At 44.3% G+C, this 102,293-nt stretch overlaps 1 protein-coding gene and 2 long non-coding RNA genes across 4 annotated transcripts; 1 reads left to right on the top strand and 2 right to left on the bottom strand.

The window, feature by feature from the left end:
* The first annotated feature begins 41,797 nt into the window (after positions 1 to 41,797).
* THBS4 (thrombospondin 4) lies at positions 41,798 to 84,602 on the top strand. The gene is made up of 22 exons (XM_023618094.2): positions 41,798 to 42,068; positions 47,474 to 47,677; positions 58,678 to 58,925; positions 61,128 to 61,236; positions 61,617 to 61,699; positions 62,249 to 62,300; positions 62,511 to 62,713; positions 64,343 to 64,480; positions 67,003 to 67,071; positions 69,199 to 69,351; positions 72,618 to 72,722; positions 73,318 to 73,425; positions 73,735 to 73,894; positions 75,162 to 75,280; positions 76,137 to 76,189; positions 78,711 to 78,904; positions 79,867 to 80,045; positions 80,718 to 80,766; positions 80,867 to 81,063; positions 81,650 to 81,822; positions 83,749 to 83,888; positions 84,387 to 84,602. Exons 1-22 carry the CDS (start codon positions 41,981 to 41,983, stop codon positions 84,446 to 84,448), a joined length of 2,886 nt encoding a protein of 961 aa, XP_023473862.1. The 5' UTR covers positions 41,798 to 41,980; the 3' UTR covers positions 84,449 to 84,602.
* On the bottom strand, positions 81,713 to 83,880 carry LOC138917515 (uncharacterized). 2 transcript variants are annotated; one of them, XR_011425709.1, is made up of 4 exons: positions 83,702 to 83,880; positions 83,145 to 83,368; positions 82,464 to 82,545; positions 81,713 to 81,854 (listed from the first exon to the last, which is right to left on the bottom strand). It is a non-coding gene; the product is annotated as an uncharacterized lncRNA (long non-coding RNA). The 2 variants fall into 2 exon arrangements; XR_011425708.1 differs by lacking the exon at positions 81,713 to 81,854 and having other exon boundaries at positions 82,409 to 82,545.
* A 24-nt stretch (positions 84,603 to 84,626) lies between the features above and the next one.
* LOC111767902 (uncharacterized) lies at positions 84,627 to 98,016 on the bottom strand. The gene is made up of 4 exons (XR_011425707.1): positions 97,867 to 98,016; positions 86,680 to 86,801; positions 86,033 to 86,203; positions 84,627 to 85,754 (listed from the first exon to the last, which is right to left on the bottom strand). It is a non-coding gene; the product is annotated as an uncharacterized lncRNA (long non-coding RNA).
* Between the last annotated feature and the right edge of the window lie 4,277 nt (positions 98,017 to 102,293).

Genomic DNA, 102,293 nt, shown 5'->3' with positions numbered 1-102,293 from the left:
ATCCACCAAGAAGACAGCAATCCTAGGTGTGTGCCAAACAACAGTGCTTCAAAGTACATGAAGCAAAAACTGACAGAGGTGAAAGAATAAATAGACAAATCCATAACTATATTTATAGTTATGCCCTGCTTTCAGCAATTGATAGAATTACTAGACAGAAAATAAGCAAAGATGTAGAGGAGTTAAATGACAGGATCTAACTGACATTTATGGAATGTTCCACCCAACAACAGAACACATATTCTTTCCAAGAGGTCCTGGAACATTCACCAAGGTAGACCATATCCTGAGTCATAAAACAAACCTCAACAAAAAATTTTAATGAAATCATACAGAATATGTTCTTTGATCATACTAGAATCAAGCTAGAAATCAATAACAGAAAGACAACAGTAAACTCTCCAAACACTTGGAAATTAAACAACACATTCTTAAATAATCAATGGGTCAAAGAGGAAGTCTCAAAGAAAAAAATACATTCAATTTAATAATGAAAATACAACACATCCTGTTAAGAGAATGAAGAGAAAAGCCACAGACTGGGGGAAAAAAATTTGCAAAACACAAATCTGTTAAAGGACTTGTATCCAAAATATAGAAAGAACTCCTAAAACTCAACAAGAAAACAAACACCCAATTTAAAAACGGGAAAAAGATGTGAACAGACACCTCATTAGGGAGGATATACAGTTGGAAATAAGCACATGAAGAGACGCTCAGCATCATTTGTCGTTAGGGAATAACAAATTAAAATGAGTTATCACTACGTACCTGTTAGAAGGACTAAAACCCAAAAAACTGACAATCCCAACTGTTTCGCAAGGCTGTGGAGCAACGTGAACTCTCCTTCATTGCTGGTGGGAATGCAAAACTTTGCAAGACAGTTTGGCAGTTTCTCCCAAAGATAAACATTGTCTTACCATATGTTGTGGATTGAATTGTTTCCCTAAAAAAAGGTTTGTTGAAGTCTTAACCCCAAGCACCTGTGATATGACCTTGAAAACAGGGACTTTACAGATGTAATCAAGTTAAGATGAGATCATAATGAACTAGGATGGACCTCAAAACTAATGACTGGTGTCCTTATAAAGAGAAGGAGTCATAGAGACACAGACACACAGAGAGAGGATGGCCACGTGAAGACAGTGGCAGAAATTGGAGTGATCCACCTACCAGCCAAGGAATACCAAGGATTGCTGGCAGCCACTAGAAGCTGGGAGCAGGCAAGGAAGCGTTCTTCCCTCGAGTCTTCAGAGGGAACATGGCCCTGTTCACACCTTGTTTTCAGACTTCTAACCTCCCGAACTCGGAGAGAATAAATTGCTGTTGTTTTAGGCGACCAGTTTGAGGTAATGAGTTCCAGCAGCCCTAGGAAACTAACGCACTGTTACAATCTAGCAATTATGCTCCTAAGTATTTACTCAGCTGACTTTAACATTTACATCCACACAAAAATCTGCACAGGAATGTTTACAGCAGCTTTATTTATAATCACCCAAAACTGGAAGCAACCAAGATGTCCTATGTATGTATTCTGGAATTGAACGATTAAGTAAACGGATGTCAGATAGTGGGAGCCATCACTGCTGCGGTGGGAGTTCACAGATTAGGTAAAATCTCAGGAAATGTGAATAAAGTATGAACTTTAATGATGATGCATCAATGGTTGTTCTTTAACTGTAACAAATGTACCGCACGCATGTAAGATGCAAAAGATCTGGTGAACAGGATGAAAAGATAACATACAGACTGGGATAAACTACATATCTAGCAAAGGACTCTTATCTAGAATATGTAAAGAACTCTCAAAACTCAACAGTAAAATAAACAAACAATCCGATAATAAAATGATGAAAAGACATGAGCAGACATTTCACTGAAACGCATTGCCTTATTGTGCTGGCATACAACCCAGCAATGGCAATTCTGGACATTCATTCAGAGAAATGAAAACTTACATTAAGGAAAAAAAACTGTACACAAATGTCCATAGCAGCTTTACTCAGGATTGCTAAACACTAGAAACAATCCAAATATCCTTCAATAGGTGAATGGTTAAACAAACTGTGGTACATCCTTGCCATGGAGTACTACTCAGCAATAGAAAGGAATGAACTATCCATACAACAACTTGGATGAATCTCAAGGGAATTATGCGAGTGAAAAAAAACTAATCTCAAAAGGTTACATACTGTATGATTCCGTTTTTATAATATTCTTGAAATAACAAGAGATGGAAAACAGATTTGTGGTTGCCAGAAGTTAGGGGTGGGGGTGATGGGATATGTATGGCTACAAAGGGATAGCTCGAGAGCCTTGTAGTGATGAAATGGTTCTGTATCTTGATCGTGGTGGTGGTTACAAGAATCTGCACACATGATGAAATTACGCAGAACTATACAGACACACACACACACACATGCAAGTGAGTGCATGCAAAACTAGTGAATCTGAAAAGGCTCTGTGGATTGTACCAATGTCAATTTCTTGGTTTTGGTATTGTACTATTGTTATGCAAGATGTTATCATTGAGAGAAACAATATGAAGGGTATACAGGACCTCTCTGTACATTTGTTTTGCAACTTCCTATGAGTCTATACTTACTTGAAAATGAAAGTTTTTTAAAAAAAGAATTAAATGTGATATAATAGTGTATGATGCAAAAAATGAGGACGCGAAATATCCAGAACCCTCAACGACACGGCAACTAAAAATGTGGACCATTTGCCTGCACGGATCTTCATATTTAGGACGTCTTTTCGTCAGCAGGGCCATGACAGTTAAACGTTTTCCCAGAAGTGGTGCTGAGCTGTGTTCAGCTGACCACATGACTCTCTATAATCAATGACAACGAGTAAGGAGGGACAGCAGGGATTAAGGAGCTCCCCAGGACGTGATCTCAGCACCGGATAAACTCCTCTAAACCACTGACATTGAGTCAACCTTGGAAATCACTGGAATCTTCAATATAACCTACAAATAATCCAGCATCCTCTATTTTAGCTAAAGAAACATTTCAAAATTTTCTTTAAGAAAAAAAAGCAGGGGCTGGCTCCGTGGCCGAGTGGTTAAGTTCACGCACTCCGCTGCGGCGGCCCAGGGTTCGGATCCTGGGCACGGACATGGCACCGCTCGTCAGGCCGCATTGAGGCGGCGTCCCACATCCCACAACTAGAAGGACCTGCAACTAAGATATACAACTATGTATGGGGGGGTTGGGAAGATAAAGCAGAAAAAAAAAAAAGCAATGTATAAAAATGCTTTGTTTGAATATATATATTCAAATATGTTGTGTATATTTAATTCAATGGAGGAAATATAAAGAAGTTTATACACATATATTTATATACATATATTTATATTTATTATATATTATATATTTTACATACATGTATAATGTATATATAACATATAATGTGAACCTATAAAAAGATATACACTATATGTTATATATAATATAGTTATATTTTAATTAAATAAATATTATATATAATTAATTATATTATGTTTAGTATATCATATTACATATGGTTATGTGTGTAATATGTAATTCTTATGTACTACATATAATTTATGTATGTATGTAAATTCCTTTATGTTTCCTCCATTGAATTAGCCCAATTTATTGGGTGAAAAAACGTCAAACTCATATGCCTCCTTTTTTTATGATGGCAATTTAAAAAGGTATAGATAAAGTGCCACTTTCTGAACTGTTTAAAAATGAGAATATAAAATAGTTGCTTCCAGAGCTTAAGTCAATTCATGATATTGTTAAGTCTTTAGGGAGCTGCATTAACTTTTCCAAATTAGTGGGCTACCATTAATGGTGAAGAACGAACAAGCTGCGCCTGTGGAACCCTGCCGCCTGGCTGAGTGGGGATTCACTATGGAGGGACTCTTTGCTTTATAGGTAAATTGTTTTAAACAGCAAACTCTCCCGGTTTTTAAAAAACAGTCTAAATACGTAAATTCTATCTATACACAATCAGATCAGTTGTGTAAAATGACACTTCTGGTCTGATACCCCACCTTATGGAATCTCCTCTTGAAATGTCAACCAGTACTCACGTTAATGTTTTAAATGTGATCTTAGCATACTAAAAGGGATTCGTGTATATTTTGAGTAAGGGAAGTGACTTAGGAAGAGGAAAGGACAGAGTCCAATGAGTTTGAAATCCTGTCACAGGACAGTTTCTCTCCTGTATATTGTTCACTCTTGAACAAAGCTCTTGAAATCTCTGTGCTTCCCATATTCATCAAAGTGCTGAGGCAACAGCTTAAAATCAAGCCAAAAGGTACATTGAGCAGGTACACGGGAGAATGAAATATATGTTGACTACTTGACAAAAGTCTCTGTGTGTAAACACTTGTGAATTATTACTAATTTTGTGTTACTCTACCTACTCACACCATATAGTTGCCCACACATAAAGTTGCACCTGGTTTTCCACTTCAAATTCAGGGGCTAAGTCTTATATCTCCCACAGCATCCAGCAAGCACATAATAGATGTTCATAGTTTAAGTTTCCCTTTGGGAGGGCAGGACAGAAAATGTGTTCAACTATTAAAAGAGCAGTGATTAAATCCGCATGTTCTGCTTCGGCAGCCTGGGGTTCGCCGATTCGGATCCCGGGTGCAGACCTACGCACCACTTGGCAAGCCATGCTGTGGCAGGCATCCCACATACAAAGTAGAGGAAGATGGGCATGGACATTAGCTCAGGGCCAATCTTCCTCAGAAAAAAGATGAAGATTGGCAGCGGATGTTAGTTCAGGGCTAATCTTCCTCAAAAAAAAGAATATTAAAAAAAAGAGAGAGCCGAAGTTTTATTGCCTCTTCAGTTTCCAATGTCTCAGACTTCCCCATTCCTTCTCATCACAATGTCCACCCTTCCCTATAGTAGTTTCCTCTGATGTTTGTATTCTATCTTTCCACTGCATCTTCTCCCTGCTTCTGGAACCTTCCTCCTTTTGCTGACTCTTGCCCCTACAAGGCATATACATCCTTTGGCTTCCCAATACTTCATGCTCTGTTACTGCCACTACAGATTTCCACTCTGCACCTCTGATCCCCATGTTAGGGGTGTGATAGTAAGACTATTATGTGAATAAACACAATTTATGTGCCTTTTCCCTTCTTTGTTGGAATAGATGATTAAGTGACCTTGAATTCTTATCCAAGTTATCCAAGACTAGCTAAATATTGAAGACCAACAGGATAAAGGAGAGTGAGCAAAGGAATGAGCAAAGAGAATGAGCAAGTCCGGAGAGGATTCTCTTGGGTGTATTTTCCGCTCTGGAGCAGTGACTCAGTAAGATTATTCAGGGGTAGTGCTCCAAAACATGTACATGTGCAATGGCGGGTGGAGGAAGGGTGGCGAGGCAGGAATTGTTATAGCAGCTTCCCCAGGCAAAGAAATATTCCCAGGGGGTCTCCATTTTGAAGAGAAAGTTCTCTTCTCTCTAATCTTTTTGTGTGTAGATGTATTCATTATGTTTGTGGACCTGTTTTAAAAATAGTGTATTTTTACATTCATTCTTCAAGACAATTTGTACTTGCAGATATGGCCAACAACTTATAAAAATTAAGAGAGACCAGTTGAGTCTTAATTAAACTGCTCATCTGGTCCGTAAGTGTCTTCCCTCTATTTGGATTTCATAAGCCAAATGTTGCCTTAAAATTGGCAAATATAGTTGCAATTCTGTTGAACATATTTTTCTATGGAAAATGTTGTGAGTACAAAAACGACATCTAGAGGTGATTGTCAATATATATTTTCTTTGTATATACTGTGTATTTGTTTCTGTGCTTTGCAAATACCTTAGGAGAAGGTTTAGTAACAGAATTAGCAGTAGCATTTTTTAATTCCTCCTCACAATAACCGTAGGGATAGTATTATACTCATTTCTAAATATATCCCTTTCAATCCAACAAACATTTATTGAGCTTACGAAATGCTGGCACTAGTGATACCAACATAAATGAGAGGTAGCTCTTGTTACTGAGAGGCTTACATCGGAGGAGATAAGCATATAGCATCCATTCTGTGTGGTTCATGCTGATGCGCATACATTCCATGTACTGAGATGCTAGGGGAAGGATAGTTCACTCGTCTGCAGAGAGCTTGGAGCTGAAGCAGTGTCAGACTAGCGTCCCTGGAGGCAGCCGACAAGGGAGGAGTTCCCAGCAGAGAAAACAGCTCCAATATAGACATGGAGTAGAGAAATTCTGTGTTGTTGCCTGAGAACTATGTGTAATTGAACATCTCAGGAGGGAAAGTGGGCAATAGATAACGATGAGAAATAAGACTACAGACACAGTCAGAGGCCTAGGTAGCCAAAGCTAAGGAGTTTGGACTTGGAGGCACCAGGGGTAAATATCTTGTCCTGAAAAGTGAGTACATGAGGATTTTTACCCAGTTCTGTTTGTCTGTAAAAACTGTGCTTTTTACACTAAAACATAGACATTCTTGAAGTGAAATATTTACCAAAGATGTAAACAATATTATTTGTTTAGGAGGAAAAGAAATAATACCAATTTGAAAATATGTAAATAACATTATTTGGAAAATAATACCAATTTGAAAATATGTAAATAATATTGTTTGGAAAAAGCCAGTGTTTTGGGGGTTTTTTTGGTGAGGAAGATTGGATCTGAGCTAACATCTGTTGCTAGTCTTCCTCTTTTTGCTTGAGGAAGATTTTTGCAAAGTTAACATCAGTACCAATCTTCCTCCATTTTGTATGTGGGATGCCACCACAGCACGGCTTGATGAGCAGTGTGTAGATCAGCACCCAGGATCCGAACCTGTGAACCCTGGCCACCAAAGCAGAGCACGTGAACTTAACCACTATGCCACTGGGCCAGCCCCCGGAAAAAGCCAGTATTTGAACTCTACTTTCAATATTCTTTGACCTTTGAGCCTACTGATTAGATATCTTTTATTCTCATCTTTTACACTATACCATGCACTCTCTTTGTTTTTGTTAATAGTCATTAATATTAAAATAGCAAACTGACCACCATCTAGTACTGAGCTTGCACTTGGTGGGTGCTCCACAAGAAGCACTCCGCTCTTTGGGCATCCAGCCACTGCCCTCAGTAGCTGCCTGGCACAGAGGTGGATCTGAGACCAGACCTTCACATCAAGGGCACCTCTACCAAGGCACATCGGGTGAGCCTGATGGGAGCAGAGGCCTCTCCCCGTCCTGGCATCAGGGACTGACACCCCCTCAATGGATGCCAGGGGAGGCCCAGTTGCTAAGGATGACTCTGCTGCCCCTAAGCTATTAGCATTTTCCAAAGAGGAGCAGAGGCCCAAGGACCATGCCCTCTGCCATGTTTCACAGTCATACTGCCTCAGATGGGCTGGAAAACACCCCTCTCCGTGACCTCATGCTCCATCCTAATGTGAATGGTCTTCATCCTCTTTCACCAAATCATTTAAATAGAAAGGATGCAGAGCAAGTCAACTATAATCACTTAGTACAGAGCAGAAAGCAGAGAGAACACTTTACATTCAAGAATAAATTATTCAAGCAGTAAATGTCATTGGTATGAGTCCTGTAACCAGACAGGAGAGGAATACAGGACAGTTGAGGAAACTCCAGAAGGCGAAAAAAGGAAAGGCTGAGAATTAAACAAAAGAACATTAAAATTATACAGATGCAGAAAAAGACTTCGGAACAAAATTGGATTGATGGTGGCACGAAGCTTAACTAGTACACGCCCCTAGAGCAGCAGGTGGCGGAGGAACTACTATTTCAATGAAAGTTCATTTGAAAAACTTCATTTCAGGGGGCTGGCCCCGTGGCCGAGTGGTCAAGTTCGCGCGCTCCGCTGCAGGCGGCCCAGTGTTTCGTTGGTTCGAATCCTGGCGCGGACATGGCACTGCTCATCAGACCACGCTGAGGCAGCGTCCCACGTACCACAACTAGAGGAACCCACAACGAAGAATATACAACTATGTACCGGGGGGCTTTGGGGAGAAAATGGAAAAAATAAAATCTTTAAAAAAAAAAAAAAAAAAAAAAAGAAAAACTTCATTTCATCTTCTCTTTAAAAATGTAATTAAATGCCCTGATTCTTATCATAAGAACAAAGAATGTGATTTTTTTCCAGCAAGAACAAGTTTGTTTCTTGGAAGTTCCGTATTATAGTCTGTCACAGGTGAGTGAAAAGCGAGTCAAGTCTTGTGTCTGACTCCCGGGCTGGGGAATGGGGAGTGGAGTTATCAGGAGGGGGATGTAGAAGCGGCCTCGATAATTTCCAATAACGAACTTAGCTGGGTCATAGCAACGAATGTTTGTCATATTATTCCTTATGCCTTTATATGTGCCTGAGGCATTTCATATGCTTTTAAAAAGCTAATTGGAGATTCAGGCCATATTTAGGGACAGCAGAGAGGGAGCAAGAAAGAGATCAGAGGGGCAGAGAATGAGACAAAGAGGAGAAATAAGTAGGGAATCACAGACAAAGAGGAGAAGGGGTGGTTTTGAACCCAGAGAGCTTTTTGAAGGGTGAGTTTAGAGGTCACCAGGCTGTTTGCTAGTGAGTTTCCCTTTCGGCTCTTGCCCTGACTGAATAAGCTCTCTGACCACTTCTCCCCACACCTGAGGCTCAAGCAGCTTCCCGTGGCATTCTGATTCTGGTCTCTACAACCCAGACACAGAAGAAGTTCTTCCAAAGGAAAAAAGAAGAAAAAAAATGGACAGCAAATGCAATTCCCTAAAGAAGAAAAGAAAAAACAACGAACATATATGTATGAATGAACCTAAAGCAACTCTATACTCCTCCCCTTTGGGGGCAGAAGCAGATGCCTTAGTCAAGTTTAGAATGAAATCCCATGTCCCTCCAGCCCCCTTTCTTGTCATTACTGTATAATTTACATGCAGCTTGTCTGCATGGTTGATCTTCCTCCACAGCATCTGGTATTTATCATCAGAAACAGATTGGTGAGAGCTTCTGGAGAAGCTCTTCATATATTGTGGGTTTTAGACTTTCTTCTACAAGTCTGTTTCTTTAAAAGGTAGAGAGCAGCTGAGCACAGGGAAATATGCGATAGGGTAGAGGGACTGTCATTGGTACCTGAGACTCTCCTAATGCGCCTTAAACCACTCAGGTGAAGCCAGAGAGGAGAAGAGAAAGGGAATCACATTTTACAGCTAAAAGGACTTTGAAAATCTTCCCGTTCAGCTTCCTGATTTTCTACAAATGGCAGTTAGCTTTCACAAGAAACCCTCGCCACGACGGCTGAGATGAATCCAGAAGCCAGGTTTTCTAAAGTGTCATTCAGGGCTGCCTTCAGGTTTTTTTTCCTCCCAAAGGGAGAAATGGCAAAGTTTTAGATTCTCCATTCTAGAGTGATGACTAAGATGTGGAAATGATGCTGTCCAACTTCTGCAAGCTGGATCAGCACTGCCTTCAACTGGGCTGGGCAAGTCGGGACTCTGTGCCTCTCACTGGGCCAATGCTCTTCGATGTTGGTGACACGGGGCATCTCTCGGGGTTCATTCTTGAGACACAGAGCTGAAAGCCTGCAGACACATCGTGCAGGCTAGACCTAGCCAGGACATCGGGTGCGACCCTTTTTGGCTCTTACCTCTAGAGTCTCCCCTTCTCTGTAGCCTGTGCATTTGATTTAGAAATTCAGAAAAATTTAGAAATGAACAAAGAGATGAAAGATTAGTGTTTACCTGTTGGGTACCTATTGGGGCATGGTACAACTTTTAGCATTCTGCAACTGTGGTAAATGGAAAAATAAAAACCAATTTAAAAAGTTAGAATAGTAAGAGCTCAGGAACGACAGTAATTAGACAAAGTTCATGTGGAAAAGTTCCACTCGATATCTTTTGAAACAAGGTGAGTTTTCCTTGTTCTTTTTCTTAGCTCCTTTTCTGAATACTTATTTTAGTGCCTCAATGCTACTAACCAGAAATTCAGAAGATATTGTAAATGTCTTCCTTTTCACTGTAGTATTCGCCAGCTTTTCCTATATTGGCAAAAAGTAATTATGAATTTCTTAATGTTTAGCAGCTTGTAGTTACATGTGTAATAAAAATAAGCTTAGTTAAAGGTTAATTTAATTAGTAAATTTGCAGTTATCTGAATTAATTATCCTGAAAAATTTAATTTACCAGACATGACAATTTTGTGACTAAATTAAGTCATTCCTAATATATTTTAATATGCCTAAACCACAAAGCAGCTTAAACTTTGTAGAGAGAGAGCCTGGCTCGCAGGGATGAGCACTAGATGTGAATTTTAGCGAGTTGGGGTTGAGCCAGATTCTGGCACGTGTTGGCTTGAGCAGTTTGCTTCACTTCCCCAAGCTTCAGAGTCCTGTTTTCTGTAAAAGGGAGCTCTCTGCCTGGCTGGTGGGGCATTGTAAGGATCCAGAGAGATGATGTGTGTTAGAGATGTTAACAACCTGGAACACCGTGCGCGAGGATCGTTTGCGGCATTGTTTTTAAAGTGAAGGGTTTTATATGCATTTTAGCTTTCCTGAAGAGTAGTGGTTTCCAGAAAAGGACTTGGGAAGCTTTTTTTTCTTTCTCATAGCTATAAAATATCAAAAGGTTTCATTGCCCCAGGCTGGTCACCTCTACTCTGCTCTAGTTCTCTTTGGAGCGAGACCTCTTCCCTCAGACCCTTTGCCACTCACAGTCAGATGGGGCACTGTTGCCCCCTGGACCTCAACATTGCCCTGCTGGCAGATCCCACAGGACTGAAAACGTCTGAAGTGGGACTGGCCAAGGGTGGAGTCTCAGTGCTGTGGCAAAAGCTGGCTTAGAATAAAGGAGGCATGCCAGGCACGCACTCAGTAAACGTTTACTGTGCACCAACTATGTGCCAGCACTCTCCTGGGTACTTGGGATGCATAAATGGAAAAAACAGACAAAAATTCCTCCTCTCTGGAGCTTACATTCCAGAATATGAGGCCAAAGACGTCAGAGTCCCAGCAGGCTCAGATAGGAGAGAGAGTGGATGGTGCCCACTGAACAACAGGACAGAGCCCAGGAGGCGTTCACCCTCATCCATGACTCCATAGCCTATGAACTTGACCATAAGTGACTGATACTAACAGGGAGTAATTAAGCTTATTTTGTCTTATGAATTTCACAGATGTATACAATAACGTGACTAAAAAGAACTACGTTAATTTAACACTAGTAATTTTTTCAAACTTTTTGAAATTTAGTATCAGTTCCTACTTGTCCCAGCCGTGCCCAGCACAGGTCTGTGGACTTTGAAAGGACGGTCCTCATGCTGCCCTGAATCAACAAAAGCAGAGCTGAGTGCAGGTGATCCTACGCCTCCTGGAATTAATCTGTACAGTGAAGCTGGGGGGCTAGTGTTCGAGGTCAGCCCCCTTAAGGATCAGACATCCCTCCCCTGTCCACTACATGTGCTCTATCTGCAGGATTCAGCTTCTACCCAGATCCTGGTTCTCAGTCAAATTCTACCACAAGGCTGGAATCCTGTCAATTGACACAGCTCTTGGGGGATCCATCTGCTTCAGGGGCCCAGCTTGTCTGCAGATGAAACTGAAGCCCAGAGAATCAGGGAGAGGCCCAGAGGGAGCCAGTGGCAGAACTTCAACCAGAATGCAGGTCTTCTGACACCAGCCCTGGGCTCATACGCATATTGCATATTTTTATGACAGATGAATATTATTGTTCTGGGTTTTATTGTCACTTTTCTTCTGGTGATGTGGATGGGATGTTGGATTTTGTCTGAGATCATCAGTATCAATTTTCATATTCTTCTCAAATCATAACTACTTAGTTTTATTTTAAGAGTGAAGAAACCAATAAATACTTCTGCAGGAAAAGAAAACGAAAGACCCTGATTTGGGTATTTGGGGCAAGAACTTCGGACAAACTGGGCCCAGATCCAGAATGAATTTGGACCATTCCTAGAAGAGCAGAAGAGCATTAAAAAAGTTTCCTGGAAAACAGTATGGAGATTTCTCAAAAAATTAAAAATAGAAATACCTTATGACCCAGCCATCCCACTACTGGGTATCTATCCAAAGAACTTGAAATCAGCAATTCCAAAAGTCCCATGCACTCCTATGTTCATTGCAGCATTATTTACAATAGCCAAGACATGGAAGCAACCTAAATGCCCATCAACTGATGATTGGATAAAGAAGATATGGTATATATACATACAATAGAATACTACTCAGCCATAAAAAAGACAAAATCATCCCATTCACAACAACATGGGTGGACCTTGAAGGTATTATGTTAAGTGAAATAAGCCAGACAGAGAAAGACGAACTCTGTGTGACTCCACTCATAGGTGGAAGTTAAACACAGAGACAAAGAGAATTGATTGGTGGTTACCAGGGGAAAGGGGGGGATGGGGGGAGGGAACAAAGGGTGAAGTGGTGCACCTACAACATGACTAACAATAATGTACAACCGAAATTTCACAAGGTTGTAAACTATTATAATCTTAATAAAAAGTTTAAAAAAAAGTTTCCTGGGGGGTGCTGGCTCAGTGGCACAGCAGTTAAGTTCACACTTTCTGCTTCGGTGGCCCAGGGTTCACCAGTTTGGATCCCAAGTGCAGACCTACTCACCACTTGTCAAGCCATGCTGTGGCAGGCGTCCCACATATAAATTAGAGGAAGATGGGCACAGATGTTATCTCAGGGCCAGTTCTCCTCAGCAAAAAAGAGGAGAATTGGCAGCAGATGTTAGCTCAGTGGCCAAGTGGTTAAAGTTCCACATGCTCCACTTTTGCAGCCCAGGGTTTGCAGATCCTGGACATGGACCTACTCCACTCATCAGCCATGCTGTGGAGGCATCCCACATACAAAAGATAGAGGAGGATTGGCACAGATGTTATCTCAGGGCTAATCTTCCTCAAGCAAAGAAAGAGGAAGATTAACAATGGATGTTAGCTCGGGACAAATCTTCTTCACGGAAAAAAAAATTTCTTATCTCATCACAGCAATGTTACCAAAAATCAGATTGGTATAATTTTCAGAGAAGAAACTAAACATACTCTCAAGCTGTGTTCATAGTAATATGGTCCTTCTGAAAGATAATTAGTTTGTTTATGTACCACATTAACATAACTTTTTAAAAAAAAAAAAACCAGTGAGCATCTTCTAACTAAAATCAGTGGTTTAAATTAAGATACAAAAGTGGTTCTACCAGTAAAAAACTAAGGCAAATGTCTCCATCTAAGGTAAGGTTGCCAGATAAAATACAAGATGCCTAGTTAAATTTGCATTTCATATGAATAATGGATAATTTTTTCATATAAGTAAAAACTTGAAATTTAACTTGGCTTTTCCATATTTTTATTTGCTAAATATAGTAACTATCACCTAAAGGGCAAATTTCGTTTCCAAACACTACTCCCGAATAAAATTCAAAGTATATGATAACCAATTAATTTGGAAAATAATTAAACACAATTTCAAATCTTTCTGAGGCAGGGTTTCCAACCTCGGCACTACTGGCATCTGGGGCTGGAGAAGTCTTTGTGGTGGGGGCCATCCTGTGCCTTGTAGGATGTTTAGCAGCATCCCTGGCCTCTCCTCACTAGATGCCAGTAGCATCCCCCAGTTGTGACAACCAGAAATGTTTCCAGACGTTGCCAGATGTCCCTTGGGGGAAATGTCATCCCTGGTTGGGGACCACTGTTCTGTGAGAAGAAGCTTATGTATAAGTTTAGTGTGGCACATGTACTTTGGTAGAAAACCAGCCTGTCCAGTCTTGAAGAAAGAAGACAAAAGCCATATTTTGTGTAGTTTTCATTTTAAGGCGCTTTGGGAGAGACATCAATGAAGAAGTGATGAGAAATGGCTGAGGGGTCAAAGAGCTGGTGGACGTGGGATGTTTTGCAATCTGAGGCTCTGTTAGAGAAGCTTCTGTTTCCTCCTTGAGAGAAAAAGGCAGTAGAAAGTCCTTGTGAGAAGGCTCAGGTCCCCAGCACAGTCTTCACCCAGGCTCTGAAAGAGCAGTCAGTCCAGAAGCTGCTGATTTCTGGAAAAGGAGTGTTTTATTTGGATAGCAATAATTGAAATTCCAACCTAGACCACCCAGCTGAGTAATTGTGTGTGTGCATCCAAAGAAAAAACCAAGTTGCCAAGAGACGTGTTGAGAACCAGTGCGGGGAAACTATTTACTGTTTGATCTTCGGAAAACAATTTGACAGGGAATTTTGCTATGGTGTTGTTGCTTTTATTTTCCTCAAGAAAACACATGAATTCAGTGTGCTATCTAAACCAAGAAAATAACATGGTTGCACATATTACGGGGAAGTCTTTAAGGGAGTAACCTGTCAAGTCTTTGTGGCTCTATTTACTGTTCTTTGGTCGTATAGAGAGTCACCAATCATTCCTTCCTCCAAGGAATTTTCAGCATAATCCTATTTTCCACTCAAGTTCTACATGATTGCCAGATTGGAGTGAAAAACCAAATCTACTTCCAGTAAAGAGACACTCAAAAGAACGGTGGTTAAAACAAAATTCCAAAGAGAATACATGAACTTCTTATTCTGCCTTTATTAATCTGAAATCTACAATTTTGTGTTTCATGGGGATAATGCAATAAAATTCTTTTAATTGAATCATGCTAACTAAATTTAGAGGACAAATATCCCTATTAATATATTTTCCTAAAGTTATGTCAAGGCAATTCTGCTCTAAGGGTGAAGCAACTCAGTTCTGGTCCACAGTTCTTTCTTTAGACAAACAATATACACAATACCTAAAGATGCAGCAAGGGCCCATTGCCCTTAAGATAAAGTCCAGAATCCTTACTTCAGTTTACAAGGTCCCATATTAGCTGACTGGAGTTGATGATGCTTTCTCCAACCCTGAGGATGTAGGCTAAGTGGTTCTAACATAGAGACTCAAACAAAGAGCCCCTCAAATAAGATCAGAGTTGATTATTCTCTCACGTAACAGATTAGAAGTATGCAAGTGGTCAGTGGTCCAGGGTTTATGGGGAGCTTGATCCATGAGGTCATTCAGTCACCCCATACTTTCTGTCTTGCTGCTTCTCCACCTCGTAAGGCATTCTCTTCATCCATATGGTCAAAGCTCGCTCACCACCACCCCCTCTTGTTCCAACCTGTAGAAAGGTAGGCAGAGAGGTGAGCAAATAGCTTTCTTTTAAAGATGCGTTGCAGTTTGGGTTTCCCAGGAAGCAGATTCTGAGATGGGGATTAGCGTGCAGAAGCTTCGTTAGGGAGCACTCCTGGGATCCACACCTGTAGGGGAAAGGAAGGAAGCAGGACTGGGCAGAGGGAGAAGTTAGGCTGCAGGACAGTCACAACAAGGCTTCAAGTGACCCTGTAGGGAGCCCTGAAGCTGAGATGGCCTTTCAGAGTTAGAATGGAAATTTGGGCCTTTATATCCTTTGACCACTTATTGGCTGTGAGCTGCTCCAGGCAGGGTGCATGACCTTGGATGAGAGGGCTGAGGCAATTCCCAAAGAGGGCGCCAACAACCTTCCAGATGGCTAGGTGGCAGCACAGCACAGCATCCAGGACAGGCTGTGACCTGGAAGTTGCACAAACCCCTCCTACTTACATCTCATCATCTAGAATGTCTAGAATGGCCATCAGAGCTGCAAAAGAGACTGGGAAATATGGTCTTTAGCTAAGAGGCCATGTGCCTAGCTATGACTAAAAGCAAGAAGTGGGGAAAGGATATTGGGGGACAATCACCAGAGGGAAGGAAAGTCATTGCACGAGTTTGTTCAGCTCATTGACTATTTTAGATCAAAAACTATTTCACTGAGGAAGGTACCCACAAAGTGCAGAGGCAGAACGAGAGCTAAAAATAGAGCAAGAGCAACCGAGAGGTTTCTCGTGTCCAGTGATGTCCCTTGAGTAGTGATGACTACACCAAACTTAGCTAGATTTTAGAAAGAGCCAGGGGCTGACTCCCCAGAACTCTGCAGGTCCTAGGAACACACTTCCAATCTGCTCCCCAAACCCCACGCCACAAAGAAAACCGAGTAAAGCGCTATCTCCATGAAGGGCCCTGCTCTGAGCCCTATCTACGTGCACCTCTGGGATTAGATGCTTTTCTAAGACCTGTCAGATATCAGAGCAAGTCATTTAATGTAGAGGATAAAATGTACTGGAATATGATTCTGCTTCTACAAAGAAAGCAGTAATTGTATCGACACAAATCAGATAGCAGTAATACAAAGTTATCACTGCTTGTTAGTGGCGCTTGGATTTTCAGCATAACCATGGTGTGTGCCTAGGAAGGGGACTAAGAAAACCTTATGTGTTGCTACCCATTCTGAACAAAGCAGCCGTACCAGTTCCCGCCACTGACTGGCCCAGGGATTGGAACCTAGCATAAGAGCCGCCATCTGCAGGCTGAACGCAAGGAGATCAGCAGCCTCTGAAGAAGCCTGGTAATAAAACTCTGACCAAGAGCGGCACTGGATGGTATTTGATAGCGTGGAACTGGCCAACCCACCGATGCTCTTGTGCACTTGGAATAAGACAGAGAGTGGAGCCAGGATGCAGTAAAAGGAAAATGATAGTGAAACTGTGGAGACCGAAACAGAGGGAGCATGAGGGAGCATAAAATGTCTGACTTCTAGAATGTCCAATAGGCTCCTTGAAGTGTCCCCCTCCCCTCTGCGCTCTGCCCGCGTCCCCATCCTCTCCCACACACCCAGTGCTGAAATACAGGGACTTGTTAGCTGCATTCAGCAGGGCCATAGGGATCCTCAAAATGGGGCAAGTTTCTGCCCTCCCCCAAAAAAGCGTTTAATTTCTTAACTCCGGAGGAGTCATGCCAGGTCCTGCAAACTGATATTTTAAGAATAAAGCGTTATCTGCACAAAGTACCCAGCTTTGAGCCGTATCCACATCCACCCCCGGGGTTTAGCAGCAGCCGGGCACATGTGATAGATGATGTGACGGCCCGCCCAAAGTGTGTTTGTTTCAGGCAGTATGGGATAACGATTCAGAAAGCAGGCTCCAGGATTCCACGGATCTGGGTTTAAAGCTCAGCTCTGCCACGTATTAGCTGTGTGGCCTTAGAAAAGTCATGTGTCCTCTCTAAGCCTCCATCTCCTCCTTTGTAAAATAGGGAGAAAATAATAACATCTGCCTCACCAGGCTGTTGTAAGAATTAAGCAAGGTAAAATTAGCTCTGGGCACAGGGCCCAGAACGTAGTAAGCGCCCAATAAATGACAACTGTAATGGTAGCTACCCCATAAATAAGCCTCCTTGGAGGAAATTTACCCTAAGGTAAGAAGACAGTCAACTTGACCCAGTAAGAAAACCTCAGAAGGAGAGTTCTGAATACAGCTTGGTGCCCAGCTCTTAGCTGTGCCTCCTGGCCCAGCTTCCCAGGAATTCGTAGTCAAACCCCATATAGAGGTTGGATTATAAGTAAATTATGAAAAGAACTGTTTCATTAAAAACTTGCTAAGGCTTTGGGGTACAAGGCAGTGTTGCTTTGGCATAACCACAGCTTCCTAAATAAATGTCCCATCTAACTGGGCAAGAGGTCATCTCTCACTCTTCACTTCAAAATGCTGCCCAGCTTTGGAATCTCACAGGATCCAAAGCATCAGTGGTGGTACTCAGCAGATGTGACGATGGCTTCCAGCGGACATGAGGGTGGTCCCCGCCAGAGGTGATCATGGCACCCAGCAGACTTGACTGTGGTTCCCAACTGACGTGACAACATTACCTGGTAGATGTGAAGATGGTTCCCAACAGCTGTAACAATGGTCTAACCAGCAGACACCACAGTGGTCCCTCGCAGATGTGGTGGTCTCTCTAGAAGAAGCAGAATGGTGCTCTGTGGATGCAGCAGGACCCTTGGAAGCAGCAACAGTCTTAGGCATATTGAGACCAAGAGTGGTGCTGGAGCTCAAGGATGTGGTATTGGCCAATGGATGGGGTAAGAGAGGAAGAAAACGATTGATACCATGGAGTCACTGCTCGTATTTATTTATGAACATGTGCAGATAGTCCACGGGACAGAAATTTGGAGTATGACGGAAGTGGAGAAGAGACTCTGAACTGGGCTGGAATGAGGAAAATAGGCAGGGAGCTATGAAGTACACTTCTATTATCTGGGAGCCCCAAAGTGTCAAACGAAGAGCTTCATTTCCGGCACCATATTTCAGGGAGGAAGAGGAGAGAGCACTGCACCAGGAGCCTGGAGCACCGGGTCGTTATCCTAGTCTGCCATTGCCTCTCTCTCCGGGAACGTACCTTCACCATTTTGAAACTTCTCTGTGTGTAGACAAAAGGGAAGAGGGTTGTACTTGATAAGTGAGGCGCTTCCCATGGCGGTTTTATTTCACCACCACCAGATTCAGATAAGGCCAAGGTCTCCCTAACCCTCCTTCCCAGTTCAAATATGTAACTCCCGAGAGCTTGGAAATGTTACCATTCTGGTAAATAACCTTTTAATGGAAATTTTACATCCTTCAAAATAATTAACATTCAGTACTCAACCTTAGCACATTATCCAAATTTAGTCGAGAAAAGATGGAGCAAAAAAAAAAAGGTGTTACCCCGTTATACTTCTTCCTTTTGGCATTAAAATAAAGACTCGATTAGGGGATGGGGAAAGTTTTCGTTTCTTTAGTACCAAGCTGGTGGCAGCAAAAGCTAGGTAAGAGTTGACTATCTCAGGTGTGGACTTCTCCGAGGTGATCCAGGGGCCAGGCGCAGCCAGGGCGAGTGATGCCCCTCTGGGGCTTGTATACCTGGTCACAAGTGAGAGGCCTTCTACAAAGTTCTACAGTCCCTGGGAGACAGGAGGGCACAGGCTAATGGGCTAAAGCCTGCCATACCCTTTGGGGGCGGCGAGGAGAGAGCTGGTACCTCTACGAGATGTCATAGGAGGGGGAATCCATGTTGTGGAGCTCAGCCCTGTGCTTTCCGGCACATTTCCCCCTCTGATAAGGATGCCTGGATAACCATGTGTGTCACTGGAACATCATCCTCATCAATAGTAAAGGGATTGTGATTGGTGACATCCATGGAGAAGGTCCCTGGGGAGGCCAGGTGTCACAGGCAAGATTGGCAGGCTGGCTCCCAAGGGGAGTGTTCTTTTCCACGGTGAAAGCGCCAGAGACCAGGGTCGGGGATTCAGTCTCAGAGTAGAAACTCTTCTCTTGTCAGCGTGTGGGGGAGGCTGGAGAATAACAAGCAGACTGCGAGTATTGTCATTAAAAGGCAAGGTGTCTTCTACGAGGTTGACATTAGCATCAGCCTGGCAAGCACATTCTTAAACAAACTGCAAGGAAGCCAATTTAACAGAAAGTGCCTGGCAAGTGACAGGGGTGATGTCTAATGGGGTCAGCCTATAACCCGATGCATCCATTTTGCCATCTAGCCTGTCTGCTTCTTGGACCAGAAGGGTTGTGTTTGGGGCCAGGACAACCCTTCCCTGGACAGCACTCACATGTCCACTGCCAACTTTTGCCTCACTGACTCCTCTCATGCCACCCATTTCCGAACTTCAATGTCTGACCAATCTCCTTTCTGACTGACACAGTCTTTCCTTAAATGTGTTAAAATCTTTCATCAGGACACGTTAAAGTTAAGCCTCTGTACTCTGTAAGATGTGGCTGCATACTGGGTTGACCTATTGCATGTGCTCAGCTGGCAAAGGCTGTTTCCTTTCACGGCCTGATTCTTGGGGTCACCCCATTGTTGCCTTCCTCCCATATAGCACCTACACTGTGGTCTTAAAATGTCATTTTGTTTTATTTCATTGCATTTTTATTTTCTGTGTTCTTTTGAATGTCACCACTGATTTTTGGAGTGGGATTGCTCTGAGAAAGGATGTTATTTTTAGCATAAATTGAATCAAGTGAGATGAAATCTTATAACAAATCCAACTGCCATAATCGGCTGCATTATATCAGAGGAGGACAGGTTCTCTCCCCAGTACAATTTCTATCTGAGAGACAAAACTGTGCTCATAAATGATGAAATGAATACACGTCTATTGTCATGTTTAGAATTACTAGTAGCTCTAAAAGTTGGTCAGTGAAGTGTTGGCAATGTGAAGTAGCAAGTGTTCGTTTCTCTCTTTGCTGATAGGTTTTGCTTGTCTTCTTAGTGGTTGCACCACCAGCAGCTGCTAAACAGCCCAAGAGTAAACAAGCTGCTCATAAGCCCACCCTTGGAGGAACTGACTCCAGCAGGGATTAATCCATCCCACACTCCCTGTGCTGCCGCTAATGAAGAAGCTAAAGATCACATTTCAATCTTCTATTGGCTTCAACCGTTTTATTTTTATTTATTGGTCCATTTAACCATATATTTATTTATTCCTACCTAATTTGTTCCACGCCCGCCCTGGTAGCCTAGTGGTTAAGATTCGGCACTCTCACCACTGCAGGCGGCGTTCATTCCTGGTCAGGAAACAACACTGCCTGTCTGTCAGTTGTCATACTGTGGTGACTGCGTGTTACTATGACACTGAAAGTGATGCCACCAGGATTTTGAGTCCCAGTAGGCTCACCCATGGTGGATGGCTTTCAGTGGAGCTTCCAGACTAGGACAGACTAGGAAGAAGGGCCTAGCCACCCACTTCCAGAAAAAGTGGCCATGAAAACTCTGTGGATAGCAGTGGAGGATTGTCTGATGTGGCACCGGAAGGTGAGAGGATGGCACAAAAAGCCCGGGCAGGGTTCTGCCCTGCTGTGCACAGGGTCTCTAGGAGACAGAATCAACTCAACAACAGTAGCAACAAATTTGTTCCACAGAGCATTTAAGACAGATGAGAAGAACAGATGCAAATCAGGATCAGGAAAAGTAAAAACACAAGCATACCTCATCTTACTGTGCTTTGCTTTATTGCACTTTGCAGATATTGCATTTTTTACAAGACCCTCCACTGGCAAAAAAGATTACAACTGGCTGAAGGTTCAGATGATGGTTAGCATTTTTTAGCAATAAAGCATTTTTTAATTAATGTACATAAATTGGTTTTTTAAACATAATGCTATTGCACAGTTAATAGACTACAGTATAGTGTAAACATAACTTCTATACATTCTGGGAAACTAAAAAGTTCATGTTGACTCGCTTTATTTCGATATTCACTTTATTGCAGTGGTCTGGAACTGACCTACAATATCTCCGAGGTATGCCTGTAAATATTAGATGATCAAAGTGAGAGGGACGAATTATCTTTAGGACAGTACTTGCTACATAAGTATTAAAGTGGAGCTCAGTGTTTGGGCTGGACTTCCGGGTAGCAAAAGCAAAAATGAAAATATAATAGATGCAAAATTACTTATTACCCACTAAAAAAAATCTTTCAAAATAAACAAAGCTATTTCTTTTTTTTCAAAAGGTCTTTTTTTTTTTTTTTTTTGGAGGACGATTGGCCCTGAGCTAACATCTGTTGCCAATCTGCCTCTTTTTTTTTCTCCCCAAAGCCACTCAGTACATAGTTGTATATCCTAGTTGCAGGTTCTTCTAGTCCCTCTGTGTGGGGTGCCGCCTCAGCATGGCTTGATGAGCAGTCCTAGGTCCACGCCAGGATCCAAACCGGTGAACCTTGGGCCACTGAAGCAGAGTGCATGAACTCAACCACTCGGCCACAGGGCCAGCCTCAACAAAGCTATTTCTTGTCACTTATATCTGAAAGAAATTTCTTATTTATATCTTTATACAAGAAAAACTCAGTGATGCGGATGACACAATCCCACAATATAGTTTGGCAACATGCAAACCAAAAGAATTATGTGTTTTTTGAGGGATTTTCTTCCATGTTCAATTTTTTCTTTCTATGACTTTCTGAGCAATACATCCTCTGTCTATTCTTCCAAAGTTTAGCATAAATATTGTAGAATTTAATAAAATCTAAGCTTAATCAGCGTTTTTGCCTGCTCCTGAAAAACACAAGGACATTGTAAGATTATATCAAATTTCTTCCCTCCAAACTTTATAGTTTATGGTACTTTAGTTATATCTTGCTTCTTAATTCTACAAATTGAACATCATTGTTACTGTTTTATATGACCAATGTTTAAATTTATTTATTTCTGAATGTCTTTGCTCACCATTTCTTCTTGCATTTCAGACTTCTGAGTTCAGTTTCTCTGAGTCTGAAGTATATCCTTTAAAATTTCATTTTGTGAGGATCCGTGCTTAGTTTTATTTGTCTTAAAATGTATTTTACCCTTATTCTTAAAGATCTTTCACTAATTGTAGAGTTTGGGACTGATAATTCTTTTTTTCTCAGCACGTTAAAGAAGATATTCTATGTTTCCTGGCTTCCAGTAATGCTGTTGAACACAACGCTGTAACTAATTCTGATTCATTGGAGGTGATTTGTCTTTCGTCTTTGGCTGCTTTTAAGATCCTCTCTTTGACCTTGGTGTTCTTTCACTGTGATGTGCCTAGGAGTGATTTTGTTTTTATTTGTTCTGTTTGGGATTTGGGAGATTCTGTGGTTTGATGTCTTTCAACAATTCTGAGAAATTCTCAGCCATTCTCTCTTTGAATGGTGTCTCTTTTCCCTTCTGTCTAATGTCTCCTTCTAGAATTCTAATTAGACATGTGGACTTTATCACTCTAACCTCCTTTACTCTTCTCATATTTCCTTTTAATCTCATTTCTCTGAGCTATATTCTGTATAATTCCCTTAGATTTACCTTCCACTACACTAATTAGCTCTTAATTTTGTCCAATTTGCTGTTTAACTCAGTGTTTTACATTTCAATGTATTTTCCATTTCTAGAAGTTCTGTTTCAAATATACTTGTTTTTAAACTTTTTTTGTTTCTTGTCCTTATTTTCAGAGTTCTCTTTTGTTTCTGGAAGCATATTAAATATATTTATTGTGTAGTTTGAAAGTCTGTGAAAGTGTGATTCTGCTGTCTGTTGTTTCTGCTGGCTCTCATTTACGGTGCCTCATTTCTTTGAATATTCTGTAGTTTTTTTTATTGTGCTCTTATATTCTTTGGAACATTATCTGTAGGAATTTTTTGAGGACTGGGTTAAAGTTGGTGTCCTCCAGAGAGGGTTTTCTTTGACTTCAATTGCCTGGAGGCACTGCCAGTTCTCTATTGATATTTTTTCACACCATACGGTAGCATGAATTTGAGACTACAAAACCACAAGAAGCAACATCGACTATGAAGCATTCTTGACAGAAAAATTTAACCTGAATCTAATCATGAGAAATAATCAGTCAAATCCAGAATATAGCATATTCTACATGACATTTGACCCGAATTCTTCAAAAAAGTCATTGTCACACACACACACAAACACACAGAAGGCAGGATACTCTTCTTAATTAAAAGAAACTGTAGAAACAGAACAATCAAATACATTGCATGCACTTTGATCAGCTTCTCAATATCTTTTTAAGTCATAAAAGATATTTGGGAGACAACTAAGAAAATGAGAATACAAGTCATATATTAAATGACATCGTGGAATTATCATTACTTTTCTGAGGCGAGATGATATCGTGATCATACAGGAGGATGTTCTTATTCAGGAGGTGGCTGCTGACATGTTTAAGGACAAAGTAGCTTGTGCTTGTAACTTAGCTTCAATTGCTTCACACAAAAACCCCAAATATTTATCTACACATACAGACACACACACACACACACACACATACAGGTATAGGTACAGGTTTATAGAGAGAAATTGGTGATTCTCAGAGAACTGTTCATTATGCTTTTCTCTCAGTTTTTCTGCAGGTTTTGAAATGTTCAAATTTTAAAATTTTCTGGGAAAAGACAAAAAAATATAAACAAAAAGCCACATGAGGGATAGCAGTAGCTACAAATTCTCAGCGGGGAGATTTTTCTCCCCTCCACCAGAGCCAGGACCAAGGCAGGCAAGTTTCCTTGTTCTCCCCTGAACAGGCTGGTTTCTGATGCCTCCTCCTCCAAGTGTCAGCTTCACAGAGGGGAAGGGAAGTGTCTCCCACTGGACTCGCCACCCTAGGAGGGCCTGGGCTGTTTTCACCCCTTCATCCTAGGAAGCTGGTCAAACAGAAGTTTAATATCCCAGGTTTATAGACAGTTTCAGGCTAAAAGCTGACTTTGCTGCTCATTCACCTTGCAGGATTCATGCTTTAACTTTAGATTTGGCCTCTATGAATTTCTTGCCTTCTTGCAGCTCAGTAATTCATCTAACTTTTAAAATATTTTCTACCCCCAATTTTTAATTGTTTTTACTAGGAGGATCATTCAGGGTATCCTGTTCTATTAATAAGACTGCTAGAAACAGACGTCTTTATGCAAGAACATTTTAAACAGAAGTTCAGGGCCAGTCTCGATGGCCTAGCAGTTAAGTTCAGCGCGCTTTACTTTGGCAGCCCAAGTTCGGTTCCCAGGCACAGACCTGGCACTGCTCTGCTGGCAGCCATGCTGTCCTGGCGGCACACACACTAACAAATAGAGGGAGATTTTCACGGATGTTAGCTCAGGGTGATTCTTCCTCAGCAAAAAAAAAAACACAGAAGTTAAATCATAATTATTTTTCTTCCAATTCCTGTAGAGATTTAAATAGCAGTTATAACCATGAGCAAGCTTCGAAAAAAAATATTTCTTATCGTAGCATTATAAAAAAGCCCCTGGCCTTAATACCTAAATCCAGTGTATTTACCTTGCAACTACGCAGTTGAAAATATAGTTGTCTGAACACGCAAAAGTACTCTACCAAGCCAATCTTTTCCCCTAACTTATGAAGCTCTTTTACTCAAATCATTGTAAAGCCATAATTCTACATTCTGTACCAGAAAAGAACGTATAAAGGGAGACCAGATTATGAAAGAACACCTTCTCAGTAAGTCATAAATACCTTTCATAACAACAGTGGAAATAGCCCTTTTGAGATGTGCAATACATCCCTTTTCTCATGTTTTTTTTATTTGCTCGTATAAGGAGAATACTAAAGCCAGTATCTCATGTTTTCTTTTTTATTGTCATGAGCTGAGGATGCGCTGGACCAAGCTGTTCTGAGGAGGTCCTACTTCCCTTAACTCAAGCCTCCCTTTAAAAATCAGGGGAAACCCTTCCCCTGGATAGCTGAGTAGGTTACCATCAATTTCCTCAGCTGCATGAACACCAGCCTCAACTGGTGAACAGGAATATTTATTAAAGACAAATAGAGAAAGAAAAGTAAAGGAAACAAACATTAGCTGTTCTGCAACAAGCAAATCTCAGAATCATAGCATTCCATGATGTCCCACAGTCCCTGATTAGAGCAGAATAATTATTCCCCAGTGTCAATTACACATTGTGGATGGAGGATATTTTTATCCTGGGACCTTCCTTGACCTGAAACAGCCCCTCAAACTCTATTTTTCTGATCTGTATGTTGGCCAACATATCTAGTGGCTCCTGCACACGCACAGTTACTCTCCAGCGAGATTACTGTGTTTCTATACCTAGTAACACAGCCTCCGTCTTGGTTTTAGAGCTCAATTTTTGCCCCAGGTTACCAAGGCACCCAAAAGCATTAATTCAGCTTGTAGTCAGGGTAATCAACATTTCCTCTAAGTCCTGCTGTCCTTCCCTTTTTTGCAACAAGAGGTTTGGGCGCCCCTTCCCTATGAGAATATGCTGTGCTTGTTTAAAGATTGTCAAGGCAACCTACTGCTTTCCCATTTCCTCTCATTTGGGCTCTGGATAATAATAGATTAACAAACTCCATTGCAGATGGAAATACCTGAATCCTATCAAAAAGAGAGAGAGAGAGATGATAATGATGATCAAACAACAATGTGCCAGGCACTAGATTAGATGTTCATATTTATTCTTTCACCTAACAAGTGCTATTGGCATCTCCACTCACCTTACAATAGGTACTGTTAGCATCTCCTTCTTACGAATGACAGTCCTGTCTAAGGAAGAGAGCCATTCAGTGGCTTCCCAAGGGCAAACAGTGCTGGAGCCAGGATCAAGCCAGCAGTGTGGCTGCAGAGCCTGCTGCATTCCTAACCAAGACACTACCCCTGCCTCTTTTCACCAGCCCTTCTCAGAAATGCTCCAAATTCATGCGTCCTGGGAGTTGGCTTCAGGCCCCAACCCAGGAATAAACAACCACTGTGAGTTCAGAGCCACAATATACCCGGCACCATCCTAAAGCTAGTTCTCATACAATCATAAGGTGGGTGTCATTCCCACTTCCTGGTGAGGAATTGGAGATGCCACCTCCTCCCCCCACAAGGGCTTCAGGGACAGCCACATGGCCATAGACCTTGTGAGTGACTGACCCGGGCCTCACTCACCAGTATGCCACCTCTGCAGATCAGACCTAGAATTCCTTCACAGGACAGGGCTAGATCGTGATGTATTTTGGCAATGGTCTTTAAAAAGTGTAGAGAAAGAAAAAGCAAATACTAGAAACTGAGTTTTTGGTTTCACATAATATATTAGAAGGAAGTAAGGAAGTAAGTAAAATTAACAGCAAGAAATTCATTCTTGTGGCCTCGATTCACTCAGACTTCCCAGGAAGCAGAGTTTCCTGCATTGATCAGACATTCATTCTCCCAAAGGTAGGGCAGCAGAGTGGAGGGTGCTGGGCATGGGGTTGGGGACCTGAGTTCGAGTCCCAGCTCTTGCATTTCCTTGTTAAGGTTGTTCAACCTCCCTGACCTTTCGTTTTCTCGATGTATAGTGGAAATGATAACCACCCTATCTATCTCGCCTCATTGTTGTAAAGATGAAATGGGATTGAACATAAGACAGGGCTCTGTACCTGAATGAGATATTTGAAGTTGATTGTTACTATTATGTGTGTTGCTAAGAGATAACAGCTTACTGTACTCTTCCACAGAAAAAGATGAGTGTACTTATGCCTATGAGTGCACACATATGCACGGATGAATATGCACATGAGTACATATGTATAAGAAAGTTGTGTTGTGCAAATGAAGATGAAAACAATTTGTCATAATCTCACAGCAAAAACCCTAAGAGAGTGTGCTAGGGCCAGCCTGCAGGCCTCTGATTTTGGCTGCTTAGCTGTCAGACACGCAGACAATGTTGAGAGATTGCTGCTGTGACCATGATAAGAAGAACAGTCATCCTAGGAGGACGAGCACCACAGCCTGTGACCCCAGAGGCGACTTTCCCAGGGCCCCAGCCCATCTCAGAGGGTGTTGGAAATGAGCGCTTGCATTCCAGGCAGTGTGTTGCAGGGGATAATGAAAGATTGAGGTACTAAATGGGGCACGGGACTCAACAGGTACTTTAAACGGCATCAGCCCTCGGCATCTCCGGCCCCACTGAGCTTGTCCTGAGGGACCCTTTGCTGCCCTCTCACCTTTCCCTCCCAGCTCCTCCCTCCCCCCCTTCTCTCTTCTTGTTCCCAATTCCTCTGCTACTTTGCTTACTTCTGGGTTTTCTACTAAAATTTTTACCTTATTGGAATTGTCACATCTACTTTCCTTTCCCCCGGTCAATTTTTAAGTGCGGCAGCCAAAATAATCAACGTCACTAGCAATTATATCCATACTCAGAATTACTTTTGTGAAGGGACATGCCAGAATGCCACAAGGAAATCTTTCTGAGAATTATGTAAGTTGGAAGTTCATTTTTAACTGACATGTATGATGAAACACGTGCTATATACCAACGAAATTTAATGCTGAAATGGAATAGTAAACTGTGTTTGCAGTTCACATTTCCCTTGATCCATAAAAGGAATCGCATTTTCATTAGACAGTTTTTTTCAAGTCAGCGACCGACTCCCTCCCATTTCTCCTGAGACTGATACAAAGCTGGTCCATTTTAATACTACTGGAAAAGTACTATACCTAGAGGAAGGAAGGAGAGGAGTGGTAGATTTAAGATTTATTAGTTTTTGGTACTAGGAAGAAGATATAACTCTAGTGCCCTGTGCCCCTCAACTCCTAAGTCTGAGCAGATCAGAGTAAGGAATGGAATCCAGCAGCAGGAGTCCACTAATAATTGCTTCCCCTTCCTTCCTACCCGTTCCTCTGCTTACCAGTTAAGTCGAGTATAAAGGACAGGATTGCTGGAAAATGTATGGTCTGGAACAGGGGTCAGCAACTTTTTCTGTAAAGAGCCAGAGAACAAATAGGTGAGGCCTTTGCAGGCCATACGGACTCTGTTGCACCACTCAATTTTGTGATCGTGCCACAAAAGCAGCTGTAGACAAGTGAACATGGCTGTGTTCCAATAAAACTTATTTATAGACCTTGAAATTTGAATTTCACATAATTTTCACATGTCAGAAATAATGATCTTCTTTGCATTTTTCCCCAAACCATTTAAAAATGTAAAAACTATTCTTAGCTTGCTGCCCCTCCAAAAACAGGCAGTGGGCCAGATTTGGCCTGTGGGCCACAGTTGGCCAGTTCCTGGTCTAGAACTTTTTGTGTATTCAGTGTATTCTTCACATTAAATCCATTGAAATTGAAGTTATTTTGTCTGTTTTTGCCCGTCCACTTTTCCACGTCTGTTTTTTGCCCCACACCCTCCCTCCTGCTGTGATTTACCGTACATCACTTCTCTTCTAGCTTCTCCTGTTTGTTTTTTCACACTATGAACCTCACAAGACAATAAGGACCATTTGCCAAAGACCCACCTGTGAGCACCCAGCACTCTGGTGGGCACTAACGACGTGCAAGACGCAGAGCCTGTGGCTGACCAAGTTGACATGGTCGGTTATCCATTCTCTTCTCCCTCTTCCTACCTCTCCACTGTGGTAGTGTGTCCACCATCACAATAGAGGCTGAAAATATCAGTCATCACCTTCCCACCCTTCCTGGCAGACAAGACATGGGTATGTCTGTGACCCACTCCCAGACAATAAGACCTGAGGAGAAGTCTGTTTGCATGCTTCTGGGAAAGGTTTTCCTCACTGGAGAAAGAAGAGAGGGAGAGAGAGAAAGACAAGAGCAGAAGACTCACCCTCTCCTTGCTTCCTACTTTTGGATGCTGTCATGCAGAAGTATGATGTTTGAAGCTGCAGCAGCGATCTTGAAACCATGAGGGGAGTCCAAGAGCTGATCCAGAGGCATAACACTGTTAATTCACTGAACTCCCCCTTCGACTCTCTGCCTCTGGACTTCACGTTATAGGAGAGAACAAACCCCTGGGAATTCTGTTACTGTCTTACACAGACAGCCTTCATTCTTGTGAAGCTTATGTTGTTAGAGGGGTGAGGTGACACATAAAATGAAAAATGATTAGAAGAAAACACAAAATACCAAATGTCGTAGACCACCACATGATACTAGTTATATTTGCAGTGCTCCTTGATTAAGAACAATTGCATATCAATTACTCCCTCCCTAGCAGCCCTGTTCCATCTACATCAAAAGATGCGTCTTTCTCTCCCCATAGTCACTGCCCCGTCTCCACCTTCCACTTGACAGGCAAGCTTCTTGAAAGCTTTATTATTCTCCTTACTATCTCCACTTCTTATTCTGTGCTCCTCACTCCTCAAATGGCAATAGTCTGCCCTTCTTTCTCCCACACTACTCCGTCAAACTGCTGTCAACAAAGTCACCAACGACTTCCGTGTTGATAAACCCAAGCACAGTTTTTACTTCTTATCTTCTTTGGCAAGAGAAGTGTCCACAGTGTTGATACTATTCACTATGCCTCCCTAGCACCGCTCTTTCCTGATTTTCTTCTACATCTTTCTGTCTTTATTGCTGGTTTCTCCTTCTCTGCTGGTCTCTGAACGTTAGTGTTGCTCAGCGTTCTTTCTTCATCTTAAATGCTCTTCTTAGGTAGTTTCATCTACACCTATGGCTTTAGTTGCTATCTATAAATTACTGATGCCCACACCTATAAACCCCTCTCCTGACTTACAGACCCTTGTAACGAAATGCCTAATGGACAGCTCCATTTAAATGTCTTGAAGGTGACTTAAACTCAACATGACCAAGCCAAATCATCATCTATCCCTTGTATCTCAGTGAATGGCACTACAGTCCACCAAGTTGCCCAGGTCAGAACCCCAGACATCACCTTGACTCTCCCTCTGTGGTCTTGCATACAACATGCATTCGCTCTGCCTGCAATGTTCTTCGCTTACATCATCACATAAAGAATGCTTCCCCGTCCTTCACGACCCAAATGAAAAGCCAGCTCTTCTAGGAAGCCTTTTCTTACACTCTCTAACTACAAGTTGCTTTCTCCTCAGCACTTCTTTATTTCTTAGGACATATGTCTATTATAGTCCTTATCGTATTACTGATATCATCTGTTTGTCTGAGTAGACTAAGAGCTGGCAAACAAGAACTGTATTTCCTTCATCTTTGTAGGCCCACATCTAACACAGTGTGGGCACATTCTAGAAGACTGTCAATAAATACTTTTTGAGTGAATTAATGAAAGGACACATAGTAATTATTTGTTGGATAATTGATTACATTAATGCGAAGAAATTCTATTTAAGATTTCATGCCTGATAAGCAAATATTTTTTCTAACACAACACTTTTGCCAACAATTGGATAACAAAACCCACATAATTTTAGAATTTAGAGTTGGAAAAAACTGCATATATCTGGTCCAGCTCCTTCATGAACTCATTAGGGCTCATTAGTAATTAGCAGTACTAATTTTCCTGTCGACAGTTAACTACTAAAATCCTTCATGTGTTAGATCTTTCAGTTAGGTTAAACGCCCTGAAGGAATTCAAGTAATGTTATTCATTTGCTTACAAATCTCTTTTTCCCATAGAGGAACTTCAATCCAATTCATATCAAATTATCCCAAATTCTAAACTCCTTACGTTCAAATGAACAGAACTTAGCAAGTTTGCTTTATATCCTATTATTTCATTGCACTCCACCTCACATTTTCTTAGCAGATACATTTAGACATCTGGCACTAAGTCTGGGATTTTCCTGGCACAATTATCATTGTTATCACTAGACATTGCAGGGACCACCATGTGGATGAATTAATGCATTGTTTAATGAAAGAGAGCAGTTACTTTAAGAAATGCTAGTTGTCAAAACTCTCTCTGGACTTTTAGTTGGGTGGACATACTTATTCATTGTAATAAATGTCCTCACAATTGCATTTCTGTTTATTGTTTCAAGAAATTTTTACACAGTATTTAATGAACTGGTGGTCTAGTGGTTGATTCAGGGCTCTCACCACCGTGGCCTGGGTTCCTTTCCCAGTCAGAGAACCACACCACCCATCTGTCAGTTGTCATCAAGTGGTGGCTGCATGTTGCTGTGATGCTGAAAGCTGTGTCACCACTATTTCAAATACCAGCAGGGTCACCCATGATGGACAGGTTTCACTGAAGCTTCCAGACTAAGACAGACTAGGAAGAAGGACCTGGCCACCCACTTTCGAAAACATTGGCCATGAAAATCCCATGAATAGCAGAGGAGGAGCATCATCTGATAGAGTGCCAGAAGGGGAGTGGATGGAGCAAAAAGATGGGGCAGGGCTCCACCCTGCTGAACACAGGGTCACTAGGAATAGGAATGGACTCAACAGCACTAACAACAAATTGAGTAAGGTATATTAATTAAAGAAGCTTAATGAGAGAGGTGACATCAGCAACATGGTGGAGTGAGCAGTTTTCTTTGTCTCTCCCCCTTCGAACTACAACTAGTTGGACATTCATCAGTCAAGAAAGGATACCCACACAGCATCTCAGGACGCCTGAGAGACCCATGCTGCTATACATCAGAAGGTGGATGGACTTCTCCCCAGGAAGAGGTGGAGATGGGTGAAAACTCTCCGACCTCCAGACAGCCTAGTACCTGCAAGCGACTTTCTACCAGCTGACACACTCATAGAATCGCCATGGCACCAAGGGTGGGCGTGTGCGTGCATCAGCAGTGCGACAGTGGAAACAGGTGACTACAGCCCTACCTAAGCCCCCATGATTGCTCCTTACCCCAGTGGGAAAATCCACGGTCCCACAGCAGCCACAGGGAAAGCCTCTCCTCAGCATTAGCAGAGAGGCCCCACCCAGCATTCAGAACACTGGGAGGTCCTGGGGCAAAAGGAGCCTGGCCTGCACAGCAACCCGCCAGCCACCTCTAACACACAAAGTCCTGCTGTGGCCCAGAGGGGGCAAGGAAGACCCAGAGGGACTGTGGGAGTGGGCAGTTGGAGTCACAGTGAGCCTGCTCTGCAGTCCAGGGGGAAAATCCATGGTCCCACAGCATCTGCAGGGGAAGCCTCAGGCAGCATTAGTGGAGAGGCCCCGCCCGGCAATCACAAGGCTGGAAGGCCCTGGGGCAGAAGTAGCACAGCTGGGTGAGCTAACCACAGACTGCAGTAGATACCCATAGCTCTGCTGTGGCCCATAGTGGACAAGTGAGATCTTGCAGGCCCTGATTGTGGCAGAGCTGTGAGTCTAGGTGACCCTGCTCCTGGCTGCTGTGGAAGCCCATAACACAGCTGCAGACCCTAAGGAGGGAGTGCGTCTAGGCGGTCTCTGACAGTAGGCACCAGCAACCCGAGGCCCCCTTGCAATTGTCATCACAGCTGATGAGGGACCCCACAGGGCCACTGTGACCACGAGGAGGGGCCCAGGTCCAGTCAGCAACAGCTGACAGGGATCCTGGTCAATGCAGATTACACAGCTGCCGCCCCCCCTCCCCAGTAGAAGCAAGTGGAAGAAGTAACTAAACTCTATCTCAATGGTACAAATCCATGCCATCAAGAAGTATGAAAAAATATATTAAATCTCCAGAAGGAAAATGACAAGTACCTAGAAAACAATCCCAAAGACACTTAAATCTATAACCTAAATGACAATGAATTCAAAATAGCCATCATTAAAAAATTCAATGAGTTAAAAGAGAATACAGATAGACAACTCAACAAGTTCAGGAGCTATGTCACGAAAGAGCTTGATACTATAAAGAAGAACCAATCAGAAATGTTGGTGATGAAGAACACAATGGAAGAGAATAAGAAAAATCTGGACTCTCTGAACAGTAGGGTCGATAATATGGAAGACAGAATTAGCAATTTGGAGGATAGGAATATAGAAATGCTGCAGATAGAGGAGGAGAGAGAACTAAGACTAAAAAGAAATGAAGAAACACTCCAAGAAATATCTGACTCAATTAGGAAATACAACATAAGGATTATAGGCATCCCAGAGGGAGAAGAGGAGAAGGGGGCAGAAAGCCTGTTCAAAGAAATAATGCCTGAGAACTTCCCAAACCTTGGGAGAGAGATGGAACTCCATGTGACAGAAACTAATAGATCTCCAAACTTTATCAATGTAAAAAGACCAGCCCCAAGGCAAATAGTAGTGAAGTTGCAAAAGTCAATGACAAAGAGAAAATACTAAGGGCAGCAAGGTGGAAGAAAATAACCTGCAAAGGAACTCCCATAAAACTGTCAGCAGATTTCTCAGCAGATACCTTACAGGCTAAAAGAGAGTGGAATAATATATTCAAAACTCTGAAGGACAAAAACTTGCAGCCAAGAATACTCTATCCAGCAAAAAATATTCTTCAAATATGATGGAGAAATAAACACTTTCCCAGATAAACAAAAGTCAAGGGAGTTTGTTGCCACAAGACCTCCCCTACAAGAAATGCTCAGGAAGACCCTCATACCTGAAAAAACAAAAAAAGGAAAGGGGTTACAAAACCAAGAGCAAAGGGGATAAGTAGAAAGACAAAATCAGAAAGTTGCAGCTCTCCATCAGAACAGGTTAGCAAAGGCTAAGTATAACTCTAAAGATAAAAGAAAGGGAAATACCAATAATAAATATAATCTTGTCATTTTAACCACAGACTCACAACACAAGAAGGAAGAAAAAAAATCTGACAATAACAACCTAGAAGAGGAAGAGTAAAGGGACGGAACGGCTTAATCTAAGGAAATAAGAGGCTATCAGAAAATGGACTATCTCATCGATGAGATGTTTTATACAAACCACATGGTAACCACTAAACAAATAACAAGAATAAAGACACAAATTACAAATAAGAAGAAATCCAATATAGAAAACTACCTACCTGAATTGGTAGTTCAGAAATCATGGGATGCGAAACAAAGGAAATGCAAGAGAACTGGAAAACAAGCAATAAAATGGCAGCATTAGGCCCCCACATATCGATAATCATTCTAAATGTAAATGGATTGAACTCTCCAATCAAAAGACACAGAGCAGCAGGATGGATTAAAGAACAAGACCCAACAATATGCTGCCTCCAGGAAGCACACCTCAGCCCCAAACACAAACACAGACTCAGAGTGAAGGGATGGAAGATGATACTCCAAGCTAACAATGAACGTAAGAAAGCAGGTGTCACCATACTTATATCAGACACAGTAGACTTCGAAGCAAAACAGATAAAGAGAGACAAAGAGGGGCAGGTTCTAATGATAAAAGGGTCACTCCACCAAGAAGGTATAACACTTATAAATATATATGCACCCAACACAGGAGCACCAAAGTATGTAAAGCAACTATTAACAAAACTAAAATGAGACATCAACAACAATACAATAATAGTAGGGGACCTCAACACCCCAGTAACACCAATGGATAGATTATCCAGACAGAAAGTCAACAAGGAAACTATAGAATTAAATGAAAAACTAGACCAGATGGACTTAATATATAGAACACTCCATCCAAAAACAGCAAGTTACACATTCTTCTCAAGTGTGCATGGAACATTCTCAAGGATAGCCCATATCTTGGGAAACAAAGCAAGCCTCAACAAATTCAAGAGGGTTGAAATAATATCAAGCATCTTTTCCAACCATAATGCTATGAAACTAGAAATCAACTACAAGAATAAAGCTGAGAAAGGGGCAAAAATGTGGAGACTAAACAACATGCTACTGAACAAACAATGGATTATTGAAGAAATTAAAGAAAGAATAAATTTTAAAGAAATTAAAGAAGAATATTATCTGGAGACAAATGAAAATGAAAACATGCCATACCAACTCATTTGGGATGCAGCAAAAGTGGTCATAAGAGGGAAGTTCATTGCAACACAGGCTTACCTCAATAAACAAGAAAAATCTCAGATAAGCAATCTCAAATGACACCTAACAGAATTAGAAAAAGAAGAACAAACAAAGCCCAAAGTCAGTAGAAGGAGGGAAATAATAAAAATTAGAGCAGAAATAAATGAAATTGAAACAAAAAAGACAGTAGAAAGGATCAATGAAACAAAGAGTTGGTTCTTTGAAAAAATAAACAAAATTGACAAACCCTTAGCCAGGCTCACTAAGAAAAAAAGAGAGAAGACTCAAATAAATAAAATTAGAAATGAGAGAGGAGAAATCACAATGGATACCACAGAAATACAAAAGATCATAAGAGAATACTATGAAAAACTATATGCCAACAAATTGGACAACCTAGAAGACATGGATAAATTCTTAGACTCTTGCAACCTCCCAAAACTAAAGCAGGAAGAAATAGAGAATCTGAATAGTCCAATCACAAGTAAAGAGAGTGAAACAATAATGCAAAACCCCAAAATAAAAGTCCAGGACCAGGCAGCTTCTTTGGAGAATTCTACCAAACATTCAAAGAAGATTTAATACCTATCCTTCTCAAACTATTCCAGAAAATTGAGGAAGATGGAGCACTCCCTAACACATTCTATGAAGCCAACATCACCCTGATCCCAAAACCTGACAAGGACAACATAAAGAAGGAAAACTACAGACCAATATCGCTGATGAACATAGATGCAAAAATCCTCAACAAAATTTTGGCAAACCGAATACAGCAATACATTAAAAAGATTATACAGCATGATCAAGTGGGATTTATACCAGGGACACAGGGATGGTTCAACATCCGCAAGTCAATCAACGTGATACACTACATTAACAAAATGAGAAACAAAAACCACATGATCATCTCAATAGATGCAGAGAAAGCATTTGACAAGATCCAACATCCATTTATGATAAAAACTCTCAATAAAATCGGTATAGAAGGAAAGTACCTCAACATAATAAAGGCCATATATGACAAACCCACAGCCAACATCATACTCAATGGGCTAAAACTGAAAGCCATACCTCTGAGAACAGGAACAAGACAAGGGTGTCCACTCTCATCACTCTTATTCAACATAATACTGGAGGTTTTGGCCAGAGCAATTCGGCAGGAAAAAGAAAGAAAAGAAATCCAAATAGGCAATGAAGAAGTGAAACTCTCACTGTTTGCAGATGACATGATCTTATATATAGAAAACCCTAAAGAATCCATTGGAAAACTATTAGAAATAACAACTACAGCAAAGTTGAGGGTATAAAATCAACATATATAAATCAGTAGCATTTCTATACTCTCAGAATGAACTAGCAGAAAAAGAACTCAAGAACACAATCCCATTCACAATCGCAACAAAAAGAATAAAATACCTTGGGGTAAAGTTAACCAAGGAAGTGAAAGACCTATACAATGAAAACTACAAGACTTTCCTGAAAGAAATTGATCACGACATAAAGAGATGGAAAGACATTCTATGCACATGGATTGGAAGAATAAACATAGTTAAAATGTCCATACTACCTAAAGCAATCTACAGATTCAACACTATCCCAATCAGAATCCCAATGACATTCTTTACAGAAATAGAATGAAGAATCCTAAAGTTCGTATGGGGCAACAAAAGACCCCGAATTGCTAAAGCAATCCTGAGAAAAAAGAACAAAGCTGGAGGCATCACAATCCCTGACTTCAAAACATACTACAAAGCTACAGTAATCAAAACAGCATGGTACTGGTACAAAAACAGGTGCACAGATCAATGGAACAGAATTGAAAGCCCAGAAATAAAACCACACATCTATGGATAGCTAATCTTTGGCAAAGGAGCTAAGGGCATACAATGGAGAAAAGAAAGACTTTTCAACAAATGGTGCTGGGAAAACTGGAAAGCCACATGTAAAAGAATGAAAATTGACCATTCTTTCTCACCATTCACCAAAATAAACTCAAAATGGATCAAAGACATAAAGGTAAGACCTGAAACCATAAGGCTTGTAGAAGAAAATATAGGAGGTATACTCTTTGACATCAGTATCAAAGGGATCTTTTCGGACACCATGGCTTCTCGGACGAGGGAAACAATAGAAAGAATAAACAAATGGGATTTCATCAGACTAAAGAGTTTCTTCAAGGCAAGGGAAAACAGCATTGAAACAAAAAAACAACCCACTAATTGGGAAAAAATATTTACAAGTTATATATCTGACAAAGGGTTAATCTCCATAATATATAAAGAACTCACACAGCTCAACAACAAAAAATCAAACAACCCAATCAAAAAATGAGCAGGGGACATGAACAAACATTTCTCCAAAGAAGATATATGGATGGCCAATAGACACATGAAAAGATGCTTACCATTACTAATCATCAGGGAAATGCAAATCAAAACTACACTAAGATATCATCTTATACCTGTTAGAATGGCAAAAATAACCAAAACAAAAAGTGACAAATGTTGGAGAGGTTGTGGAGAAAAAGGAACCCTCATACACTGTTGGTGGGAATGCAAACTGGTGCAGCCACTATGGAAAACAGTATGGCGATGTCTCAAAAAATTAAAAATAGAAATACCATATGACCAAGCCATCCCACTACTGGGTATCTATCCAAAGAACTTGAAATCAGCAATTCCAAAAGTCCCATGCACCCCTACGTTCATTGCAGCATTATTCACAATAGCCAAGACGTGAAAGCAACCTAAGTGCCCATCAACTGATGATTGGATAAAGAAGATATGGTATATATATGTATGTATATATGTATATATATACACACACACACAATGGAATACTACTCAGCTGTAAAAAAATAAATAAAATCATCCCATTCACAATAACATGGATGGACCTTGAGGGTATTATGTTAAGTGAAATAAGCCAGACAGAGAAAGACAATCTCTGTATGACTCCACTCATAGGTAGAAGTTAAACATGTAGACAAAGAGAACTGATTGGTGGTTACCAGGGGAAAGGTGGGGTGGGGGGAGGGCAAAAAGGGTGAAGTGGTGCACCTACAACATGACTGACAATAATGTACAACTGAAATTTCACAAGGTTGTAAACCATCATAATCTTAATAAAAAGTAAAAAAAAAAAAAAAAAAGAAGCTTAATGAGAGTCTTTTAATAGTCTACTTAGACCCTTAGTAAGATTGAAAATGAGTGATTTTACACATTTCTTTTCTTGTTTCACTAATCTTCAGTGCCTAACTGCTAAAGCAACATATCTTTTAAATGCTGAAAAAAAGTTTTTTACTTTTAATTGCACTCTAATCAAAAGCCCCCTGCTTCATCTACTGGGCCCTCATTTGTGCTAACTAGTTTCTAGAGAAGCTATTTTCCTGTCACTTAATCGAGCACTTTCCTTTGTTGTTAACACTAAACTAAACAGCAGCCCAAAGTCTGATTCCCAGCACTGTGGCGTAAATGCCATCACATGTTAGAATGTAAACCATATTCCCTTTAAACCATCTCGAAATGTTAATCATCATCTTCCATCTCTATTCCTTTCAAGAATTGAAATGGAGGAGCCAGCCCCACGGCCGAGTCGTTAAGTTGGAGCGCTCTGCTTCAGCAGCCCAGGGTTTCTCCAGTTCGAATCCTGGGCGCAGACACGGCACCCCTCATCAAGCCATGCTGAGGCAGCATCCCACATGCCACAACTAGAAGGACTCATAACTAAAAATACACAACTATGTACCGTGGGGCTTTGGGGAGTAAAAGGAAAAATAAAAGAATCTTTAAGAAAAAAAAAAAGAAGTGAAATGGAAAACGACGTAATTAATGATTACTTTATACCAATTTCTTTTAACAAATGTGTATAAAACCACTTAGTTGTGCCAAAGAACAGTGTGTAATATGAGTAACTCCCCCCACTTCTGAAGACCAGCAGGAGCAGGATGGGTATCCTCACACCCCAAATTGGGTTTGGATTTCGAGATTGATGGTGATGCCACACAGTCAGCCAAAAGGTTTGGAAAGGTTTATTACTCTCATAATGAGGCTTTCTGGCAAGAGCAGGATGGACTCCCAACCTGGTCTGAAAATGGCTTGAGAGAGTAGGAAGGGAGAATGGCTTTGGGGTCTTTATGCTGGTTGGCAGGCGAGGCTGGGGTGAGGGTTCTGTGCACGGTCTAGGGCTTGCACAGTCCGAGCTTCCCACCAGCACCAAGAGAAGGAGCACCCAGGACTTCTTACGAGCTTACTCAGATGTGGGGCCAAGGGGAGGGGAGTGGTGTGGCGGAGTTTGAAAGCTCTCAGCAAATATCAAAAATGGAGTCGTCCTCTGTATTACAACAGTTAGAAATGGACGGAAACCTAGTATATCAGTTATCTATTGCTACCATAATATGACATAACAAATAACCCCAAAATCTTAATGGCATACAAAACTAAACGCTTACCGCTCACTTGTCTAGGGTCAGCTAGACACCTGGGCTGATCTTTCCTGAACTCACTCACCTGAGTCAGCCGTCAGCTGTTCAGCTGGCTTTGCCTAGGGTGACTCTGGTCACTCAGCTCTCTCCACGTCCCTCATCCTCCAACAGGCTAGCACAGCCATGCTGTCACGGCAAAGGCAGAGGGGCAGGAGTACACAAGCCCAAGCACGCAAGTACTTTTTAAGTTTCTGCTTGTGACCCTTTGCTAAAATCCTACAGTCCAAATAAGCTACATGGCCAAATCCAAGGGTCATAGAGGGACGGCAAAAGGCATTTACGTAGAAGAGCGAAGAACTGGAACCATTTTTGCAACCTACAGCATGAATGGATTACTAACGTATCACAACTTTTTAATCCTACTTTACAGTACTGAGAGAAGGAAAGTCAATTCAATGAGCTACTCACTATGAAGTGCTGGGCACTATACTTGGAATTGGGGCTACAAAAATAAATGAGCCAGTGCCAATAAGCTCACAGTCTGATATTGGGAAAATATCAAACAAATCAATACAGTATTAAATTAAAATTCAATGTGATAAGTGCAACAGATATTTTAATGAGGTGGCACAGAAAAGAAACTGATGAACTCTTTCATCTCTTTTGCCATAGATTTCATAGGCAATTTAATGAACTTTATTGTAATCAAATATCCTCTTGATTTTGAAGACAAGAAGAAAAAGCTGACTAGATTCCCCAGTGAATGGCCTCATAAAAATGCAGGTTCTTTAGAAGCAAAACTAGATGTAAGTTCTGTTAGCCTAGCAGAGTCATTTGGGTCTTTTATTGCTCCATTAGACTTAGTAGTTATCCAGTTTCAACCAAAATTTATTGTGCGCCTAACTGTGTGAGCTATTTTGCCAAGAATTTGCTAGGAATTGGGGATGCCCAGCAAAGATGACTAAAAATTAGTCTCTGCCTTCAAATAACTTATAGTTTAGTCGTGCTCACTCTGAAGTCCACAGTGAAATGTATACAAGCAAAGCTATTCTACTTGAAGCAGAAGTTGGGAGCCTGGAGCCCCCTCCACCCCAAGCCACTCCTGGGGACACAGTTTGGAGACTTGAAGACTCTCCAGCCTAACCATCTCATTGTCTACAGTCACGTTGCTAGAAATATGTACTCCCCTTGTTTCTTCAGTGCTCTCTCATACGTAGACACAGGGTGACCCATTCCATACAGTGACTTTAGTGTAAAGTGGCACTAAATGAAGCCTGGATTAGAACTATGTCAGATCGCAAATAGAAGACCACTCAGAAGGCAGCTCACAAATCTCCAGGTCATTAGCTGTAAAGGGCATCATAACCGCTGAGGGATTATTCCAGCATAATTTGGGAAGAAGATAACGAGTTAACCTTTCAGCTTGTGGCAGACAGCTTCCTAAACTCTGAAAGAAATTCTTTGAGACATAAAGAGATGGATAGAAATACTTTGTTGGCTCTTCTCCATTAGTCAAGACTGTTTCAGAGGAGAAAGCTTGCCATTGTTCTGAAATATTTTTTTCTTTAGTTACTCCACATTATTTTTCGGGGGCTTTGCCTAGGAGGAAGACTAATTCCTGAGGTTCCTTCCGTGTCTTTCGGGTCCTACTCCCATACTTTAAACTGCACATGGAATCTTTTGGGAGTGCGGAACAGAAGTGGGTAGGCGGAGTGTTTGGAGAGCCGACTGAAAAATTCTCCAGAAAGCACAATCCACTGTCCTATAAAAAGGGTCTATCCGGAAGGATTCCCTGAGATGTGTTTTATTTCCATTAAAAACTCAAAAACTTTCAAACGTTCACTGTTCCTGCCTCAAAACTTGATGGGAAAAATATGCAACATCTGAAGTATTGAGGAAAAGCTTTAGGAAGTAAAAGAAACCAGTTGCTCTGGACCACTTTTTAGGAGGCTGGACGTTCCTGGAGAGCCTTCAGGGTTCGTTGGGAAGGGAACCCAAGACGGGCGTTAAAGGCCTGTCCAAACGATGTTCTTTTCAGAAAACAAATCGAGTACAAGAGATGGGGGGCTGATGGTGCCCAAAGCTAGCGGGGCAGGGTCCTTTCTTCCTCCTTTCGCCCCTTTCCTCTCCATCTCTCCTGGGTCCTCCTGTGTGCCTCTCGCCTAGTCCTTTTCTCACCAGCCCCCTGCTGCCCATCCTCGCTCTTCCCAGCCTCCTAGACCACTCGCCCGAGGGCCGCGCCGCGCCCACCACGGGACCGGGTGGGGCTGGGACGGACTGCTTCGCGTCCCCACATTCGCGCCCTTCTCTCCGCCACCGCGCTCCCGCTCCGGCCGCCCCCTCTCCTCCCGGCGAAAGGGGATCCCAGCCAAGGGGGCCGCCCCGGCCCTCCCCCGCCCGGGCCGGCCACGCCAGGCCATAAAGAGGCGGGCGGCGGCCGCCGAGTCCAGCCGCCAGCGCCCCCAGCTCCGCGCGCCGCCCCACGCGAGCGCGCCCCCGACGGCAGCCCGGACGCCGCGCCCGCGCCACCTGCGCCGCCGCCGGGCCGACCGCCGGCAGCGCGCCCCGGGGAGCCGGGACCCCGAGGCAGGGCCGCCGGGCCGTGGCTGGCGGGCGCGCGCGGGCAGCGGGAAGAGCCGACATGCGGGCCCCGCGCGGAGCCGCGCTCCTCCTGCTGCACCTGGCCCTGCAGCCGTGGCTGGGCGCCGGCGCGCAGGCCTCCCCGCACGGTAAGTGGGCGCCCGCCGGCGGGGCCGCGGGCCAGGGCCCATCGCGAGCGCGGGGACCTGCTCGGCGCGCTGCTCGGCCCGGGGCTCCGGGGCTCGCGGGCCCCTCTCTGTCCCGCGGGGTCCGAGTCAAAGCATATCGTGATTGGAGGCGGTGCTTAGAGTACGTGTAGAATTTTCTGAGATTCGATTATCCAGCGATGAGACTAATTGCCTAAACAATAGTTTGGGGATGCAAAACTTATCGTCAGTTTATGCAAAGACCCGGGTTTTACTTCAAAGCTTACCACACGGCCCCAGACCTCTAACAGGTCCTGCCTGGAGAGGGTCACATCTGGGTTCTGTCCCCCGCGGCTCTCCGCCCTGCCCTGCCCTCCCCTCGCCCTTGTCCCCTAAATCCTTAGTCGCGGCGGGAGCGAAGTTCGCCGGGACAGTCTGAGACGGGCGTCCCAAGGCGGCGCAGCGTCACTGTTTGCCTGGCCACTCGCCTGTTTCTGCTCCGGCTGTGCGTGGACCCCCAAAGCCTGCTGTGGGAGTTGGCTTGAACTCTTGATTCCCGAGATCAATAGAATAGGAAGGGCTGAGAAAACGCTCTTTCTCTATGAAGAGGTAAAAATTCGATAAGTGATTTGGAAAGACACCTGGATAATCCTCAAACCCCTTTGTGAGTTGGTGCGAAAATAGCCGTTGGACAGAAAGCACTTAACCAGAATTTTTTGTAGAGACCAAAAGGAAGAAATTATATAAAAAAAGATCTTAGGGTCATCCAGTGATGACCTTCATCTGTTTGAAATTGGTGCTGGGGTTGATTTATTACTGACTAAGGAAATAAAGCTGAAAGAGACACACAACTTGAAGTAAAAATGTTATTCTCACAGCGCCAGAGTGAAGGATGCCCGGGAGGGCGTTCTCAAGTCCCTTCCCCTCCCTCGGCGCTAATCATCCATTCGAACTTTGCATTTCACCAGATAACTCATTTTGATTCCAGACCAGACAACCAGAATTGTGGTTTCAGGGGGTGCTGTACTGTTTTTAGTTTGGGTTGAAATACTGTAGTCTATTATATTTATTTATTGTGACTTTGCTTCTAGGAAGGGAAGAAAGGAAGCTTGTAAATTTTTTTGAAGTATAATTGGCATATAACGGTATATTAGTTTCAGGTGTACAACATAATGATTCGATGATTGTATACATTGCAAAATGGTCACCACAATGTCTAGTTAACATCCATCACCAGACATAGTTTCAAATTTTTTTCTTGTCATGAGAACTTTTAAGATGTACTCTTTTAGCAACTTTCAAATATGCAGTACAGTATAATTAACTATAGACACCATGCTGTACATTACATCCCCAGGACTTATTTATTTTATAACTGGAAGTTTGTACCTTTTCACCCCCCCTTCACTCATTTCACCCACCCCCACCCCCTGCCTTTGGCAACCACCAATATGTTCTCTGTATTTATGAACTTGGGTTTTTGTTGTTGTTTTCAGATTCCACATGTAAGTGAGATCATACAGTATTTGTCCTTCTCTGACTTGTTTCACTTAGCATAATGCCCTTAGGATCCATCCATGTTGTCACAAATGGCAAGATTTCATTCTTTTTTATGGCTGAATGATATTCCATTGGGTATATATATATATATACGTATATAGCACATTTTCTTTATCCATTCATCTATCGATGGACACTTAAGTTGTTTCCATATCTTGGTTATTGTAAATAAGGCTGCAGTGCACATGGGGGTGCATATATCTTTTCAAGTTAGTGTATTCGTTTTCTTCAGGTAAATACCCAGAAGTGGAATTGCTGGATCATTTGGTAATGCTCTTTTTAATTTTTTTAAGGAACGTACATACTGTTTTCCATAGTGGCTGCACCAATTTACATTCCCACCAACAGTGCACAAGGGTTCCCTTTTCTCCACATCCTCACTAATACTTGCCATTTCCTGTCTTTTTGATAATACCTGTTCTAACAGGTGTGAGATGATATCTCATTGTGGTTTTGATTTACATTTCCCTGATGGTTAGTGACACTGAGTACCTTTTCATGTACCTATAAGCCATCTGCATGTCCTCTTTGGAAGAATGTCTGTTCAGATCTTTTGCCCATTTTTAAATCGGATTGTTTGTTTTTTTGCTATTGAGTCATATAAGTTCTTCATATATTTTGGATATTAACCCCTTATCAGAAATATGATTTGCAAATAGTTTGCCTTTTTTTGCTCTGTTGATTGTTTCCTTTGCTGTGCAGAAGCGTTTTAGTTTGATGTAGCCCCACTTGTTTATTTTTGTTTTTGTTGCCTTCACTTTTGGTGTCAGAAAGGAAGCTTTTTAACTCAATTCAAAAGTTTTCTTATGGCAAAAGTTATTAGCAGGTTAGAATCAAGGGGATAACGTTTTGTGTTACATGAGTTCTTGACATTTGAACTAACAACTTCATGGTGTTTTTGTGGAGACTAGAAATCAAGCTAGACTGCCTCAATTATCTGGTTAATTTAGGTGCTGTAGCTTATCTGATGAAGTCAAGTTTCTGATAGGTTCTTTTATTGAGTTAATTAGTCTTGCATTTACCAGCTCTCCTGGATCATTTGCTTATCTCCTTTCTCCTTTGGGCTGCCTTGCGAGTCTTATTAGTATGTATTCGATTTTCATACCGTGGTGTTGGGCTCATTGGTAGCAGTAATTTCACCTCTGACACTAGAAGGTTGCACTTAGATCCTGGCACCGTTACTAAAATGTAGTAACATTAATAGAAAACTGTAGTGTCTCATTTCCTTTTCAAAACACTCTCCAAACTCATTACTAACTAATCCCAACTTTGCCTCTTGAGGGAGAAACCAGCGGATTAGACGAACCATACAGATTGAAATACAGTACATTTGGCTTGAGCTAAATTAGGGAAGTGATCCTAGTCAAAGCAGGAATCAGGAATACTGAGAGTTTAGCGTTGAATTCAGTGCCCATACCTTAAACACACATCTCTTTTCTGGGGATTTCTTGTCCTGAAGGGAACTTTTAAACGTATTACTTTATTTCCCTTTGCCCCCACTGGTGGAAATATAAAGTTTCCAATTCTCTCCACTTCCCTAATTGTGTAAAGTCCTTGCTACATGTGAAGGCAAGAATACAGACTCAGTCTGAAGACAGATTATCTTCTAAAAAGAGTAGACATTCCTGAATAACTAGGTCTTTGCCTGTTTGTCTTATAACTTTTAGTTATTTTTTTCTTATTACAAAAGCAATACTTGTTCATTATTACAAAAATAGAAAATTGGATAAGCAAAAGAAAAGGAAATAAAAATTTATAATTATACAACGCAGAGATAGCTACTCTTTTTTTTTTTTTTTTTTTTTTTTTGAGCAAGATTAGCCCTGAGCTAACTGCTGCCTGTCCTTCTCTTTTTGCTGAGGAAGCCTGGCCCTGAGCTAACATCCGTGCCCGTCTGCCTCTACTTTATATGTGGGACACCTACCATAGCATGGCTTGCCAAGCGGTGCCATGTCCGCACGTGGGATCAGAACCAGCAAACCCCAGGCTGTGGAAGCAGAACATGCACACACAACCGCTGCGCCACCGGCCTGAGATAGCTACTCTTTATGTTAGCATTTTGTTGTTTTGTCTTTCAAATCTTTTTATATGCAAATGTATATTTCAACTGGGATTATCTATATGTAGAGTATTGTGATCTTTTTTCCAATTCATATATCATGAGCATCTTTCCATATCTGTAAGTATGCAGCTGCATTACCCTTATTAATAGATAGTCTCCCACGTTTTGGAAGGAGCAAAATGTATTATCAGGGCTCTCATACTGGGCACTTAAGTTGTTTCCAGTGTTTTGATATTATAAATAACAGTTCGTTGAACAATGGCAGTGCCACAGGATGGCTTGGGATGAGTAAAATCCCCTTACTCTCTGTCAGGTCCCTATTTCTTTGCTACCAGCCATTTGTGTTTTCAGAACGAAGTGCTGTGATGACAGAGCTCAGTTTCCCCACCTCTTTCCATTAGATTTTCATATAATTCCTTCCTAAATAGAAACTCTAGAATTACCATTGCTGGTGATATCTTTGTACCTAAATAATTTACCATCTTACCCATTATTTCCTTAGGATACATTTCTGTACATAGAATTGCTGAGTCAAAGGGCTTATGTGTCTTAAGGCCTTTGATACTGTTCTTTAAAATGTCTTCAAAATGCTTACACTGATTTAAATCTTACCCACTGGTGTATGAGTGCCCATTTCCTGGAACCTCAGTAAGAGTGAGGTATTATTATATTTGATGTTTTTCCAATTTGATGGTGAAAATAACACCTTATGGTTTAGGTTAGCAATTTCTTCAGCATTAGCGAGGTACATGAACATTTATATATATACTTACTTGCCATTGTACTTCTTTTTCCGTAAATTGCTTTTTCATGTTCTCTGCCCATTTCTCTATCAGGATGCTTATTTTATTGATTTGTAAGAGCTCTTTATATTTTGGATACTGTTGCCCTTTAGTAACCAGATTATTGTACCCAGAGAGAGCTGTAGAGGCTGAAGTCCCTGCAGGCTACGGAACTGTTCCAACAATATTTGCGTAACTACCAGAGATACTAAGTAACTTCTAGTCAGTATTACCCACCTTTGGCCTTTGCCTTTTAAATAACCCTGGATATACTCTCTCATAGCTTTCATAAATATTACAAAGTTTGAGCAAAGCGCCGCTGGCTTCATCGAAAGCAACTTATACAAGTACGAATGCAGGTTCTAGTTTTTGTAAACCAACTCTATCAGTCAAGTTACAGTCAAGAAATAGAAACCACGTTATTTTGTTTTGTTTCCACGTTGGGATTTTTTAGCAGAGAAATATCGGAGAACTGTAAATGCACAAAGGGAACACTTAGGTCTCACAGAGGTAGCAAATCTTTTTGCTGCCTCTGTATCTCCCATGACATCCCTGCCTTCTGCTGCAACCCCTGTGTCATTTATCACTGACCAGGAAAATACAGTTGACTCTGGTCCAGGAGGTACATGAGGGACCCCAAGACATAAGGAAAACAATGACTTAGATGCTCCCCATTGTTCCCCGGTACTTTAAGCCGTGAGTGCTTGTCGTGGTGGGCATTTTCAGTCACTTCTTCCGCCAGAGGCAGTTCAGGGTTTGCACCTTTAATCTCTTAGAGGCTGTAACCTAATGATGAATATTGTGCTACGTTTCTTCTGGTTCAAACGTCCAGCCACTGTACAAGTGATGGGGAAAAACTGGTGAGTGTGGCAATGGGGAAAAACGATTACAATATTAGTTTACGTTACTTCATAGCTTACTGTCAAATTATCTCCCCTCAAAAAGCATGTTTGCCCCAAAGTTAAATCTTTCACTGATTATCCCTTTCTTCACATTCTCCCCAGTCTTTGACCTTCTGCCATCCTCCAGCCAGAGGCTGAATCCTGCTGTCCTGAAGCCAATCCTGACAGACCCCACCCTGAACGAGCTGTATGTGATCTTCACCTTCAAGCTGCAGACCAGGAGCTCAGCCACCGTCTTTGGCCTTTACTCTTCGACTGACAACAGCAAATATTTTGAATTTACTGTGATGGGACGATTAAACAAAGGTAAGCAAATTTTAAGAAATCAGTTTCTTAAAAATCCTCTTTTTCTGTTCCAAGATTTGGAGTTTCCTTAAGGTAGTTCTGTTGTACAGTTTTATTCTCATCCACTGTTCATCTCAGTTTTCAATAGCAAATTCTTCTAATTCCATGTTTGCCTCTACGGGGAGGGTGAGTTGACATTGGGAGAAAGAATGAAGAATTGCTTGAGGCCAAAATGACCTTTGACATTGTTCCATCCTCATGTTATTCTGGGTCCGGTTCTGGAAGGGAAAGGACCCAGGACAATTAGGCCACTGTCTTGGTCAGCTCGGGCTCTTATAACAAATACCATAGGCTGGATAGCCGAAACAGCAGACATTTATTTCTCAAAGTACCGGAGTCTGGTAAGTCCAAGGTCAAGGTGCCAGCAGTTTTGGTTCCTGGTGAGAGCCCGGGTCCTGGCTTGTAGACAGCGAGCTTCTTGCTGTGTCCTCACATGGCCTTTCCTCAGTGCTTGCCAGTGGAGAGAAAGAGAGCTCTCTGTCTTCCTTTTCTTGGAAGTCTCACCCTCATGACCTAATCTAAACCTAGTTACCTCCTAAAGGCTCACCTCCTAATACCATCGCCTTAGGGGTTGGGGCTTCAACACATGAATTTTAGGGGACGTAAACGTTCAGTCCATAGCAGCCACCCACACCGTTCTTCTGTTCCCTTGGAAGCGTGGGTCTTAGCAGAGCTGACTCCTGGCTCTGCGAGCACCTCCCTGGACTTGATGGAGAGAGTAAACCTCAGTCAGGAGAACTGAAGGAGCAGCTCTCGCTTCCACCTGTTTCCTGCCGGTTTACCCAGGTTTGTCACCTGTTGGTCTCTCTGCTACCAAATGTTTCACTGTCAAAGGGAGTTACTACAAGTACTAAGAAGTGACTCCCAAAGAAAAGGTCACTATTTTTTCATCCTCTTCCCCTCCATCCATGCCCTGGGGACAACACCTGTTCCTGCTTATTGAGGAATGTGACAGATACGTGTTCCTGCTGCCTCATGCTTTTAATAAAAATAAGAGGACCAGTCCTTCTGGCTAGATTTTATATTTATTTCAGTTTGCTTTACAAAGTAGATGCTTCTAGTGCTTCAGACTCTCTCTTAGATGCTAACTGCAATTGAACACCTATATTTGTAGGTGTTATGAGCTGAATTTCCTAATTCTTAGCTTTCATAGGACTATAGAGTTAAAAGCAAGAAGGAATGAGACTTTAAATCTCTTTATGTCAAGTTCCAACATCCTCCTTTGCCCCTCCACCCCACTCACAAGTCTGCTTTCTCTGTCTGTGCCTCCTGGCCTCTCAGGGGCTATGGTGAGGTTTTAGATAATGAAGGGAGACTGGGCACGTGGTTCATGATTCAGCAGATGGTTCAGTCCTTCCTGCCTCCTCTGCCACATCTTCGGCCCTGATGGGAGGTAATTTTGCCCGTCTGTCTTCCTTGAATCAGCCCCATTTTGCCTCACGTCTATTGAAGGAACTGCTCATCTTCTAACAAGCCAGCTACTCAGTCTGTGGTCTGTAAAATTCACCCTACTTCGTCTAAAGATCAGTAGCTTCTCGCTAAACTTTCTACTTTAGATGCATTAAAAGATTTTTTCTTTTGGTTCATTCAGCTTAGTGGCTAAAAGGCCCTTTGTACAGTGAAAAACTCTGCTTCTAGCTTTTTGCCCTCAGTGAATCTCACTCTCTATTTCTAAATTGGCCAGTATGTGTGAATCCATTGTGGAAAGTCTGTGTCGCCCGGAAAACATAAGGAAGTAACTCCCCCCAAATGGATTCTTTCTGTTTACATAGGCAGGGGTAACACTAGATATATGGGCAGGTAGGTGGGTAGGTAAGGGGGTTGTTAGTGCATTTCCTTAGAAGAATCACCAGTCATGTGATGAGCTGTTAATACCAGCTGATCGCCATGTTAGGGGAGAAGACGAAAGAGTTGATGAACATCCTTCCACCCTCCAACCTACTAGAGAAGATAAAAAGTTCCTAGAAAATATTTTTAAAAGTACCAAAAGAATCCGGAAATTAAAATTCTCAGAAAACAAAGAGGAATTTGTAGTAGTATTAGAGTTTGGAGAGTTGAAGAAGGTGACAAAGAGAAGTTTCACTGGAGCACTAGGAAAAAGGACAGAGATTTGCTGTCACAGGTGAAGCTGAAAGTTCTTGGAAGGAGCAGCAGCCCGTTCTGACTGGAACAATAAGGAGAAGTCACTGCGTCCATCAGGTACAAGGAAAAGACATGGCATGTGGTTGTGACTCCCCATTGAGGTGTTCAGTGATGGCCATGCAGGCCTGATGTAATGTATGGAGGGTAGGGGGAGAATCCTCTTCCTGGAAGGTGAGCCCAGTCGTTATTCAACCAGCATGGCTAGGCTGATCTCCACTTCAGTTGGTTTGCAAGGAAAGCAGTGAAAGAAGACATTGAGATGCATCTCTACTGCCTTAAAACACCTAAGTAGGAAAAAGGACCCATCCTTCCCTCCATTAAAGGTCATGACTTTGGAGAGGGTGACGACATGGAGAGTATCGAAAAGCAGGATCTGTCGTGTGGGCCTAGATGAGCTCCTATAGTAAACAAAAGTGTAGCTCATGAAGACTGCAAGAATGAGTTTGCCACTGAGCGCTCTGCTTCCATTCTCACACTCTCCAAGTCCTTCTACCCGTGGCTGCCTCATTACTGTTCACAAAGTGTAACTTGGATCAAGTTATGGCTGACCCGGAGACCTTTAGTGGCTCCCCATTCCAAACTGAATAAGGTAGAAAAGTCCCTGCTGGGCATTCAGGGCTTTCCACTGCGTGAACCCCAACCAGCCTTTCCACATCCCTCCTTCCAGCCCTCCATGAAGCCTGTGCTTCAGCTAGATAGACCAGCTACCAGTCCCTGAACCCACCTGTGCTTCTCCATCTTCTCTCCTCCATCCTCTTGTTCTTGCCCTCTGCTCCCCCCGATACATGTCCTGCACCGTCTCCAGACACCGAAATCCTACACGTGCAAGACCCATCTCAAACTCTTCTGACATCTTTCCTTATATGAGGTATATTTGTACCTCTACGGAAGGCACTAAGCTTAGTTTTTCTTGTACTTGAATTACCTCTAGGTCTTCTTTCCGGTGACTTGTAAGCTCCCTCAAGGCAGGGACTGAGCATCCCGTAACTCAGCTTTGTGTCTACTAAAGCCTCTGGCACAGTGCCTTGTACATAGAAGTGGCTCATGAACAGATTGAATAGAATAGATGGCGGCCAAGAAGAGTAGCTTTGTTTGTTAAAGAAGATATACACTGTTGCGGAAATTCTGGAAGTACACAATTCAGATTCATTTTTGAATGAATGAATGTTGAAGACCATTTGGATTAAAATATAAAAGAAATACAGGTATATTTCTGATAGAAATGATCTGTCATATTATTAGTAATGCAGGTGATATAATCTTGATATAAGTAAGCATTCTACAGAAACCATCTGGCAGGATAGAATATATGGTTGATGCTTTTCTTGTATCTGGCATAGAGGCCACTTTCCAGTTAGTACCCTAAGTGTGAGTCATAGTTAAATATCCTAACAACTGTGTCACCATGAATACATCTCTGAATCATCTGAGTCTCAATTTACTATCTCTAAAGTGGAGATGATAACAGCTACTTCACAGGTTGATTGCAAGAACTGAACTATATAAAGTATAGTAAATTTTTTAGACTGTGCAACTTAATAAAAATTCAGATTTTTGGAGAGAGAGAGAGACATCGATCTACTATTTAGGCAACTGTCCTCCAAAGATGATGATTTGGTGAACTCCAGCTTGCCTTGATGAAAGCTTCACCTTTCAGAAAAAGAAATGAGTAGAACTGCTTCTTAGTCTTAATTCGATCACCCCAGAAGAACAACTTGGTGCTAGGGAAATGAAGAGAACCCCAAGAGTTTGCAGTAATGACTGGAGAGAGTCAGTCAAGCTCCTTTGCCTAAGGATAGGAGATGTCAAATAGTTCAGAGCAGTGGTTCTGAAGCCTGCAGGCTAAGGAGAGAGATAGCTTGAGAGAGATGGAAGAGTTTGAAAATTGGAATTCTCAACTCAATAATGAAGGGGAAAAAATAAGTGCCACAAACATTAATAATAATATTTATGGAGCCCTTACAATGTACCAGGACTGTGCTAAAAGCTCAACACTCGTTTTCCCTTTTAACTCTCTCAACAATCTTATGAGGTGCCCTTGAATGAACTCAATTTTAAAGTGGTCATATGCAGAAAATGAAAAGAACTCTAGTGAACTTTAGGACAAACCCCCAGAGAGTTATATTATTATTCGTGTATTTTGGGATTGCCTGGAAAAGAAATCTGGGATTATTTGAAGATAAGTGGATTTACTAAAGTAAGTCATGCCAAACGTTTTTTTTTAAGTAAAGTTTCTAAGCTGATAAATCAAAAAGATGCTGTGAGCATAATGTATCTTGACTTCAGAAAGAATTTCATGAAGTCACTCATTATACCTGTCTGAATAATATGAAAAGCATGAGCTAGGTAAATAGTACTGTTAGGGGTTGATAAGTTGCCTTATAGCAAAGTGTCTAGTGGTTTTCAACAAGGCTCTATCTCGGGCATTGAACTGTTCAACATATCATGACTTAGATGAAAGCACAGAGAGTGTTTTATCATGTTTGCAGTTGCCACTAAGCTGAAAAAGACTGTTGAACATATTGGATGCTGTCTTCAAGATTTACAGGTCCTACCAGGCTGACACAATGGGTCACAATCAGGCAGATCAAATTTAACAAGAATAAATGTAAATCCATCATCTCGGAGTGGAAAGTCAGCTATAGAAGTAGTGGATGTGGGAGACCTAGTCACCAGCACCGAGAACCAGGCAGTGTGAAGCACAGTGCCTGACGCATGACAGTTGCTCAAAAATGTTCGCTGAATGGGTGAATGAACAGATACAGTGATGCAACTGTTTTTTAAAAGCGTCTTAAATTTTAGGCTTCGTTAATGTGTACATGTGGCCAGATTAAAGGACCTAATAGTCCCATTGTCCTCTTAATTGTCCAGGCCACATCTAGAATGTTGTGTCTAGTCCAGGGTACATTTCACGGGGGCACTGTCAAGTCAGAGATTACCTTGAGGAGAGTCAACAGTCCACCCCTCCGGACCCAGTTTTCTACCCCATCAACGGTCAAAAAGTTAAAGGAACTGGAGAAATAAAGGAGCTAGACGATGACATAAGAGAGATGAAGTTTCCTTAAAAATTTGAAGAATCTCATGTGGGTTGAGGATAAGACTAAATCTGTCTATAGCTCTGAGGAGTAAAATTAGGACCCGTTGGTAGAAGTCAGAGGAAACAGATACTGGCTCTGTAAAAGGAAAATCTTGGAGAGCAATCCAAAAGTGAAATGGGTTTCTCTGCAAAGTAATGAGTTCCTTGTTATTGGAATGTGCTGGTAGAGGCTGTGCTTTTACTGAAGGGATTTGTCAAATGAGATATTAAGCTGGATGACTTATAATGCTAATATTCTGTGGCTCTACTAAGGCTAGAGAGGTTCCATGGGCGCTTAGGAAAGTGCTCGGCAGCTCTCTCTAACACGACCTTGGGAGTCTGTGCAAACTCACAGCTTTCTCACCTGCTACACAGTTGTGTACAGTGATCAGTCTCAACTTCTCCAAATGTAAAGCTTTCTGCAGATGTTTCATTTAATTGCTGTACAATTCCTTTCACTGGGTGGTTTCTTTGCTCTGTGTGTGTGTGTGTGTGTGTGTGTGTGTGTGTACGTGTACTCTGTAAACTTTACATTTGTTCAAACTGCTATAAGAAAATTTGGAAACACACAGACTGCATTTGACACCCCTGGGAGTCACCCAGAGTACTTTCAGGAAATGTAATTTGATGATTTACCTTTTATATATATTTCCAAAGCACTAAAGTTACGAAGACCTAGTGTATAGGTCATAAAGATAAGTAAGCAAAGCAAACAAGGATATCCATCGCAAGAGACATTAATGGCAAGGAGGCTTTTTATAAATGTACAATTATTTAAAAAGAAGAGGAAAGGTTGACAGCAATGGCTTTCCTCATATATTTAAAAGTGCCAAAGAGCAAAGCCATTTGCCAAGCAAAGCAGAAAGTCCCAGACTACCTTCACTAGTCTGCTGCCTCCAGGCTAGGTCACTGGGAACTCCTTTGCCCAAGCAGACAAAATATTATCGTTTCCAGTTCTTTAAAGCCGGCACTCTGCTTCATTGCTTTGACATTCAACACATCATAATATTTTTGACTACCAGGTCCACTTTTCAAAAACTCTTTTGAAAATCCTTCCCCAAGATAGCAATATTTCAAATCTTCATTGCTTGGGTTTGCTTTTTCATCTCCTGCCAGTCACTGGGATGGTATTTAAGCAGGCTAGGCGATGTGGTTCCTGTCTCAGGCTGGTACCCAGGCATGGAAATGTTGCCGTGAAATCAGCCCCCACTTGTCAAGTACACAAAGTTGCAGGTTTAGAAGGAAAGGATTTATGGGCACAAACCAATAGAAACTGCCCCCCACCTTTTGATAAAAGATTGTGGGTTAAAAAAAATCAGAGTGGACACATGGATACTCTATTTCATCTATTTTTTATTCAATAAATAGTTGTGCTTGATGCTCTCAGTTGCTATGGTGTATGGTAAAATTAGTAAGAAATAGACTCTTGATCCCAAGAGTTTCTGCTCTAATAGAGAAGATAATAAATAAACAAAAATAAATATACTAATACCTACATTTGTATAGCAGTTTACAGTTTTGCGTTTTCTTATTTGACCACCACAAAAAACAAAATGGAGTTGAAGGGCAGCTTCTATGAACTCCATTTAATAGTTTAAGAAATGGACACTTAGCAAAATGAACAGGCCCAGGGTCACATAGCTTTTCAGTATCTGAGCCATGACTGGAATGCAAGTCCTGGAAAAGTACACCTAGAAAAGCACAGAGAACACGTTATGGGAATTTGAATGAGACAGATAACTTCCAACCTATGGGGATGCAGGAAGGCCTCAGGGAGTAGAGTGCATTCGAGCTGAATCTTGGCTTCAGGTGTGTAGCGATGTTGGAGCAGGAAGTAGAATGATGGAGCAGGAAGTAGAATGATGGAGAACATTCTGCAGAGAGAGAAGGATGAGGAGGCTGAAGAGAGCCAGAGAGAGGCGGAAACGTAGGACAGGTCGTTCAGCCTGGTCGGCATCGTCAGGGAGAAGGGTCTGGAAGGGCGGGGTCGGTTCTGGGGTGAGGAGTTTAGACATTGTTTAGGATCCAGTAGAGGGCTATTGAAGGATTTCATTCGCTTGTTTGCATGTGACTTTGAGAAGGCAATAACTTGGTCACAACAGTCCCGTGAGAAGCTCAGGCTGTCCTTCCAGAAAAACTGTGCAGAAGGAGACCTTCAGGAGGAAGGGGAGTCAGGAATCTGGCAGAGAAACCCAGAGACGGAACCAAGAAGAGGCAGAAAGGCCATTTGAAGACCTGCAGTCTTCAGTTTTAATCAGATGTGCCCTGAGTTTTTTGTTCCGGGCAGCGAGAGAGCCAGGTGGAAATCACCAAGCACGCTTGTTCCAGCTGGTGGTGAGTGAGAAGGGAACCAGAGAACTGAGTGTGCCGCAGCTGAAGAATTGTCCCCGCTGACTTTCCCTGAGTGCGATGCTGCCGGGGGGAGACAGGCGGAGGGGTGGTGGGCCCAGGAGAAGGCGGCTCCTTCTAGGGTGCTGCCCTGTTGCTCCTTCTGGAGGGGAAATGCCCGTCTTACTCACTCTGTAGTATTTGCCCCTCCCTGTGCCCCCCTCTGCTGTGTGTGTGCTGGGCTAAGGTAGGGTGAGGTGAGCAGTGGGAAAGGGGGCAGCAGAGAGGAAGGGCACTGTGTCTCTTCTCTCCGTCCGATTTTCCACCTCTGGAGAAGATGAGGGAGACTTCCACCCAGCAGGCTGCAGGCTCCCGGGCCGGAACTCTAGGCTGTTTCCAGACTCGGCCTGACTGATGCAAAAACGTTGAGTATCCTAAGCAGGTGCCTGTCTGCCCTCTGGGGTCGTCTTACTGCTCTGAAGATAAAATAAGTAGAGAAGCACTGAAGTAAGGACTCTGCAATAGAAAAGAAAAATGAAAAATGGAAGCCATAAGAGAAATGAGAGTTATTGGATCAAGTATGAAGAATGGTAAATGACAAAGCACTTGATAATTTTTCTGCCGACAGACACTGTGAAGATGGAAGTTTCCATAATTCTTCTTTTCCTTTTTGTCCTCTTGCTGTTGTCTCAAGATCTAGGAGCATGAGGAATTTGTCATTTCAGTGTTGCCTTGCAACACACAGCAAGGCAGAAGGATAGAATCCCCTTCAATGATGGCATTAACACACAAGTAGGTTTTGCTGCCTGCAGTAGACGTTGAATTGCCACTCTCTAAACTTTTTCATTTATATATTAAAAGCTCATTAAATCTAGTCATTTAATTATTCATTGAAAGTTCATGTTCACAACATTTAATGTGTACCTGTTACATTAAAGTACTCCAAGAGGTACTATTTATAAAATTAAACTTACACAATTCCATTATGAAAATAAATCATGGCCCACATGCCCTGGAAGAAGGCCTGTTAAAAGCAGGCAAGATGCCCATGAAAATATGTTTCCTCTGAATTCCACAGAAATCCTCAGTTTGGGGAGGAAAACCAAGGGTATTTATTTGAAACCACTATGGGAATCCACTTAAATTGTTAATGTGCAGAACAGTAGTTGTGGCTGTAACAAGAATAAGGAGATGTTGAGTATACGTGTCTATGACCAAGTGAAAGTTGGTGGTCCAAGTGGTATTTTTATTGGCCTGGAAAAACTCCAGGTACTTGCAAAACTGTTCAAAAAAGTAAAGAAGTAGAAGTTTTTAAAAACTGAATTAGTGCGTATGTTTGAGCTCAATTTTCCCCATCTTTTGGGTACCATATGTACCTCCAATTTCCAGCCATGCGGTTACCACTGTAAATTCTCAACAGTAGTGAATAAATGGGTAAAAATCCAATTGAACCCCATATTTAAAATGCCTCAAGAATGTCTGCTCATGTCTGTTTTCTTCCTTCCCACTATTTTCTTTCTCTTCGTACCACATTTGTTTAAGTCTTACCAATACTTTACTTCAGGAAACATAGTGTTATACTACCATCATAGAAAGGCCTCTAGCCCGTCTACCTTGCCAGGTCTTAGCAATTCTCTTCTCTCAGGGAGCAAGTGGTGGTGACCACATAGGCAACGAGAAGATCTCCTGACTCCTCCTGGCATCTCTCTACATCACAGAATCTGATGCCACCTGGCCCTCTCCAGCCATGGGCAAATGGAAAAGCAAATCTAGACAGGTTTTAGAAGGGATGGGAAAATCAACCTAGAAAGTCTAATATATTTCAAATACATCCTGAGTTTGACAGTGGTGATTATTTTCTCTGGCAATACTGCAATGTAAACAGGTATTCCTGGCTGGCTACTCCGTGGGGCAGCACCAAGTTGGCATTTACACTCAACAGGAAAGGTACTTGAGGAAAGATTGTCTGAATTACTTTCTGAGAATCATTCAGAGTGACAGCAGCACAGTCTGGGTATATGTGTGTAATTCATTTCTTTTTCACTTTTTTGTCTTATATAAGTAATGCATGTTTCTTCTCAAAAAATTAGACAATGAAGATGAGCAAGAGGAGGAAAACAATCATCCAAGCGCCCATCAATGACCATATTAATGTGGACATATTTCCTTCTAATTACCTGTATTTGCATATATACATGTATATACATACACACATATATTTTTTTCTGTTGAAACTATACTGACTCATAACCTTTTTTTCACTCCATAAAATACTTGGAATGTCTTTTTGTGTTTTTAATATGCAACTGTTCCACAGTATTTTGTTTTATGATTATACCATAACTTAAGTGGCCAGCCCTCCCTCTCTCAAATGTTTGTTATAAGATTTCTGAAGTGATTGTTTCTAGTGATGAACTTGGGTTTGGCAGTGGTACCTACAAATGGACCTGGAGGTGTTGTTGGTAAACTCATTAAGCCCTTGGAAGCAAATCACTCTAGTCTTTACAGCAAACCTCACCCAATGGGCTTCACTCCCAAAAGTTCAGCATCCAGGCATAGATTTTAGGTCAAGGCTCAATATATTCAAGACAATAATAGAGTAAAAAGCAAGGCAGAAAACCAGAATTTTAGAATTTGAATGAATTTTCATTTAGTGAGCTTAATAACATCTGTGAATAGATAGCTACCTGTGTAGAAAAAACAAACAAAATCAGGTGCTGGGTCTCCCTCCTGGTCCTTCTTTTGAACCCGTGGATACCTTTGGTTTTCTAACTGAGCTTTGTTAAATATGAGGATAGGTTGCTGAGGGACAGTATGACAGGTTACCCTTGATTCAACAGATGCTTACAAAGGCCTATCCTTGCCCATTCTTTTAGTCATGGAATAAACCACACACAGTTTCAAATTCTAGTCCTGCCACTTGCTATGTCCTTGAGCAAGTTCCTTCACTTATCTGAGCGTCACTTTCCACATCACTAGTTGTTCCAATTTCATAGGGTTGCAATGAGTAGAACTTAAGTGTTTAAAGAAACTAAGCACAGCACCCAGCCCCATGGTAGCGCTCAGTAAATGCTTGGTGAATTAATGAATTCATGCCCTCAGGAGCTTAGATGGATTTTAGTTGACTTTTGTTGGGCTCTGCTGGCTCATTGTACTTATCATTATCTGAAATTATATTGTTTATTTTCACATTTGCTATGTATTGTCTGTCTCTCCATAAGCACAAAACATCCTCGGCAACAGGGTGGCTTGCCAGTGCTTAGAACAATGCCTGGCCTACAAGATGTTGGAAATTCATAGTTCCAACTTGCTTGCATTCTTTCCAGCCACCCAGCTATGTGACCTGGAGGCTGTCCAGCTCAGAATCTCCCCTGTTCCCTTATCTCATCATTCGTCGATCTGTGCTTGGTTCCAGCCATCCTCCGCTACCTGAAGAATGATGGGAAGATTCACCTGGTGGCTTTCAACAACCTGCAGCTGGCTGATGGCAGGCGGCACAGGGTCCTCCTGAGACTGACCAACTTACGGCGAGGGGCTGGCTCTGTGGATCTCTACCTGGACTGCAAGCAAGTGGATTCCGTTCACAATCTCCCCAGAGCCTTTTCTGGCCTCTCCCAGAATGCTGAGTCCGTTGAATTGAGGACTTTCCAGAGGAAGGCACAGGTAGGAACCCACAGACCATTGTCCAAAGTGGAGAGATGGGTGGCCGAGGTTCAGGGAGTGCAGAGGAGGGTGCTGACATCACGAGAGGGTCTAATTCTGGCCGAATATTAGAATCACCTGCGGAGCTTTAAAAACTGCTGGTAGAGGGCTCACCCTCCAGACAAATTGAATCAGAATCTGTAGGGATGGTACCTGGGCATCAGGATTTTTAAAAATACTGATTCTGATGTGAGGCCAAAATTGGGATCTTCTGCTTTAGATGATAAGCTGACACTTTTGGGATATGAATGTAAAGTTGGAAAGGAATAGCAAAAATTAAGCTATCCCAGCATAATAGGATGATCTATTTTCAATCTTTCTGTAGTGTTATTATTTATTATTTTTTAATGAAAGTAAAAAAGAATGATTGGAACTGCCAAGCGCTAGGAACGACATTCTTCACAGGTCATATTAGAACATCCCTAACACAAAGGACCTTATTGCCGACCTAGTTCCATGAGGCCTTATCAGTCCCATCACCTCTGTCTTCTGTTTTATGCTATGTTAATAGTATTTTTTTCATTATATCATTGCACTTTCTGTAGAAATTGCCACAAAAATTTCTTTTAGAGTTTTGTGCTAGGAAATACTTTGTTTCCTATAAAGAACTAGTATTCTTTGTCCCTTCCATTAATTATAACTGGTCGTAGTTCCTGAATTTTATCTGATGTGGAAGTCAGTGCCAAAATCTGTAACTTTGTTCATCTGTTACAAGCTCATAATATCATTGTCTTCTCTCAATCCTCATTTTCCATTCCTATTTTATTTTATTATATGTGCTTTAGTTACAAGCTGCTCTGAACCCTTTCTACGAAGAGACAGAGTGTAAGCAATAATTCCCATTACAAGCAGGAATGCTAAGAAGTTTTAGATAATAATATAAAAACTATGCTCTGATACAAGAATTTTGTGCTTAGAAAATAGGAAGCATTTTCAAGCAGAAATTGAAAGAAAGCTAAAATCCAAGGTTTTTTTGTTTTGTTTTTGCAGAGAGAGAGAAAGATGTATATGTATTTAGTGTAGAGAGATTTATATAGAGAGAAAAAAAATGAATAGGAAGAGATGCTAAACTTTATTTCTGAATCCCCAAATTAGCTCAGATAATCAGAATGACAGTCAGAAATTATGTCACTGACCATTTCAGAAATTAATGTCCACTACCAAATAAGTCAATTCTAAAAGCCAGGAGTCAGCCAGGACAAGGTCATCAGAAACTATGCTCCTTAGAATTTTCTCAAAAGTTCTACCTTCTTAGACTATTAGCAGGGACCACAGTGCTCCACCTTCATAGTCACCTTGTCATTCATTCATTTAGACAATTAGTCAACAAATAGGCACATTCTAGGCCTTAGGGACACTGTGGTGGGCAAAATAGTCATGGTCCTGCCTCCGTAGAGCTTATAGTCTGATGTCCAGCACAGTATCTATTACATAGCACTTCTTGCATACATAACTTAGCTAAATTAAAAAGTAGGATTCCTCTGAAAATCCTCAGCATGCTCATTTCTAAAATAAAGATGATGACTTTACGTTGGCAGTTAACGTAAACTTTTTCCGTCATGTATATATAATAATGGGTATGACTAAAAGTTCCAAAATAAAGGGGTGAGGAAACTGACTGATTTTGTGACTAACAGTGAATAATCGATATCAACCAGTAATGTGACAATATGATGCCAGCTACCTAATAATCCTAGAATAGACTGTTTATTCATGCTCATAGCCCAGGGAAATCAGAAATTTTGCTAAAACCGGAGCCAAGACATCCTAAAAACAACAGTGTTTGTAATTGGGATCAGTGTCTTATTTATTACAGTCTAAACTCCATAAACAAATTCCAGACACGTCTTCAGAGTCTCGTGCCACAAAATAACTTCTTTGCCATGAAGGAAAAAGCCTTTGCTCTTCTCAGAGCCACCTCGATGAACTCTCAGGCTGAGCTGAATGTCAGCATTTTCCTAGGCTACTGGCTCCTTCCGTATTTGTGTCAGTCAAAAGGACAGGGCTGGCAGGCTTTAGGAGAAAGGCAGACCCACAAAAGTATGTAAGATGTCAGGGTCCAAATATACAGGGCTACTCTGTTACGAAACTTGTGTGAGAATGTACACACCTTGGCTTCTGAACAGCGTCAGCAATGTGTGCTATGAATGTGGTTTCTTCCAGGACTTCTTGGAAGAGCTGAAGCTGGTGGTGCGAGGCTCGCTGTTCCAGGTCGCCAGCCTGCAAGACTGCTTCCTGCAGCAGAGTGAGCCGCTGGCCGCCACGAGCACAGGTGTGAGCTCCTGCACAGTTTGTGCACCTTCATTAAAAACAAGCCCCAGGCCCCTGGATGGGCTGGGTCCCATCACTGAAACGTGGGCTGTCAGCACAGCAGCCCTACAGGGTGTATCCTCAGAAATCATGTTCCTGTGCCAAAGTCCAGGGCAAGAAATATTTCCATTGCATCTTTATTTTTGTAACTCATCTGAACTTGAACTAATTAGCTAGCGGCATCATTATCATTATTTTTTAGGTGAATTGGATGAATTACCCCAAGTTAAATTCCTAAACCCTAGGCTTTTGTCATGATGATTCTCTGGGAAGTCATTTGTGAGTCACCACAGAGAGGGCTGTCACTGGCTGAATGCTCCTTACCTTTTGCTATTGCTACAGGAGACTTTAATCGTCAATTCTTGGGGCAAATGACACAACTAAACCAGCTCCTGGGAGAGGTGAAGGATCTTCTGAGACAGCAGGTAACAGGGAGGACAAACCGTCAGAAAAGCCCCAGTCTTATCAGAGAAGCTCTGTGACAAGCTGGTGGAGTGCCGGCCTGCAGAGCAGGGCGGTGGACCTAGAGCCAGAATGCAGGTGGCCCCACGCAGCCTGCCGCCCTGGGGCTCCACTGCAAGGGCTCCGGAGATGGAGGACAAGCATGGAATAAACGGACCATGGCTCCAAGCAGAGCGGGAGCTGTCAGGGCCTACGTTAGCTCTCCCTTTAAGAACTGTGCAGAGGCCAGCCCGGTGGCATAACGGTGAAGTTCACATGCTTCCCTCGGAGGCCAGGGGTTCACCGGTTCAGATCCCAGGTGTGGACCTACGCACCACTTATCAAGCCACTCTGTGGCAGGTATCCCACATATAAAGTAGAGGAAGATGGGCACGGATGTTAGCTCAGGGCCAGTCTTCCTCATCAAAAAACCCACAGCTGTTTAATAGATTGCTGCACACAGATTCTTTCATTCCTGGATTATATATCAGGTACTCTTTTCCATCTTTTCTTTTCCCTTCTCATTTCTAAAGGTCAAGGAAACAACGTTTTTGCGAAACACCATAGCTGAATGCCAGGCTTGCGGTAAGTGCATTTGTAGTAACTGGCTCCTTCGGAGTTGGACGAGCAGATGCAGACTGATGAAGGGCCTGGGGTGAGGCCGCCTTGGCTGTGGTTTCTGGAGCTTTGGCACAGAGTCGGAGGGAAGGGAAGTTCACCGGGGAACCAAATTTCCTTTTGTATTAGCTGTTTTCCTGGTGGTGAATAAGCCTATGGATTATTGTCTTTCTCTAGGTCCTCTCAGCTTTCAGTCTCCGACCCCGAACACACTGGTGCCCCCCGCACCCCCAGCACCTCCGACACCCCCAATGCGCCGGTGTGATTCCAACCCATGTTTCCGTGGCGTCCGCTGTACCAACACCAGAGATGGCTTTCAGTGTGGGCCCTGTCCCGAGGGCTACACGGGAAATGGGGTTACCTGTTCTGATGTTGATGAGGTAAAAGTTCGGCTAGACAGGGTGGGGGCTCCCTAAGAATCTTGCATCCCCTGCAGCTTGTGGGAAAAGAAGGCAAGCTGATGACAAGAGATGACCTGAGTTGTCCTCAGGCTACGTAAAAATCACTTCCTTGTGAATCTTTGAAGACATGAGACACTGTGAGCGTGAGCGGCGGGAGGAAGGAGGCGTGACTCGTGGTTGTGGCTGTGTTTGTAATCTCTCTCTCTCTGTTTCCAGCTCATCTACTGCTCCGTGTTGCTACAATGCTGAGAATTCAGCTTTATACTCTAACACGGATTATTTCTCTTTAGCAATCTATGTTACAATTTTGATTTTTCTACACTTTTGCAAATGTGGGGGGGGAAGATCTCTGTAAGGATATATTTCAAGGGTTGCAACTAATTTCTTCAGGCTTCCTAAAATAGAGGAGTAGAAGGGAATCTCAAACCAACAAGACCTGTTGAGGAGGGTACATAACCTGTGAGTAGCCAGAAGTGCCCAGGGACAGAGCCAGAAAGACACATCCAGCAACTACAGGCTGTTTGGCTGGCTGGCAAAGCTTCTGAAAGAGACCGTTTCAAGACCACGGTTAGCCAGTGACTACTCCAATCCCAAAGCAGGGTTCGTAGTAGGTAGCAAGGCTGCCACCAGAATGTGCCTTTCCCCTCCCACCCTGCCAGAGGAAGGCTGGCAGGAGAAATGGAGGGGGTGAGGTGCATGCAAGGAACTTAGGCACATGCTGACACACACACGTGCGGACTCACACACTTACACACACACACATACGTGGTCACACACATGCAGGCAAACACACATATGTGGTCACACACATTCACATGCTTACACACATATGCAAACTCACATATCCGTGCCCACACACACAGACACACACACAGCTCCTGCAGGCTCCTGGTAGCACTCAGCTGATTATCTCCCCAAGTAGTAAGCAATTAAGATGGTCTCTAATAATCCCTCAATTGAAGAAACAGCTGCACATATTTTATAGAACTGCATCTGGTTTTTATCTGTGAGCTGGAATTTTCCTCCTTATGAAAGGACAGGAAGTGGTCATGTTTTTTACATTAGTTGAAGTGGTTAAAAAAAAAGGATCAGAATCAATCTCCTAGACTCTGAGAGCCTTGGAACAGCCACGGACTTGACAGGGCACAAAGGCAGGCACAGACTCCCATGGACCACATCCTCCTGAAGAAGCAACTGCCCTGACTTTCTCTTCTCGAGGTCTTTTCATGTGAGTGGCTGGTTCAGTAATCCCTCTGGCTCGTCTAACAGCCAGCTGACAAGTGGTCCAGGAGCACCATCCTTTCACAGAGATTTTAAAAGTCCAAGTTAGAATATCAGGCAGTTTACACCGGGAGGTAGACTGGCTAACACGAAGGACTCCTTCTACTTGGCTGTGCCCTTATTCTGTAACTGACAGGCAGCCCCAGACTGTGTGGGTCAGGGATTCCGTGGGTGACTACAGAATTGGAAGGCTCTATTTCCTTTTATCATTTGGCAACCCAAAAATGGATAGTTAAATGAATAAATGAGCATGTGCAAATAGATGAGTGAAACTTGAGACTGTTTTCTCCATGTGGCTAAAGACTTTGAAATTTGTTTTGTCTCCAGTGCAAATATCATCCCTGCTACCCGGGCGTGCGCTGCGTGAACTTGGCGCCCGGCTTCAGATGTGACGCCTGCCCAGTGGGCTTCTCAGGGCCGGTGTTGCAGGGTGTTGGGATCAGTTTTGCCAAGTCAAACAAGCAGGTGGGCTGATGTCATGGTCTTCCTATTCATTTTTTATCTTAATTACCAACAGAAAAACTCTGATTGTTTCCCATCTCTTCCCGTATAACTCTTTGCCTCCTTGAACAGCCAATGCCATGTGGAATGTCATGGTGCACAATAAAGAGTTAGGACGCTTTCCCACTCATTTCTGGGCTTATACGTTCATGAAGTCTAGCAGGGAGCAAGCTGTTAAATTGGGATAATTGCGTATCACTAGCAAAACACTGAATGAGGTGATACTGAATATGTCGCTTGATTTCAGGCTTCTATTGTTGGTCGCCAGTGAGCATTTTGTCCTGCAGAATAACTTGAGAATCAGGGAAACAAATAAAAGCTTTGAAAAATCAGGTCACTTTTATGGAGCCATTGTTGCTGATCAGAAGCTGTTTTAGAGATGAGAGGATTTCAAGAGAGGAAATAATCCCCTGGGGAAACCCCCCTTCTTCTTATATAAGCTATAAATTGCCATAAAGTACTTGAGCACTTTGTGACAGTCTCCGTTTATTTCCAAATGTCCTACTATATCCTGGTCATTATTTAACTGACTGACTGTGAAATTCTTTTTGATGTTTTCAGCCCTTAAAAATGGTTGGTCTATAAATATATTTTACTACCTTAGGGAAATTATTACCTTTGAAGAAGGGCAGGAGTTCATTATTTCCTAGCTGCCTATCAAAGGATTCTAGAGGGCATCATTTTTTTAACTAGAGAAAGGATGCAAGCTAGACACATGTGAATGACAAGAAGCCATTCGGATAATGACCCAAAGTTTTTCCTCTCTCCTCTCATGACAAAATCTCCAAGACTAAACCAAGGAAAACAGACGAAACTGAAGGTGCTTTGTGTAAGCTGGAAGGAGCACTTCTTGGTGGATTGCCAGCAATATGGGAGACTGAACTGAAGTAGAAGGGAGCCACCTTGCTAAAATTTAATGACAAATTTAATGCATCCCTAATATCAGAAGAAATCAAAGAAAATGTGCAGATTCTAGAAACAAAAAGGGAACTCAAAGCCAGAGCTGTGGGTGGAAGCTGATGCCACAGCAGCTTGTGGGAGTGGGATTTGGGTGTAGGACCAAGGAGTGGGGAACGGGCTTTAGCACCTATGTGGGTACAGCAGATGTAGTCTTGAACCTTCAGAAAGACCTTATACTCCTGAATAAAGCCAGGAGCCTCAAAGGGCTGCCTTACCCAGTACTAAGAAATGGGAAAACTTTACCAGCCCCCAGATCAACAAGGAAGCTTGATATCTCTGATTTGGAACATGGTTGACAGAAATGAAGGTTGCCCCGAACAAACCAAAGCTCCAAGCTTGTACCACATATGGTTGTGAGCTCCAAATCTAAGTTACACATATAATGCAGAAACACAAGCCAAAAAATGAATACAAAAACCAGCCACGGAGTAATAAAATCCCCAGGGCCCTGGCTAATGTCAAAGCCATGCCACTTTGTGAAGAGACTCCAAAACTCAGGGCCAGTCAAACGCCCACAGGCAAAAGTGGGGCCACCAAGGATATGCTCATCAACAAAAATGGCAATTTATATGAAGAGGCTACCATGAGGAAACATGATCAATAAAAAACAAGTTCAAAAGGATCAAGAGAAAAAGGGAGGAATGGATACCATAATTAAAGAACAGGGCAATGTCGGGGGAAGAAAGTAAGCAAGTTTGAAAAATAGCCATGTAAAATTTATTCAGTGAAAGATATAATCATTGACATTAAAAACTCAATAGATGGGCAAGACAGATAACAGGGAATTTAGAGATTGGAAGATAGATCTAAGGAAGTCATCTAGAATGCAGCACAGAGAAATAAAGATATGGAAAATATAGATGAGAGATTAAGAGTCAAAAGAGGAGATTAACTATGTATGACTCCACTCATATGTGGAAGTTAAACATGTGGACAAAGAGAACAGATTAGTGGTTACCAGGGGAAATGGGGGTTGGGGGGCGGGCACAAAAGGTGAAGGGGTGCACTTACATGACTGACAAACAATAATGTACAACTGACATTTCACAAGGTTGTAAACTATCATAATCTCAATAAAAAGTTAAAAAAAAAGAAGAGAGTAATAAGAAAGCCCAGTGTTTGTTTAATTGTTTAATTGTAGTTCCAAAGAAAGAATAGAAAGAATTGGAGCAGAGGGAAGCTGAGAATTTTCCAGAAATGAAGAAAGATAGGAATCCTCAGATAGAAGAAGTACACTAAGTCCCAAGCAGGATAAAGAAGAACCTTCTTGACTGAAAAAGTTGTGGAACAGGTTAATCATACAAGTTGTCTTTTCTGAGCAACTTTAAATACCAAGTAGGCAGCTATCACTTGGAATTAGGGTAACTACGGACGGGTACAAACACAGGGAGATGGCTGAAATGATGCTCTAATTACCGTCTACCTGAAATTCCATATCTTCACTTCACACAAAGATATCAAAACAAAGCAAAATTTATTTGCCTTTCTCCTTAAACAGAGTGTCTCTTTAAACCTTTCTGCACTAGGTCTGCGCTGATATTGATGAGTGTCGAAATGGAGCATGCGTTCTCAATTCCATCTGTGTTAACACTTTGGTAAGTGTTTCTCATGGCTGTTGTTATCGAAGCAAACCAGTTATTAAAACAAGGGTATGTTTATAAATCATAACCGCAAAACATGTACAACATGTGGGCATAATATATCTGGCAAATGAGGATAAAAGTTTGTGCTGAAAAAGTTTTTAGTCTAAGAGTAATTTTATAAGTAATTTTTTATATAAAAATAATTTTATAGGCGCTAGCCTGGTAGCATAGTGGTCAGGTTCACACACTCCACTTAGGCAGCCCGGGGTTTGCAGGTTCAGATCCTGGGCACCAACCTACACACCACTCATGAAGCCATGCTGTGGCAGCATCCCACATGCAAAATAGAGGGAGATTGGTACAGGTATTAGCTCAGCAACAATCTTCCTCAAGCAAAAAGGGGAGAATTGACAACAGATGTTAGCCCAGGGTCAATCTTCCTCACCAAAAAAAAAAAAGAAGAATTATTTTATAAATGCCAAACTTGTTCTTTATCTTCTATCAAAGTTGCAATGTTGGGCTTTTAAGATAAATGATTGAATAAAATATTATTGTTCTTGCATTTTAAAAATATGAAGAGCTTCTTAGTTTATATTAATAGTTCAGTATTCCAGAATATAGCCAGCCCTGTTGATCTAGTGGTTAAGATTTGGCACTCTCACTGCTGCAGTCTGGGTTCATTTCCTGGTCAGGGAACCACACAATCCGTCTGTTGACTGTCACACCACAGGGGCTGCATGTTACTGTGATGCTGAAAGACACGCCACCAGGATTTCAAATAACAGCAGGCTCACCCATGGTGGGCAGGTTTCAGTGGACCCTCCAGATTAAGTCAGACTAGGAAGAAGGACCTGGCCGCCCACTTCTGAAAAATTGGCCGCTCCAAGATGATAGGTGTAGCAGAGTGGACTGTCAGGAAAGATCTACTGGTCCCATGTGTACTGCTTCTAACTTAGCACATGTCCTCGGGAAAGTATTAATCTCTAGGTTCCTGGTTTCCTTGTATTTACAAGCATTTTCTAAAGATCAAGTCACTTATTTTAATCCTCGCAGCAACCCTGTCAATGGGCATTATTATTATCCGCATTTTACAGTTGAAGAAACTGAGGCACAGAAAAGTTAAGTAATTAGGCTAAGGCCACACATCTCATAAGACTTCCAGTCTGGCTGCAGAGCCTCTGTTCTTATCCACAATGCCTTACTACCTAGGAATATACAGGGATTTATTGCTTCTTAGCTTTTCACCAGGACAAAGCTAGTCTGCAGAAGTAGATATGGGAGACATTGACATAAAGGTAATCACTAAAGCCACCCAGGGAGAAGGAAAGGAGACAGTGGAAGTGCCTAGAAAGTAGAACTCCAGAGAACCTCACAAACGAAGCAGACGAAGGAGAAAGAACAGAAGCCAAGAATAGGAGGCAGCTGACCAGTGGAGAATCCAGTGAGGCGGGTAGATCCAGAAAGGTCATTGAAGGGCATCCTTGGGTTTGGCGATTGAGAGTCATAAGTGACTAAAATCCCTGACTTGTACACGTTACATGAGTGTCTTCTGTGATATGTAAATTTTATCTCAGGAAAGCTGTTTAAGAACAAGTCTTGCCTGGCTGTGGAGGTGCCGTTGCCATGGGGCTGACAGCTCATTTGCCAGGTTTCTTCCGTAGCAGCCCACCTCATCAAGAATTCTCAGTGCAGGGCCACCAACATCACCAACATTTCTCTGTACACCTGTTCGTTTTCTCTCAATTGTAAAAAAGCCAAAGGAGCAGTAAAAGAGAAAATTTCTAACTGGCTTTTTAATCCAACCATCTCCCCTGTCCCCAGAGGAAAGCCTCTCACTGGGACTTTCAGCCCTTTCCCCCTCCGCCCCCCATAGCAGAGCTGGCAAGTCAAAGTGATGGTGGTTCCCTGTCTAGCCTTATTCTGCATCAGTTCTGTTCCTTCACGGCTGCATCTTCCAATCTGGTGGCATCTTCCCCAACATTCATACCATCTTATAAGACGTACACGGAAGCAGAGAGGCAGGCATGGGTCTCCCTTAGTCCTGGCATCGCTGAGGACATAGAAACATAAACACCATCATGGTACCTTTGCTCACAGTTCCAAGCCCCTGGCTCATCGTCTTGTCCTTGCTCCCTGCAGGGGTCTTATCGCTGTGGGCCTTGTAAACCAGGGTACACTGGCGATCAGACAAGGGGATGCAAAATTGAAAGAAACTGCAGGAATCCAGAACTGAATCCTTGCAGCGTGAACGCGCAGTGCATCGAAGGGAGGCAGGGGGATGTGACGTGCGTGGTAAGTTGTTTGTTACTTGCTTTATCATTTTTGCCTCATCCATTTTAAACACCACCCCTCCCTGATTTCTACTTGCTTCAGGGTAAATGCACTCAAAAATGGAAACATTTCGGTCAAGATAAACAGAGGATGTAATAGGAACAGGGTCATCAATTGAGTTTGTGGGGAGCAACCTGAAGTCCATCTAACCATCAGTTGCCTTTTCTGTCCCTCTTGGCCGTGGGTCAACACCATCCCCTTGGGCACCTCAGTGGTGGAGCCCCAGCTCCCAAGCGCCCTCTGTGGAAAGCCCGAGAAGTGAGCAGCACGAGGTGAAGGAGTCTCCTTCCCTCTCTTCCGTCTCCTGCCCTTGCTTGTTTATATGATTTATTAGTGTACTGCTGTCATTTCTAATTGGCCTCACACTTTCGAAATCTGACCCAATACTCCAGGAGGTGGGTGGCACTGGAGAGGTGGTGGGTCGTATAAACCCTCAGAGGGAAACCTCCCGTCTCCCGCAGGTGAGTGGGTGAGGGCGGAGGGCGCCATGCTGTGTCCGCCCCCATCTAGATTCAGGAATAGCTAAGTGGGTGGTCACTCTTCTTCCTGTGCATTTCCCAGCCCTGGAGCCAAAATGGGAAGGAGAAGGCTGGGACGAGAACAGGCCAGTCACTGCCTGAATTGGGTCTCACGCCAGGCGTGTTTAGTGGGCCCTTGGTAAAGAAGGCGGCTCGTTCCTGCCATCCACTCCCAAACCCCAGGCTCCTGAGTCCCTGGGGATTCTAGGCACGAATGAATCAGCCATCTTCAGCTGCACACCTCCTCCTTCCTTCCCAGTGAGCCAGGCCCTTGGCAGGTGGCCCTTCAGAGGCTGAGACTCACAGGTACATGCTGATAACCTCCGAGCAGCAGGATGGATTCTGGGAGACTTTTTCCCTCTTCTTTATATCTCAAACTTAGACTTCTTTATCTTTATGCTGGCAAAATTTTCTACAGTGAGCATATCACTTTTCAAATAGGAAAAATGAGAAGAATCAAAACTAAGTAAAAGAAATAAATGTAATGAGGTCAGCTCTCTCCAGCAATATAGGTAGTCTGTAACAAGGTCCTGAGGAAGCAGCGAGCTAGGGTGGAGGGGGGAAAAAGCCAACAATTTCCCTCATTCCTGTTGCTCGCGCGTGTTTATTACCATTGAGAGGCAAGTGTATATCTATGTTTAAATCCTCATTTTCTGTGAACAAATTAACAACTTCCCTGGGATGGTGGGTGATGGGGCTCTTAATATGTTTTTGAAATTGTAATAAGGCACAACGACAGATGGTAAAGGATTAATACGCTTGGTGTGACTACTAAAATAACGTAATCTGCCAGAAAATGGCTCATTAAAAATGTATTTGTTCCTAGAGGGAATTTTTTCTTCATTAAAATGAGTCAAGGACCATACCCCACGGCTGAGCCTTCCAGGCCTTCTGAAGGCCCTGCTGAAGCAATTGAGCGGAAATAGGGGTAGTTTTGGGAGGGCTGCCTTTGGAATCCTGCCTCCTAAATCTCTGGTTGCAGAAGGAGAGCGCAGATGATTAAGAACAGGCAGGCTGCAGCTTAGAAAGTCACCAGTCTTAAATCACCTTATTTTGATTAGTGAGGTCAGGAAATTTAATATTGACTCATGTAAGGTTTCCTTTCCTTTGCCCCTGACTCTGTTCCCCTCAGACTCTTCCCTCTCCCTGCCTTTCTGGTTCTCTTTTATTTTCTAGGCCCCCTTCTCCCCTGTTCTTTCTGCTCTTCTGCCACCCCTCCTCTTCCTGGGCTGAGCTCCCAGGGACCCCTCATCCCCAGGACACCACTTGTGGAATGACTTCCTTTCTCTGGTTTCTCAGCCATCCTTTAACTAGGCCAACGAGGGTACAGAATGTCAGAGGAGGAGCTCAGTGTGCGCATCAACCAAATAGAAATGGCGAAAGACAGTGACCAGGACGAGCCTGAGTTCAAGTCCCAGCTCTGAGACTTTGTGCAAGGGACTTAACCACTCTGAGCCTAGTTGCCCTTTTTGTAAAATGGGATAAGGATGACCTTGCAGCATCAGTGTAGGCATTGGAGAACATGGTTATAGAGTCTGGTTTGGCATAACTGTTATTTTAATGCCTGTTCTGCTGACAGTGAAGGCTTGTTCCCAGCGGCTGATGTTAAGAGCCCACCTGGAGGGTGGTAGGGTAAGAGCCCACCCCTCCAGGGAATAGAGAACGTGCACACCCTGCACTGCGCCTGTGAGAACCTTCTTCTGTTAAAAGAAAAGGGTATGAACCGAGGTACAGCACCTCGGAAAGTTCCTCCTTTGGTGGAGATTGATCGAGAAGACTGTTAGATTCAGAGATATGACTGTGGCCCAAGAAGATAAGGAAAGTGCCACATAGGCCACTCCACCCGTTCACGCATTCATTCCCACTGGGAGAAGACAGTTGACCATAATATGGGGGACATTTTGACAATAACTCAAAATTACAAATACAAATACTCTTTGAACCAGGAATCATCCCACTTTGAACCATCCCACTAAGAAACTGGTACATGTGCAGAATGACAAATGTACTAGAATTATTTATGGCAGCACTGTTTGCAATAGAAAAAGATTTTAAAAACCTGACATCCACCAGGAGAGGACTGGTTGAATTAATTGAGGCAGACGCATACCACACCTTATGTATGATACATCCATGGCCAAAAAGAATGACATGAATCCACGTGGAGTGATATGAAAAGAGCTCCAAGATACAATGTTAATTGAAAAAAATCAAGGTGAGGGTGGGGGGAGGGCACAAAGGGTGAAGTGGTGCACCTACAACAAGACTAACAGTAATGTACAACTGAAATTTCACAACGTTGTAAACTATCATAATCTTAATAAAAAGTGAAAAAAAATCAAGGTGCACCACTGTGTATGTGTGTGCTACAGACTGTGTTAAAGGAAAAAAAGAGAGTGTGCCTGTGCATTTGCTTGACTAAGCACAGCGTGTCTCAGAAAGTGTTCATGAGAACAGATCGCCCTGATTTCCTGAGCCGAGGGAACAGGTGTGGAAAGGAGTTTCACTATATCTCCCTTTATATTTTTTGAATTTTGAACCATTAGACTGTTCAAAAACAACCTGATGGTTTTAAAATCCTACCCAACAAAGCTTTCTGGCTCTGAGCCCTCCCTCTGGGGATGCACACACAGGAGCGAGGCCCTTGTTAGCCACCAGCTTCCCACCAGGCTCAGCTTCGCAGGCCTCTGATGGGCTTTCCCTTCACAGTGCGGAGTCGGTTGGGCTGGTGATGGATACATCTGTGGAAAGGATGTGGACATCGACAGTTACCCTGATGAGGAACTGCCATGCTCTGCCAGGAACTGTAAGAAGGTAAGGAGGACAAGCAGGAAAAAAGACACACACGAACACACATACACTTGGCTTCCCAAGGGCACATCTTATCTGGGGGAGAGGTTCTGTGGGTTCCATTTAAAACTGCATTTTTAAAGTAGCTGCATCTAAATGTAGCAAAACAGTCACCAACGACGAAGCCAGGCAGCCTTGGTCAGTTTCAAGGTCAGAAATAGTTTTTGGCTTAAGACAGATGTAGATGGGAGTCGGGGAAATAGGGAGAAGGTGGTAAAAGGGTACCAACTTTCAGTTATAGGTTGAATAAGGTCTGAGGATCTAATGTAGAACATGGTGACTATAGCTGATAACACTGCATTGTATAATTGAAATATGCTAAGGGAGTAGAACTTAAATGTTCTCTGCCCCAAAAAGGAGGGGGCATAATATGTGTGGTGATGGATGTGTTATTCAACTCGAGGGGGGAAATCCTTTCACAGTATACATGTATATCAAATCATCACATTGTACACTTTAAATATCTTACAATTTCACCTGTCAGTTATCTCTCTATAAAGCTGAAAAAAACAAAAAGACAGATGTGGATTTCTCTCTGAGCTGTGTTTCCCCCCCTTAGGACAACTGCAAGTATGTGCCAAATTCTGGCCAAGAAGATGCAGACAGAGATGGCATTGGAGATGCTTGTGATGAGGATGCTGATGGAGATGGGGTCCTGAATGAGCAGGTACCTGCTTTGCTGGGAAGGCCTGTGAATTGCCACATACTAGGGGTGATGGAATAAAGTCCATGAAGTCAACTGTTTATATTCATCATCCCAAATGTTAGTTTCAATGCATGCATTCCCTTAGCACTGCAACTTTGTATTCTAAGATTCTCAAATGTTTAAAATATGAAACTGACAAACTTGGGCCTCCTGAGTTCTGACAACTCATGACGATGGGGGTGGAGGTTGGGCGGCATCCACCACATGACTGGGCACACAGGAGGGATTCAGTGAAAGTCTGAGTAAATGTTCAGTCTTCTGATCCTTTAGGATAACTGTGTCCTGACTCACAACATGGACCAAAGGAACAGTGACAAAGATATCTTTGGGGATGCCTGTGATAACTGCCGGAATGTCCTAAATAATGACCAGAAAGACACTGATGGGGATGGAAAAGGGGATGCCTGTGATGATGACATGGATGGCGATGGTGGGTTTGTCTTGCTTTGTCTTTTTGGGGGGACTCATTTGTCTGTTCGCCCTTGTTCTCTGCTAGGAGCAGGAATGGACCGACTGACTCAGGGAGCCTTCCCGCTCCAGGTGGTTCCAACACAGCCTGTGCCTGGGGGACCTGAGGTCCACTTGTTTCTGTGGAAGGAGATTCCACAGCCCACTCTCCTTTTGAATAACCCTGGGTGTTTCTGCAACTCTACATCATTGCCAGAACCCTTGTAGGAGTCCCTTCAGGCAGTGTCTTTCAGGGCTGTGTCTTTGTAGGGCATCTGTCTTCCAGATTGTACCTTTGCCCACTCCTCACCGTCCCTTTCCCGCGTGAGAGTCCTGGAAATGGAGAATTGAACTAGGGGGATTGAACAGGGCCACAGGCTACCGCCTCCGAGTCAGGCTCCTGCTGCAGAGAACCAGGCATTTGCCAGACATGGACATCCCCTGCCTGTTCTGGGAAGGGCTGTGGAGGCAGGGCGGCTGCATCACCCGGCTCCAGGGTCTGCTGAAGGGGCCTCCTGTTGTGGTCTGTGTGCATGGCGCCCCCTGGAGCCTCACAGGACTTGAGGAAGGACATTTGTTCCTGTATAGCTTCCATAACACATAGATGACTATCATCAAAGTGCAGGTGGCTCCAATAGTTTCTGAAAAACATCACATGACAACGTCTTGAAGGAAACTCCTTTTAGAAATGCACTCCCCACCCCAGTGGTGTGCTGGTAAACCAGCTCAACAAAACATACACAAAAAGCTCCGAGTTGTAGCATTTGCCAGTTTCCATGATGTAACTACCACTCCCACCATCGCTGATTTCAAGCTAACAGTGCGAGATGACAGGACTGAAGGGGAAGCTGGGAAGAGAGGGTCACAATGGGCCAGCTCCAGCATACCCCTGCCGGAGCCCTTGGTCTCAGTCACAGCTCACATGCCCACAGGTGCTCCCTCTCCAGGCGTGGCCCACCTAGCCCTTGGGACCCACTCCTCTGGTTGCAGTGACAGCCCTTGCTGTGTTGGACAAATTATAACTCACTGAATAAATGCCTCAGATTACCCTTCGTTTTCAAGTCACCCAGAACCCATCCTTTGACACTACGTCCAGATAACTGCTAAAAACACAGTGGCTGTCTGAGGGTGGCCCCGGCAGAGGCCACTACTGCCTGTGTGCAGGCCTGATCGCCACAGCACCTGCAAGTCTGTGTCCCAGACCTCTCTGGGGTCTTTGCCTGCCTCAAGGAAGCATTCGTTTCTCATAGGAATAAAAAACATTCTGGACAACTGCCCCAAAGCTCCCAATCGTGACCAACAGGACAAGGATGGTGATGGCGTGGGGGATGCCTGCGACAGTTGTCCTGATGTCAGCAACCCTAACCAGGTTAGTAGGATACAGGGAATGCAGTCTCTGGGCTGAATTCCATACGCAAAGATTCACTGAAGACCAATGTCTAAAATCACAGTACAGCCCGCCGGCTCAGTTCTTTGCTGTTGCTGCATACCTAACAGAGCAGAGGGGGTGAAATTGCAGACTTCAGGCCCAGAGGTGACAGGAAGGACATTACAGGAGATCTGAGGCCCTCTGGACTAATCTCCCAGGCTGGCTGTAGATAGCCTATGGCATTAATAATATGAGTTTAATGATGCCCAAAACAAATTTTTTCTGCAGACAAGAAAATATTATGTGGAAATTAACTGTTTAGTCCCCAAACCCCTACACAGCCTGTGTGTGGACGTTTCAGATTAAGTTCAGTAGCGACGTGGTGTTCCCCTCTCACTCCTCCTTCCTGTCTGGATAATTGGCTGTGATGGGTCATGGGTTTTCTAAGCCCTGAGAGAGGGAGTCATTGTTCCCTCTGTGACTCACTCCCATGCCGGCTCCACTCCAACATGCAGAAGCACATCACCACCAGAGTGCCTCGTCCCCGTGCCTGTGGCTGGCTCCCCTCCGACCCGTGCCAGAGTTCCGCATCTCCACCTGCGGCCACGCTGCCCCGGTGCCCTTCCCAACCAGCTCGTCTGGTGTGTAGGCAGCCCATCCATGGAGCTTGATATTTTGGAAGGCCTTTTGTGAAAGTTCAGCATTGTGCCTACATTGATATGGTGTTGTCCTTTTGCAGTTTTGCATCACCCCAATTTCAGAGATCCAGTGAGGATGGACCAGGTCTGCCTCCTCTGGAACATTCTGTGCATGCAGGCCCAGGGATAAGTAACAACACATTCTGTTCTCTTTGCAGTCTGATGTGGATAACGACCTGGTTGGGGACTCCTGTGACACCAACCAGGACAGGTATGGCACATCTCCCAGCGGCACAGGGCCAGATGTGCTCTTTCTTTCAGAGCTCTCTGCTGCCACCATGCTTTGGGATCTCTCTGGGTAGACTGAGCTGCTCAGGGGACAACAGCCCTGCCTCCTTGAAAGTTCTGCATGGGGGTCACAGTATCAGGAGGGGCCACTAGGCACTCTAGCAAGTGAGATTCTATTACAAGACAGGCAGCATAGCATCTCGCTGCAGAGATGGGCTCTGGAGTGACACAGTTCTGTTTAAGTCCCAGCTCCTTCACTGACAAACAGCCGGCCTTAGGCAACTTACCTAATCTCTCTGTGCCTCGATTCTCTCATCCGTAAAAGGGGAATGACACGGAAGGTAGCACATAGGACTGTTGTGAAAATTAACCGAGTTAATTTATGAAGAGTGCATATTACAGTTTCCATTCCATTGACAGCACTCTGCAGGTATTCGCTCTTTTACTATTCTACTTTCAGCACAGGAAAGCTTCTCCATTGTCCCGAAATAGAAAGCTGTCAGTTTGCTGAGAGATCACTGTTATTTCATTGTCCTTAGGATTTTTTCTTTCAGTCTCCTTTATTTGAGTGGAATTGTTCTATGCAAATGAATGTTGTCAGCCCTGCTCGCCCCACATGGATGGAGCCCTTTGTTAGGACACATGGCTGGATCAGATGCCGTAAGAACATCACCAAAAACACAGACGTGTGCAGCTCTGCCCCAGAGGCCCTGCGGTCCCCCACTCTTCACCCTTTCATCTCTGTAGGGAATCCTTATAGAGGCAGTGGGCCAGGATGAGAGGCAGGGATTCTGAAAGGCAAAGCGGAAAGGAACATAGCTTGCCCTTCTCAACCTCTTCTGAGAGGTTGCCCTGCAGACAGCGGTTCTCAAGCCAAACCTTGCTCAAGGACAACTCCTATAAAGTCCCCTCTCCGTCCTTGTGCTCAGTGTCCTTGCTGCAAAGTACATCCTCAGCAAGTGAACTTAAACACATCTGTCAATCTGTCAGAATCTCAATTTCTTCATCTGCAACAGAGAGATAATTAAATGCATCTGGCAGGTTATAGTGAAAATGAAGGATACTGCAGGGAATGCCCCTGGCCCAGTGCTGGCCCTCAGGTGACCTACAGAAAGTGGTGGCTGTGTTATATTGTTGCCACAGCTTGAGGAGAGGCAAGTCCACGACAGGGTCTCACATAGAATGTCTCCATTTTTGAGAGGAAGGCAGAACTGGTGCCGTGGCAACCTCGCTAAATGATGCCCATCAGGAATGTTTCCTGTTGCAGGTCATCCTGTACTCTGATCGCCATCAAAGTAATTTCTAAAATATCCTATTCCACCAGCCGCTAGATATTTGCCTAAAATAAATGACTCATTCTGCTACGTTTTAATTCCCACAAACTTGAACCCTGGCGAGGAGGACAGGAACTGCTTGCTTTTGCATAAAAATCTTCAAGGCTGTATAGAATGGCCGCTAATGGAAATAGCTCAAGCTTGTGATTTCAAAAGCAGCCCTGCTACATGCCCAGGAATTTCACTGTTTGAGCCGTGTTGTCTCTGCTTGTCCAGGTTGGCCTCATGTTCTCTGGGACCCGCCCTGGGAAGCATGGCGTGAAGGACATAGACTGGTCCCTGGCACCCCTCTCCGTCCCATCCTAGACTGCATAGGGGCAGCTCCCAGCCCAGCACAGCCCATGGGTAGAGCCAGGTGAAGGGAGTATCTACTCTGATCCACAGTAGCCACAGGCGGTCTCCATCACCTCAGGGAAACCTTGGGGACAGGACAGCCTCATCCTCAGGTGGCCATTAGACCTGGAAAGAAGAAAAATCAGGCAGGCAGAGAATGAGGGTTCTGAGAAGTGCTTTGCAAGCCTGAGCCCAGCCTACGTGCCCACCTGTGGGGAAGCACGGCTCTGTCCTCTTCGCCACTCTCCTGCTGGCCCTCACATCCAATCCTGCTTGGGTCCGCTGGCAGGGGATTATGAAGAGTAATAGAAAGGAAAACATTGCAAGGCTTCCTAAGAGCCTGGTGCTTAGAAATGCTTTTTCATCTATTAAAATTGAATATGCACCATTCTAATCACTCAATCTTCACAACAACCCTATGCAGTAGGCTTTGTTATGTTCCCATTTTACGGAGGAGGACACTGAGCCATCGAGAGGTCAAGGATCATGCTTGGGGCCACAAGCTGGTGCGCAGCTGAGCCCGGGTTCACACCGAGCAGTCTACTCCCTGGCCCTCACATTGTTCCCTTTGCACATCAGTCCCAGGGACCGATAGGAGCATCTGGTCACAAAATCATGGAAACCAGCCCTATCTTCCTGCATAGGACCTGATCTACTTGAAACAGGTTGAGGAAGTGGGGAAAATGGTCTCTGAGCCCAGAGGGCAGCCTCATCTAAGGACCTGTGGGTTTGATACTAGACCAAGCCTGGTTAAAACGCCAAACCCAAACTCTCCCTCCTGAGCGCTGGACTCTTCCTGCCCTCTGTGATGCAAACCACCTCTCCTTCCTCCCGCAGTGACGGAGACGGGCACCAGGACAGTACAGACAACTGCCCCACTGTCATTAACAGTGCCCAGCTGGACACTGACAAGGATGGAATTGGTGACGAGTGTGATGATGACGATGACAATGATGGCATCCCAGACCTGGTGCCCCCTGGACCAGACAACTGCCGGCTGGTCCCCAACCCAGCCCAGGAGGATAGCAACAGTAAGTGGGCACAGCCCAGGGCTGCGTGGGACCCCGGGCTCCCTTCAGCCAGGCACCTGGTGGCGCACCTCTCCCAGGGAACCGGCTTCTCTGAGTAGCCACAGCCTGTGTGGACAGTAGACGTGTGGTAGACACTGGTTTCCACCTCTGTCTGAGAAAAGCTGCTTGGCAGCTTCCGAGTGGCCCTAGGATGAGATCCTAGGAGCAGAGAAGCAGCCTCACGCACCTGCTCCAGGGGCTTGGAGAGCTGCTCCACCATCCCGCTTGCTCCTTTCACGAGGAGTCACAGCAGCACATGGCTTAGGTGGGGCCATAAACTCAGATGCCTGCGGGGCCAAGCAGATAAGGAAAGGGATGCACAAAGCCAGAAATGAGGCAGCAGAGAGCTGAGGACTGTGGCGAGCTGGTGGGGCATGCCCATCCACAGCTATGCAAATTCAGATATCTTAATACCATGATGTCAGCGGAACAAAACACACGGTGGGCCAGCTGCAGCCTAAGGACCACCAGAAATTACGGTCTTAGAGATGCTGTGGTGACAATAATTCCCCTGTTTTTTATACATTATAGTCCAGAAAGTGCTAGAGACATTTGCTTGTGTAAGGTCAGGCTTAGAATCCTCCAGTTGGTGAACCCCACTGTCCTCAGAGGACACCTAGAGTTTCCTGTAAGGTCAGTTTTGAATGGTTGCCCTCCACTCTGTCCCCAGGAAGTTCTTTTGATCACATTCAGTGGGGTTCACCAACCCACCACAAGGACTCTGGGGTGGGGGCCCAGGGCCAGCTCAGATGCAGCTGATTCTAGGGCTTCTCTCCCGATGAGGGTGCAAACCAGAGCCCTGGAGGTGGAGCTTGGGCTCTCTTCCGCTCCTTGCCCAGCCCGTTTGTCTGTCGAGCAATGGTGGGGTCTGGGCGGGGGTGTCGGTACGATCAACCTCCTCTCCCCTCCTCCTCCGCACTCAGGAGACGGTGTGGGAGACATCTGTGAGACAGACTTTGACCAGGACCAGGTCATCGACTGGATCGACGTCTGCCCAGAGAACGCGGAGGTCACCCTGACCGACTTCAGGGCCTACCAGACTGTGGTCCTGGACCCTGAAGGCGACGCCCAGATCGATCCCAACTGGGTGGTCCTGAACCAGGTGAGTGTCACATGGTCGGCAAGAGCTCAGCTTTGCCTCTCAACACAGGCCCTTCTGAGGGCAGTAGGTAACTTTGGAGGGTGCTGACTGCAAGCCAGGCGCTGTTCCACATCGCATTTATTCCTCACAATAGCCCTACGACAAAGCAGTCATCAGCCCCGTGGTACGGATGATGAGACTGAGTCTCATGAAGCTTTACTGGTGGCTCACGGAAGCACTGCAGGAGGATGGCTGAGATTGCTGGCATTGGGACCCAGGTGGTCTGACCCTAGAGCCAGGCTCCTGATCTCTCTAGGAGACTGCCTCCTGCGTGTCCTGGTCACTGTGTGATTGAAGGAGGAAGGCACAGAGAGGCTTAAGCTTTCTAGCATCACCCAGCAAGTCACCTTCATTAGAAGTGTACGTTCTCCAAGTAAGAGTTTATTGGATCAGCTTAAATGACAATTTCAGCAAAATTATTTCTATTCTGCTTTGAACTTTTTTTTTTTTTTTAACAAATTAGTCCTTTCTTTGAGCACATAATCAGGTACAGCAATTCCTCAGATAATGAGATCTTTACGTGGAGGTCAGACATCACTTACCACTCACCCATGACGCCTGAGGTTCTGGGCGTCCTTGAGCTTTCTCCAGGCCCTCTAGGATTGCTCTTAACTCCTCCAACTCTCTCTGCAGGGCATGGAGATCGTGCAGACCATGAACAGTGACCCCGGCCTGGCAGTGGGTATGTCCAGGGCCTCAGTTACCACTTGTGTAGAATTCACTCTTTCCAGGTGTTCCTGTGGCTTGTCTGCCTTTCTAATGTCTTATCCTGATCTCTGCAGGGTACACCGCTTTTAATGGAGTTGACTTTGAGGGGACCTTCCACGTAAACACCCAGACGGACGATGATTATGCCGGCTTTATCTTTGGTTACCAAGACAGCTCCAGCTTCTACGTGGTCATGTGGAAGCAGACAGAGCAGACGTATTGGCAGGCCACCCCGTTCCGAGCTGTTGCAGAACCTGGCATTCAGCTTAAGGTGGCGGTTTAAAGTCACTCGTCTCCCTTCCTTCCAGGATCTTCACCCTCCTTTTAAATTCTGGTTTCTCCCATTTGGCATTTAGTTCATCCGAGAAGTTGATGCATTTGTGCTAGTGTTCAGGTCAGGGCCCTGCCTTCATTCCCACGTACGAGCTACATTCTAACCCCTGGGTGCCTCTAATGGTGAGAACGTCAACCCGAGTAAAGATTTGGGGGTACATCTTCAGGCACACCATGTTGGAGATGGGCTCGTCTGTTTCCTTGAGAGGGCTGACTTTGAAGGCTGAGCGGCTACGCCTGTCCTTCCTGCTGGGAGAAAAGGCAGACTTCAAGCCCCCATCAGACAAATGTGGGGAACGATGGATTTACAGCAGGAAAAATGTGGAACGGGCTAGTGGAATATTGGCCAGTGCTGATTACTAATGGGTTGGGGTCACCTCAGTAGACATGGCACTTAAGTGGTTATGCTTTTGTCTGAATCCAAGGCAGCCAGATCATCCCCAAGAATTCACCACCCTAGGCACCCAGGAAGGGTGGATGGTCTGTGCATTCTGTTCTAAAGCCTTGCCTGTGTCATTGTCCAGGCCGTGAAGTCTCAGACAGGTCCAGGGGAGCATCTCCGCAACTCCCTGTGGCACACTGGGGACACCAGCGACCAGGTGAGGCTGCTGTGGAAGGACTCCAGGAACGTGGGCTGGAAGGACAAGGTATCCTACCGCTGGTTCCTGCAACACCGGCCCCAGGTGGGCTACATCAGGTAGGCGGAGGGCCCGTCTCCTCACCTGGCACCTGAAGCAAAGCGCCCGCTCATTCAGCACCGCAGAGCCCTCGCTGCCCTGAGCAGTCCTGACCCTCAAGGGCATGCCAGGATTTCTGAGACCTCAGACTGACCACTGGACAGGAGGGCCAAACTGGGGGTGGAAGGACCTTCACAGGGGGAGGTCTCAGCACTGGGGGCCTGGTGCACTTGAATGGTGATCCCTCCTGCTGTGCTCTCAGAGATGCCCGAGCATGGACACACTGACCGGTATGGGGTGGGACGTGGGGCTGAGTCTCCATCCACACCGCCCCTGCAATCCCTCTGGGCCCTGAACGATCACTTATTCGAATATGCCCCACTGCACCGCAGGGACTCCCTTCCAGTCCGTCTTCCCTCCTGGACTGTAAACTCCGTGAGGACAGCGCCTGTGTCTTAGTTTAGCTTGGTCCCCAGTGCCTGGCACGATGCACGCGGCATGAACTGATCTTCACGTGTGCCAGTGTCATCTGCCTATTTTCCTAGAGAACTATTTCAGAACAAAAGCTAAAAACTATCCCCAGAAGTTAGGATGGCTTAGGACTACATCTCTGAAGTTCAGACTTACGTATTGTGCTTCCCGTCTCATTCCTCAGACTTACAGATCAGCGCCCACGCCAGCCTCCGTAGCGCATTTGGGAAGGTATACCGATTGCCTTCCGCTGACCAGGGCAGGAAAGCAGCCTAGTGGAGAAAAGGAAATCACGAGGGCTAGTTCATGTTTTGCTCTTCTCTGAGACATTATGTCAAATGTTCTGTGTTTGTCTCACAGTAACGTAATCATGTTCTCAGCCCGATTAAGCCTAACACCTCTTTCTTATAACAAATATTTTGAAATGTACCCTCTTCTGTCCCAAAATGAAATCATAGAAAATAACCTACCTGCACCTATAATTTTAGAAAATCAATTTGATCCCTAAGAATATAATAGAGAAAAGAGAATAATTTATAACAAAATCTTGTAAACGCTTGGGCAGAACCACACCAGAACACAGAGTGAGACAGGCACTTGCGCCGTTACCTGGAATCACTGTGGGGGTGACATTCTAACACAGGCTGTGGTTTTGGTGACTTAAATACTGCAGTGGTCTTGCCAACAGTGATGGGAATTTCTATAATGGTGGACAGCTCTTAATTTTCAAACACAACAAAGTACTCAACAGTTTCTCAATTTACCCTAGAAAATTCACTTTATATTAAAACTGCAATAAGTACTTGATGTTCACAAGTGAAAACAAGTTAGTTTCTAGGCCTGGATAATTGTACACAGGCTCTTCACTTACCCAAGTGTCTGGAGGAACATTCCAGAAGTGTATGGGATGCAGGAAAAGTTTTGATTGTTCTCTTCAGGATATTGTAAGCCATCAGCATCCCTGGCTTCTGTCACTGAATGCCACAGTGACAGTCATAAATACCCTCACAAATTTCTACAGCCTTGCTGAGGGCACGCTGTCACTCCTGATGAGAATCTCTGCTCTGAGATTCCAACAAATGATATCAGTCAGACCTAAGGAGAGGAGCCGTTTTTCAGCATGGTGTCTAGACAAGGTAACTCACAAGACAATGAAGTCGCAAAGCCTCTTAGTCCTGGGTCGTATTGCGACCCAGCAAGTTCCCATCAAGTTTGACTCTGTGCCCAACATCGTGTTACACCTTTGGAGAGACAGAAGATAGAGCACATGGACACACAGTCCCTGACCTCATGGAGCTTCCAATCTAGCAGGAAAGGGGGACAGCTGGAGCACAGTGCAGGTCTGTGACAAATGGAGTATGAAGGAGAGAAAGATGCGGGTGTCTGAGGAGTGGGACCCTGGTCTCATGATGAGCACTTCACCCTGACCTCGGTTTGAGTTTCACGGAGACCCGCTCGGGCTGTGTTGTCTGCAGGGTACGATTTTATGAAGGCTCCGAGTTGGTGGCTGACTCCGGGGTCACCATCGACACCACCATGCGTGGAGGCCGGCTTGGCGTCTTCTGCTTCTCCCAAGAAAACATCATTTGGTCCAACCTCAAGTATCGCTGCAATGGTAACGTACAGTCTTGTTACTGCAAGTATTATTACTTGAACTAATCAAATAATGCCACCTCATTTTTATAGCACACTTTCCTCCCAGAAGCCCAAAGCTCATGCACATTAAAACCTGATAGTCCCTGTGTCACCAAAGTGAAAGGTAGATTTCACTTTTCCTGTTTGATGGAGGAGGAAATCGAGACCCATGGAATTAAACTGCTTGGTTTAGGATTCAGTCAGGTTTAATTTACAGGCAGCCTTTATTTTCATATGGCTCAAACATAATCAGACTAAAAATTTGCTCTGCCTGCTAATTTTCTCGAGGCCTGTGAATGAGCACTCCTGGGCTTTAAGCCAACAATTTGCAGAGCAGCCTGAAGTCGAAAGTGGCTGCCCGGGCCAGCTGGGCAGGCTGACACTGACCCCTACAGGATGCCCGCACAGCAAGAGAGGGACGGGCCTCCAGGGTGTCAGCAGCCTCACTAACCCCCGCTGTGCCTCTTCTTGTTTGCAGACACCATCCCAGAGGACTTCCAAGAGTTTCAAACCCAGAATTTCGATCGCCTGGATAATTAAACTGAGGAAGCAATCCGTAACTGCTTCTCCAAACACTAAAGCCATGTATTTTTTAACTTCCTTCTTTATATACACTGTGGCTTTCTTTTACCAGCCCAAATATATCAAACTTTTTATATGAATGTGCCAATAAAGAAGAGATAATTTCTAAAAACCGTGGTACTCAGACATCACTTACGTGCGGCTCAGGCTCGGATGGTGTGTTGTTCTCCTAGGCAGCCACGTTGAACTCGTAGGGGGATCTTTTTCCTCAGACCAGGTCAGTGTGAGATGGAGCGTGTGCGTGACTCAGAAGGCCCAGCCCAAAGGTCTCACCTTCGGTCACTGCAGTTAGCATCATACAGAAGCCTAACTGTCCATGCTCACCTCTGCAGCCTCCTTATTCTGGGTAAGGAGCCTCAGAAACGTGTGCCAGGGGTACCTTCCCTCTGAAGACTTTTCCTGACCAATCCTGGGCCAGATTTGCCCATTTCTTTCTGATACCCGCCCCCACCCCCGACACCTTCCACACAGACTATCCCAGCACCTTCCACTGGTTATCACTCTTACGTATGTATTTGGCTCCCCCTAGTGGATATCATCTCGTTGAGCATAAAGGGCCGTGTCTTACTCCAGTCAGTATCCCCGCTGTGTCGCATAGTACCTGGCATATAGTAGCTATCAGTAGAAGTTTGCTGGTCAGTTGGATGACCGCATCTTAACTAGAGGTCAGTAGTGCAGATGGATCACGTAAGCCCTCCTACGACTCAAAAGCTGCTCACCACACGTGCCCTGACCCCAGTGGTGTCAGTAGCGTTGCTCTATGTACAGGGTGGAAACTTGCCTAATTGATGCACTAGCCTTTCTGCCATTCCATTTGTAAGGCAAAGATCCAGGCAAATTTTTATAAATTCCCTAAGCATTTTGTTTTAAAGAATATTGCTGGGTAGTAACATATCCTCCTATTCCATAATTCCTGGAAATATCTTAAATCATAAATAAAGGATAAACACTCCGAACACAGTTTTATCACAGTTTCCGTCGTCAGACAGCACCGTGGCACAGTGTGAGCAACGTGAGAGACGGAAAGCCTGCAGGGGTGTGGGCTCACAATTCAGGGAGAGCGATCTCCCACATCCGGGTCTTCAGTGAGTGGACAGAACTCAGGCCTGTCTACACGTTGTTCCCTCTGACGACACTACCTTGTCTCCCCGGGGGGATCCTGCTTCAGGAGCAGCCGCCCAGGGATTTCTGGGCCATATTGCTGCCATGGGCTTTTTTCCACCTGTGGTTCCACATCTACAAATCGTTCCCAACTCCAAAAAGCCTGGGAAAGAGAAGCAAGTTTTATTGGGTTGGAGGTCGTCATCTCTCAATCTTCCCCTTTTCCTCACTTTTTGTGTCTCACTGAAAGCTTATTTCCTGAGCCCTTAGGTTCTCTCTCGCCCACGTGGCCCTCCCCCCCCCCCCACCCCCGGCTCTGTGGCACAGTTGTGTTCTACCTTTAGAGCTATTTTAATGTCCTTTCTCCAGAGTCCTGGCCACTTTACTAGGCAGTCTGTGCCTCTTCCTGAGGGGTTTCATTCTAATCACTGAAGTACATACCAGAGCCTGCACGTGAAATACACTGACGTCCCAGAGGAAAGTGTGTTGGTTGGTCAGATCTGGATGTGAATCTCAGCTGAATTCTTATAATATCTTGATCTGACTTTCAGTGAACCTGGTTTCCTTATCAAAACCATCGTGTGGCTCCTATTTCTCCCCTACACTGCGGGACTGCGGGAAAGAGGAGGCAGCCTCCCTGAGCACGCCTCCTCTCGCCCTGCCCCCCCCCCACCCCCCCGGCCCCGCCATTTCCCTGCTGCTGGCTGTGCAGTTGCTCCGAGAAAGCAATATATCTGCAGGAAAGTTTCAGCAGTTAACCAATACTTTTGTGTCCATAACCATGCTAGTACCATGGCCCACAGGAGATCTAAAACATGACTCCAGCCTTTAGGGAGCTTATTACATTGTCGGGAAGACAAAAGTTATTATATACAAACAGAGAACAGATAGAACAGGTAGATCCAGTGGTGTGCTGGGGCCGGTGCGTACCAGATCATGAGAGCCAACCATTCAATTTTCAGGAATTTTGTGAGCAAGTTGTTAAACTGTTGATAGTTTGAAATTGGCCATGGGGGAAGTAGTTACACCTCAGAAATTGGCAAACACTACAAATCAGGGCTCCAGAAAGTTGACTGTCAAACACCTACCAACACAGAACTCGGTACACTCTTGTCTTATTCCTAGTCATCCCTCCTCAATATCTTGGAGGCTGGTGTAGAAATCTTGGAACTTTCAGGAAACTTCCTGTGTAAGCAGTGAAGAAGTATTCCTAGAAGAAAACGTAGGGAAGCAGCCCCTCAACGTTGGTCCTGGCAATAGTGTTTGGGATGTGATTCCAAAAACACAAACAGCAAAAGGGACCACATCAAACTCAGAAGCTCCTGCACGGCAAAAGACGCGATTAACAAAATGAAAAAACAAATCACGGAATGGGAGAAAAATTTTGCAAACCATATACTCAATAAGGGTTAATAACCAAAATATATAGAGAACTCGTACAACTCAAGGAAAAAACAAACAATCCAATTTAAAAACAGGCAGAAGAACTAAATAGACATTTTTCCAAAGAAGACAACAAAAGGGCCAACAGGCACATGAAAAGATGCTCAACATCGCTAAGCAACAGGGAAATTAAAATCAAAACCATAATGAGCTAGCACCTCACATCTGTTAGAATGGCTATTATCAAGACGACGAGAGATAACAGGTGCTAGCAAGGACGTGGTAAAAAGGGAACCCTTGTGCACTGTTGGTAGGAAGGCATTGGTCCAACCACGACGGAAAACAATATAGATGCTCCTCAAAAAATTCAAAATAGATCTACTATATCATCCAGCAATTCCACTTCTGGGTATTTATCCAAAGGAAATGAAAACAGGATTTTACAGAGATATCTGCACTCCCATGTTTATTACAGTGTTATTCACAATAGCCAAGAAATGGAAACAACCTAAATGCCCATCAACAGATGAATGGATAAAAAAGATGTGGTGTATGTATACAATGGAATATTATTCAGCCACGAGAAAGGAGGATATCCTGCCATTTGTGACAACATGGGTGAACCCTGAGTGCATTCTGTTAAGTGAGATAAACCAGACAGAAAAAAACAAATACTGTGTGATATCACATGTATGTGGAATCTAAAGTCAAATTCATAAAAAGCAGAGAGTAAAATGGTGGTGACCAGAGGATGGGGAGTAGGGGGATAAGACTGACGTTGTTTAAGGGTGCAAACTTGCAATGAGTTGTAAATAAGTCATAGAGATCTAACGCACAGTATAATGAATATAGACAACAGTATTGCACAATTGTCAAACTTACTAAGAGACTAAAAATCACCCCAACCACTAAAAACGAAAGGATAGTTATTGAATGTGATAGATGTGCTAAATATCGCTACAACGGCAATCATAAAGGTATCAAATTAACACCTTGTACACCTTAAATTTACACCATATTACATGTCAAATATATTCAGTTTAAAAAAAAAGAAATAGAGAAGTGGAAAAAGTTGTGAAAATCAGGAAGGCCTTGAGAGAGGCCAGCCAGATGGCCGCTACACACTATGGGAAAGGACTGGCAGGTGTGGCGCCTTCTCCCACAGGTCCCACCCTGGGATGTTTGAATGTTTATACTCAACATTAGCACAGTGACTCAAATTCCTATGAGAGTTCCATTCAGGTTAGTAAGGTCCTCATTGGGATCTTGTTAACACCTCTAGGAGTCCAAGCCATCACTCACACACCAACTTGGATGAATTCATTGCACTGCCTAGTCTCCCCTTCCGACTTCTCCCTGAGATCAAGGTCCTGAGAGGACCGGAAGTGTGACTGGGAAAAGGAAGAGGCACGCACTATGGGGAAAAGACTTGCCTGGGTAGAATCCACAGGATGTGTGACGGGTTCTTGGGGCAGGAGGAGGCACGAGGGGCATCAGGAGGAGGCCCCAGGGCACGGGGGCAGGTGCACAGAGTGGGGTGGAGTATGTTTTGTTTCCACCCAAGAAAGAGAAAGGAGGCTCTTCCTTCTCCCCTCCCAGGTCATTATTCCTATATCTCAGAATTATTACAGGCAATTGTCCTTGGCTTAATTTTGGCCCTGGGCTCTAGAGTCAAGGAGAATGAGACAGATGCAGAATCCAGCCACCTCTTATTTAAATATCTGTAAGCACTTTTTATGGCCCAGACTAGGAAGATAACTCAGAATATACTCAATGCAACAAAATAAGAAACTTGTCTAGAGGTGAGGACAATTGAGAACCAGGACATTTATAATATGAATCTAGGGGCGTGGGGTTGAGGGGCCCCTGTTTGGAGGGCACACACTTGGGGTCCCTAAGAATACCAGGACTATAAAAGAGGGCTCAACCTTTCCTTCGGAGTCATGAGAAAAATCGCCTCAGTGAACAGCTCCAAATCTTACATCACTACCCAAATCTTTATAATAAACAAAATCTTGATCAATAAACAACCTCAATCCACTGAGAAGTTTACCCCAAAATGTCTTGAGACAGTATAGTTTCTTTAGTGGGTAAATGTCTTCCATTCCTGAGAAAACTTAGAATTCAGCGTAGAGATGCTGAACCCACCATCCTAATATTTTTGAGTGGTATTTGGAATTATCATTGAATATGTGGTATTTAAAGAACTTGAAATATTTAAGAGAATTTGGCATATTAGAAAATCTAATGAATTCAACTTGTGATTTCAAATAAAAATGTATCTTTGAGTATTTGATTTTAGGCTTGTGTTTTAAATTAAAAAGTATGTGAGAATTTGGCTAAATATATAAATAACAGTGAAGTGGTTAAGATAACTTATAATTCTCAATATTTATAAATCTGTATATTTAAAAGAGTTACTTAAGTACCTTGGTAGTTTTTGTTAAATGACAGAAAAATTAAATTTATAAATGAAATTTAAACATATTAAATTTAATATTACATATTAGCATGGTATTTTATATATTATAGACTAATAAATTTACAAATGCAATTTAAAATGCCTAAGGAGATTTAATTAACAAAGTTTGCAATTGGGACTGTACATTAATCAAGAGCTTAAAAGTGATTATAAATTTTGCTACAGAGTAATAAGATTTGTGTATTTATAGAGTGCAGTAGAGTAATAGGATTTTTAAGTTGAACTTATAAACTTAAGGTTTTGAATTTGTATCCTTAATTAATCAAATGCTAATTTTAAAAGCCAAAGTAGCCATAAATTGTGTTTTCTGTGTACAAAAGCTGCCCTCATTAGCAAAATCGAAACCAGCAAAAACCAGCCCAGGGACAGTCAACACTGACAGGATGATTTTATTTGGAGGGAGCCTGGGGAAAGACATCCTCAATCCCTAATAAGTGGCTGGCAATTGTTCTAGAGCACAGCCCATTTCTACAGTGGGGACTGTCACTGTGCAGATGGGGAAAGCTCTGGGGCGTCACCAAGCAGCTGGCTCAGCACTGCCGAGTGGCCTGGGCAATCCTGCTCGCAGCTCTCAAACCCCTCGTTTGCCAGCCACACGGACCGACGACTGCACTGGCCCCGACCTGGGGCCCCGAGTAGGGATGTGGCAGGGAGCACCTCTCTCTCCCCTGCTCCCTATGTTAAACCTTATAAGGAGGCCTACACAGGTCCACTTCTCTGGAGGGGTGGGGTAAATGAGGCTGCAGAATGAAAGCCCACCTCTTCTGGCTGGACCCTGACTGAGAAGTAACTGCAGCCTGTTTCTCAGTTTATCGTAAAAGAATGAAAAGTATTTTCCTCACATCACCCACCTCCTCAGCAGTGTAGTGGACATGAATCAGGCCTTGAACCCAGGTTTATGAGAAAAACCAACTTTAATCCCCAAATTTCAACTTGTTTTTATTTGGAGAGCTCATTCTGCCAGACTCCAGAGAAACATTCCTTCAGCCTTTCTCTGGGTTTCCACTCTCCTCCCAGGATTGAGGCTCTAGGATGCCTTCTCAGCCCCACGGTGTTGCTGGGTTGGGCATCTGTCCACTCAGATTCCCCCGACACGACCATGGTCAGCACCCACCCCCCTCTCCCTGAGGCTGAAAGACGACAGCTGAGGCCCCCAAATCTGTCTGAACCTGGGCGGCTCGGCTTTCTCTCCCGGCCCTCACCTGTGGGGCTGCAGGAAGCCCTGTGGGCTGGCCTCCCCTCCTTTTGCTCTGCCCTCTTGGTGTGGGAGGTCCTTCCCTAGTCTAAAACTCCTGCACAAGTGTTGTTTCTATAAGAAGGAACAGAATAGAATGAAGGTTACGAACGTGTCAAAGAAACCAGTGAGCAGTTTAAATTGGTTCAGCAGAATATCAACTGAGAGAAGTAAGGGTGATTAAATGACATAAATGGAAAAAAAATAAAATAGAAATAAACAGCCTTGGCTTTATCTCCCAACTCACATCCCCAGTGCTGGACCCCAACTCAGCTTCTTGAGCCACTACAAATTGGACCTGCGTTGTTCAGCTCCTACTGTTTGGATTAGTTCTTAAAAGTAAAAGACGTCTGTGTTTAGACCAGACCATGTCCTTCACCCTCGAAATTCCACAAATGGCCCCAAGCCGAGTGCTCCAGCGGGTGGTGGAGCCAGGTCCCAACCCTGCTCTGGAGGGGAGCCCCCGGAAGTCACAGCCTCAGTTCAAAGTACCCTGAACGATGGGTTCATTTCCATCCTTCATCCACGCTGTGATCTAGCACGCAAGGCTCCTCCTCCCTGAGTTTAACTTGCTAACTGAAATCCAATTTATACACCATAAAACACAACAGGGTGTCACCGTGGGAGCGTGTGTGTCCACAAAAAAAGCCGTCCAACTAAGTGGGAACATCCGTCTGAGATCCCACGTCTGGAAAGTCCCTTCCAGCCCTGTGGTTTCTGTGAGCTCCTGGAGGAAGAAGATTGTGCACTGTTCCCCTCTGTACCCCGCCCTCGGGCCCTCAATGAAATGTTTGTCCAGTTGGAAAAGCCAACTGCGCCAAGCCCGATAGCGGGAGGCTTCACATTCTCGTCTTTCTCCATAGCGTCCCCTAGGGGGCAGCAATTCTCCAAAAATAGCCCTATTCTGAATAAGCTCCTTTTTAGCTAAAGATGACTCTTAAAGATCATTAAAAGTAAAAAATAACAACCACAATTTATTAAACACTTACTCTATGCCTAGTGCTGCGCTTAAGAACTCTTATTTACCAAAACATACAGACTGAAAAAAAAAAACAACCTCACACAAAACATCCTAACTGAATTATTTCGAATTAGGCTCTGAATGAACACTGAAGTTTCATTCTCTCAGCTGTCTTTCAGGAATCGCCTAAGAGGACTTTTCCCTTGTCCCTCAGCCTAAATTCACATGATAGTCTCCTCTGCAATCCAAGCAAAGAGCCAGTCGTCCACCCATTCATCACACTCATTCATTCTTCAAACACCCATTGAGCAATTACTATGTGCCAGGCACTGTGAGGGACACAAAAAGGACACACATCCAGTCGCCTTTAGTCCAGCCTCTGTATGAGTGAAAGCCATTTTCATTCTAATACTGAGTATAATTGCAAAAGCGGACTTTATTTTAGAATTGGATGAACCTTGAAGCTGATCTCTGGTTCCCTTGCTTGCTCTCCACTATAAGGCGCTTGTCTATTGGAAGAACCTCTGCTTACTTAATCCTGAGAGCTTTCAGCTGGGTCAAGAAGCCCCTCGTCCTGAATGCGCCACCAGGAGGCACAATTTTGCAGGGAGCAGAGGGCAGCTTCCCAGGCCTGGAGAGGTGGCGGACAGAAGTTGATTGGGTCAAAAACTGTTTGGCCTGCGCCGTGTTTTTATTGTCATTGGGTTTTTGTTTGTTTGTTTTGTTAAGGTGAGCAAACATGGAAAACTTGGAAGAGTTCACATAAAGCCTGGATTTCCAGCTTCTCTTAAAAAATCGAAAGCTCTGACCTCCCATCTGCGTTCCTACACAGGAACCCTGCAGAGGGCGGTGTCCCCTGCACCTCCCATGCCCATGCCCCCCCTCTTCGCTCATTCGGCTCCTGCCCGGCCCCTGTGGGTGACCGAGTCTGGGACCCTGGACTTGCCGTGTCCAAGGCCCTCAGCAAGGTCTACAGGGAGTGCAGAGAGGGGTGTCCACTCCACCCCTCGGCTGACAGCCTGGTAAGTAACGTGTCCTGGTCCCACAGCTAGTGGATGGCAAGGCCTGGCCTCTAACCCAGGTGTCCTAATGCCTTGTCCCAGCCCGGTTCCACAAGAAACAGACAGGCTAATTGAGGGCGAGTTATGAAAGTGGGGGCGGTTTCAGGAAATGGAAAGACAAAGAGTGCAGCATCCCTCCCTACGTTCTTCTCCACTCCTCCCCAGCACCACCAAACCACACAAGAGAGGGGAGCTGTTCCCACCCCTCCCGCCACCCTTGACAGAGAAAGTGGGGAGGGTGGTCACTAACACCTGCAGAGGGTAGGGGTGCAGTGAGGGCTGGCCCACCAGAGCTGCAGCCTTGGGGAGAGGAGCACGGCCACCCTGTAAATCCCCAGGAGAAGCCAACGAAATTAACAGCCAACCTCAACCTCCCCCACACGATTGCTCAAACCCAACCAGAGCCAGGTGCAAGGGGGGCCACTGATGGAGAGCACCCATGCCAGCCCCCCAGACAGAGAGCAGGATGGAGAAGGTGGGCAGGACACCCAGCGCTTTCCTACTCCACCTTGATTTGGCTGTACGGCACCGCCCCTGCCCCAGGCATCGGACCAAAGACAGGGAGGAAAAAAGACTAACAACAGTAATTGCTCCGTTTAGAGAGCCTTCCAGACACTTTGCACACATCACCCCTAATCCTGACAACTACCCTGCAAGGGGCGGGGGGAGGGGAGGGGGAGAGGAGAAGAGGATTCCCTTTCTGTAACTGGAGAAACTGAGGCCCAGAATGGTAAAGGGACTTGCCAAAGGACACCTACTTTACAAATGGCAGAGGCAAGATTCAAAGCCGCGTCACTGGCTCCAAACCTGCCATGATCCTGTGCCTACAGAAGAGAGTCAGCAGTTGTGCAGGAAAGAGTTCACACAGCAGGCCTGACCCTGCTCTCCCTGAAAAGCCCGCTGGCAGAGCTGGCCCTTGGCTGGTGTCTGAGAAACCGGATTTCGGAGGCTCCCACCACTCCCAGAGCTGGTAAGAGCTCGCTGGGCCTCAACGGTGCAACATGGTTTATGCTGAGCACCTGCCGTCCTGCTGGGAGCCTGGAACTTGGGAACATGCTGGGCAGAGAGCGCTGACGTGTCCAACCTCCAGGACAAACCTGGGCACTGAGTGTTCAGTGAGCTTCCAGGTAGGCATTTCACACGGGTCGTTGCAACTCCTTGCAGAGAGAATGAAACACATCCCATGTGACCCTCCAGGAGAGGAAGCTGGGAGGCTCCGCACCTGGTTCCCTCGAGATTTTGCCCCATGCCCCTTTTCCTTTGCTGCTTCTGCTTCGTATCCTTTGCTGTCACAAACCATCGCTGTGAGCTCGACGATATGCTGAGTCCTCTCACCGAGTCACGGAACCCGGGCGTGCTCTTGGGCACCCCTGAAATATGGGTCACCTCTCTCCAGCAGCTGAAAGACACCTGGGGGCTTACAAGTGAAAAGACTAAACGAAACGCTCTTTCCACATCCCCAATGAAGAAATAACGGGAAATTGGGACCCAGAGGTAGAAGTTGAGGCTGATAAACAAAAATTGCCCGTAGAGCCAGAGAAGCAGACGCAAGGTGGAGTCACTGATACTGGGCTTGTGCGGCAAGGGGCAGAGGCCAAAGGGAGAGGCTTATTTGGCTAGCCCTGCACCTGGAGAAATTTAAGGTGGGGACAATGGCTCCCAATATCTGCTCTACCCTTCCTTCACAGTCAGAGAGCCCACAGTTTTATCTGGAACGTAGATGCCTAGAATAAGACTATATCTCCCAGACTTCCTTGCAGCTGAGTGTGGTCATATGACTAAGTTCTGGCCGATCGCATGTAAAGCAAAAAATTCGTGGTAGCTTCTGGGAATCTTCTTTTAAAGACTGTTGATGTTTCCTCTTCATCCTCCTCTCCTTCCTCCTACGCTGGAATATGGATGTAGTGGCTGGAGCACCCGAAGCCATCTTAGGTTGAGGAGGAAACTTTGGGAATCTAAGTGTCATAGCAGAGAACAGGACAGAATTGACACCACGGAGTAACACACTGGCCCTAAAATTTCTACATCTGGACTTTTTGAAAATGAGAGAGAAATTATAGTCTGCTTATTTGGGGCTTTTCTGTTATTCTCAGTTGAATTTAATTCTCCCTAATACAGAAGAGATTGAGGATGAGCAAGTGTTTATAAAGTCACGTATCTAAAACCATAGAATCACCAGATTTTTTATCATAATAAATTTTTTTTTTTAAGATTTCCTTTTTCAACCTCCTCTTTTTATAGTTGGAGAAACTGAGGCCCAGTCCCCTCTGTGGCTTGTCAGGGTCACACAGCCGGTTAGGAGCAGAGCGGGGACTAGGGCCAGGTTTGGAGAACCGCAGGCCCACGCTTCTCCTTCTGCTGTGAGACCCGCCTCAGCCAGGCCAGGCCAGGGGAGGTCCAGAAGGCTGTCCTCCTCCAGAGCACTCAAAGGGAAACGCTGACGGGACACACATGACAAAAGCCCAGGGGTCTCCGGGGAGGCCACCCCCACTTCCTGTTTTGATGGTGAAGACCCAGCAGTGGAAAGTAGGCACATCCTGGGACTTGAGATGCCCCGGCTCTCCTTCTCGACACCTGCCTCTCACCCTCACCAGACTCCACAGCTTCATCTTCCCTCAGAGTTTAAAGCCCGGTCTACTGGGAGTGCCTCTGGCCCATATGGTGCCTAGAGCAGAATCGAAGCTAGATTTCAGCAGCCCCTGTGCCTCTGTGGCCCCCTGCCTTTATGAAGCGCACAGACCAAACAACTTTATGCAGAGGCCCTGGCAACCTCAGGCTTCAGAAAGAGCTCACTGGGACCCAGCTTGCGTCCCAATGCACACCTGACCCTGCTTACATCAAGGGAACTTTTGTTCCTACTGAGAAACACTGTGGCAGATACCGCCACTCATCGCTCATGGACATCAAACTGCCAGCACCTGCAAGTCCTTGTTTCTGAGCGTTCTCTGGTGCTGAGACCTTCTCTGCCTGAGGCGCAGGCTGGACGTGCAGAGGAATTAACAGCCCCCAGGAAGAGCCTACAACCAGCCCGCAGCACCAGGCTAAGAACCACTGCCAACACAACAACACAGAATATTTGGCTGTTGCATCTATTTGAAGGAGCTTTAAGGAGCTTTTCTGTATCCAGCAGGCTTCCTTATGTCACTCCAGGCTAAATTTGTCCAGTTCCACACAAAAGAATGTCCAACCTCACTAGGAACCAAAGAAAGACAAATTTGAACAATAATGAGTGCCATTTTGTACTTTTGAAACTAGGAGCAATCAAGGAAGACTCGGAAGTCCTGTGCTTGAAGGGTTGTACTCATTTATTGCCGCTGACATTGGACCTGAATCCACCACCTTTAGAAAGAAATCTGCTTGGGGCACCAGCCCGGTGGCGCAGCCGTTAAGCGCACACGTTCCCCTTCTCGGCGGCCCAGGGTTCACCAGTTCGGATCCCGGGAGCGGACATGGCACCGCTTGGCAAGCCATGCTGTGGTAGGCATCCCCCATATAAAGTAGAGGATGATGGGCACGGATGTTAGCTCAGGGCCAGTCTTCCTCAGCAAAAAGAGGAGGATTGGCGGCAGATATTAGCTCAGGGCTAATCTTCCTCAAAAAAGAAAGAAAGAAAGAAAGAAAGAAAGAAATCTGGCAACACAGAGAAGAGCGACGAAAGTGCCCACCAGCTTCTGACCTGACAATTGCACAAGCAGAATTTATTCCAAGACAATGATTCAGATGGCAATAAAAGCCATATGTGGAAAGATATTTATAGCAAACTTACCTCTAGGAGAGAAAAAAAAGGAAAAACTTAATGCCCAACAATTGGGAAATTGTAAGTAAATACAGTCATTAATGTAATGGAACATGTCAAACAATGTAAAGTGCCATAATAAGTATTCAGAGAAGAAGATGGAACAGAGAAAGCAGCATCGTGATTGCTGTTCATTGTGGGGCAACAGGGCGGGAACGCCCAGGGAGCTGTCAAATTCGTGTTTTGGTGCCTCACTCTAAAAGGCGAGAGAGCAAACTATCAGAGTAAAAGCAGCTCAGAGAGGGGAGAGAGGACTAAAGGGATCAGAGGAACACTGAAAAGAAAAAAACCATAAATAATACCCTTCAGGAAAGATGCATGCTATAGTCTGAATGTTTGTGCGCCCCCCAGATTCATATGTTGAAATCTCAACCCCCAAAGGTGATGGTATTAGGAGGGGGGCGCCTTTGGGAGGTGATTAGGCCATTAGACTGGAGCCCTCATCAGCGGGATTAATGTTCTTATAAAAAAGGCTCCAGAGAGAACCCTCCAGAGTGAAGACACAGAGAGAAGGCATCAGCTACGAACCAGGAAGGTCCTCCCCAGAAGGGGACCATGCCAGAGCCTTGACCCTGGACTTCCAGCCACCAGAGCTGTAAGCAATCAATTTCTGTTGTTTGTAAGCCGGGCAGTCTGTGGCATTTTGTTCTAGCGACCCAAACAGACTAAGACGGTATGCATCCACGAAACAAGAACAGAATGTTATATTTAGGGAGGGAAAAGAATAATCTGGGGGCTGGCCCCATGGCCCAGCAGTTAAGTTTGCGAGCTCCACTTTGGCAGCTTAGGGTTTTGCTGGCTCAGATCCCAGGTGTGGACCTAGCACTACTCATCAGGCCATGCTGAGGTGGCATCCCCCACAGCAGAACAAGAAGGACCTACAACTAGAATATACAACTGTGTACTGGGGGGTTTTGGGGAGAAGAAAAAAAATAAAAGATTGGCAACAGATGTTAGCTCAGGCAAATCTTTAAAAAAAAAATAATCAGGGGCTGGCCCCGTAGCCGAGTGGTTAAGTTTTCACACTCTGCTTCAGCGGTCCAGGGTTTCCCTGGTTTGGATCCTGGGTATGGACATGGCACCGCTCATTAGGCCCGATGAGGCAGCGTCCCACATGCCACAGCTAGAAGGACCCACAACTAAAATATGCAACTATGCACTGGGGGCATTTGGGGAGAAAAAGCAGAAAAAAAAAGAATAATCAGAAAACAGACAAGAGCTCTCAGGAGTTAAAATTATGATAGCTAAAATAATAAATTCAACAGAAACACTAGAAGATAAAATAGAGAAACTATCCAGTAGAGGGAACAAAATCAACAGAGAGAAAAGATGACTGATCCAGAAGGCTGGATACCTACCTAATAGGAGTCCAGAGAGAGGGATCAGAGACCATTTCCAGGAGAGCTGAATTGGCCAAACCAAAGGCATGTGCCCGACCCCCATTGAGGACAGAGCTGGGGTTTGGCCCTTTGGGGCCCCACACACGACTCCACCCAGGTGTGTGGCTCCTGAAAGGGAAAGTGACAGGTGCCATTAGGAAGTGAGGGTTAGATGATGGACAGCCAAAAACTATAAATGTCACCAGGCAGGAGCACATGTTGATGTGTAGGAAAACAACACTCTTCTCCAACTACTGATGGAACACCCTAACGAGGATCTTAGCATCCTACCAAATGCAAAATCTCCCCTCTAGACGTTTTGCGCATCATCATCAGGGAGATTTCTTGTGTACATCCTACATGCCAGATGCTTCATGTAGGTTATCGCATTAAAGCCTTACAGCAAAGCGAAAAAGAAAATGCTCTTCATATCCACGTTTGACTAATGAGAGAAGTCAAGAAGCAAGTTCACCCAGCTAATGAGGAGGAAAGCCAGGGTGTGGACCAAGGTCATCTGACCCCGGAGTGAGCCCCCTCCCCCATACCCCACAGGACTCCGCATGCCTCTCCCAGAGACCCAGATGCCCCACCGAGCTTGAGAACCTCCGCAGGGCCACGTCCCAGGAGCACGGAGCTCCGCACCTTGGCTCAGAGAGCCCGTGGCATCCCTGGTCACAAACGGGAGGGACGTCAGACCTCCCCCGGTCAGTTTTTTAGTTGACATATAACATTGTATTCTTTTCAGGTGTACGACATAATGATTTGATAATTGTACTCATTGCAAAATGATCACCACACTGTCTAGTTACCATTTGTCACCACACACAGTTACAAAGTTTTTTTCTTGTGATGAGAACTTATGATTCACTCTCTTAGTAACTTTCAGATACGCAATTCAGTATTACTAACTACAGGCACCATGCTGGACATCACATCGCTGTGACTTATGTATTTTATAACTGGAATTTTGTGTCTTTTGGCCCCTTCGCCCACCTTCCACCCCTCACTCTCTTCTCACATCTCACTCAGGGGCTGCCTGTGGGGTTTCTCAGGCTGTGGAACAGGAACCCTGCTCTTTCCCATATGGGAAGCAGCACAAAGCAGAAGCTCAGGCGGTTTCGAGAGCCCAGACAGCTGACACTTCCTCCCAAGCAGCAGCAGACAAGGCCCCCAGGGCTTCCCCAGCAGGAGAGCAGCTATGAAAGAGCATCTGGGCCCATGGAAGGTTCCATGGCACAGGCTGTGGGCTGGGTGGAAACCGCCTTGGAGCACCCTCCCCCACCTTTTCTGCCTCTTTCTCACTTGCTCCTTTCTTTTAAAATGCTGACCTGGACAGGGAAGCTGTCAGTATTTAAGAAACATTAATTCTAACTCCATCAGGCATGAAATCTCTATAAAAGTTCCTGAAGTGGGTTCCAAGCTCAAGCCACAGATTCAGATGTGCGAAAAACTTTTTTTCCAACACTGAATTTTATTTGTTTTGATCCGCGTCTCACCGACGTGGCAGAAACGTAGTCTGCATTTGGAACGCACTCACCCCCTGATCCTAGGACCTCGTCAAAGTCCCCCGAGCTTTGAGGGGTGGGGTCTTCGGTGTCTTCTTGTTGCCCATGTGTCTGGAGGGGGTCACAGATGGTCACAGAGGAAGGGAGGAAAGTCCTTCAGATCAACACAGTTTCATTGATCTTCTGGTCAGTACTGAGCAAGGGCCAGCGGAATTTTAAAAAGGAACATAATCCTGGTCCTTACCCTCAGGAAGCTTATGATCATTGAAGAGAACCAAGACTTCCACATAAGTAAATTAGACAAGACACCCTTGGGGATGGCACAAGGCCTCGCACACGTCCGTGTGTAATGAAGAGTGAGCCGGGTACAAGAGAAGGAGAGAGAGGCGGGAGGCGGGCGGGGGAGGAGTTAGCACAGGTGGTGCGTCAGCTCGCTAGGGCTGCTCTAATAAAGTGCTGCGAACTGGGAGGCTTAAACGTCAGAAGTTTATCGTCTCACAGTTCTGGAGAATTGGTTTTGGAAACCAAGGTTCCTTCTGAGGGCTGTGAGGGAATGATCTATTCCAGGCCTCTCTCCTGGCTTGTTGATGGCCATCTGCTCCCTGTGTCTCTTTATATCGTCTTCCTTCTGGGTATTTCTGGTTCCAAATTTCCCCTTTTTCATAAGGACACCAGTCCTATTGGATTAGGGCTCACCCTAATAACCTCCTTTTAACTTGATCACCTCTGTAAAGCCCCTGTCTCCAATAAGGCCATATTCTGATGTACTGCAGGTTAGGACTCCAACATTATCCTTTGTAGGGGACACAATTCAGCCCATAACAGGTGGCCTCAGGGAGGAAGGAAAACTTGAGAGACTTGACATTTGCCATTGTGAGGGGGCAGGTTCCCAGGCACAGATGGACACTGGGCAGTTCTGACTTTGTGATTACTGAATAATTCCCCAGGGAAGTTCTTCCAGGGGATTTGGAACTGCAGGAATACCTTCAGGGCCAGAAGACATCACGTTGGGCAGGCCTCCTCCATGCATGCCCCAAATGTGGGGGCAACAGACTGCTGACCCCTGGGGAGACTCTCCCAAGCCATGAGCACTGGCTGAAGCCAAGCTCTCAAATTTTCCCACCAAAGCGGAAATCTGCTGGGACCCACATAAAGACCACAGTGAACACTGGTTCGGAGGGCAGCAAGCAGCCACAGTAGGCTGAAGGGGAGGGAAGACCTTTTACAATGTTTCCACCCCACACACAAACACAGGGAAAATCAGACACCTCCCTCTGCCCACTTGGATGGCTTATGGGTCCAGGACGCAGACAGGATGGAGGGAAGGAGGAGGGCCCCTGGGCCCGGGCCTTACATTCACAAACGGGCTTTATTCTAGACTTTCGAAGTTATTTCCAAATGATGTTTGTTATGAGCCCAACTGTATCTTCCAAAAGTTCAAATGTTGAGGTTCCTAATCCCCAGGACTTCAAAAGGTAACTATATTTGGAGACAGGATCTTTAAAAAAATAATTAAGTTAAAATGAGGTCATTAGGGTGGGCCCTAATCCAATACTACTGGTTTCCTTACAACAAGAGGACAACTGGACACAGGCACACAGAGAGAAGACTATATGATGAGATGGGGAGCAGACGGCCAACCACAGCCAAGGAGAAATGCCTCAGAAGCTGCCGACCCTACACACACCTTGATCTCAGACCTCCAGCCTCCAGAACTGAGACAGATTCTGTTGTGTAAGCCAGCAAGTCTGTGGTGCTTGGTTATGGCAGCCCTAGCAGACGAATACAACGTAAATCCTATTCACACTGTATGTGTTTTTAAACATTAATATTTTCAAATATGAATATTTTTTTAAACTATAACATTTTAACCTGTTCCGGCATTTCTGGACTTTTACCATATTGAAAACCATCACCACCAGCTCTCAAAAAATAAAAGTGGCCCTGTGTCTCTGCACTCCCGAGCTGCCCGGCTGCAGGGCCTCGGCTGTGACGAGAGGATCCAGCAACCCACCTGGCAGCTCTCTGGAGATCTGGAATGACGGTGTGCCTGGACGCAGCCTTCATATCTGGCCCGAGAGCCAGCTGGCACCATTAGACCGAGGAGAGGGCTCTGAGCTTTCCCAGCAGGCTGGCAACCTCCCAACCTCCCTCCTCCCAACCCCCATACAACCATCTGGAAAATAAAAATAATACCTTCTGCTTCCTACTAAGCTCCAGGGACCCTGTGAGGAACAGAGAGAGATTACCCAGTAAGCCCCCCACATTCCTAGAGAAGGTCGCCCTGGAATAGGCTAGTGTCCGGCCTCATTTGCTCTAAATAGCAGAAGTAAGATGCTAACCAGTGCTCTCTCCAGCTGCCTGGCCTGGCCTCAGGTCCATTTCTGCTTCCAGCCCCGCTGATTGCAGGCAAGGCTTCCCACAGGGCCCCCTCGCTCCTCCCTGCAGCCCGTCTGAGGTTCAAGCAACTGAGAGGTGTGTTGAGCGGTGCTATGCAAACCCAGCGCTCTCCAGTCACCCGGGGATTTGTTGGAATGCAGATTCCTATTCAGCAAATCTAGCTGAGGCCCTGAGCTTCTGCATTCCCCCTGGGGATGCAGATGTTACTGGTCCGAGAGGAAAAGCGCTAGACAGTATAGCAGGAGGGGATTTTAGTCTCAAATGCATTCTGGCAGAAACCTGGACTCCCAGTCAAGCAACCTGATGGTCATTTGGAGGGAAGTATGACGTTCTCCCTGGCAGCTCAGAGGGGTGCAGATCTGCCTGAGCTTCTGCCCAGCCACGTTTCCTCACTTTTCAAGGTGCGCACGCAGCGCCAGAGTCCAGGCAGCGTTTATCCAGCTTTCAGTCCAGCCCAGCAATTAATCTTTAGGTCAGCGCTCTGGGAATCCAAAGGTGGGC

Source organism: Equus caballus, chromosome 14 (genome assembly GCF_041296265.1).
Source record: "Equus caballus isolate H_3958 breed thoroughbred chromosome 14, TB-T2T, whole genome shotgun sequence".
In the NCBI taxonomy this organism is placed as follows: Eukaryota; Metazoa; Chordata; class Mammalia; order Perissodactyla; family Equidae; genus Equus; species Equus caballus.
Note: the sequence above shows the minus strand (reverse complement) of the source record. Positions and strands in the feature narration are given on the sequence as shown.

Coding starts and splice junctions, on each gene's coding strand:
- THBS4 (XM_023618094.2), top strand. CDS start 41,981: ATGCGGGCCCCGCGCGGAGCCGCGCTCCTCCTGCTGCACCTGGCCCTG. Junction 61,237..61,616: donor GCTGGCCGCCACGAGCACAG/GTGTGAGCTCCT, acceptor CTATTGCTACAG/GAGACTTTAATCGTCAATTC. Junction 81,823..83,748: donor CCCCAGGTGGGCTACATCAG/GTAGGCGGAGGG, acceptor TGTTGTCTGCAG/GGTACGATTTTATGAAGGCT.